This window comes from Numenius arquata, chromosome 22 (genome assembly GCF_964106895.1).
Source record: "Numenius arquata chromosome 22, bNumArq3.hap1.1, whole genome shotgun sequence".
NCBI classification, from domain to species: Eukaryota; Metazoa; Chordata; class Aves; order Charadriiformes; family Scolopacidae; genus Numenius; species Numenius arquata.
In genome coordinates this window covers 7,764,784-7,887,044 of record NC_133597.1, presented here as the reverse complement: position 1 = coordinate 7,887,044, position 122,261 = coordinate 7,764,784, and the positions used below count along the sequence as shown (strand labels likewise).

The 122,261-nt window shown below is 53.2% G+C and overlaps 11 protein-coding genes across 16 annotated transcripts; 6 read left to right on the top strand and 5 right to left on the bottom strand.

Moving 5' to 3' along the window:
• The first annotated feature begins 6,213 nt into the window (after nucleotides 1–6,213).
• Nucleotides 6,214–30,825, top strand: MSANTD2 (Myb/SANT DNA binding domain containing 2). Of its 3 annotated transcripts, XM_074162484.1 has the most exons (5): nucleotides 6,214–6,711; nucleotides 19,703–19,747; nucleotides 20,382–20,640; nucleotides 22,788–22,848; nucleotides 28,987–30,825. In XM_074162484.1, the coding sequence occupies exons 1-5, from the start codon at nucleotides 6,214–6,216 to the stop codon at nucleotides 29,837–29,839; spliced, it is 1,716 nt and encodes a 571-aa protein (XP_074018585.1). In that variant the 3' UTR covers nucleotides 29,840–30,825. The 3 variants fall into 3 exon arrangements, with proteins under 3 accessions (XP_074018585.1, XP_074018586.1, XP_074018587.1); XM_074162485.1 differs by lacking the exon at nucleotides 19,703–19,747; XM_074162486.1 differs by lacking the exon at nucleotides 19,703–19,747 and having other exon boundaries at nucleotides 20,538–20,640; nucleotides 28,987–29,839.
• A 1,050-nt stretch (nucleotides 30,826–31,875) lies between these two features.
• Nucleotides 31,876–41,507, top strand: ESAM (endothelial cell adhesion molecule). Its single transcript, XM_074162451.1, has 7 exons — nucleotides 31,876–32,015; nucleotides 37,875–38,032; nucleotides 39,323–39,536; nucleotides 39,614–39,769; nucleotides 39,994–40,116; nucleotides 40,240–40,378; nucleotides 40,727–41,507. The coding sequence occupies exons 1-7, from the start codon at nucleotides 31,970–31,972 to the stop codon at nucleotides 41,070–41,072; spliced, it is 1,182 nt and encodes a 393-aa protein (XP_074018552.1). The 5' UTR covers nucleotides 31,876–31,969; the 3' UTR covers nucleotides 41,073–41,507.
• Nucleotides 41,508–43,612: 2,105 nt separating this feature from the next.
• Nucleotides 43,613–46,062, bottom strand: NRGN (neurogranin). The gene is made up of 2 exons (XM_074162452.1): nucleotides 45,993–46,062; nucleotides 43,613–43,819 (listed from the first exon to the last, which is right to left on the bottom strand). The coding sequence occupies exons 1-2, from the start codon at nucleotides 46,005–46,007 to the stop codon at nucleotides 43,613–43,615; spliced, it is 222 nt and encodes a 73-aa protein (XP_074018553.1). The 5' UTR covers nucleotides 46,008–46,062.
• A 4,872-nt stretch (nucleotides 46,063–50,934) lies between these two features.
• SIAE (sialic acid acetylesterase) lies at nucleotides 50,935–56,607 on the top strand. Its single transcript, XM_074162447.1, has 10 exons — nucleotides 50,935–50,984; nucleotides 52,562–52,726; nucleotides 53,760–53,923; nucleotides 54,006–54,144; nucleotides 54,239–54,422; nucleotides 54,717–54,826; nucleotides 54,917–55,050; nucleotides 55,295–55,449; nucleotides 55,527–55,722; nucleotides 55,804–56,607. Exons 1-10 carry the CDS (start codon nucleotides 50,942–50,944, stop codon nucleotides 56,095–56,097), a joined length of 1,584 nt encoding a protein of 527 aa, XP_074018548.1. The 5' UTR covers nucleotides 50,935–50,941; the 3' UTR covers nucleotides 56,098–56,607.
• A 499-nt stretch (nucleotides 56,608–57,106) lies between these two features.
• PANX3 (pannexin 3) lies at nucleotides 57,107–59,952 on the bottom strand. 2 transcript variants are annotated; one of them, XM_074162512.1, is made up of 5 exons: nucleotides 59,772–59,952; nucleotides 58,906–59,048; nucleotides 58,596–58,810; nucleotides 57,802–58,454; nucleotides 57,107–57,168 (listed from the first exon to the last, which is right to left on the bottom strand). In XM_074162512.1, exons 1-5 carry the CDS (start codon nucleotides 59,950–59,952, stop codon nucleotides 57,107–57,109), a joined length of 1,254 nt encoding a protein of 417 aa, XP_074018613.1. The 2 variants fall into 2 exon arrangements, with proteins under 2 accessions (XP_074018613.1, XP_074018615.1); XM_074162514.1 differs by having other exon boundaries at nucleotides 57,107–57,165; nucleotides 57,832–58,454.
• A 1,093-nt stretch (nucleotides 59,953–61,045) lies between these two features.
• On the bottom strand, nucleotides 61,046–64,722 carry RPUSD4 (RNA pseudouridine synthase D4). The gene is made up of 7 exons (XM_074162443.1): nucleotides 64,540–64,722; nucleotides 64,211–64,376; nucleotides 62,653–62,854; nucleotides 62,335–62,428; nucleotides 62,088–62,238; nucleotides 61,693–61,790; nucleotides 61,046–61,553 (listed from the first exon to the last, which is right to left on the bottom strand). The coding sequence occupies exons 1-7, from the start codon at nucleotides 64,699–64,701 to the stop codon at nucleotides 61,368–61,370; spliced, it is 1,059 nt and encodes a 352-aa protein (XP_074018544.1). The 5' UTR covers nucleotides 64,702–64,722; the 3' UTR covers nucleotides 61,046–61,367.
• Nucleotides 64,723–65,160: 438 nt separating this feature from the next.
• On the bottom strand, nucleotides 65,161–71,443 carry PUS3 (pseudouridine synthase 3). 2 transcript variants are annotated; one of them, XM_074162524.1, is made up of 5 exons: nucleotides 71,414–71,443; nucleotides 67,893–68,316; nucleotides 66,215–66,774; nucleotides 65,676–65,866; nucleotides 65,161–65,600 (listed from the first exon to the last, which is right to left on the bottom strand). In XM_074162524.1, exons 2-5 carry the CDS (start codon nucleotides 68,277–68,279, stop codon nucleotides 65,275–65,277), a joined length of 1,464 nt encoding a protein of 487 aa, XP_074018625.1. In that variant the 5' UTR covers nucleotides 68,280–68,316; nucleotides 71,414–71,443; the 3' UTR covers nucleotides 65,161–65,274. The 2 variants fall into 2 exon arrangements, with proteins under 2 accessions (XP_074018625.1, XP_074018624.1); XM_074162523.1 differs by lacking the exon at nucleotides 71,414–71,443 and having other exon boundaries at nucleotides 66,215–66,849; nucleotides 67,851–68,279.
• On the top strand, nucleotides 69,416–70,258 carry HYLS1 (HYLS1 centriolar and ciliogenesis associated). The gene has a single exon (XM_074162285.1). It carries the CDS (start codon nucleotides 69,416–69,418, stop codon nucleotides 70,256–70,258), a length of 843 nt encoding a protein of 280 aa, XP_074018386.1.
• Nucleotides 71,444–71,527: 84 nt separating the features above from the next.
• Nucleotides 71,528–79,150, top strand: DDX25 (DEAD-box helicase 25). Of its 2 annotated transcripts, XM_074162525.1 has the most exons (12): nucleotides 71,528–71,579; nucleotides 71,671–71,725; nucleotides 71,876–71,923; nucleotides 72,967–73,102; nucleotides 73,182–73,274; nucleotides 73,345–73,447; nucleotides 74,124–74,238; nucleotides 74,610–74,787; nucleotides 75,146–75,383; nucleotides 75,750–75,912; nucleotides 77,269–77,457; nucleotides 78,401–79,150. In XM_074162525.1, the coding sequence occupies exons 1-12, from the start codon at nucleotides 71,538–71,540 to the stop codon at nucleotides 78,460–78,462; spliced, it is 1,422 nt and encodes a 473-aa protein (XP_074018626.1). In that variant the 5' UTR covers nucleotides 71,528–71,537; the 3' UTR covers nucleotides 78,463–79,150. The 2 variants fall into 2 exon arrangements, with proteins under 2 accessions (XP_074018626.1, XP_074018627.1); XM_074162526.1 differs by lacking the exons at nucleotides 71,528–71,579; nucleotides 71,671–71,725; nucleotides 73,182–73,274 and having other exon boundaries at nucleotides 71,902–71,923.
• Nucleotides 79,151–80,058: 908 nt separating this feature from the next.
• VSIG10L2 (V-set and immunoglobulin domain containing 10 like 2) lies at nucleotides 80,059–85,088 on the top strand. Its single transcript, XM_074162510.1, has 12 exons — nucleotides 80,059–80,131; nucleotides 80,230–80,580; nucleotides 81,383–81,667; nucleotides 82,170–82,445; nucleotides 82,614–82,883; nucleotides 83,163–83,423; nucleotides 83,506–83,805; nucleotides 83,888–84,190; nucleotides 84,483–84,605; nucleotides 84,703–84,727; nucleotides 84,804–84,937; nucleotides 84,982–85,088. The coding sequence occupies exons 1-12, from the start codon at nucleotides 80,059–80,061 to the stop codon at nucleotides 85,086–85,088; spliced, it is 2,508 nt and encodes an 835-aa protein (XP_074018611.1).
• Nucleotides 85,089–87,349: 2,261 nt separating this feature from the next.
• CDON (cell adhesion associated, oncogene regulated) lies at nucleotides 87,350–121,949 on the bottom strand. The gene is made up of 19 exons (XM_074162347.1): nucleotides 121,874–121,949; nucleotides 119,050–119,322; nucleotides 117,434–117,580; nucleotides 116,964–117,107; nucleotides 116,279–116,566; nucleotides 115,154–115,423; nucleotides 113,882–114,238; nucleotides 109,627–109,910; nucleotides 107,675–107,849; nucleotides 106,065–106,193; nucleotides 104,257–104,463; nucleotides 103,376–103,557; nucleotides 101,998–102,103; nucleotides 98,693–98,815; nucleotides 96,996–97,223; nucleotides 95,665–95,939; nucleotides 93,246–93,325; nucleotides 88,448–88,707; nucleotides 87,350–87,797 (listed from the first exon to the last, which is right to left on the bottom strand). The coding sequence occupies exons 1-19, from the start codon at nucleotides 121,947–121,949 to the stop codon at nucleotides 87,631–87,633; spliced, it is 3,771 nt and encodes a 1,256-aa protein (XP_074018448.1). The 3' UTR covers nucleotides 87,350–87,630.
• Nucleotides 121,950–122,261: the final 312 nt, after the last annotated feature.

Here is a 122,261-nt window from a genome sequence, read left to right as displayed (position 1 = left end):
TGGGGGGGGCTGGGACCTGCAGTGGCCTTGGTCTTGGGCGGGGGGGGACAAGCGGGCATGTCTGCTCCATTGCAAAATGCCTCCTGAATTCATAATTAGCAATTAGCCGCTTAATTAATGCACTGGGGCTGAGGTGTGAAGTAATGCGCCTCCTCCAGCGAGCCCCCTGTTATGGGGGGGTTCATTATGGGGGGGGGGGTCATTATGGGGTGGTTTGTTACAGTGGTGCTAATGACCCCCTTGGAATAGGGCAAAAGTGGGGGTGATGATGGGCGGAGGAAAAGGGGGGTCGGGGATGTGGGAGCTCCTGGGGGGTTGGATGGAGAAGGGTGTGGGGAGGAGAAGGGCCAATGGGGGAGGACCTGGGGGGGTGACATTTGTGTGCACGTCTGGGCTGTGACAGGCATGGTGAGCGGGAGAAAAGCCTCACATCTGGATGGTGAGACAGGCCCCGTGCACCTTTGCACATCTGGAGGAGGGGGCGGGTGAAGGTGTCCCCCAGGGTTCACATCTGGAGGGCTCTCGAGGGCACAGCTGAGGAGGGGTCAGAGCTTTTTTTGCACATCTGGGGCACATCTGGCAGGGTTGGGTGGTCTGGGGGAGGCAGGCACACTCGGGCAAACATCTGGAGGGCTATCACAGCTGGGGATGCTTAAGTGCACATCTGGAGAACTGGGTGGTTTGCTGTTATGCACATCTGGGGGTGCACATAGGAGAGGGGCACGTGTACATCTGGAGGGCTCACCCGAGCATGGTCCCCCCACCCGGGGCTGGGCTGGGGTCACAGATGGGTGCACATCTGGCCCCGTGCGCACATCTGGGACCGCCAGATCCCACTGGATGGGCTGGATCCAGGTTTCTGTCCCGGCGCCTTGGGGGCAATGCATTATTCATCCCCCCCCTCCCTCCCGCAGCCAGGCCCAGAAAAACTAAATAAATATTAATTTAATGGGATCACAAAAGCTTTTCTGTTTCTCCCGCCGCGGATGCGGCAGCCCAGGGAGTTCCCGGTAGGATCAAAAATGGGAAAAAAAAATTATGTGTAAAATAACGCTTTTATCCAACCATTATCAAAATAATTCTTCAGGCTGGGAATTGAAGGTGATGCTGGAATATTAAATGCTGGTATTTCCTTCCCTCCCCCTGTCTCCTTTTGGATGTCAACGGGAATGGGGCATCTCCCACCTGGGAAGAGGGGATGGAAGGGGATGTTCGTGCCAGAGAGCTTTTCTGTTCTTTTTATCAAGTGCTTTTGGAGAAAGGACAGGTTTTAATGGGAATTCAGGAGTTTTGGGGAGCCCCAGGGATGAAAGTACTGCTGTGTTAATGAGGCCTGAGGCGGTGGTGATGGGCTCCCGGGGCTGCCACACGCACGTCTGTCCCTGAGACACCTTGGGATGGGAACAGGAGACAAAGGAGCCTTCTCATCCTGATGGATAATCCCCCCCCTCCCCAGCTTCATCCCCCTTAATCAGGTGGACAAACAGTGGGCACGGGGGCATCGCCTCCTTGTTAGCAGATTTATTACTGCTGCCGATGCCTTTAATTACCCTTTTATTCAGCGATTAACGGCTGTTTGAGCAGGATTTGCCCAAACCTCTCCCTACCACGGCCCCAAAATCACCCCCCTGGAATTTTTTTGGCCGGGGGGAGGCTTACCCCGTTCTTCCATTATCTTCATTATTCTTCCTCATTTTCACTGCCTCCTTGTTTTTCCAAAGCCTGGCAGTGCTGGGGAGTGGAAACTGAGGCAGGAAGGACGTGGAGGTAACGCTGAGTGACAAAATTATTTGTGTGGGCAAATGAGTGGCTGGGCACCCCCTGCGGGGGGGGATCCCGCTATTACCATCTCCCCCGGGAGCCCCCCAGCCCCAGCCGGGTGCTGGGCCAGAAAATGCAGCTTTTTGAATATTTATAGAGGTTGTAGGGATGCACGTGGAGAGGGGGGAAGGCATTGCCGGGGGGGGGGGGGGGGTGAGGGGGGTGTAAGCTGGAGAGGAGCAACGCTGTGGGGCTGGGGGGGGATGGTTTAGGGGGTGACATTGAGATGCTGTAGGGGATGATACTGGGAGGCCTTAAGGAATGATGCTGGGATGCTTTAGAGGATGACACTGGGGTGCTTTAGAGAATGATGGTGGAATGCTGGAGGGGATGATGGTGGGATGCTTCAGGGAATGACACTGGGATGCTCTAGGGAATGATGGTGGGATGCTCTAGGGGATGACACTGGGATGCTGGAGGGGATGATGGTGGGATATTTCAGGGAATGACACTGGGATGCTCTAGGGAATGATGGTGGGATGCTCGAGGGGATGACACTGGGATGCTGGAGGGGATGACACTGGGATGCTGGAGGGGATGATGGTGGGATATTTCAGGGAATGACACTGGGGTGCTTTATGGAATGATGCTGGGTTGTTTCACGGGAGCGCACTGGGATGCTTTAGGGGATGATGGTGGGATGCTTTAAGGATGCCGGGATGTTTTAGGGGATTCTATGGGGATTCTCTAGGGGATGATGCTGGGATGTTTAGGGGGAGCATACTGGGATGCTTTAGGGGATGATGGTGGGATGCATGGAGGGATGCCAGGATGTATTAGAGATGACAGTGAGATGCTCTAGGGGAGGACATTGGGGTGTTTTAGGGGAGCATACTGGAATGCTTCAGAGGATGCCAGTGGGATGCTTTAGGGAATGATGCCTGGAGGTATTAGAGGATGATCCTGGGAAGATTTTGTGGAGCATACTGGGATGCTTTAGGGGATGACAGTGAGATGCTTTAGGGGATGATGCCAGGGTGCACCAAGGGATGATGCTGGGATGCTTTAGGGGATGGTGCTGGGATGCTTTAGGGGATAATGGTAGGATGACTTGGGGAATGACACTGGGATGCTGGAGGGGTTGATGCTTTAGAGGCTGATGCCAGGATGCGCTAAGGGATAACACCAGGATGTTTAGGAGAGCTCACTGGCATGCTTTAGGGGATGGTGCTGAGATGCTTTAGGGGATGGTGCCAGCTGCATTAGGTGAGCAGATTGGGACGCTGCGGGGGGTGACCCAGGGGTGCCGCGGAGGACGGGTGTCAGTCTGTCTTTCCTCCATGTCTGGCAGATGCAGGAGGCCGGTGGGTTGAGGTCCCCTCTCGGGGCGTCCCAGCCTACCTCATTACTGTTGTCCTCGGGAAACCGGAGCCCATGTGTTCTTGAGCAGAGCGACTCGGGGTATATTAACATCCCATTTCCACCTCTTTAATCTAGAGTTTGTTGAGATCATTTATCAGCCCAGCCTCCCTCCAGGGCCAGGGGAAGCCAGGCAGAGCTTGGCAGCTGGGGCACGGCAAGAGGCGAGGGATGCTCATCCCCGAAGGAAGCCGGCTCCGGGTTTAACAGGTAGTGGCTCATGTGCGAATGGCCAGTTTGGGACCAGCGCATCATTGGGAAAGGCTCTATCAAAGCTGGGCTTAATTGGGTGGAAGGCTTGTTTGCATGGCCGCTAATGGGGGATCAGAGGGCCAGGGACCCAGTGCTGACGGCCCTACAAAGGCAGGCAATTACTTGCTTGTCTGCATTATGTATTAACCCATCTGGGGCCGGGATATTGGCTTTGAAAGGGAGACAAAGGCGGAGGCGTGACGCTCGTCCCCCTGCTGCATCACCCGCCTGCGTCCCCTTTGTGCAGCTGGACCCAGGCTGAGGCTGCTGGATGCATCCCTGAGGATGCTGGTGGGTACCAGGGCACCGCCTCACTCAGTGTCCCCGCACCCTCCACCACGCTGCACCTAGCAGCTCTGCTCGCCTTCCAGCCCTCACCACCCTTTCCATAACAAACTCGTTAAGAGCTTTGGCTTTAATTAGCCACCATCATCAATAATAAGTTTATACTTTTTGGCGGTATATTTTGGAAATGGGAGGTTAATTATGAATGGGTCAGTAAATTGCAGTAAACATTAGTCTAGATCTAATGACTTGTCTGCTTGGCTTTTTGGCTAATTGTTAATTATTTTTGTTGAAATGGAAGGTTGGCTCAAGTGAGGGAGCGTTGGGGAGCAGAGGGTTGTTTCCCCAAGCGGCTTGTCCCACTGTCTGCATGTTCCTGGGGAGCTGAGGATGGCTACAACTCATTGCATGGGTGAGGCCTGGCAGAGAACAGCCGCAGCTCGTTGCACTGGGTGAGCCCTGGCAGAGAATATCCACAATTCATTGCCCGGGTGAGCCCCAACTAAGAACAGCCATTACTCATTGCACTCTTGATCCCAGCTGAGAACAGCCACAATTCATTTCAGGGATGAGCCCCACAGAGAACAACCGCAACGCACTGCCCAAAGAGACCCACTGTAGGGCAGCTGAGAACGGGCCCAGCTCTCTACAGGAATGACTCTGGGAGGTGCTCGGTGGGTTGCGGGGGGACCTCCGAGCCCCCCACCGCCATGTCGTTAGTGAGCGGTCAAATGGCCCTGATGAGGACGCGGGGCTGCATCGCAATCAGCTGCTCTGGAGGAATAATGAATTTTTCAATCCCTCATTAACCGATAACCTCATTTGCATTCCTCCCACCCCCCACTCCCCCCAACTAACGGCCAGCCCCTCTAATTGGGGCCTGATTAGCTCCTGGGCAGGGGGGTCCATTACAGCTCTGGGGGTCTTGGGGACAGGGGGAAGGGGCTGGTGGGCTCCCGGGACATGGGAACGCAGGGACCCAGCCGTGGGGACACGCGGGTAGAGCTGTCAGTGTCCTCGTGGGCAGCTGGCTTTGGGGACACTGGCAGCGGGTATGTCCCTTTGGGGACACAACAGCAGCAGGGACAACTCTTTGGGGGCCTGCTTTGGGGACACATGGCAGGGCAGTGGGGACATCCCTTTGGGGACACAACGGCCATAGGCACATGCCTCTGGGGACATGGTGGCAGCAGGGACTTCCCTTTGGCGGCACAATGGCAATAGGCATACCGCTTTGGGGATGTGGTCGCAGCAGGGACACTCCTTTGGGGACACGCCAGCAGTGGGGACAAGCCTTTGGGGACGTACCGCAGAGCTGGAATTGGGGACACCCCTTTGGGGACACACCAGCAGCAGGTACATCCCTCTGGGGACATGTTGGCAGCAGGGACACCCCTGTGGGGACACTGACAGGGCTGGCATTGAGGACATCTATTTGGGGACACACCAGCAGTGGATACATCCCCTTGGGGACACACCGGCAGCGGGGACCTCCATTTGGGGATGCTCCCAGGGCTGGCATTGGGGACAGCAGCCGGTGACAAAGACCCTGCTCTCCCCTCGCCCCCCCATATCCCCCGCCTGCAGAGGGGGGAGTGTGTGCGTGTTAATGTCCCCGTGTGTCCCCTCCCCGCCTGCAGCCCCTAATCCCCGTAATTAGAGGGGGCTAATTACGGCCCCTGATTGCTCCAGCTGCGTGCAGCAGGCAGGGGCGGGCAGGAGAAGGCAGGAGAAGGCAGGAGCAGGGAGGAGAAGGCAGGGGCGGGCAGCTCCCCCCATCCTACCCTTTCTCCAACCCCCCCTTCCCCATTTGTTTACCTAACAGAGCCCTAATGAAAGCGGTTAATTAAGAAGACAATGTCCATCCGCGGGGACCCATGGGCCCCCCAAGTTCTTTTGAGGGCGGGGTCAGACTCGCTGCTCATTAGTCTCTGCCTAACGAAGGGGTGGCGCAGGTGGGGGGCTGAGACACCTCCCCCGAGCTGCCCTCCAGCTCATCAATCAGTGTCCCCCCCCGGGCCGCTAATTAGGACCTCGGCGGGAATTGGGGCTTGGAAAGAGGGGGGCTGGTGCCCCCCGGAATGGGGGGAGCCCCCGTGGAAGGAGGTGCTCAGCCCCACGTTTGGGGGTCTCAGTTCTCACGTTTGGGGGTGCTCAGCCCCACATGGGGGGTCCCAGCCCCAACGCCGGGGGGTGCTCACCCCACGCCTCCTTCCCCCAAGCCCCGCCCCACCCGCTCGGCCCCTCCCCACATGCCCACGCCCATCACAACTGACCACACCCCTCCCCCGTAGCCACGCCCCCTCGCAGACACGCGCACCCATCGCGCGGCCACACCCCCTGGAGCCCTGCCCAGCCCCTCACCGCACGTGACCACGCCCCTCCGCGCATAACCACGCCCTCTTCGAGCCGAGCCACGCCCCCTCCCGCCTGGGGGAACTGCCGGAAGTCCCTCCCTCCCGTCACTTCCGCCCCGCTCGCTCCGGCAGCTCCAACATGGCGGCGTCCTGCGGCTCATCGCAGCTCCCGCCCGCCGAGCCGCCCCTCAAGATCCCCAAGATGGAGGTGTTGTCGCCGGGCTCGCCGGGGGCGCTGAGCGACGGCAACCCCAGCCTCTCCGACCCCTCTACTCCCAGCGGCGCCTCCCCCCTGGGCCCGGGGCCGGCGGTTGGCGGGGCCGGGCCGGGGGTCGGCGGCGGGGCGGGGGGCCGCGGCGGGGCCTCGCCCTCCGTCTCCTTCTCGCCGGGCGGCGCCGCCGCCGCAGCCGCCGCTGCCGCTTGCCGGGGGATGTCGTGGACGCCGGCAGAGACCAACGCGCTGATCGCCGTCTGGGGGAACGAGCGGCTGGTGGAGGCCCGGTACCAGCAGCTGGAGGGCGCCGGCACTGTCTTCGGCAGCAAAGCCCCCGGCCCTGCCATGTACGAGCGCGTCTCCCGCGCCCTGGCCGAGCTGGGCTACGAGCGCACCCCTTCCCAGTGCCGAGAGCGGATCAAGGTACCCCGGCGGGGGGCGGGCGGCTCTGCCCCAGGGAGCGGGAAAGGGGGGGGCGGGACGGGTAGCCCCGGGACTCAGCTTGGCCTTTGGGCTGGCGTGTGGGGGCACCGCGTCTCCTGGGTTTTATCCCATCAGGATCTCCCTGAAGCATCCTTCGGCCCTGGGTGTGCATGTCCCCGGGGCTCAGCCCAGCCTTTGGTCCTGCGTATGGGGGCACCCGGTCCCCTGGGATCATCCCATTAGGGTCTCCCCACACAGGCAGTTTTCCAGAACATCCTTTTGTCCTGGCTGGGGCATCACCTCATCCCCTGGGATCACCCTTCAGTGTCTCCCTATGCTGGCCATTTTCCAGAGCATTCTTTGGCCCTGGGTGCAGGGTCGCTTTGTCCCCAGGGCTCAGCCCAGCTCGGGGGGGGGGGGGCACTCTGTCTGCTGAGCTTGATTCCTTCAGGGTTTCTCTGAATCATCTTTCATCCCTGGCTCTGGGTGTCCCCGGGGCTTAGCCCAGCCTGGTGATTTGGGGCACCCTGTCTCCTGGGCTCAGCCTTACAGGGTTTCTCCATACAGGTAGTTCTCCAGAGCATCCTCTGCCCCTGGCTGTGGGTGTTCCCAGAACTCATCCCAGCCTTTGGCCCTGTGTGTGGGGGCACTGCATGCCCTGGAATCACCTCATCTGGGGCTCCCTGTGCAGGCAGTTTTCCAGAGCATCCTTTGGCCCTGCCCATGGGTATCCCCTGGGCTCAGCCTGTGTCTTAGCTCTGGCTGTGGCAGCACCCCATCCCCTGGGATCGGCCTTTGGGGATGTCTGCATGCTGATAATTTTCTAGAGCATCCTTTGGCCCTGGGTGCGATGTTACTGTGTCCCCAGGGCTCAGCCTACCCTTTGGCTCTGGCTGTGGAGACACCTGTTCCCTGGGATCACCCCACCAGGCTTTCCCCATTGTGGCAGTTTTCCAGAGCATCCTGTGCCCCTGGGTGTGAGGCACCCTGTCCCCTGGGCTCAGCTGCCTGGCTCCCCGCAGCACCCAGTTGGCATCTCCTGGCCCAGAGCAGGCTGAGCGCCATATCCTGGGGGTTCAGTTCTTGCTCCAGCAGCGTCTTCCTGACCCAGGTGTTGCGTCCTTTGGGTTCAACCACTCAGTTTCCCTTGTGTGGGTGGGCTGCAGCATCGTCCTGAGTGAGGAGGGACACAATGTCCCAGCCATCCGTGTTCCCTCTCCTGGACATAGCAGCATCCTTCCCCCTGGGTTTTTGGGACGCCACATCCCCTAGGTTGCCTCCTTCAGCCCCGAGTGTGGTGGGCACCGTGGCCCTGGGTGGGTTGACTCGGACCCCTTCAATGTCCTCCAGCATCTTCTGGCTGCGAGGGTGTGGCACTAGCTGCTGCTTAAAGCCTCCCGTGAGAAAAGGGTGCTCCCAGTTACCCCAGTAAGGAGGGCTGGCTCGGGCTCTGGTTGCCCTCTTGCACTTGTGGCTGCCTCCATTGCTTGAAGTTGCTTTATGGGGTACACGGTCTTCCCCTGGCTGGCACCAGAGCATGCTGCATGCTCAGGAACCTCTTTAATAATTGAGCCACCTTAAACAGCCCCATGGGCTGCATTTCCTCTGGTGGCAGGTTTTCAAGAGTGATTTTTCCAGCTGCATCATTCCCTGGGGAAAAGAGCAAGGGTGGCTTGGGTGTCCAGCCTGGGAGCAGCCTCTCTGCGTACCCCGCTTTTCTGAAGAAGAGATACTTGGAGGAACCGTGGATGGGGTGGGAATTGCTGTGGGGTTTCAATGTATAAACCTGAGTGAAGCTTGGAAGGGTGAATTAAATGCTCTGAGCTCGCCCCAGCTTTTATTTTCCCCTTTCATGACCCATTCGGCTGTCCGGGCAGATGCTTAAACTGTTGATTGATTAAAAAAAGTGATGTTTTGTTATTGCTAGGGATCAGTGAGGGTGTTTGCTTCTCTTCTGTGAAATATAGCTGTGGCAGCCCAGCCCAGCTGGGTTTCTCCAGGTGTGTGCACCCAGGCTGCCTTTGATTTGCGAAATATGGGGAATTAGGGATTCTGCAGTGTCTGGATGCTCGGGAATAAGTGAAGAGACTTCAGTCCCTGCTGACTAGAGCAGCCTTCATCCCTGAAAGTAGGTGGCCAAAACAAAACAACCCCCCTTCCTCTAGCTGTTTTAGTTTCTTAACGTATTTTCCTTGTTTCATCTCCTTGACTCCCTGTATTTGTTCTGTAGGGATTTATTTCCCTTGAACGCATCCAAGTAGTTTTTTGAGCGGGATGTTGCTGCACCGTGAAATCTCTTTGAATTCCTTGTTTTCTCAGCACCTTTCAGGGTGCTTGTTGCTTAAATTGCTTCCTCCACAGAACTTTGGGGTTTCCCAGAGGCTGATGCTTGATGGAGTAGTTACTCAAGGTGGTTTGGCTTTGGTTTCGGGTTGTGGTGGGCTGTAGAGGACCATACCCCAATTTTGACTGCAGGTTCTGCAACCATTAATGCTTCAGGGGATGCTGAGCAGGTTGCAAGGAGAAGTCTCAGTATTAAAGCAGCCCAGAACTGGCTGCTCAACTTTAGATGATGGAGTTGGTCATGGGTTGTGGCTGCTTTAGGGCCAGAGCAAGTGTTTTGGTGACTCCTGGAGGATTCTGTCCTCCCAGCAGTTTGTGAGCTTCTTGCAGAGGAAAACTTCTGTCCCTTTCCCTTAAAAAGTGATGCTTGAACACGCCTTTGCTCCCAGAATGTTCAAGCTTGAAAGAAACCACACATCATGGACCTAATGAACAGCGTAGAGGAAATAAAAGACCACAAGGCTGATATTTATTGTCTTGCAATGGCTCCAAGAGCAGCTCTTGGCAGACCTGTTAGATGTTTCTGGACCAACACGCAATACAGAATCGCAGTCACAGATTGACTGGGGTGAGAAGGGACCTCTGGAGATCACCAAAGCAGGGTCACCTAGAGCAGGTTGGACAGGATCACGCCCAGGTGGGTTTGAATGTCTCCAGAGAAGGAGACCCCACAGCTTCTCTGGGCAGCCTGTTCCAGGGCTCTGCCACCCTCACAGGAAAGAACATTTTTCCTCACATTGAGATGGAATTTCCCATGTTCCAGACAGTGCCCGTTGCCCCTTGTCCTGCCACTGGGCACCGCTGAGAAGGGTCTGGCTCAGCATTGATGAGGTCCCCTCTCAGTCCGCTCTTCTCCGGCTCTCTCAGCCTTTCCTCAGCAGAGAGATGCTCCAGTCCCTCATCATCTTCATAGTCTCCGCTGGACTCTCTCCAGCAGTTCCCTGTACTTCTGGAACTGCGTGGCCCAGAACTGGACGCAGTGGTCCAGATGTGGCCTCACCAGGGCAGAACAAAGGGGGATGATGACCTCCCTCCTTCTGCGACCACGCTTTTTTGAATGCATCCCAGGAAACCATTGGCCTTCTTGGCCACAAGGGCATGTTGTTGGCTTGTGGGCGACTTGTCCACCAGGACTCCCATGTCGCTCTCTGTAGAGCAGCTTTTGCAAAGCCTTCGGGCTCGTAGTAGCATTTTGACCTGAATCGCTGTGAAACGAGCACTCATTGAAAGCTGGGCTTTCTTGCAAGAGCCAGGAGTTGGCCTTGTTACATTGAGATAGTTGTGGCAGCCGTCACCAACCCTAAAGTCCCAATTTTTCTAGCATTCTGGTGGGATCGGCTGCTTGACTTTTTCATGCTCAACTGAGAGCAAAAGTCACTTCTGGGTGTGGAGGGGTCAATGCCTGAAGTCATCTTTAAGACAGATCGACTTGAACACACTGTTGGAGCAAGGGGGGGTCATATGCACTTTGTAGTCCCCCACTGTTGGCTGAGCTGAAAACAGGTGGGGAGGTGGTGACGAGGGAGCGCTTAGCTTCATCTTGCATTTATTATGCGTAATGCTCCGTATTTCCATGATTTTTTATACTTTGACTTAACGCCCATCAAGGGAGAGTAGTGTGAGGATTTGTTGATGTCTTATAAATGTAAATTGTGCTTAGATCAGATTCAACTTATTTTATAAATGCGTTTTAGATAAGGATTCAATATTGGCTTTCTTCAGGACACCTGCCTTCCATGGCCTCGGACAACTCTTGGCGAGCGAGGTAGGAACGAGCTGGAAAGGACAAAGCTCCGCAGAGGAGAGCTTTGCAGCGGTCTGGCACAGGCGTGTTCTCTCCTAATTCAGACAGGATGCGAAGTGAGGGCCCGGTTCTGATTTTCGTCCGTCTCTTAACATCTGCGTGTGCTTTTCTGCGCATAAGCAGGGCTGGGAATGCGACCGCTGTTGCGTTTGAGCTGCTCTGGAAGTCTGTTTCAAATTTTGGGATTCACACGTAACCGCTCCAGCTACTTTTCCTTCAGAAAAGAGACCTTGAATCCGACTCGGTGGCTCGGAGGCCAGCGGATTGGTGAGTTCTGCAGTTGGGAGCTGCAGGAGGATTGAAAAGTCTTGATTTCTGTCTGCTGGGTTCCCCAAAAAGCTGTTTTCTGCTCTGCAGTTGCCTCATCCTGTTGTATCCTTAATCCTTGCTTTATTTAGTAATATATTCTGACCGTTCCTATGATGCGTAGCTCTTGTTAACGCATGGCTTAGTAAGGCACACGAGCTTTTTGTCCACCCCTTCTCCTCTTTCTGAAGTACGTTCATGGTGAAGGATTTAGCCTGGTTTGTGTATCCCAAAACTCATGGCCTCTCCACAGCAGTGCCTGGAGAGTCTCTAAGTTTTAAGTTTTGACTTTAGTGCTGGTGTTTTAAGGCAGGTGGTGGAATATTTGGCAAAACTGTGCCCATTTTGTGCCCTTGGCCTGGTGTTTTTTCGGCTGGAGGTCAGCTGTTCACTCGAGCTGCTTTTAACCACAGGAAAAAGAGCCGTCTCCTCGTGCTGTTTGAACTTCAAAAGCCAACGTACTCTGTGTGTATTCTTTGAGACTGCTTTCCATCGAGTAATACGCCGAGACAGCGTTGGTTCCTCTGCTTCCAGCCTTGCCCTGTGGCTGCAGCAGCCGGGAAGGTGCAGGTGAGCTCAGGTTTTACAGCTGCTGCTGAGCAGTGCAGAGCTGCATGAGTCGAGGGTCGTTTCAGGCCATAAAGACTCGTTTGATTTTTAAAGGAGTCTTCTTGAAATAACGTGCTCCAGTTGTTTTTTCATTACCAAATCTTATCCATTTTATAAATCTGGGGAAGAATTTTTGCTGCATGCGTCTTTCTTCATCAATGGTGAAATCAAAGAGTTGCTCTCCTGACGGCGCTTTGCTAGGCTGCAAGAGCTTTTTGGTGCTGGAAGTTCCCTGGCCGCAGTTTCAGCTGGTGAGTCCTCCTGGAGCAGAGAGAATTCCCTCCTTAAAATTTGCTGTTCAGCAGGAGGAAACTGTTAACTTTAATTTGGGGTCATTTTTAACAAGGCGTTTCTTCAGCTACCAGGTTATATGCAGGTTCTGCTTTTATTTTGAGAGCAAACCACTGAAATTTGTTTGTCTCTCCCTGGTGTTGGTGCCAAGCTGTTTATTTGGAGGAGCAGCTCTGACATCTATCTCCTGGCGGCAGGAATTCCCGGGTCCCGGTGCCGATGGCAAACCCGCCACCCCAGGGCTGGATTTTCTCTAGGTAGTGACCTGCTTTTTGCCCCAGCCAGGTGACTGGAGGCTTCTGCTGGGTTGGGGTTGTCTGCTAAGCGTGTAATTTATTTTTCAAAGGAAAAATAAGTACTTTGAAGACACCAGTTAAAGACTCATGGAGAATGTAGGCACAAAGGGGAGAAGCAAATGCCGCGAACCCACATGAAACAGGAAGGCATGAAAAATTACACCTGAGTATCAGCCGATGGTGTTCTCTTGCTTTAAGCTATATGGAAAGTGATGACGGCCAGGACTGCTTTGTGATGGGGCTGTGGTTTTAGTTGCTTTACAATGTAAACAAACTATTTTTAGATCTTGTGTGAAGTGGTTTTGAAGGAAGGAAAAGCTGCTCTTACTGGGCCGTCTCAGAAGCAATGCATGCCGTGATCTAGTTTGCCCTCTTGTGTGAGACGGGAGATTGGGTTTCACCCAGAATTTCATTGTTGAGTCCAATAACATTGTGCAGAGCAACTGTCTTTTAATTTGAAGATCTCAGACAATGGAGCATCAGTACATTTTGTAGCAATCAGCCAACCGTCCACCTTCAAAACGGCTTTGCCTTCTATTTCTTTTGAATGCGTTTTATCTTTGTCTTGCATTTATTATCTCAGGCCCAGATCCTCATCCTGGTGGCTCCACTGGCTGCGATGTCTGCAGGCGTGGTTCATGTTACTGCCACATCTTTCTTTGGCTTAAATAGCTTCAGATACGCCGGGTTTTCCATGCTGGGTTGTTTCTTGTCCTTCCTTGAATCTTCTCCAGCAGCCCAACTTCTCACCGGATGATCTCACAGGTCCCGGTAGGTGAGAGTAACTTTCTTTTGACTTTTATAAGCCGGAAAAAAAATAAACTCTTCAGTGACAAAGAACAGATTTATTTGTTTTTCTCCTTGGACGTATTGTGGGGCTGCAGTTGAGGAGCATCTCCAGGAGGAGAGCGTCACATGGAGCAAACCCACTTGCAGAGATGCTGCATCCACTCTTTCCGACCAGGGTTTTGCAGAGCAACATCGTGCTGGCAGGCATCTGCCTGGCTTTGCACCTGCAGGATGAGTGTCTTTCCTGTCCAGTAGCTTCTGCAGCCGCCTTCTGGGTCTGTAATACTCTGCTCTGGTTGTTCTGGTGTACCTGGGACATCCACCGCTCACTGCACGGGTGCATAGTGACTCCCAGAGGGAGCAGGGAGTGAGCCGTCAGGTCGTCTGCTTGAGTCAGAAACAGTTGGTGGCCAGAAACTTGTTGCAGGACAAACTTGCTAAACTTGAACATTGACTCTTAGTTTGGGAGTACACGGTTTTTCCCTATCATGCTCCTTGACTGTGGAGGACTTGGAAAGGTGTTAAAAATCCACCTTCTGTTTTTTATAACTTGCCCTTAGTCAGCACATGCTGGCAGGCGGAAATTTTGGGCATCCCATCGGCATTGGTTATTGCAGAGGCCGCTTTGCTGTCAGGAAACAGTGCCAGCAGCAGCGATGCAGGAGGCGTTGGATGGTTGATCATGGATTTTGTTTATTCTAGAAGCAACTGGGTGCACCTGCAATGCTCAGCGGAATGAAGCTAGTGTGAGTGAACGCTATCCTGGGCTGCATCCCCAGCAGCGTGACCAGCAGAGCGAGGGGGGGGGACTCTGCCCTTCTGCTCCGCTCTGGGGAGACACCCCCCAGTGCTGCCTCCAGCTCGGGGGCCACCAGAAGGACATGGAGCTGTTGGAGCAGGGCCCAGAGGCGGCCATGGAGATGCTGGGAGGGCTGGAACCCCTCTGCTGTGAGGACAGGCTGAGAGAGTTGGGGGGGTTCAGCCTGGAGAAGAGAAGGCTCCAGGGAGACCTTCGAGCCCCTCCAGTCCCTAGAAGGGCTCCAGGAAAACTGGGGAGGGACTCTTGATCAGGGAAGGGAGCCATAGGAGGAGGGGGAAGGGTTTGACCCTGAAAGAGGGGAGATTGAGATGAGATGTGGGGAAGAACTTCTTTGGTGTGAGGGTGGTGAGAGCCTGGCCCAGGTTGCCCAGAGAAGCTGTGGCTGCCCCATCCCTGGAGGGGTTCAAGGCCAGGTTGGAGGGGGCTAGAAGCAACCTGGTCTGGTGGGGGGTGTCCCTGCCCAGGGCAGGGGGCGTGGAATGAGATGATCTTTAAAGTCCCTTCCAACCCCAACCGTTCTATGGTTCTGTGATTCTATGAAAGCATGCAGCTTTGAGTGCTGGTGTGGGCATGGATTAATTTTCATTACTCTTTCTGGTTACACTCCATCCTGCTGAGTGTATAAATTTGGGGGCCAAGTCAGTGATGCTCTCTGGACTGCTGTGGTCTCACCAGTTACCAACCCTTGACCACTGGTCCCCGTGAAAATTGGAGTGGAAGCCAGCTTTGGTATTTCATGTCCAGCTTTTCCTGTGGATTTAGATAGTGCTCTCCCCTGGTAACATTTTCTTGACACCGCTGAAGGCAAGTGGTGTGGACCTTCCTCCGGAGCCACCTGGCCCCAGGGTGGGCAGCGTGTCGCTGCCAAGATGGTGTTGTGCATGAAGTTTTTAAACTTTCTGGACAACAGGAGAAGCTTCTCCTGTGGTGCCACCTGCGTCGATGCTTTCTGCTGCTGGGCTGAAGCTTGTTTTGGAGAGGAGTATTTTCCCTCCCACCCACAGAAGGGTTTGTGCTGCTCTTCATCCTCTGGGGGGGCTTGTGGCCTCACTCTGCTCATTGATTTGAGTTGGTGTGGTCCCTCGTGGCTGGCTGATAGCAGAGATATGACCTCTTTGAGTACATCTCCGACCTCTTTGGTCCAGACTGCTGCACTTGGGCTTTCCTTGAAAGGCAGGCTCTGCGGATGGCATAGAGATGTCTGTCCCAATTCCAGTGGATGTGTGAAACTTCAAGTTTGCTTTTAGGAATGAGCATGTTTCTGAAGGCAAGACAGTCTACTCAAGTGTGGCCTTCATTGCTCTAAAGTAAGTAGCGATGGTTTTTCATTGCTGGTTTTGAGCAGGTCATGCCAGGACCAGGTTGAACCTTACTTATATGTCTCTGCAAGCCAAGCTCTGTCTGTAGGACACATCTAAACCTTCACAGAGCCTGGCTGTGGTGGGTTTGCTGGTCTGCCTTCTCAAACTCTAACTAGTGACTCTTCTTTCCCTCTAGTGCTGTCTTAACCCAGGAGCTCAACACGTCGGGATGTGGAGGTGTCCAGCCATCTGCTTTCTGCAGGCAATACCGGAGAGTTTCTTCTCTCTAGGTGTCTTGCCACGTTAGTATCAAATCCCTGAGAAGGCTATGAGTAATTTTATTCTCAGCTCTCTAATAGCAGCAACCGATGGAGCATCTTTGCAGGTGGCTATTTGGAGACCCGAGGTGTAGCCCACCACCGCTGCAGGGAAGTTCATCATCTCTCAGCACCACGTATCACTGCATGATTCCCTCACCTGGCCAGGCCACAGCTCTTTATACCCCAGCTTCATTCTCTTGTTGTTGCTGGCAAAGTCCAGCTTCATCAAGGTTGACTTCTGCAATTGGCTGTAGCAATTCTGTTAAATAATTCCTGTCCAGGCAAGCACTTATTTTTTTTTAATATATTTATTTGTGATTTAGAAAGTGGCAGTGGTGGAAAACCTGCTGCAGTTTTTCTGTTAGGTTCTAGCTCTGACTCACTAACCCAACTTACAAACACGCGCCTTACCTGCCTTGACTGATGTCCCCTCTCTGTGTCTTCTAGGGTGACTGCTGCTTCAAGTCATTGTTCAAAGAGATCTCTGGTTCCTATGTCTGTGTTTCCCACCGGGATGTTCCCATCACTTTCCTTATTCCATACCAGAGACCTTTGCACTGGAGCCAAGTCCTTCAGGAAGTCCCTGTGCGTTGGGGCGCACCAGGAGACGATGGAGGCTTCACTCTTTGGTGCAAAGCAGGATTGATTTTGATGGCCGACGTGTCCCCAAGTGCTGTCATCTGCCATCTGATGTGCAGCCAGATGGGGCTGGAGCCATGGCAGAGGGGTTGGGAGCAGCTCCTGCAAAGTTTTAAGGCCAGGTTTGCAGGAGGCTGCTGGTGTTTTGCAGAGGAGGGTTATGACTTGGTGTTTCCTGTTGGAGATGCGTTGAAGCCGCTGGCTACCTTTCTGCAGAAATGCTCTAGAGACTTTAAGGTGCTCGCTCCTCTCCTTTTTTTCTGGATTGACCACAGAAATCAGGCTTCTTGTGGCGATATCCCATGTAAGTCTCATGTTCTCCTGCCTTGCAAGACCTAAAAGTCCAAGTTGAGCAGAGCTCTCGGACTCCTGGAGTCAGCTTTGCTCCCACCAGCCAACTTGGGAATGAGGACTGCAAGACCTTTCACTGTGCTGGCCATCCCTACGTGCCCTACAACCACTCCAGGCTTCCCAAGCTCTTTCTTTTCTCCCACGATAGTTTCATCTCGTGTTGCTTGTGAGAATCCTGGCACAGTGAGGGAGGAAGCTATTTGGTATTGCCAGTTTTAATTCAAGATGTAAAGCCAAGAGCTTTCCCGTTAAGTAAAGAAGTATCTTCAGAGCTGAATATTGTGCTAATGGTGCTCTGTGCCATCGGGACCCCTTCTAGGCCAGCTGCTATCATTTAGTAGACTTAAATATATTAATATGGACACTGCTGTAGGCCATTGAGCCGCTCTGCGGAGCCCGTAGCGTCTTTCTGGTCCAGATCAGAGATCTGGAGTTTCTTGTGTTGGACCATCTCTGCAGTTATATGTAAAAAGCTCGCTGTGGTGTGGTTCTTCCTTGTCTCATTTTTCGCTGGGAGGAGGACTGTGTCTGCAGCCTTCCTCAAAGCCACTGCCAAAGGCTTTTCTGACCATTGTCCTGCTGCAGTTCCTGCAGAGTGATCAGTTCTCCTGTGGCTTCACTTTATAGAGAAGATGAGGGCTCATAAGTTAGAAATGGTGAGAAGATCCCCGTTGAGCTTTTTGACTTGTCTCCTCCTTTGGATGTCATAATTATAAATTAAGCGGGGATAACCTGTCTTCATATTGCAGGCAGTGTTGCAGAAAAATAAGCAAAGGCCTTGGTCTCTTCCAGTCTGTGCAGTCACTGGGCAGTTATCAGGTCTGTTTTCAGTTACTTGTCCTAAATTTCCTGGTTTCTTGTCTATCTGTATCAATATATGTGTGTGCACTTTAGGAACCACGGAGCGGGACTTGAGCTGGACACCGGGAGGAATAGAGGAGGTGCGTAAGAAAATCCCAGATCTTAAATATCGATGCTCAGAATAACCTGCTGGGAGAAAGATGTCTGAACCACTGAGTGCTATAAAATGATCGGGGTGGGTTCCTGAAGTCCCAGCAATTATTTAGCTCTGAAGAAAATTGCCATGGGAGGTGTGGGCAACTGCAGAGGGAGAGCCAGCGGGCTGATCCGCCTCACTCCTGCCACACAGGAGCTTGGAGCTTCTGTGAAACAGAGTTGATCTGTGTTATTGGGAGGTGTAAGTCACTTAGAAAAGCGGTAGGGACAGCCTGGTGGAGAAACTGGGGAGTGCCTCCCAGAAGAAGGAGCTGGTGGGACTCTTGATTCTCCAGGAAACAAGACCAAGGTGCCATCAGCTGCTTGTGACCTGGTGCTTTTGAAAGCACCAAATTTGAGCTTATCTCGCTCAAATTTGAGGTTATCTGCTGCCAGCAGTGGAGGTAAAAGGGCTCACACAGCCAGGTCTAGGAGCATCTAGGAGTAACCTCAAAAGTACTCTTGACTTGCAGGAGAAATGAGAGTATTGCTCGTTTATTTTTGCCCCCTTTTTGCGTTGCTCCTTTAATTCATGTACTGGTTTCCATTGACTGTATGCTAAATTATTTTCTTGGGAAAAGAAGGCAGTTTGCAGCCTGAATGAAGCAGTTAATTGCTACTAGGCTACAACCCAATGTGAGGTACCCAATAACTCCCGTGGTGGGGAGAGGTGTTTGAAGCACACGCTTAATAGAGAGCGAGTGGCTGCGGAAGTTGAGCATTCCCAAGGGGGCTTGGCCAAGAGTGGTGATGATTTTTAGTGAACGGCGCTGGAGACGGTTTGTTTCGCTTAAAGGCCACTAATAAATATGGCCAAATCTGCAGTGAACTCCGGTGGAGAAGCCAGGGCAGATGGAAGAACTTTAAAAAAATACAACTTGGGTGGTTTTTAGGAAGAGTTTGGGAGTGAAACAAGAGTTTGCCTCAATCACTTAGTGAGATTTGAGCTGAAAGGAGAGAAATGGGAGTGAAAAAGCTGAGCGATGCACCCCTGCGATGTGCTTTTTGGGGCAAACCAGACCATTTCAAGCTACCTCGGTGTTCCCAAGGGGTTCTTGGTGCTGAATCTTAACAACCAAATTTATCTGCACCCCCAGCCCTGGGGAGCCCAGGTTGCCTGCAAGGAATTTCTTGGCCAGGTCCTTGGTTCTGGGCTGATGTAGCCACTTGGTTTTTTTACCCCATTTGCAGACGGAAACTTCAAATTTGGTGGCATTCAATCCGGTGGCAGAGTTAGGGATGGGTTCCACCTTAAACCACTGAATAATTCTTGTCTGATTGCTGCCCGGGTGTTTATATGTTTGGTGGGTATTTTTATTTATTTTGTGTTCTTTTTGTTGGGTGGGTTTTTTGTTTTGTTGTTTTGTTTTTTTTCTTTTTGAAACAGCAGGATAGAACTGACCCACTGCTTAGCAGTTCTGCTTGTGCCCCCAGGGCTCAAAGTATCAGGAGGAAACTGGTTAGGAATGTATTCCTTTCCCACTGGAGCTGTTAAACCAGTATATGAGGAGCATTAGGTAGGCTCCAGTTTTTTGGAGATGTAAGTTTCATTTTTGCAGTGCTGTGTGCTGTGTCCCAGTCCTCCTCCAGAAAGCAAGGTGACAAGGACAAACTCTTCCCAAGTTAATGCCTCTCTTGAACTCCAGAGGCAGCTAGAACCTGAGCAATCTAATAAATCCCATATGAAAAAAAAAAAAAAAAAACAAACCCAAAAAAAAAGTTTTCTAGAACTCTACCAATCTGGAAACCACCAAGACCAAACCTGGGACGCATCTTTACCTTTCAGAAGCAGAGTGGTGGCAGAATTAAAACCACATCGAGGGATGCACATAAAGATATTTCTTCTACTTTTTTTTTTCAGATTAGGGGGGAAAGTGTGGATGGAAATTGTATGTCTGTAGGTCTTTGCATCACTGGGGCACAGCAAAGGTGGTGCTCCGGCTCAACTGTCGGCGCAGGGTGCTGAAGGGATCCCCAAAACTAGACCAGGATTTTAGATCTGTCAGCCTCAGGATTGGTTTTTGAGAGGTTTATTAGAGCTGTCCCAGTATTTTTTCTTGCTTAATACTTGCTATGGAAGTCTGGGAATTGGGAGCATTATTGATTTGCCCTCTTTTAAATTTCAGCAGCTTCACAAGAGACAGAGTGAGTTAGTAAGGAATGCAAAATATGTAAGTAATATATATTTTCCTAGCTGAATAGCTTAGGCATATACATTTTGTACCTTGTGTCTTCTTACCAGAGTAAGGAAGGTTGGACTGTCTTTGCTTTGGGGGACTCTCCTGTCTCTCTTCCTCTCTCTCTCCTCCCGCTTCCCCCTTTCCAAGCTGCGGGCACAACACCAGCTCTGCTCTCTCTTCCTGGCCGTAGGTGTGCGTTTCCTTGGCTGGTTGGTATCTCTGACTGGGGGTCTCTTGGTATTTTTACTTTTTTTTTTTTTTTTTTTCCTTGCGTTTACGTAGCAGATCTGGGGATTATTATTTTTTTCCTGGGAAGAGAATAAATCGCCCGAGTTAAATCTGACAAAACTGTCGCTGCTACGCAACTCTGTCCTGTGTCGTAGATGTTAATGCTAAATAGCTGCAGTGGGAATGTCGGATACCTCAGTGCTTCCTGGCGGGTGTAGATTAGTTCGGGAGCATTGCGTTTAGCTCGTGAGCGTGGGGCAAAGACTGATCAGCAGAAGTAAATTAAAAAAATATAAAAACAACCCTAAACTCTGCCTAGCAGCTGTGTAACTGTCTGCAAGTGCACGTGTTCTCTTCTGACGTGCCACCTAATGAACCTGCGTTTTCCTGTCTTTAGACCCTTCGCAGGTGCTACAGCCGAGTGAAGGAGCATGGCGTGGGGAAGAGGAAAAGCAGCTACACCTTTGAGCAGCTGGAACAGGTCTTTGGGCAGGGAGGATGGGACTCCCAGCCCTGTCAGCCCGTCCTCATCAACAGCAGCGGCTTGTACCAGGAGCTGGAGTCAGATGGCAGCACGATGGAGGAGTATTCGCAGGAGGATTGGGGAAACCACAGTCAGGATCTGCATTGCTACCAGACTGGAGAGCAGGAACTGGGTAAGAAATCCCATCTCAGCACATTTCCAATCCAAATGTCTGCTTTTGCCTGTGCTCTGTGCTCATACCTATCTCAAATATACATATCATAGAATGGTTTGGCTTGGAAGGGACCTTAAAGAGCATCCAGTGCCACCCCCTGCCCTGGGCAGGGACACCTCCCACCAGACCAGGTTGCTCCAAGCCCCCTCCAACCTGGCCTTGAACCCCTCCAGGGATGGGGCAGCCACAGCTTCTCTGGGCAACCTGGGCCAGGCTCTCACCACCCTCACAGCAAAGAAGTTCTTCCCCACATCTCATCTCCATCTCCCCTCTTTCAGTGTCAAACCCTTCCCCCTCCTCCTGTGGCTCCCCTCCCTGATCCAGAGTCCCTCCCCAGCTTTCCTGGAGCCCTTCTAGGGACTGGAGGGGCTCGAAGGTCTCCCTGGAGCCTTCTCTTCTCCAGGCTGAACCCCCCCAACTCTCTCAGCCTGTCCTCACAGCAGAGGGGTTCCAGCCCTCCCAGCATCTCCATGGCCGCCTCTGGGTCCCGCTCCAACAGCTCCATGTCCTTCTGGTGGCCCCAGAGCTGGAGGCAGTACTGGGGGGGGGTCTCACCAGGGCGGAGAGTGCCAACTTTCATGTTTCGGACACAGTGTGTTCCAGATACCAAACACCTGATGTCCTCAGGGAGAAAAGGGAAAGAAATTCCACAGTTTATCATCAAAAGCCAGCTGTGGTTCCCGAAGTATTTTAGGATCAGGTCTTGAGTTTAACTGGCCTTGCAGGAGGGGAGAAGGGCTGCGTGGCCAGAAACGGTGGAGGAGGAAGAGGAGGTGGCAACACGTTCCCTGTCTCTTCTTCCATGCTCATTTCTGCTTCCCCTCCTGGCGTTGAGGAGATATTTTCCCTTTCAGTGGTATAAATATGCTTATATCCAAATGTGTGGCCTTTCTATATAGAAAAAGAGCAAGCAAGCTCACACTCCAGGGCTGAGACCTAAACCAAACTCCTCCACATACTTTTCTTGCCTGAATTATTGGTGTCTGCATAAAAATCAATATATTAATTTATTTGGAGATCTGCTTGTTGCCTGTTGCGTATTGAACTTTGCCAAATGGAGCAAGGTACCACATTCTGGATTGAAAATGTGTGCTGATCTGAGCAGTTTTTTTTAAGAAATGGATTTCTTTAAGTATATCTGTCTCTTGAGCCACCGACCTTACGGGTACCCGTTCCTTCCTTGCCTGAGCAAGAGGGTTTGATTTTCAGGATGGAAACTTCTAAGTTGATCAAAGTCAATGGAGACCCAAGAGAAGTGGTAATTAGAAGGTGAATTGGATAAAGGTGTGATGGCTTTTTTTCCGCTTTGTGATTTGTAGGCTGAACTGGGGAGAGGAGATGCAGTCCCATGTCTGTGCTCAGGGCACTGGGGAGTTGGGGTGCATTGAAAGAGGCTTAAATTGCAGTTTAAGGCTAAAATTTGCAAGTTGGCTGTTTACCGCATTCCAGTTTTCTCCAACTTCTTCCCTGCGCGAGTGAGAAATCAAAAATATGTGGGAGAGAAAGGATGGGGTGAAACCCACGTTACAAAACATATGTGGACGACGGCTGATTCTATCTGGTTTGGCTCATCCTGGTGAGTCAAACTGCAGTCACCTGGTTTGTCACCGCTTCCTTCACCCAAACCGGAGACGTTTGTGTGTGCTTGGGCTGAGGATATTCTTAATTTTCAGAGAAGTCAGGAGGAAACATAACATCTAAATGGAATGCAGACATGTTTGTTCTGCTGCTTGCTCTACCTACGTGCCACTGAAAGCAGGATAGCCTTTTTTCTTTCTTTTTCTCTTTTTTTATTTTAAACTTATAGTTTGCAATTAAATTGATTTGCAATTTAATAGTAGGAGTCATGGTGTTGTCCTTCAAAGGTTTTGCACTGGCAGATTCAGATCTTAGCAGACGATGTCTCTTCCAAGATCAAAATACTAATCTGATACGGACGATTTAGGAACTGGAGCCATCTCATGTGGAACTCTGGTGGACTGCCTGGCTTAGGAAACAACTATGATTTATTTTTTATTTAATTTCAGCCTTAAAAAAAAAAAAAAAAAAAAAGCCCCAGGAACATTATTTAAAATGTAATTATGTGTTGGAATTTTACCTTTCAGATGAAATGCCTACCACAAAAAGAACATTAAAGATAAAGCAGGAATCTTCGGAAGACACGCAGTAAGTAATTTATGAATATTTTACCCTGGAATGTATTTCCCTGGGGATGTCGTGCAGGAGGGGAGGATATTTGAAACTTCTGATTATAATTATAAATACATTGTGCAAGACGGTTCATACAGTTGAATCTGCTTTATGCGTTACTCCAGTTACCTCAGACCGTCTGAAAAGCTTCACAGCTCTGTCTCCTCTTGGCTTCGGCATTCGGCAAACGGAATGGGACTTTACTACGTGAAAGCAGGGGCTTAAAATGCGGATAAAATCCACATCAGCTTCGTAGGAGATGTGTGTGGGCAGGCTGTGGGTCTCTGGACACAAGGCCAGACGCTTGGATCTAGTTGCAATCTGATTTTTTTTTTTTTCTGTTTGCCCCTTTGGACGTAAGGAAAAAAAATAAGGAATATAGGAGGAGCAAAGGAAAGAAAGAGTGAGAAGAGGGAGGCAGCGTAGTTGCTTGGTGTGAGTAAAGCCTGCAAGAAGAGTTCCTGCGTTTCCTCTCCTTGGTGGGAAGGAACGTCAAAGCCTGTGACTTGTTTTTCTTTTCTTCTTCTAACTTTTGGATTGGTTTGATCTGACAAATGCCGGAGCGTTTCAACTGCTTTGAGCATGCGGATCTCCCTTGCCTCGCCAACAATAACACAGCGTTTTGAAAAAGGAAAGGAACTGTGCCATATTTCCTTGGAGCAGAGCTACTTTCTCCTGACCTTTAGGGTTTGAAAACCCGCGGGGCAGTTGTCCATCTGTCTGCGATGGGACTGAGCCATCACAAATTGGCTCTCAGACCCCTCTGGGTGGGTTCCACACATGAGTTTCCCCTCCCGACAGTCATTCGTAGTGTCATCCAAAGTCAATCTGGTGTTTCCTATGCTGAAAAACGAGCTTCTGTGGGGTAGGAGGTCATCGGCACTGTACGCGTTTACGTTGTGTCCCTGGTTAGTAAAGCAACAGAGGCTTTTTGCTGGGGCTGATTGAAAGAAAGAAATCCTCTAAAACCTAAAAAAATAAAAATAAGCCTCCGTTGTAATGGTCTGACTTCATCAAACTCCTCACTTCAGGTGGATTTTCACAGTACCTGAAGGTGACTCTTTTCGTAACATGGGGCAAATTCAGTTTAGCCACTCGGGGATGACCTGGAGAAAAATAACGTTTTTCAGTATAAATGTTATTATTGCCTCTTTGAACAGTTTTTCAGGGATAATTTTACCTTTCAAGGTGTGCTTTAGGGAATTGCATAGAAAATAAACGTGAATTTTCTGAGGTGGAGACTCGGACTGCCTGAATCTTTTCCAGGTTCTGCTGTGCAGATGGATGTCTGGATCGGATTTGGTAGGTTAGACCTTTTGCAGTTTTATGGTGGTGTGTTTTCCCCAAAAAAATTCCCTCTACAATGCACAGAAGGCATTTCGGGAAGCGTGTGGGTGACAAGCCCATTTCACGTGCCCAGTGGAAGCACAAAGCATCTTCCAACACAGAGATTTGCTGAAAATTTCTTCCCCCCCATTATGAGAGCAAGGAACTTTTAAACTCTGATTTAGTAGATTAAAAGCAGTCAGGAGAGTCATGGCTGATATAAAGATAAGATGAGTATTTATTATATTAAAAAAATAGCATTGTGTTTATTCTTAAAAGCCGCAGACAATAAATAAATGCAAAACCTTTTCACCTCTTTGGCCAGCATTTTAAAATATGCATAACTGATTTCAAAGACAGTAGGGCACCAGCTCATCTGCGTTCTTGGTCAAGTGCAGGTTGTCAGCAGAAATAATCTTGGTAAAGCCGGAGGGAGCGGCGCTGCATTCAAATCCTTCACTGAACCTTGCGCTGCCGTTTTTGATGTAGAGAACTTGGGATGCGGCGATGCCGGCCCGTCAGCAGGGGTATTGCTAAATATTGTCTTGAGATAGAATTTCCCATGTTCCAGTCAGTGCCCGTTGCCCCTTGTCCTGTCACCGGGCACCACTGAGAAGAGCCTGGCCCCATCCTCTTGCCACCCACCCTTTAGCTATTGCTCAGCGTTGATGAGGTCCCCTCTCAGTCTGCTCTTCTGCAGCTGAACAGCCCCAGGTCCCTCAGCCTTTCCTCAGCAGAGAGATGCTCCAGTCCCTCATCATCTTCAGTCTCTGCTAGACTCTCTCCAGCAGTTCCCTGTCCTGGAACTAGGGGGCCCAGAACTGGACCCAGTGCTCCAGTGCCCCTCGCTGGGGCAGATGGGTGAGGATGACCTCCCTCCACCTGCTGGCCACGGATACCATTGACCTTCTTGGCCACAAGGGCAACTTGTTGGCTACCAGGACTCCCAGGTCCCTCTCTGCGGAGCTGCTTTCCAGCAGGTCAAACCCTAACCTGTCCTGGTGCATGGGCTTATTCCTCCGCAGTGCAGGACCCTACAGTTGCCCTTGTGGAACTTCATTAGGTTCTTCTGCGTCCAACTCTCCAGCCTGTCCACGCTGAACGGCAGCACAGCCTTCTGGTGTGTCAGCCACTCCTCCCAGCGTTGTGTCACCAGCAAATGTGCGGAGGGTACACTCTGCCCCCTCATCCAGCTCGTTGATGAACTTGAACAAGACTGGACTCATTATTGACCCCTGGGGAACACCAGGGGACCCTGCACCACTGACCACAACCCTCTGAGCTCTGCCTCCCAGCCAGTTCTCCATCTGCTCACCGTTCACTGCATCTCCATCATACCTCGGCACAGCATGTTAGTGGGGACAGCGCGGCCTCTCTTCACCTCAGGTAGCAAATAACTGGCCTCCAAAAACATCGAAGGACATCCCCTATTTCCCGGGTTGCCTTATTTTCAGTGGAGAGTGATAGGTAAGCTGTGTCCGGATGCTGTGCTCCATCAGCTGGGCTCTCCTTCCCCGCCTCGCCTCTGCTGTCTCATCCCCTTGGCCTCCAAATAAACTGGTTTTTGTAAACTGAAACGCTGCTTAAGCCTCTGTTCTGCTATTTAAAATGTATTTTGAGGAGTGGTTTTATTCGCTGCGGGCTTTGTGAAGATGAACTGAAAAACGCTCAGGGAGCCGGGTCCTTCACTGGAACCAGCTGTTCCAGCCACTTTGAAGTCTGCTTGTGTTTGGAAATGGCGCCATAGAACAAATTTGCACCATGGCTCATGTCTTTCCTCGGCTGAATTGCAAAAGCTTCTGAGGAGAAAGAAATGCAGATGGAGAAAGAAATGCAGATGCCGGTCTCCAGCGGGGAGGTTGTGGTTCGATGAGAGGGTAAAACCCAGCTCTAGGGCACCTTCTGAAGCTGAAAAATGAGGTTGCCCTCTGCCGCCCAGCCCTGACATGGGGAAAATCCTCTGTGAGCGCCATTTTTTCTGTTGAAAAATAAATAATAGTAACAATTTGACTCTTGCTGCTTAACCCTCTGTGTGGCCGAGCCATGGAGATGCTGGATGGAACCTGGGAGAAAGATGCTGAGCGGGGCAGCTGCCAAGCCCTCACGTCCTGCTGTAAGAGGAGATGCTAAAACCCAGAAGCGGAGCTTTTTAAAGTTTCTTTTTTCCCCTGTTACTTGAAGCAGTGGATTCCCTCTGCGGAACTCCCTTCCCTCCCCTACGTCAGGTGCTGCGGGCACTATCTCTGATGAAATCATTCCTCTTCCCAGCAGGAGCAGTTTGATCAGTGACTAATTTGACTGGTTTTTTTCACCGGAGCTTCAGCTCTATTTTGTGCTGAGCTAAACTTAGCGCCAGTATTTCTAGTGTAATTAATAAAGGTGGGGGCTCTTTTTTTTTTCCAGTACTTAACTCTATTTTTCCACTGTTGAATGAAAATCTGCCCACGCTGCTTTCTTCTGTCTCCGGGTTTGGATGGGGCTGCTGTCTTCAAACTGCGCTCAGCTGCCTGCTGAGTTGAGGGAGGGTGTCACAGCGGTGACATGCAGGCTCGGTGCCACCAAACAGCCCCTCGCCCACTGTGTCCCCTTCTCCCTCCTCTCCCCTTCTCTGTCTTGGCCCCAGAAGGTGAATTTTCTCTTCCAGAAGTCAAAAAAAGGCATTTTCCAAGCATAGCACCTGAGGAAATGTCACAGAAGCTGTAGAGAAGCTTCGAAACAGTTGGGTATTGCTGCGGTGTTTGTATGTAAATATAAATGGATTTGGGGTAAATATGCATTTTTCTCGTACAGCGTTTCTCTCCTGGCCATCTCCTTTGCCACGGGACAGGGCGAGGGGAAATGACTCCTCGGAAGTAGCTTAAAATCATCAACAGGAGTTTGTTGATGACACAACATGCGTTTTTAAACACCCCCCCAGCTCAAACCCAGCCCTGCTGGCCAAGCAGGTCCCCTCTGTGGAGCTCCAGAAACTTGGTCACCTTCTGATGGCGGCAGGGACTCACCTGCCAAAGTGCCTCTTGAGGTTTCTCCAGGAATCTTCTGGCATGGTGGCTGCTGCCAGCTGGTTGGGAGAGGTCCCTCCCGATGCCACGAGGAGCGAGCCATCTCAGCGAGGACACGCTCTGGGGGGGCTGGACATCCCACCCCATGTTTGGAGATCTGGGGGCCACCAACCAACATGTGTCCAGTGGCTTGACAAAGCTCTGTGGTCCAAGCTCAGTCTGCCCTGGGGGCACCAGCACTTAGAGAACCTTCCCAAAATCACACGTTATACTTACACCTATAAAACGTTTTTGAGATGAGAGGCCGTGAGTTTGGACATCTTCTACAGACCCTTCCCGCGGTGCTGCTCCCAAACCTTTTCTCTTTGAATGCTTCTGTCAATCTGATGGAAGAAGAGACCTTCTGCTCCATGTAGGGATTTATTGGGCAGAAACGCAGCTGGCCAGAGTCTCAACCCCAAGTGGGGCGTCATATCTGCTCGTGCTTGAAGACCATTGTGTCCCTCACTTGTCTCATGCCCAAACTCCATCGGGGGGGCTGATATTAGGGAGTTCAAATGATCTTCCTGAGAAGATCATCTCTTCCCACAAGAGGAGGGAGGTTTGTGCATGCCCCACAGACGACAACCGGTGTGGCTTGGTGCAGGGAGGAAAGATGTGTGTTCTTCTGGTGAGACGCGGGAGGAGGAAGGAGCCTCCCGGGGATGTGACGATTCCATGCAATCGCAGTTCAGCTTTACAGATGCTGCGTAATAGATAAAAGGGAGGAGAGTTGGATGGAGTGAGCTTTTAAATCCCATTTGTTGGCCCAGGAGAGATTTCTCGTTACTGAACGAGGCTCATTATCTTCCTACAGCTTTGATTATAGGACAATAACTCTTAAAATGAGCCGTTCTCCTTATGAGCTAATTACGCCCTGAGTGTCTCATTCATCCAGGAGGAAGCTGTTCCAGGGTGTAAATCCCACCGTGGTAAGGAAACGATGCCGTGTTGTTACCGAGGGGAAAGAAACCTTTGGAAAGGCAGGGATTTCTTTTCCAAAGGGATTTCTGCTCTCCCTCCAGGCACAGGTCATCTTCACCAGCATCTTCTTGGCTTCCTTCAGCCCCGGTTCTGATCCAGCACTAGGACTGAGCCCATCCCAGCAGCCGGGAGCTCCCTTTTTGGATTGTTTTTTCACAATTACACTAATTTTAGGGTAATGACAAGGTGGAAACATTTTGAATGGCGGTGGCAAATCAGGGATGTGGCTGTGGTCGCCTGTGCCGAAAGGCGTGTGGGTGGGAAGGCAGGGCCCTGAGGAATAACCTAATAACTGAATTTTGCATTTATTTGGCGGCGCCAGCCATATGTTTGCTCACCATTGCTTTGAGGCAGCACGTGTAGGAGCGGAACATTCCGCCCTGTGGGGTTGGTAAGAGCCAAAATCTTCCTTGGAAGCTGAATTTGGGGATTTCTCACCTCTCATTTCCATCCCCGGGTTGTCTCCTGCAGAACTTCAGGCGTGAACTCTCCTTTCCAGCCGAGATGGCGGTTTGCTGAGGATATCGGAAGGAGCTGGGGCTGGGTTTTAATTTGGTTTTACTGAGATTAATTGTTATAATCCGTTAGCTCGCCTCACCGTATAGGAGCTCTATAGTAATGAATACCCACCACTTCAAAAGCAGCCGAGAAAGCCAAAAGGGATTAATATTTTCCGGAGGTGGGCGCGTGCGCCGGGATGGTTTTGCGACTGATGCCTTCACCCTTCTCTCTGTGTTCTGGTTTTTTTTTTTTTATTTTCCAGGAAGCGTGACGTCATGCAGAACATTATGCAAATCTTGGAGTCGGTCCAGCTGAAGTGGGAGCTGTTTCAGAGCTGGACGGACTTCTCCCGGCTCCATCTTTCCAACAAACTGGCCATTTTCGGCATTGGTTACAACACCCGCTGGAAGGAGGACATCCGTTACCACTACGCCGAGATCAGCTCCCAGGTACCCCTCGGCAAACGGCTCCGGGAATATTTCAACTCGGAAAAACCAGAGGGACGGGTGATCATGACCCGGGTGCAGAAAATGAACTGGAAAAATGTTTATTACAAATTCCTGGAGATCACCATCAGCGAAGCTCGCTGCCTGGAGCTCCACATGGAGATCGACTGGATCCCCATCGCTCACTCCAAACCCACCGGAGGCAATGTCGTGCAGTATTTATTGCCGGGAGGGATCCCCAAAAGCCCCGGTTTATACGCCATCGGCTATGAGGAGTGCCACGAGAAGCCCCCCTCCCCGCTGGCCGAGCACCGGGGGCCCGATCCCGGCAGCGAGACTCCCGGGGAGCTGGAGGTCCCTTCCCCGCAAGCCGCCCTCCGGCTGGATGTGGAATCCGCCCGGATAATCTACTGTTACCTCGGCATTGCCGAGGTCCGGACTCTCCAGCAGTGCCTGTTTTTACATTTTCAGGCAAACACCAAAACCTTCAGCAAGGATTGGGTGGGGATCAACGCCTTTTTATCTCAGAACTGTGTCGTCGAGCCTGGCGTCTCCCCCAAATCCATCTACATCAAATTTGTGGAAGTGGAGAGGGATTTTCTTTCTGCCGGCTCTTTGGTAGAGTGCCTGGAAAAAGCCATCGGATACCCCTTAAAATTTAACAACTGAGGCTCGTCCTTCATAAGGATTCAGGCTTTCTGCCCCTTTTTTCCATCTCGCTACCAGACGCTTTGGGATCCTTTCCCTTCACAGCCGGGCGAGTCGAACTTTTCCGCCTGGAAAGGAGTTTTTTGGGGTGACGGGCAGTTTGTGGGGAGCTTCCTCAGCGAGCGAGCGCAGCCCCGCTCTCGCCGGTCGGACCAGCCAGTTTTCCTACCCAACCGGCCGGTTTTCCCACCGGAGCAGCGCGGCAAGGAGAAGCTCCCGGCCCGAGAACTGCCTGTAGGTACATTCCACATGGGACAAGCGCGTACACGTGGCGTTTTCATATGAAAAGCTGGTTTTGGGGTTTTTTTTTCTTTATTCCACGGTGTCTCATTTTGACGCATCCGTCTCTCTCTTAAGTGTTATTACGGATCTGAATAAATAAGCAATAGATAACGGCAAGTTAAACCTTGAATCACGTTAAAGGAGACTGTTTTTCAAGATACTATTGTATATAATTTAGGACTTCACTTTTTTCACCCATCAAGTGTTCTCCTCTCTCCAAACAGTGTTGCCTGCAGAAAGACTTTGGTTTCCGTGACGTATTCCACTTTACTTGTAGCGTTGCCATATCCCACTTTTATTTTATTTTATTTTTTAACATTAAAAGAATTCCTGGCCTTTTTATTTTTATTTTTATTTTGGGGGGGTTTGGGGGTTGGTTTTTTTTTTGAGTTCCACTTAGCCTCTTTGTGAGAACAACCTGGCAGCTGGGAAATATTTTATTTTTTATTTTGTTTTTTTTTCATCGAACCATGCTTATGGATACAATCAAAGCTGTGAGAATGGGGGAAAAGGGGAGGGGTTGGGGGGGGGGACGGGGGGGAAGGACACATTTAATGCCTTTTTCAGCCGTGTTACTCTCTAAGCCCCATTATCCGTTGGGTTTTTTTATTTTCAAAAGCTCATCGATCGGTGAAGTTGTGACATACGATGAATGTGTCGGTCCTAATAAAATCAAACAAACACGCCCCGGCTCTGGCGAATCTTCCTCCTCTTCCAGGGGGTGAGTTTGAGGGGATGTGAGGGGGCTTCTCCGGGGATTTTTCCACCTGGGGCTTTGTTCCGAGGTTCGTTAGGGCGTGAGATGGTTAATTGATTTATTTTATGGGAGCGGGTTTCCTTCCCCGGCAGAGATTCCCGAAATCTTTGAAGACAGAGGGATGTTGAGAGAGGAAGAAGAGGTCGTCCCCTCCCTGCTCCCAGCCCTCGAAATGGGGTGAATTGCCCCAAAATGGAGTGAATCACCCCAGAATAGGGCGAATCGCCCCAATATGGGGTGAATTTCCCCAAAGAGCCTCTGCCAACAGCCGAGGGGGAGCCGTGAGATCCCACCGGGATCTGGCCAGGTCGATCCCCCCCAAAGCCTCCTCGCTCCCTGTGGCTGGATCCTGCAATTCCGAGTGGGATTTACAGGAGGAGACGAGGGCGAGAGGGGATTAGTTCCTCCCCCTCTTCATCCTCCTCTTCCTCCTCCTCCTCCGCCGCCGGTGTCTAATCTCTCCCTGCTGTGAGGTCGGATCGAGGACCGGGATAACCTCAGTGGGAAGGATTCAGCCCATGGCTCCCGAAAATTGGGGACCTTGATCCGCAGGGTCAAAAATGGCCTTTTGGGGGTAATTCTATTTTAATTTGTTTTTAAGGATGAGGGTGATTATCCCAGTGGCGGGAGGAGGGCAATGGATGCTGGGGGGATGCTGGATCCAGCCGTGCGGCCACGGAGGGGTTAGGTGTCCCCGTGCCCCCTCTGGAAGGGAGGATATTGGGGTGCCACATCGCACCCCCCCCTTATAACCCGAATGAAATCAATAATAACCCCAATAACTAATTAATAATCACAAATTAACTGTGGGAGGGCCGGTATTCAAAGCCGGGGAGCGATGTCCCCGCTTTGGAGCCCCCCCGGGGAACACCCCCCCATGGGGTGGGGTGGGAAGAGGCTCCGCCCCTCGCCCCGCCCCCTCGGAGGCCCCGCCCCCACCTGCGGTGCCGGGGGGGGGGGCCCGCCCCGGTTCCTTCCTGCTCCCGCGCCCCCCCCCGGTTCCCCCTCCCCCGGCCGTGGCCCCGGCACCTGCTGCGGCGGCGGCTCCGGCCATGGGCGCGCTGCGACGGGCGGCGCTGGCGCTGGCGGCGCTGCTGGGTGAGAGACGGGGCACCGGGGGGGCACCGGGAGGGAGGGGGGGGGATACCCGGGGGGGACACTCGGTGGGACCCGGCGGTACCTGGGGGGGCACCGGGAGGGACGGGGGGGTACCCGGGGGGAGACACTCGGTAGGACGCGGCGGTACCGGGGGAGGGTGGGACACAGGGGTACCGGGGAGGCACCGGGAGGGACAGGGGTTACCGGAGCGCGTCGAGCAGGATACGGGAAAGCTGCGGGGGGAGCACCCGGCGGGACGCGGGGGTACCGGAGCGCATCGGGCGGGACCCGGGGATGCTGGCGCGGGAGGGCACCGGGCAGGATGCGTAGGACCCGGGGAAGCTTTTAGGGGGGCACCGGGCAGGACACAGCGGTACCGCGGGTGGCACCGGGCAGGACCCGGGGAACCGGGGGTGGCACCGGGCAGGACACGGGGAATCTGGGGGAGCACCGGGCGGGACCCGGCGGTACCCAGGGGGACACCCGGCAAGGCGCAGGAGAACCGGAGCACACCGGGCAGGGCGGGGAGGAGCTGGGGGGGCACCGGGCAGGACTCCGAGCAGACGTGGGGGGAATCCAGCAAGCTGCACGGGAGCCGGGGACCGGGGGAGCTTTAGAGGGGGCGCCGGGGGATGGACACAGCATCCACCAGCCCCTCTGTGTGCCATCAACCCCCCCAGCCCAGCAGGCAGGAGGGTGCTGGGGGGGGTCCCAATCCGCCCCCGCTTTGGGGTGTTCCGATAGGGGAAAATCTGGGTCCCCTGGGAAAAGCCACTTCACTCCTTGGATCTGCCGAATGGCACCTTCCAGCACCCCCAAACCAAAAGCCACCCGGGGTGGGGGGACCCCGATATGTCGGAGCTGACAATTCCCCTCCCTGCATGGCGCAGATTTTTTTCCTTTTCCTTTTCCCACGATAAAAACCTGCCACCTCCCTCGTTTACTGGTGCTTTACAGTCACCCCAGATGGTTTTGGGGTGCCGGGTCTCCACCCCTCTTTTTCTATGGGGTTTTCCCCTTCTTCCCCCCCGCCTAATTCCCAACCCTAGTTGGTTTTTTCTGGAAACGCCACAGTTGCTCCGAAGGAAAACGTTCCTTGATGTTCCCGGGGAAGGAGAGGCCTTTGGGGAGAGGAAACGGCCCCGAAAGACAAAGGCAGCAGCATTTCCTCCCGGCGGGACGCTGGGTGGGGGTCTCTGCTCCCGAGGCCACAGGGGTTTTGCTCCTTGAAGGTGTTTTTTATATTTTTTTCCATGATAGAAGTTTATTAAAGAGTGTTGGGATGAGGCACAGGGGTCGCTTCGGCCTTAAATCCCACCAGGATGCTCCTTCATCACATCCTGATGGCGTTACTTTGTCATGAGGGATCCCCCCCAAAAAAAGTCCTGCCTGAGTCCTGGGATGTGATGCCATAGGGATCAAGAGCAGAAAACTACAGTGAAAAGACACTTTTGAGCCCCAAAATGGGTGGTTTTCCTTGAAGTTTGCTTTCAAACATCCTGGCCCCACCCTGTGGGATCCATACGGGATTGCGATGGGAAAAGCAAAATGACGGGTGATGCTCAGCATTCCCAATCCCATCCCCGTCCCCAGTTCCCTTCCCAATCTCCATGCCCAACCCCATTCCATTCCCCTTCCCGTTCCCCTTCCCCGTTCCTCTTACCTCTTCCCTATCCCCAATCCCATCCCCATTCCCATTCCTCTTCCCATCCCATCCCCTCACCGCCTCCTTCTACCACACCAGGGGTTAAAGCCTGTTTCTATCTATAGCGGTCACATCATATTATTATTTTTTTTTTTTTTAATTATTTTTTTTTCCCCAAATTTGGCCTCTCTGGAGGATATGGCACTTTCTGCCCCCACCCCCGCCCCAGGGTCGTGAGAAAAGCCGCTGGGGATTTTCCCAAGGGACGCTGCTCCGCAGCCCGGCATCTCCTATCTGCCCGGTTATAAATAGTTGGAATCAAGGGAAGGGGGGGGGAAAAAAAAAAAAAAAAACAGAAAAAATAATTAAAAAAAAAAAAGCCGGGTGACTCTGTCACATTGCGGAGATGCTCCTTGACCTTTTTCTGAGGTTTTTAGGGGTGTTTATTCCCGGGCAGATTCCTGCTGGGGATTTTACATCCCAAGCTCGGGCTCTCGGGATTTCATTTGGGTCTGGGTTTCACATGACTCCAGCGCCTTAATCCCATCGAGCGGGGTCACCAAACCCCGGCCGCCTCCAGCCCATAATACTCCAGGGGGTTAATAGCTTATAGGGTTCGGCAGGGCTGGGGGGGATGATTTCTGGGGAGGGGGGGTGTCAGGCTGAGCCTTGAGCCAGGAAAATGCTTTTTTGGGGTAAAAAAATGCAATTTTTAGAATAAGAACAGGGGTTTAATCTGGGGTTGGGGATTAATATTGAGGTTGCCGTAGGTGCGCCAGGACTGAAAGGAATTTTTTTCTCCAAAGAAAAAATATTAAGGGTATTTTTAAAGGTATTTTTTTCCATAAGGAAAACATTTGAAAGAAATTTAAAGGTTTGTTTTTGTTTTTTTTTTTTCCCTAGGGAAAAAAATTGAAAGGTATTTTTGAAAGGTTTTTGTTTTTTTTTTTTAAAGAATTTATTCCATAGGGAAAAATTGAAAGGCACTTGTAAAGATAAATTTGAAGTTATTTTTTTCCCCTAAGGGAAAAAAATTAAGGATATTTTCAAAGATGAATTTAAAGGTATTTTTTTCCAGAGGAAAAAAATTTAAGGTAAATTTAAAGGTATTTATTCCCTAGGGAAAAAATTGAAAGGTATTTTTAAAAGTAAATTTAAAGGGATTTATTCCAGAGGGAAAGTGTTTAAAGTTTTTTTAAAGATAAATTTGAAGGAATTTATTCCATAGGGAAAAAAATTAAGGTTTTTTTAAAAGTAAATTTAAAAGTCAATTGAAATGTATTTTTTTCCATTGGGCAAATATCCCGGCAGATGGGCTGGAGCGGAGGGAAACCACCCAGGCAGGTGCTGAGCTCGGGGCGCTGGATAAACATCAAGGTTTTTCAGCCTAAATAGCAGCCAGGGAGGTCCCGAGGTGTCCCGGCCCCCTGTCACCCCCCCACACCGATATGCGTATTCACGCTGGGAGCGGCTTAATTTTTTCGATCTGGTTAAAGCATTAGAGGATTTGAAGCGCTGAGGTGGCTAAAGCCGGGGCTGATGCCAAAGGGTTCGGTCCCGTGCCCGCAGCTCAAGCACCGGGAATTTTCAGGCTCCGAAAATTCCCAGCTGAGGAATTTCAGCGTGAATTCTGCGAGAAAAAGGAGGTTTTTTTTTTAAGGAAGCGAGCATCCTCCAGATGCGGATCCATCCAGCTGGAGGGGGGAGGATGGAGGCACAGTCTCCTCTTGCCAGGGTTTGGGGGTGACGGAGCGAAGCTGCAGCCACAGTGTTAACAGAGGCATCATTAGGTTTCAGAGTTAATGAGGCCCAGTAAGAGCACAGGGAGTTCAGGCTGCGGTGGGTGCTGGTGGGTTGAGCCACACAGGGCTGTTTTCATGTCCAGGGGTGTGATGGGAAACCCCCCCGGCCGATGCTGGAGCATCCTTTCCCCCTCCAGAGCCTGGATTTCCCCAGGGACCCCCCGCACCTTTTGACCCATCACCCTATTTTTTCCCCCCGAAAATGATGCTGATGGAGGAGCCGGGCTGAAAAAACCTGGATTTTCCCTGCTGTCGGGGCAGCACAGAGGTCTAGGAGCTGTGGTGTCATCTAATGATGCTGTCTGCATCCTTAATGAACTTTTGAAATTATTATAATTAATAACAATTTATTTATTATTATTATCCTCATCATTATTTTCATTCTTATAACTATTCTCATTATTCTTACAAAAATACAATTATATTAACGATTATAGAAAGTATATTACGTATCACCTATTTTATTATAGAAATCACAATATAATTATTAGGTATCATATCTTTTCTTCTAGATTATCTAAATTTAATACAATTCCATTTATAACAACAGAGGAGCCGAGTTGAACAGAACCTGGATTTTTCCCTGCCGTTGGGGTTGCACCAAGGTTCAGGAGCTGGGACGTCACCCAGCGATGCCATTTGTATCGTTAATGAACTATATTATTAGTAGTAATACCGTTATTAGCCATCATTATCATCATCATTATGATCACCGTTATCACTATCCCATCCCTGCTATTTATCACTATTCTTATAAAAATAGAGGTATATTTATAATTATTATAAAAATTATTATCGCTTTCATTATAGATATTACAAGATAATTATTAGATATATTGCATTTTCTTATATACTATCTAGATTTAACACAATTATATTTACAAAGACATATAATTCTGATATAATTCCCATTCTTTTTCGACACTGTATTTTAGTCTATAGCATAGCTCAATATAATTAATAATACTAATAATATTCATTATTTGGCAGGCTCCCTGCTGCCACCCCCATCACCCCCCCCGTGTTTCTCCCCCCTCGCCAGGACTTAAGGGTTTATGTTCTTAGCCTGGGTGAGCTATTTTTAAGCATCTTCCTCAGAATGGGGGTGATTTCTCCCGCTTTTTCACCAGAGAAGGGAATTTTTTCTTTTGTTTTGTTTTGTTTTAATATTTTTTTTTTTTATTATTATTATTATTCTTGAATTCCTGGGAAGACTTATCAGCTGGAGCAGAGTTTCCTGCCTCAGGAGCTGGAAGGCTCCGTCCGGAAACCGCGCCAATGCCTTGCCGGGAGGGGGGATGAACGGATACAGGAGGAAGCTAAAAATACCCCCCAGCACTTTGTTTGCCTCTTCCCATCCTGGAAAAATCACATGGAAACCTCTGAATCCATAGGGAAGAGGGCAAGGCCATCAGAGGCTCCCTTCAAAAGCAGGGATTTTCCCCCAAATCCCAGGTGGTGTAGCGAGGTAGCATCTGGGGTAGCATCATCCTTCCATCCCAATCCAGAGCATCCCTGGGGCGCTGGCGGGAGCGGGGCCAGCCGGGGACATGGATCGATGGGCGGGATGTGGGGATGGAGCTGCAGGGATGCGGGTCCTCACTGGCATCCCCCTGGGAAAAAAAACAACCCGCCACACACCCAGCCTCGCCTGAGCCGATTAATTTTCCGGCTGAGCCTTACGGGCAAAGCTGGGGAATAATCTTCCTCCAGAGCTGAGCATCCTTCTGTGGTACCCACTCCTATCCCGGTGACTCCTCCCAGAGGGGTTTGGGGGATGCTGGGGACATGGGGATGGGGTATTTGGGATAGAGTGGGATGGGGTATCGGGATGGGATGGACATATTTGGGATAAGATGAGATCAGGTGTTTGGGATGGGATGGGATGGGATGGGATGAGATGGGGTGTCAGGAGAGGCCACCCATGAATAATCCCAGTTTAGCACCAGCAGCAAAAAGGGGGGATGCTGGGACAATGGGGAGAGCTTGTGGGGTGCATATGGGTGCTCCCCCACATAAACCCCGTGGGGTGGAAGATGGGGTGCAGTATCATGGCGGAGTCAGGGGTTCTCCAATACTGCTTGAACGAGGGCTGCCGGGCAGCTGGAGCCCCTTGGGGAGAAGCAGCAGCTCTTTGGCCAGGGAGGATTTTCAGCCGGAGGTTTTCCCATCTCGGGAGGAGGAAAGGGGAGGGAAGGGCATTGTTCTGCATCCTCCGGAGCAGCTGGGAAGCCCTTCCCACAGCAGGGAAGCAGAACTGTCCTCCTGACCCAGCCTCCCAGCGATAAACCAGGAGTGTTGGGTTTCCCCTTGGGAATGGGGAGGTTTTCCAACAATCAGCGGGGCTTTGTGGAAAAATGGCATCTGGGATTGAGTCATGTCCCATTTTTTTCCCTCTCTGGCCACGGGCAGGTGTCTCCTCAGCCATGCTCGAGGTGAATGTGGGGACAAGCTCGGTCTTCTCTGTGGAGGGGCAGCAAGCGGTGCTGCCTGCCTGGTACACCAGCCGATCCCAGAAGCAGCCCTACATCACCTGGCTGCTGGATAAGGAAGATGCTAAGCCCTTCCAGGTCAGCGGTGGGGTGGAGATGTGGGAGGAGGACAAGCTGGGAGGTGGGGAGGTGCTCGTGGTGTCCACGATGGGGCCCATTGTGGGGGCAAATTTTCTGGTGCCCATGATGGGAAGATGCTCACAGTGTAGAGATGCTCGTGGTGTACGCGATGGGGAGCTGGCCGTGATGGGAAGGTGCCCATGGTGGAGAGATGCCCGGCATGGGGAACATGCCCATGATGCCTGCAATGAGGACGTGCTTGTGGTGCCCGTGATCGAGTAGATGCCCATGATGAGGTCATGCTTGTGGTGCCCGCAATGGGGGCCCATGATGGGGACATGCCTACAATGGGGAGATGCCTATAAAGGGGAAGATGCCCAAGATGGGGACATGTCCACGTTGCCTGCAATAGGGAGCCGCTTGTGGTGCCCACAAGGGGGAGATACCCAAGATGGCAAGATGCCTGTGATAGGGAGGTGCTTATGGTGTCTATGATGGGGAGATGCCCACAGTGGGAGGATGATTGTGGTGCCCACGATGGGGAGGTGGTCATTGTGCCCGCAATGGGGAGGTGCCCACAATGGGGGCATGCCCACAGTTCCTGCAATAGGGAGGTGCTTGTGGTGCACATGATGGGGAGATGCCCACAATGAGAGGAAGCTCATGTAATGGGTAGATGCCCACAATAGGGGCATGCTCATGGTGCCCGCAATAGGAAGGTGCCTACGATGGGGAGATGCCCATGAGGGGGAGATGCCCATGGTAGGAGGATCCTCATGGTGCCTATGCTGGGGAGATGCCCATGATGGAACGATGCTCATGGTACCCATGATGTGGAGATGCTCATGATGGGGCAGTTGCTTATGCTGCCCCTGACAGGGAGGTACTTGTGGTGCCCACAGTGGGGAGATGTCCACAATGCAGACATGCCAATGGTTCTTGCAATAGGGAGGTGCTTGTGGTGCCCATGATGGGGAGATGCCCAGAAGCTCATGGTGATGGGTAAATGCCTACAATGGGAGCATGGCCATGGTGCCCGCAATGGGGAGGTGCCCGTGATGGGGAGATGCCTATAATGGGGATGTGCCTATGGTGCCTGTGATGGGGAGATGCCCATGATAGGGGAATGCCCATGATGCCCACGATGCCCACAGTAGGGAGATGCCCACAGTTCCCATGCTGTGGATGCTCAGGGCAGGTGAGGATGGAGGTGTCCTCATGCTACTCCACAAAATTTGGGATTTGGGGCGATATCCTCTCCTGCAACACCATCTGGAGCTGACTGAGCAGGCATTTTTCCCTGGGCAGATCCTGACCTATCTGGATGGGAAGGTGAAGGTGGAGGAGTCGGAGCTGAAGCCCCGCGTGGGGTTCCTGTACCCCATCCTCACCCACAACATCTCGGTGTTCATCAACGCCACCCGGGAGCGTGACTCAGGCCAGTACATGTGCACTGTCAACGTGGTGGATGATGTCACCAGCACAGGCAAGAACATTGGCGTCATCAACCTCACCGTCCTGGGTAAGGCTCTGCCAGTCACCCCGGCTCCCTTTGATGTCCTCCATGATGTCCCTCGGGACTAATGTTGGTGCCTGCAGTGCCACCGGCCACACCTGCCTGCCAGCTGCACGGCAACCCCACCGTGGGGGCCAACGTCACCTTGAGCTGCTCCTCCGAGAAGGGGAAACCCTCGCCCGCCTACCAGTGGCAGCGCACGGCCCCCACCCTGCAGGTCTTCTTCCCCCCTGCCCAGGGTAAGGTGGCACCGGGGAGGGGGGACGCCAGGGAGGGGGGTGAGAGGGGTGGAAAATCCCAAGAAGCTTCAGCTGGGGGATGCTTTGGGCTTGGTCCCCTTAACCCTGCCCGTTCCTGGAATATCTCCTTAACCCTGCCCACTCCTGCCCAAGGAGGCAGAGGGTGGGCAGGGGGCGTGGGCAGGGGGTGGCTGCAGGGCAGCACCCGAATTTCTCACCCACAGACCAGGCCAGGGGCACCCTCAAGCTGACCAACCTCTCCCTGGAGATGTCGGGTCTCTACATCTGCGTGGTCGAAAACCGCGCAGGTTCGGCTGAGTGCAGCATCGTCCTGGAGGTGCACTCAAGTGAGTACGTGTCGGGGAGGCGGGGGGGGGACACAGTCCCCACAAGGTCCCCGTGGGGTCTCCGTGGGAATAAAGGGGGAGGCGAACTCCCTCCCTCACCGCCTCTCTGTCTCCCCCCGGCAGCTAGCACCAAAGCCATCATCGCTGGTGCCGTGCTGGGCTCCCTGGGCGCCCTCGCCACTGTTGTCTTCTTCACCCGGCGGGTCATCGGCTACCGGAGGAAGAAACGGGACAGCCAGGAGGAGGCAGCCAATGAGATCAAGTGAGGCACCCCTCCCTTGGGGGAGGTTCAAATTGTCATCACTAGGTTTCAGAGTTAACAGGAGCAGGGGGAAGGAGATTTCCATCTCTGACCAGTCATCATTAGGTTTCAGGGTTAACAGGAGGGGGAAGGAGGTTTCTGTCTCTGGCCAGGCATCGCTGGGTTTCCGAGTTCACAAGGGCTTTTTCCAACTCAGTTTCTCCCCCTTTCCCTCGTGCCCCCCTGTTTTGGGGTCCAGCCTTGGGCGCAAGCCCCTTGGGCCTCCTGTTGCTTTGCGGGGGGGTGGCAGGAGGGGGAATGGAGGGGTTTCCCAGTGCCGATCTCTCCGACGCTGTCCCCTCTTGGCAGGGAAGATGCCGTGGCCCCCAAAACCCCCACGTGGGCGAGGAGCCCAGCTTCGGACACCATCTCCAAAACCAGCACCTTGTCCTCCATCGCTGGCACCCGGGAGAGACCCTATGGGGCCAAACCCCCCTCCGACACCGCCTCCATCCTCACCGGCAGCTACCGGGGACCTCCCCCCCGGGCAGGGGGGCGCACCCCCAAGCTCTCTCCCCCCACTGTTAATGGCACCCCCCAGCGCCGCCAGGACCTGGCTGCCCCCCCGGCACCGTTGCCCCCCTCCAGCTTGGCACGGGCGGGCGCTGTCCCTGTCATGGTGCCAGCGCAGAGCCGAGCCGGCTCCTTGGTGTGAGACACACACCCACATCCCCCCCCCCCAAAAAAAAGGGGTGTCTGCATCCAGCACCCCCCATTTTCTGGGGTGCTTTTTTCCCTTTTGGGGCTATTTTTTTTCTTTTTAAAAAACGCCTCGAGCAGCTGGACTCGTCCTGGGGGTGTTTAATGGGTTTGGGGGGGTGTGTGTGCCTGAGTTTGGGGAGCTCCCTGGGGCTAGGGGGGGTGGCGAGTCTCCCTGTAAAGATAACACCCCAAAATAGCCCTGGCCCCACCAGGAGGAGGGGGTGCTCTTCTTGTTTGGTTTTTTTTTTTTTATATATATATATATATATCAGTTGAAATGGGGGATTTTTTCATAAAAGAACATTAAAATCCAGGGGGGAGGGGACGGACACGCATTGGGTTTTTTTAGGGGTTTTCTGATTAAAATCTGGCTGTGCTGTCCAGCACCATGATTTTGGGTGAATTTGTGGGGGTTGTGGGTCCCTCTGAGTGATGTCATAGCGGCTGTGTGATGTCACAGTTGCTGTGTGATGTCACAGCGCGCACACACCCCCAGGTCCTCAGGATGGCACCGTGGTGCGCGTGCATTATCACACCCCAACACCCAGCACCTGTCTGTCACCGCGATGTCATGCCCGCCACGTCCTGGGGCGGCCGGTGTGATGTCATGAGGAGCCATCACACTGGCTGCCGCACGTCCGTCAGTGACGTCATGTGCGCCTGCGTGATGTCACACCCACCATCAAGCAGCCAGCAGTGACGTTACTCGCGCCTGTATGACGCCAGACCCGTGAGCACATCTAGCAGTGATGTCACGCACACCTGTGTGATGTCACACCAGCCGTCAGATGACGTCACAGCGCCCAGCCCATGGCCACAGGGTGTCACACAAGCCCTCTCCCACCCCGGAGCGGCGTCACACCGTACCACACACAGTTGCGTGACATCATAGCACGCCCTGCAGTGCCGTCACGCGCGCCTGTACGCTGTCACACCCGCCAGTGACATCACACACCAGCACAGTATGACATCACTGCTGGGCATCACCCGCCCCCTCCCTGTGGCCACCCACCTCCGCGCCACTGTGACCTCACCGCTCCGCTGGGTGACGTCGAAAGGTGCCAAGGACAGGCCGGGGCTCTGGCAGGGACGTTTATTGGGGCGGGGGGACCCCAGGGCAGGGAGAGGAAGCCAGGGGCAGGGGGAACCCCGGGGGGCGCATGCAGGGGCTGGCAGGGGGCAGCGGGGGGGTCCTGGGCCTCGGCGGGGGGGCTCAGCGGCGAGGGGGGTCCGGGGAGCGGCTGGAGGCCCCTGCAAGCAAGGAGAGAGTGGTCAGCGCTGGGCACACACCCTGCCTGCCCCCTGCCTGCCCCCTGCCTACACCCTGCCTGCCCCCTGCCTGCGCCCTGCTCCTGCATCCCACTGGTGCAAACTGCATCCCGCCTGCGCCCTGCTCCTGCATCCTGCACCCTCTCTGTGCCCCATCCCCTCCCTGCCTGCACCCTGCCCTCTTTGCACCCTTCCCACACCCTGCTCCTGCAGCTTGCACCCTCTCCGTGCCCTGCCCGCACCCTGCCTGCACCCTGCCTGCACCCTGCCTGCACCCTGCCCATGCCCCACTTGCAGCCGCCCACACCCTGCCTGCGCCCTGCCTATGCCCTGCTCCTGCACCCTTGCTCCTGCCTGCAGCCTGCTCTCACCCAGCCCCATCCCAGCACCAGGGCACCCCAAAGGAAGGACACCCAGCCTGGCCCCCCCCCCCCGGGGCAGAGGACACTGGTGGGAGGGGGTGAACCCAGCTCACGCGCTCAGCCCATATAGCAAGGCAGCCCTAACAAGCCTCACGGCCCTAATGAGCTTCACAGCCCCCGCACTTGGCAGCTGCTTCCCCATTGCATCCCCACTGCACCCTCAGTTCATCCCCACTGCACCCTCACTGCATCCCAGTTACGTCCCGGTGACATTCCCACCAGACCAGCCGCACACACGTGGCTGCTCTGGCAGCGAGACCTCCCTGCTGCTCACCCCAAACCAGCCTTCCCAGTAGCCGGGGCCGTTGCCCACTCGCCATGCCGGCATGGCACAGCCACCCCCCCGGGCTCCGCTGCCACACGGCCTCGGCACCCGTGGGCGCTTTTTAAATTTACCTTTTCCTGCCAGGAGACTGTGACACAGGCTTTTAAAAATAGCATGTGCTGAGGCGAGGCGTTCGGGGTGGTGTTGCTAAGGGAGAAATTCAATTCAAATCTAGGGCTTTGCCTTCCCATGCTAACTACTACGGCGCGCTCCCAAAATTAGGGCAGGCAGGGGCTGCCTGCGTGCCGCCTGCCCGTGGGCTTTCACCTCCTGGGAATAAGAACCCCCTTCTCCATCCTGAATCGGTACGGAGAAGGATGCTCCATCCCCAGTTGGCTTGGGAAAGGATGCTCCATCCCCAGCTGGTCCAGGGAAAGATGCTCCATCCCCAATCCACATGGGGAAGGATGCTCGGAGCAGCATCTTTTATAAAAATGACCCAATTTGGGAATGGGATAAGGGAGATTTGGGGAGTACCTAGTCACCGTTGCGGAGGTCACCGCCGCGGGTGCTGTTGGCGCACTCGGTGTCCTTGGTTTTCCGATCGATCTCCCCCCCTTTGATCTTCTTGCGGGTCATATGGCCACGGAAACTAGCCTGGATCTTGGCGGCCGCCGCGTTGGCGTCAGGATCGTCCAAGGGGATGTCCAGGATGTCCTCATCCAGCTTCGTGCAGGCTCCCTCCTGCCAGCGGCAATGGGAGGGTTATGGCTGGTGGCACCCCAAAAAGGGCATGCCCCCCCAATTTAATCCATTTAAAAAGGTCCTAAATTAGCCCCCCGTGCTAAAAATTAGGGTCTTTTACTAAAAATGAGGGGGTTTTGCTAAAAATTAGGACCATTTCCTAAAAGTTAAGGTCCCTTGCAGGTGTCTCAGGGGATTTCCAAGCGAAGGTGCAGTGGGGGAAGATGCTTCACCCCCTGTTCATCTCTAAATTCCCCCCAACCAGACCACCTGGCTGCAAGCAGCCAGCCCCCAGACAGCCCTGCTGGGGCCAGATCCTGCTTCCTCGAGGGAGAGGAACATCCATGGGAGCAGAGGTTGGGAATTTTTGGCACCGGGGGGGATGTGGGGTCACGCTGCCCAAACGGAGTTGTCTGTGCCTCAGTTTCCCCTTTCCCTCAAAGCCTGTTGCATCTTCCTGCATGTCTGCTTAGGGCTTTGGTTGAAAACACCAGGAAATTTGGGAAGGGAGGATGCCAGAAGGAAGGAAAAACCCCTACCCCATAAATAAATCACTGCAGCCCACTCCTCTCCTGCCGGAGCGGTTGGACCTGGTGCCAAGGTCAAGGGCGGGGGGGGGGGGGAACAAATGAGACGGGAGCAAGCTGGCGTTGGATGCTCTGGTGTCAGCAGCGCTGTGGGGTCAGGGAGAGCTTTGCATCACCTCAGGGAGAGCTTTAAAGGAGATTTTGGGGGGCGGGGGGGAGGATGGTATTTGGAAGATGCAGATTCAGAGAGGGAATGCTCTTCGAATTCGGAGGGGATGCTCTTCCCCTCGGAGCGTGCCACGGCTCAGCAAAGTTGCTTGGGTTGTTTTACCATCGCGAAAGGTGAGGGGAGCAAAAGAGCAGTAGTGGCTTAAGTGACGGGTCCGAGGTGGAAATGATATGTCCAGGGTGGAAATGTTATAGCCATGGCTGGAAATCCTATAGCCAAGGGAGAAATCCTATAGCCAGGGAGAAGAAATCCTATATATGGGGGGAAAACCTATATCCTGTGGAGAAATCCTATCTCCAAGGGGAGGAGATCCTATATCTAAGAAAGAAATCCTATATTCGGGGGAGAAATCCTATATGCAGGCAAGGAAAACCTATATCCAGGAGAGAAATCCTATATTCAGGGGAGAAAAACTATATAAGGGGGGGCATATCCTGTATCCAGGAGAGAAATCCTACATCCAGGAGGAGAAATCCTATATCCAGGGCAGAAATCCTATATCCAGAGGGAGAAATCCTATATGCAGGGGGTGAAAACCTGTATCCAGGGGAGAAATCCTACATCCAAGGGGAATAATTTATTTCCAGAGGGAGAAAACCTATATATAGGGGGAGAAAACCTATATGCAGGGGAGAAATCCTATATCCAGGGAGGAGAAATCCTATATCCAGGGTGGGCTTTGCCTCTCTGGAGGTGCCCGGGAGGGGAGATGGGGGTTTCTCTCAGTGCCGCTGGCTGAGCAGGAGGGGGAAAAAGGGTGAAAAAGGCAAAAAAATGGGGGGAAAGGGGGGAGAGGGGGTGTGGAGCGGGGAGAGGGAGAAAAGAGGGGAAAAGGATGTGGGTTTCTGACGGATCAGCTCCCTGAGCTGGCTGGTGCCCAGGCGGCAAGGGGTGCTCACCCCTGGGTGAGGATGGAAGGGTGCAGCCCCCTGCTTGCCCCAATTTATCCCTGTATCCATAAGGAACCTCCAATCCCACCTAGAGAGTAATCTGAAGGGGGGTTGGGGGGGGAGGGAGCAAAGCAGAGCCCCCTGTCTAGCATAATTTGGGGATGGGGGGGACTTTCCTGACTGGGATGCTGGTCGGGGTGCGGGGTGGCTGTCAGCCCCGGTGGGACGGGTCCTGAACTGTTGGGAGTCCGGGATATGGGAGCCCGGGATACGGGGAAGCAGGAATATGGCCCTGGGGGTTTGCAGCAGCACTGCCCGGGGTGGGGTGGGGGGAGACGCAGAGCTGGTTGAGCTTTCGGGTGCAGCAACCATCACAGCATCACACACACCCCCCCCAAAATCCCCTCTGCCGTCCCCCTACCCCACTCCAGCCAGGGACTAATAATAATAATAATAATAATAATAATAAATTAAATGCAGAAAAACAAGATGCTGGGGGAAAAGCGAAGCGGGGGGGGGGGACCTACATTGCAGCAGTCCATGGCGGAGGACGGGTGGGTGGCCAGCGATGGGCGAGGGGCTCCAGCAGGGTCTCGCTTCCCCGGCGACTCTCTCGGCGCAGGTGGCAAGTTGAGCGGAGCCGCTTGCCTACGTAATGCGCTTTCCTCCGGGCGAGCCTATCAGCCCTACACCCCTGCCAGGCTCTGGGCGGGGGGGGTGTGTGTGTGGGGGGTGTGTTTCTTATATTTATTTTTTTTTCCCTTTCTCCTCTTTTTTTTTTTTTTTTTTTTGCCTCCTCCAATTTTCTTTCGCAGCCTCCAACTCCCTCCTCAAGGCTTAAAGGAGCCGGCAGCTCTCCTCGGAGTTTCGTGTCATAGAAAATTATGCGCAGAGGAGGCGACCAAATATTTAATGGTATTTTCGGGTCTTGCCCTCGGCGTTAAACCCCCCTCGCCCGGGCAGGTTTAACGGTGCCGAGCTGAAATTTGCAGAGACTTTTTTATGGGGATGGGGAGGGGGGGGAGATACTTGGCTTGGTTTGTGCTCTCCCCCCCCGCCCCGGGTTTGTTTGCACAGGGGGCAAAAGATTCACAACCTACTTAGTGCTTGGTCCCAAAGGAGGGTGAGGATGAGGATGGTGAGGATGAGGACAGTGAGGATGAGGACAGCAAAAAAGGGTCCCACTGAGCATCTGGGGCTCCACGGAGAGGAGGGGGCTCTGCTTTCAGGGTCTGGGGGGTCCCTTCCCTGCTTGCAGCAGCATCTCACCCCCTAAATTTGGGGTGTTTTCCAGCCAAACCTGCAAGCCTAGCCATTTTTGCAGTCCTTGGTGCTATTTGCGCACCCCGCTTTCACCCTTGGACCACGCCGAGGTGCCAGGGCCAGATGGGGAGGACCCCAGGAAAGAGGGGAGACCCCCAGAGCAATGCAGAGGGGTGCAGCCTGCAGCCCCCCGCGTCGCCCGCCTCACTCGCCTCCAATCCGGGTTTGGGAGTTGCTAAGCAACAGTATAAGTCACCCATGGGCTCTGCACGCCGGTGCCAGCTCTGGCCGGCCCCCAAAACGCAGCCTGGCCCCCCCAGCTGGGCACCAGCACCCCCCGGTCTGCCCATGCAGTCGGGTTGAGCTGCTCTCCCTGGCCTGAGCATTCTGCTCAGGGGTCTGGTGGCACCGACCTTCCTCTTTAACAGCACCAGCATCAGCATCAGCATCACCGTCACCGTTAGCATCCCTGTCCCATTGTCATCACTGTCCCCATTTCTGGCACTATCGCTTTTCCCACTGCTGCCACCAGCCCTGTCCCCAGCCCTGTCCCCATCCCGATCACCTCCACCATCCTCACCATCATCCCTGTCCCCATCCCAGTCATCATCCCCATCCCTGTCTCAATCCTTGGCCCTATCTCCTTCATCATCCCCATGCCTGTCCCCATCCTCAGCCTCAACCCCATCATCATCTTTGTCCCCATCCCTATCCCTGTCACCATCCCTTTTATCATCCTCATCCCTGTCCCTATCAACAGCCCTATCCCTGTTCCCATCCACATCTCCATCTCTGTCACAGAGGCCGCATCTCCTGCCCCCTGACACCCCCAGCTCCCCACGGCAACCAGACCACCCTGCTCCCCTTCCCACCCCATCCCAATCCCATCCCATCCCTCTTCCCACCAGCAGCAGGGGGGGCAAAAATCGCTCTGCTCCAGAAACCCCTGCTCCAGCTTCCAGGTGAAGTCTCAACCAGGATTTTTAAAGGGGAAAACGATCCCTTTCCCTTTTTTTTTTTAGACCCTCCAGATCCATCACTGCCCGCTGTGGTGAGGGGAGATGGGGCATTTTGGGGGGAGGGATTTTGAGGTGACTCGTGCATCAGGGATCTGGGAATATTAGCCCCCAAAAAAGGATGCAAAATGCTGAGAGGATCATCCTGTTACTGGTAAAACCCCAAATTGCATAAAAACGGCGGGTATGGGAGCAATTCCCACAGAAGAGTGGTCAGCACCCTGTTTTTCCCATGGCACAAGGTTCCCCCAATTCCCAAAATCTGCTTGGGCCATGGTCCCCCGGTCCTGGCAGAGCCACCGAGTGCCAGCGTCTCCCGCAGGCTGCGGCTGCGGAGGAGGGACGCCAAATGCCAGAACATTTCTAATCATTAACGGCGGGTTTTGAGCCCGTTCCAGGCTCTGTGTTTTCCTTCCCCAGGGCCCTTCATCCCAGAAAACACCCCATCCCAGTGGGGGGCGATGTGGAATATTGGGGTGATGCTTTTCCAGGTGCTCCAGCACCTCCTAAATCCGAATCCCCATAAAATAAGACATATTTTGGAAGAGGGGGAATGGGTGCTGTGGGTGGGAAACATCCCGCCGTCGCCGTTTGAGATGGTGGCGCCGAGGTGTTAAAAAAATCCTTAAAAACCCAAGAAAATACGGAAAATTTGACGTTGGAAAGGTGCCCTGGGCGGGCAGCATTCCAGTTGCCGAAGCGGGAGCCGGCAGCCGGTGCCGGGGGGGGTCACAGTGTAGCCGGTTGGCATCAGCCCCACTGCAGGGTCCCCGCCAGATTATTTCCCCCTCTCAATCCCTCTTTCCTGTTTTTCCCAGGGAAGCCGCCCCCATGGGTGAGAGATGTGGGGAAAAACAGGAATGGGGGGGGGGGGAAACGGGGTGAACATGTGTCCCCCCCCCTCCAAAAAAAAAAAAAAGAACAGCCAGTTTTGCTGCAAATCCCATCACTCTTTTTTTTAAATTATTTTTTCAATGGCAGTCAGGATTTTGAAACCATTCCGGGTGGGAAAAAACCCCAAATGTCACCATTTGGAATGGGATGATTGGGGGGGGGGGGGCTCCCCAAAATTCTGGGCATCTCAGCGCTTGGATGGGGGGAGGTGGAAGAGGAGCAATGTCACATCCCTCCTTCAGGCGGGGACGCTATTCAATTTTTGACAACCCCCAGGGAAGCAGGGGCCTAAATATAGAGCCTTAAAATATCATCTCACGCTCGGCCCGGCTCCTAAACCCCATTTTTTTAGGGAAAAATAAGTCTCAGGTGAGAGTTGCTAATAACGGCGGGGACCTTGTTAAGAAAAATTCTCATTAACAGAGCACTGCGGGGGGTGGTGGGGGGAGATCATCACCCGTTCCCCAGAGGAGGACAGGAGCCTGGTGGGGAACTGAGGGGGGGTTGGGGTTTTTTTTGAGTCATCCCATCTCATTTTGGGATTTTTTTGGTGGCAAATGGGGCATTTGGGGCAGATCCCACGGGGGGTGACCCTTTTCAAGAGGGTTACGAGGGCGCACACTCCCCTTCCCCCAGGGGTCTGCTCCTCTCTGCAGCATTTCTAGGGAGGAATCACGGTGTTTTGGTGCTGGCAGCTCCTCTCGATGCTTTTTTGGGCTCAAACATCCCCATTTTGGGTGCGGGTGCCGTGTCTCTTACCATGCCCGTCCTCCCCGCCTTCTCCTCCTTCTTCTCCTTGTCCTCTTTCTCCTTGTCCTGCAGGAAAATGTAAAATTTAGGTGGTGTGGAACAAAGGGGGGGGGGGGCACCAGGGTGGGGGGTTCCCGGCCCTTCACCCCAGGCACCCCAAATTCTCCGGGGGGATGGTCGAAGGATGGGGGGAGCCCACCTGGAAGTGGGGCTGGGGGAGAATGTGGTCCTGCTGCCGGGCTCCCTGTGCCACCGGGTCAGCCGAGCTGCCTGGGGGAAGAGGAGGCTGGGTGCCAGCTGGGACGGGTGGGCCTGACGCCATGGGGATGGGCACGCGGGGCAGGGCGGACACCCCAGGGATGGGCACGCGGGGCAGGACGGACACCCCAGGGATGGGCACGCGGGGCAGGACGGACGGCACGAGCGATGAGCAAGGTGCAGCGTCCCCTAGGAGGGGCGCGAGGGGCAGGAGTGATGCCCGGGGTGACGGGCAGATGGGCAGACACAACGCTGTGGGCAATGGGCAGACGGGGCAGGCCTGATGCTCTGGGTGATGGGCACGCAGGACAGGCACGATGCCATGGGTGATGGGGACACAGGGCAGGCCTGACACCCTGGATGATGGGCACATGGGGCAGGCCTGATGCTCTGGGCAACGGGCACATGGGGGAGGCACGATGCCCTGGGTGATGGACGCACGGGGCAGGAGTAACACCATGGGTGATGGGCACATCGTCAGGCCTGCCGCCCTGAGCAGTGGGCGCACAGCAACAGGCATGATGCCATGCAGGATGGGCAAGCGTTGCAGCGTGGGGCAGGGGATGGAGGTGCAGGGCTGGGCGCTGCCAGGCCGGGGCCACTCACCCTCTCTCTGCTCCAGCAGCTTTTGGAAGTGCTGAGCAGCAAAGGCCACCACATCAGCAGGCTGTGCCCGCAGCACCGCTAGCGCCAGCCCCTCCAGCAGGGTTTGGAAGCCGTCGGGCAGCCGTAGGGTGACGTTGGAGGAGGGGGTGGACATGGCTGCCTCTCCCGGGGCCCCTGCCGCCGTAAAACCGGGGTTAGCTAGGTGCCGACCGGGAGGCGGCAGACCGGGCGGCGCCGAGACTCGAACCCGGGTCTCGAGGTGTCGGGCAGCGCCAGCGCCAGGGGGCGCTCCCCTCTCCGACCACCGCGCCTGCGCACAGCCCCCCTCTCAACGGCGCGTGCGCGGCGGCCTCGCGGGCGGGGCGCGGGGTGAGCGGGCGCGGGGGGGGGCACCGTTCCCTCCGGTTCCCCCCGGTTCCCCCCCCGGTTTCTCGGGTCCCCCACGGTCTCCCACGGTCCTCCCGGTGTCTCCTGGTGCCCTCCGGTCCCCCGCACCTCCTTCCCCTTGTCCCCGCTCCTCCCACCCGGCCAGGCCACGCCGCCGCCTCTGGCCGTGGTGAGGACGCTGTCGCTTAGCAACCGCCCCCCCACCCCGTGCCCAGGCCACGCCCCCGTGAGCTGGTCACGCCCCCTCTGGGCGTGGCCGGGGGGGCGGGGTCCGTGCCCTCACCCCCGTGTACGCCCGCGGGATGGCGGCGTGGGTGCTGCTGGCGCTGGCTCCGGCGGCCGCAGGTAAAGGGCTGGGGGGGCTGGACCCCCCCGGGACCCGCTTCGGGGACCTCGGCACCCAACCCCCCCACCGGCCCTGCCGTGGTGCCCTTGGTAGCCCCCTCCCCCGGGCCACACTTCGGGGATCTTGGCACCCCCCCCAGACCCACTTGGATGCCTTTGGTACCCGCCCAGCCCAGCTTTGATGTCTTGCCCCCCGCCCCAGCCCGACCACAGCGACCTCGGCACCCCTCAGCCCCGCTCCGGGGCCCTTGGTGCCCCTTTAGCCCAGCTTTCATGCCCTTTGCACTGCCCCCAGCCCTGTGTTGATGCCCTTCGCCGCCTCCTCCAGTCCCACTTTGACACCCCTGGCGCTCCCCCGCAAGCCCCACTTTGATGCCCTTTGCACGCCCTGAGCCCCGCTGGGGCGCCCTTGGCATCCCCTAAACCCCACATGGATGCCCTTGGTACCCCTCAGCCCTGCTTCAGTGCCTTTGGCACCCCCAGAGCCCTACTTCAGGGCCCTTGGCACCACCCCAGCCCCTGCATGATGCCCTTGGTACGCCCCCCCGGCTCCTCTTTGATGCCCTTTGCACCCCCAGCGCTCTGCTCTGATGCCCTTTGCACCCTCTTTGCCCCACTTCAATGCTGTTGGCACACTCCAGCCCCTCTTTGATGCCCTTGGCACCCCCCCAGCCCCTCTTCGACGCCCTTGGCACGTTGCTGCTGCCGTGGGACGATCTTTACGTAAGGCGGGAGTCGCATGCGGCTCCTTGGTGGCGTCTCGTGGGCTCTCCTCCCTTCCCTCCTCCCAGCTGCTTTTTATAGTTCCACTCTCTTCCCCGGCGTCTCGGGGGTTATTTTTTATTTTTTTCCTCTCCTCCGACTCGTTTTTTTTTTTATGTAACTCGTCCTTCCCGGAGCCTTGTTGCAGGAGACGGTGGGAGCAGTGCTGCGGCTGATTCCAGAGGGGCCGAGGACATCGTTTCTTTGCTTCGTTAAACCCAAAGCTGTGGAGGAGCCGGGGCTCCGTGAGCCCGGGGTTGACAGCTACAATGGGGCTCACTGCGCAGATCGCCCCCCCGTGCCCTGCAAACCTTGCCCCGACCCCCTTTTTAGCGGGGTTTTATTTTCACAGCCCCAAAAATGTGGCTTTTGGGGAGTGCCAGGGCTGAGCCCTCTGCTTCCCTCCCTGCTGAAGGTGCCTTTGCCCGGTGTTTCCCACCCCACCACTCGCCAAACTTTTTTTGCAAGGGCAAAAAATAAGTCAGAATGTATTTATTAGTGAGGCTGGGCTGGCAGAGATGCTCCCATACGGTTTTTAGAAGAAATACCCACCAAAATCTGTATCCCAACTGTGTAACACAAGCTCTGGTGCTTTGGGAGGTGACTTCCCTCTCCTGGGGACTTTAAATCCTGCCACTTCCTCAGCTCCTCAGTGCTTTTAACTACCTTAAGGTTGACCAGGAGTGAAGGAAACTATAAATTAAGCAGGATCTGAAATAATCTCTATTTAAGAGGGAGTCGGAGGCCATGGCAGGGGGTTTTCTCATTGCTTTTTGCCTCTTGTTGATGACGTTTGCGCTCTCTGTTGATCCTAGGGGTGATGCTTGGCTTCGCCTCCTACTATGGCCACCACATGGTGTTGCAGAAGGAGCCGATGGGGGCTGTGGTGTGGGGCTATGGGGAGCCGGGGGCCACTGTGACCGTCGTTCTCTCTGGCAACGGTGGCCTCATCGTCATGAAGAAAACGGCACAAGTTAAAGGTCAGTCCTGGACCTTCACTGGGCAACTGGGGCTGGTGGTTTTGGTGGCTGAGGAGCCAAATGGGGCCTGCTGGTGGGGTGAGGTTGCAGAGGTGACAGCGACAGTGACATCTCCAGTTTGGGCACCCCTGGGGCTGCATTTTCCCCTTCTCCAGGACATCTGGGGGTGTGGGGTTCAGCCATCCCCCTCCCGGCCAGCGCTGGCCTTTCCTCACTTGAGTGTCCCACCAGTGGCACGTGGAAGCCAAGCTGCCACTGGAGAGGGTGGCACGGCGTGGGCTGGAGCCAACTGCTGAGGCTGTGGAGGGGAGCAGGGGGGGATTTAGCTCTTCTCCCTGTCAAAACCATCTCCAGGGAAATCTCTTGGCTGCTTTTTTTTGATGTATCCCCCCCCGCCTCGGAGGATCTTAAAGGCCTGAAGGACGTCGCCTATGCAGGCAGAGCCTTCCTCAAGGCTGCAGGGGCTTGGAGGCACCTCGCATCTCAGCTGGTGGCCTCATTCCCTGCCTAGTGATTTGAGGTGCTGCTCGTCACCTTTTTGGGGGTGAAACTGCTGCCTAAAGGGCTCCTCCACAAGCTGGAGAACCCGGAGGCGTCTTGTGAGAGAGCAATGATCCACCACTACCAGGAGATCTGCAGGATCCGGCCCCAGCCAGGCCAGAAAATCCACGCTAAGCTCCAGCAGAATATCTTTACGCCTCGATTTGGCGCCTCTAAAATTAGCTGGAGACATCTCAGTGTCACACACACCAAGCTGCTCCTGTAATCCCAGTTCCTCCCGGCAGCTTCTGCTCTGACACACATTTGTCTTCAAGATTTTCTTTTTAACCCCTAAGTTCCTGCAGGAGGAAGGTCCCTCAGATGGCTGGGAGCTCCCAAAATCCATTTCCCCAGCCCAGCTCCGCAGTGGAGAACCTTTCCCTCATTTTCTGTCCATCCCCACCCGTTGCTGGCCACTCATCCAACCTCTGTGATGAAGGTCTTGAAGTCTTCACAGGCATCATGAAAGATAAGGACCATTTTCTTCTCCCAGGACCTTCTGGGACGTGGACAACTGTCCTGGACCCTATGGATCAGGGTGGTCCCTACACGCTGACAGCCAGGCAGGGCTCAGAGAACGTGACGCTGCAGGACATCTACTTTGGGGACGTCTGGCTTTGCAGCGGGCAGAGCAACATGGTGATGACGGTCTTGCAGGTAGGCCCCGCGGCTGGGGCGGCGATCAGGCAGGGATTGGGCAGGGAAGGAAGCGCCTCGCGCGCTCCCAACCTTTCCCTAGATCGCCAACGCCAGCCGGGAGCTCGCTGATGCCGCTCGCTACTCCTACATCCGCATCTTCGCCGCGGCACCCGCCCGCTCCGACGTGGAGCTGGAGGACCTGGAGCGCATTGAGTTGCCATGGTCCATCCCGACAGCCGGTGAGTGCAACGTGCCTCCAAAAAAAAAAAAAAGGCCTGGAAATGGCTTTTTTCTCCCCTTTTTTCCCTTTGCAGCTTACCGTTTCTTGACCAGAAAACCTGGGCCATGGGAATTTCACCTACTTCTCGGCCGTCTGCTGGCTGTTGGGGCGTTACCTCTACGAGGCTCTGGGGTACCCCATTGGGCTGGTGGAGGCAGCTTGGGGGGGCACCCCAATTGAAGCCTGGTCCTCCCAAAGGGCTCTGCGGGCCTGCGGGCTCCCGGAGGACTCAGGGAGGTAAGAGAAGATGCAGTGGAAACACCTTCCGCCCCACACCATGCTGCTTTTGGGAGGCATCATCACCCCCTTCCCATCCCAGAGCCCCACTGTCCCCTCCATGCATCGTTTTACCTACTCTGGGTAAAATCCTCTCCTGTGCCAAGAGCGTTAGGCACATCACAGGGGTGGCAGGGGAAGATGGGGACCCCAGTGCTCCCTGTTTGGGGCAGCATTTGCTTTGCCCATACGAGGTTTGCTCCTGGAGCCCCAGCTTGCGTTTTGCACCCCCTTAAACCCAGTTTTGTCTTCCAGCATCTCCCCCCACCCACATCTCTCTGGCCCACAAACGCCCTCCGTGCTCTGGAATGCCATGATCCACCCGCTGCTCAACATGACTCTGCGGGGTGTGGCTTGGTACCAGGGTAAGCCCCCCCCCTGGAATTTCCCCCCCCACCTTCCATGGCACGGAGCAGCCCCACGCTGTCCCACTGACCCCTTTCTCTCGGGTCCAGGCGAGGCCAATACCTTCCTGCACACAGACCTCTACAACTGCACCTTCCCCGCACTCGTCGCCGACTGGCGCTGGGCTTTCCATGCTGCATCGGCCGGGCAGACGCAGCCTCTCCTCCCTTTCGGCTTCGTGCAGGTGATGGGGGGGACGAGGGGCAGGATCCTCACCCTCCCACAGGGATGGTGGTGCGGCGCTTGGTGTGGGGAGGGAGGGGTTATCCATCCTTTCGCACGTCCAAGGCAGTGGGATGGAGAGGATGCTGTAAATGCGTGAACAAATCCTTCCGGGGTGCGGAATCCTGGGCAGGGACCACAGCAGCCAGTTTTGGGAGTGATGTCTGCGCCGCTTCCCCAATTCCATCCCTTCCTCTGCCTTGCAGTTGTCCACCTATCGCCGTCAGAGCCCGGACGACAGCTTTGCCCGTCTCCGCTGGCACCAAACAGCCGATCTGGGGGTTGTGCCCAATGCCAGGCTGCCCGGCACCTTCATGGCCGTGGCGATGGACCTGTGCGATGAGCGCTCGCCCTACGGCAGGTGAGTCCCAGGTGGCAGGGACACAGGGATAAAGCCACGGGCTACCAACCCAACACCTCCCTCCTCTTCCTCGGCAGTGTCCACCCCCGGGACAAGCAGAACGTGGCCCACCGGCTGCAGCTGGGTGCCAGGGCTGTGGCATACGGGGAGAAAGACGTGGTTTTCCAGGGCCCGTATCCCACCCAGGCCATCCTGGAGGTGACCAAGGGTCTGCTGAACCTCACTTACAGCCAGGAGCTTGTTTGCCGTCGGAGGGACACGCAGGCGTTTGAGGTGAGCAGGGCTGGGGAAAGCTTCCCCCTGGGGCTGGAAGAGGGAAGCCCCCGCCTTGACAGAGGTTTCTCCCCCCGCCAGGTCTGCTGCTCCACGCCGTGCAGGTGGCTGCCAGCATCCGTGGTGGCAGTGGGGTCCCACACGGTGACACTGGCCCTGGCTGGCTGCGGGACGCTGGTGCTAGCCCTGCGCTACGCCTGGGCCGAGTGGCCCTGCGAGTACCAGTCCTGTGCCCTCTACAACACCCAGGGGCTGCCTGCACCCCCCTTCATCCTGGATGCCCTGCCTGTGGGGGAAACCCCAGGGCACTCCAAGCCCCCTGCAGAGAGGGAGCTGCTTCTGCTCCCTGGCTCCAGCTTCTCCCACGGGATTTAGGCAAGGGCACAGCGGAGGGAGCTCAGACCTTTTGCGAAGCGGCTCGGGGCTGCTGGCATCCTGCCTTTCCGATTCGGGGAGGCGGCTGGCTTGATTACTGTCTTACTAATTAAACACTTTCCTGCTCCTCTTTGGCCTGAAGTCAAGGCTGCAGGGGAAAAAAAAAATTATAAAGCAAGCCAATTTAAAATGAAATGTATGAAAAATTATGTTAAGACAAGCAGGAGGACACAGGGATGGGAGTTTAACCCCTCACTGCTGCTCCTCCATGCACACAGAGCTGGTCCTGGACCCCCCCCGGACCTGTCGGGGCACCCTGACCCTCACGGCAGGGTGCTGGCAGGATCCAGGGACCAGCCTCCCTCTGTGGGGTGGGGATGGGGAGAGAGAACCTCTGTCAAACGATCCCCCACAACCAAATGCTAAGGCTGGGGCTGGGACATGGAGTTGCAGCAGGCACGTTGCTTTGTGGCCTTCCACCTCCCTGTGTTAATAAATAGGTAATAAACCAGCTCATTTTATTCTTGGATAATTTTTTCCCTTCAGAGGCGCATCCCTTAGTCCTCCGTCCCCGCCCCGCTGTAACAGCAGGGAATTTTGTGTGGAAGAGGTGCAACATGGCACCCAGAGCTCAGATTAAGACACGTGAGAGAGTCTCTGCACAATCACAGAACGGTTAGAGTTGGAAGGGACCTTAAAGATGATCGAGTTCCAACCCCCCTGCCCTGGGCAGGGACACCTCCCACCAGACCAGGTTGCTCAAAGCCCCATCCAGCCTGGCCTTGAATGAAAAAAATGATTGTTTAACCTTTTTTTGCTGGAAAATCATACATAAGAAGGGGAAACCCAAATGCAGGAAGAGCTTAGCCCGGCTACCGCTGTCACATTACAGACATCACCCCACCAAGCTGTTATCAAAACCAGAGTTTAATGCGCTTGAGAGATCGCTGGCAACAAGGAATTGGATCAAACTGGATCCCAGTAGACCAACTGGACAGGTCCGAAGGGGTCAGGCAGAGCCGAGTGAGTCCCGGGAAGCTTTTCCCATTGCCTCCATTGCAGGCTTTACTTCTGGACAAGGGGGAGAGGAAGAGAAGGAAGTTAATTAACCGGACAATCACAAACTGGGATCTTGGGCTTTCTGTGCCAGCGTATGACTAGCCTGAGCGCCAGTTGTGCTAGCCCTGCGGTTGCCATGCCAACGAGGATGCTAAATACAGCTCAATCTGGGTGTTTTTGTTAAAAACCACAGCCCTCAAACTGGATCCAGGGCCATGAAAGGAGCCCAGGCAGCCTGGGCCAGGTCTGGGATCCCTGTTAGACCACATCCTTGGCAGCAGCCCACTAGGATTTGAATCTCCCCGCTCCCAGCAGGCTGGGCTGCTCCCTCTGCCTGGGGACCCCTCCCGGCCCCCTGGTTTGCCCAGAGCTTGAATTTAAGCCATGAGCTCTCTGCTTTCTGTTCCTATAGCAACTCCTGCCCACGGCTGGGCTTGCAGTAGCATCACATCCCGCCTGCCAGAACCCATCCCCAGCTGCAAATGGAGCCCCCAGCAGCCCCACAACTCTCCCCCCAAAAACCTCAAGGTCTTGACAAAGGGTTGAGGGCCCCAGTGGACGGATCCAGCCTCAGCCCCTGGGTGGACCTGGCTGTGGAGGAGCCAAGAGGAGAGCAAAGAAGTCTTCTCTACTGAAAAAGCCTACCTAGAGCTCCACCGTTGGGGAGGGACATGCTGCCGTCAGCCTCAGGGGGTTTGGGCTTGGTGATCTCCAGCCCGGCCAGCAGCGTCATGAAGTCAACGACAGTGTCGATGTCCTCCTTGTTGGCGGTGGCTTCCCTCAAGGCGCTGACAGCATTGAGGCGGCCGAAGGAGGTCAGCTCGGAGATGTTGGCTCGGAGGAAGAGGAGGATGACGTTGAGGTCATTGACGGGGCAGGTGAGCATCTTGCGGCTGAGGAGGTCAAAGGCGGGCAGCATCTCGTAAATGGAGAGCAGCCCCTTGTCCCACTGGCAGAGCTGCAGGGCGTTGTAGATGACAACGGGCATGAGGAGGACATAGATGCCCCCGACCGAGAGGCTGATGAGCTGGAAGACGGAGAAGAAGACCAGCTTGCAGGGGATGAGCGGGGGGATGTGGGGCTCCTCCTGGAGCAGCCCCATTTTGATGGAGCAGCTGAACTCGTCCTGGAAGAAGATGTTGAGGTGGAGGAAGACCAGGTAGAGGCAGGTGGCAGCCAAGAACAAGAGCAGCAGCAGGTTCCTCAGGATGTAGATGAACACCAGGGAGTGGGCGTACTGTTTGCAGGTGAGGTAGCGCTCCAGCAATGGGAACTCAAAATACCTCTCCTGGCGAGCCCTGGGGGTGAAGGGGACACAGTGAGGACTTAGGGACACCCCCCAAACCAAGTCGCTTCACCGAAGTCCACCCTGAACGTGGCCACAGCCACACCACATGGAGGGACTTGGGAGGAACGCGGTGACCAGTGAGTGGCCTCACCTCTCATATTCCTCCCAGAATCGCTCTGGCTCGGTGCTGGCCTGCTGGACCTTCCTCATGTGCTGCACCAGGCGCACGGAGCGGTTGTAGGATTTGTCCAGCTCGTCAATGATGAAGAGGAGGTCAGAGTGGAGGGCAGGGGCGGCTGCATAACGCCACAGCAGGTAGGGCAGGTACATGAGAACTGCCACCACCAGCAGTGAGTAGGGGAAGACCTGGGAAAAGGAGACAAGCGGGCATTGAGTAGTTTCACCTCTGCTGCTCACCCAGGTGGGACCTGAGGGCACCCAGATGTGAGCTTGACCTGTACCTTGAGAGCCCAGAGGGACTTGGTGATGGCGTGTCCCTCAGCATCGAAGCCGTGGTGGAGGAGGGAGTCCCAGCAAGCTGTGTCGACGTAGGCAGACTGCTTCCCCGTGAAGTTGGTGGGAGAGAAGCAGCTGATCTGTGAGCCTAGAGTGAGGAGAGGGGGGAACCTCAGCCACACAGCTCTGGCGAGCACAGGCGAGCACTCCGCAGCCAGGTGCCCACAAGTTACAGTAGGGTGAGTACACCCAAGGCATCGCTTTGAATTAAAAAGGCCTTTTTCACACTCATTTTGTATGTCCTTCCCCACCGCTGCCTTCTCCAGCAAGGGCTTTTCCATCACTTCCCAAACACAAACCCTTTGAGCATGGCTGTGGGTACACAGTGGGGGGAATTAGAGACTAGCCAGAAACCGGAGTCAAACCAAATCCCCAGGGGCAGCAGCAGGATGTCGGCTGAGGCCAGATTTAGCCTGAGGTCACGACACAGCATCAATGCAACCCTCTGTGCTGCCCGGCAAACCCCAGCGGGACATATTCCCTCAGCCACCCTGCCAGCACCCTCCTCCTCCACCCTGGAAACAGCCCTGCAGCACCCAAAGGTGCCGGGGGCAAGCAGCTGAGGTGGGGCATCGATTCACTGCCAGTCCTGGGGCTTAGCACAGCTGCTCCCGGGCTTTCCCAGCAACCAATAATCCATTAAAATCAATCAATAAAGATCCCCAAAACAGAACAGTTCCTAAAATGGGATTTCCAGGCTTCCCTGCCTCGGACCACAATCACACTGGTGTGAATATGGCAAAACCGTGCTGAAACACCGCCGGCGAGCGCCTGCCACCCGAATATCCCTGCTGCAAAAGCCGTGACTCACCAGCAGAGAACTCCCGGGCGAAAGCCAGCGAGACAAGGAAGAGGGGCAGCCCCACAGTGACGAACTTCAGCAGGCGATCGCTCGGCAGCTCCAGCCGCAGGCCCTTGGCTCGGGAACCGCCGGGATCTGGGAGGAGAGCGTCGGAGAGCATGTACTCGGCGGCCGTGTGCGAGAGGGACATTTTTCTCCTGAGGAAGAGGCGACGACGGCGGCGACTGCTGCTGCTGCTGCCCGGGTGCTCTGGTGTCGTCTGAGGTGTGACCGGCTTGAGAAGCAACTTTGTAGGGCTGAAGGCATGGCTTGCCAAGCGCTCTGTACCAAGCAGCTGCAAATGACAGCTTAGTGCGTTAAATCGACTGGTAATTGCAGGGGGAAGCCTTTTCACAAATAGCTTGCCCCAAAATAGAAAAAAACAAAAAACCAGCAGCCACGGCACCGGGCTGGGAAGGCAGCGTTCCTGCCCAGCTGCAGCCACTCCCTGGCTCCTCGTGGTTTTATGTCCCTCTCTCATAAGCAGATGTATTTCTGGTGGCACTTCCAAGGGGTGTGGGGCTCCCTGGTTATTTTCGCCCTGTTTGAGGAGCAGGGAGGCAGGAGACAGGGCATTACCCTACTGAAAAGCCCCAGCCAGGTACACAGTGGCCTCATGGGGTACAAAGAGCCCTTTCCTGCTCCCAAAGCTGCTGCCAGCCCCAAGCTTTTGGGGACAGGCCAAGAGACACCAAACGCTGGTGGCTGCAATTTTGAGGCAGAACATCAGCTGCGGTTCCCTAGTTTTTCGAACTCTTCCCTCGCCCCACTCTGGGACACGGGGGAAGGAACCTGGCTTCAAGGCAAGCTCCTGAGGGAGAGGGATCCAAATAAAAAGATCCAGAATAAGCAATAGGGAAATTGGAAGGGGCAGTGGGATAAAGTTTTTCCCGGCAGCATAGTCACTCCCCAAAACCCCCCGCCGACACTGCTGGCAGTGCAGAGCGGAGGGAGTCCCGGAGCTGCTCAGCCAAGCTGAGTGGGGGAACTCCCCGTGCAGTCTCTCGGCACAGCACAAAAACCCCACAGCTGCTGCCAAATTGCACTTTCGATGGATTTTTGAATGAAGGGAGTCACCAGATTTGAGCACGGAATGCCAGGGTATGAGGGAGAGACTGCTGAACAGCTCTGGAGGGGCAAGCGACGGCCCTCAAGCCAGGAGGGACTGCACCCAGGCACGCTCAAACCTGCCCAGGGACCGAGACCCACCTGGCCCAAGCACAGAGACACCAACCCTCCACCTTAGCAGGAACTGGATCTTTTATTGCTCAGAGACAACTTCAAAACATGGATCGGGCAAAGCCCAGCTCCCACCCAGCCCTGTTTGTCTGAACAAGAGTCTCTTCAGCACACCCAGCCACTTCTCTGCACCGAATTGGGGCAGGAAGCTCACGCAGGTACCTGGTTTGAAGCCAGCAACACCAGTACTGACACAGGAGGTCTCTGGCAAGCGACAGAGACCCCAGACTTCATCACACCGCTGGCTCCAAGGCAGACACTGCTGCAGAGTGGTTGGATCCACCGCTGCCAAATGCTGGAGATGTGGAGGTAGTCGGTCCTGCTTCGTTACTCGTTAGCAATGTCCAGCTCCAGCTTCTTCAGAGTTTTTTGGAAGAAGAGGGGCGGCTTGCAGATGAGGTCTATCCGCTGGCCCAGGGGCAGGGAGAGCCGGTGGGCGTGGAGGTGGAGGGGGAGGTGACGAGCCTTGCTCTGCTCCAGCTTCAGCCTCTTCAAGGTGATTTCAGGAAGCTTCTGCGATGAGGGCAGAAAATGTCCCTTCCACAACCCCATCTCCTCAGCTGGGCCTTGAAAACCCCAGCCCAGGGAGAACTGGGGGACACAAAGGGACCACCCAGCCCTGGATTCCCCTCTGACACAGGACCTGCCTTACCTGGGGTGCCAGCTTGCTCCAGTGCGAATATTTGTGATCCCCCAGGATAGGGCACCCCAACCCATAGGCCAGGTGAACCCGGATCTGGTGCTTCACCCCTGAGGAAGGAAGGGGAAGAGGAGAAACGTGACAACCAGCCATGCCAGGCCTTGGCTCCCACTCCCCACCTTCGACGCTGGAGATAATCCCATGCCAAAATCACCAGCAGCTGGAGAGCAGCATGGCAGCAAACCATCACCCCAGAGCAGCTTATTCCCAGAGCCTTGGCCCAAAAAAGGATTTCAGTTGTGTGTAACGACACATTCCCGCTTCTAGCCCTGCTCTTGGCCGCCGAGACGCACAGAAAGCAGATCCAGTAGCTGACACAACCCCGGGGACACCCAGCCAGGCCTCACCTGTGATGGGCTGGAGCTCCAGCAGCGAGCAGGCAGAGGAGGTAGCCAGACGGCGGTACCGTGTCACAGCGATTTCGGCGTTGCGGTTCTTGCGGATTTTCACCACCTTCCCATCCTCCGGAGACAGGCGATAGTTGGGGGCCAGTGTCATCTGAACGGCAGTGAGAGGGTGAGCCCACGGGAAGGCAGGAGGGGGGTGCCAGGGAGCACAAGGCCAGAACGGTGGCCCAGAGGACACACGGCTCACCTTGTAGTGTGACTGGTGGCTCCGCACCTCCTTCTCCACAATGGGGATCTCCACAATGCCCTCAGCGGGGTCTGGGTCCCCCAGGCTAATGGCCCTGGGGATGGAAACCAGAGGTCTGTGGAGCATCGCTCCAGCAGGAAGGGAACCCTCCCCTCATCCCCTCTCCCAACAACCCAGCTCCGTAAAAAGACGCTTGAGGGAAGATAAGCAAACACCCACCACTTCCACAAAGCTCCACACCCTGGTGACTGTCCCTTTGCCCCTTCTTCAAACCCTATGGGCCCTTCAAAACTGCTTCTCCACCCAAACCTTTCCTACCAGTAGATCTTCTCCACCTGACGAGTTTTGAAGAGAAGACGGATCCTCTCCGCTGCCTCCTTGTTCCGTGCCAGCACCATCACACCCGTGGTCTCTTTGTCCAGCCGGTGGCAGAGGTGGAGGGGTTCGGCTTTCATGTTCTCCAACATCTTGGCCAAAATTGGCAGCACATCAGCGATGCAATTCTTGATCCCGGGGCCACCTGCATAACGCACAGACTGTGACACCAGGGGAGACGTTCATCTTCCCCAGATTATGCCCAAAATGCAAGACGAAGGCTGTGATCTAATGGTGACAGACTCTCTGTGTCTCTCCCTGGGAAGGAAAACCTCAGCACAGGGATGATGGATACAGAGACATCATCTACCTGGACTTGGGTAAAGCACAAAACACTGTCCCACACGACATCCCGGTGTCTAAACTGGGGAGACATGGATTTGACAGAAGGAGCGCTTGGTGGATCAGGAACTGGCTGGACGGTTGCACTCAAAGGGTTGCGGCCAACGGCTCGATGTCCAAGTAGCGACCAGTGATGAGTGGCATTCTTCAGGGATCAGTACTGGGACTGGTGCCATTTAACATCTTTGTTGGTGACATGGACAGTGGGACTGAGGGCACCCTCAGCGAGTTTGACAATGACACCAAGCTGTGGTGCAGTCGACACACTGGAGGGAAGGGATGCCATCCAGAGGGACCTGGACAGGCTGGAGAGGTGGGTCCATATGACCCTTATGGGGTTCAACCAGGCCAAGTGCAAAGTCCTGCACCTGTAATGGAGCAACCCCAAGCACAAATCCAGGCTGGGCAGAGAATGGCTGGAGAGCAGCCCTGAGAAGGACTTGGGGGTGTTGGTGGATGAGAAGCTCAACACGCCACGGCAACGTGCGCTCGCAGCACAGAAACACCCCACCCTCGGCTCCATCCCCAGCAGTGTGGCCAGCAGGGTGAGAGGGGGGATTCTGCCCCTCTGCTCTGCTCTGGGGAGACACCCCCCAGTGCTGCCTCCAGCTCTGGGGCCACCAACAGCAGAAGGACACGGACCTGTTGGAGTGGGGCCAGAGGAAGCTACGGAGATGCTGGGAGGGCTGGAGCCCCTCTGCTGTGAGGACAGGCTGAGAGAGTTGGGGGGGTTCAGCCTGGAGAAGAGAAGGCTCCAGGGAGACCTTCGAGCCCCTTCCAGTCCCTAAAGAGTCTCCAGGAAAGCTGGGGAGGGACTCTGGATCAGGGAGGGGAGCCATAGGAGGAGGGGGAAGGGTTTGACACTGAAAGAGGGGAGATTGAGATGAGATGTGGGGAAGAACTTCTTTGCTGTGAGGGTGGTGAGAGCCTGGCCCAGGTTGCCCAGAGAAGCTGTGGCTGCCCCATCCCTGGAGGGGTTCAAGGCCAGGTTGGAGGGGGCTTGGAGGAACCTGGTCTGGTGGGAGGTGTCCCTGCCCAGGGCAGGGGGTTGAAGCTGAATGGTCTTTGAAGTCTCTGCCAACCCCAACCATTCTGCGATTCTGTCATCCCCCATCAGCGCCATGGAGCCATTTCCATTTCCCCCTCGGCTTTCCCTCACCGTGCACGGGAAGGCCGTAGGGTTTGTTGATGACCACGATCTCCTCGTTCTGGTACAGGGTCCCCTGCTTGAGCACTTTGGCCAGGACGTTGGGGTGAACCTGCTGCAGCCGCTTGCTCAGCGCGGCCAGCTCCCGCACCCGCCTCTGCGCTGGGTCCCTGGGGGTCTGCGGAGAGAACCAAACCGGTGGCGGAGGAAGGGCTCGGGGGGCAGAGCCCAGACCGACATTCGCCACGTGTGCCCGCCCGGCGGGAGGGAGAAGGGGGCGCAGTGCACGCCGGGATTTGTAGTCCCGTCCCTCAGGGCCCTCCATGGCTTCCTGCTCTCACCTCTCGTTTCTCCTCCTCCCTCTTCTGCGCCCGCAGCCGCTTCGCCAGCCCCTCAGCCCGCAGGCCCTCCTCCTCCGCCGCTCGCCCGCCGCCGACGGTACCCAGCGCCCTGGCCAGACCCGCCGCGGCCTGCCGCCACCGCCCTCCACCGCTCGCCGCCATCTTTCTCCCTCCGTCCCCTCCTTCCCCTCCGGGCCAATGGCGACGGCGCGGCGGCAGCACTCCGGCCCGCATGTCCAATCGGAAAGGGGCGGCCAGGCGAGCGACAGCCGCACCGCCCAATGGGAGCGGGGCGAGGGGCGGGCTCACTCGGTGGTTTAAACAGCGGCGACGGTTGGCGGCCGGCAACGGTCGCGGCGGGAGGACGAGAGCGGCCAGGCCCTGTCAGGTACCGGGTGGGAACGTATGGACCCTGTCAGGGATCGGAGGGCCCTGGGGGTGGGGCGCGTGGGCCTCACGGGGAGGCCTCGCAGGTGGGTGGGCCCTGGCTGCCTCAGCCCAGTACATCCCAGTACAGCCTGAGCACTCTCCCCCCACAGCGAGGTGAGTGGCTCTGAGGGGTCCGAAGCACCCCCCGTCATCCCCTCCCAGATCGCCATGCAGCAGCACTCCAGAAAAGTTAAAGTTTTCTTGACGTTTATAAAAATAGCACTGGAAAACTCCGTATTTTTTTCTCAATTAATAAAAAAAAATAAGCAAAGTGGCCACCTGCCCTTCTCCCGCTGAGATGACCTATCACTCGATGTCGACGCAGACCCGCTTGGGAGGCTGCTGAGTGGCACTGCTGTTCCCAGGGGCATGGCGGCGGTGGCCACCCTTGGTCTCGAGGGGCTGCTTGTCCTTGTCTTCATCCGCGTCCCCCGCCTGCTCTGGGCCCCGGGGGGGTTCGATGCGGCCTCTCTGCACGAAGTGGCGGATTCGGGCCTCCAGCCCCTGGCACTTGGGGCGGGCCAGTAAAGGCTTGTAAGTGCGGGCTTGAACGCCTTCCACAAAGCTGCTGACCTGGCTGCAGAGTGGAGGCTTCGTCTCTCCCCAGAGGACGGTCGTGCTGTTCCCTGGGCCTGTGACATAATTGAAAAAATATCAGTAGTTTTGTTTAATTACCCCCATCCCAAGGTATTGCCACAATCCCTTACTTTCTGCGGTAGCCACAGGAGCAGTGTCTAACCCTCCTAACATGTTCCGCAGCACTTGAGTTTTGACTGCGTGGTTGGCCCAGAGCTGCTGCAGGTGGGTGACGTTGAACTCCTGCACTTCTCGGTCATAGAGCCACTGGAGGTTTTCGAACGCACAGTCATACAGGACGAGGGGAAACTCGACGGCCATGCTAGGAAAAAGGGGAACAGGCGTTACCTGTCGCTGTCTGGAGGGATGCTGTGACAAAAAAGGCTCGCGCAACAGCGCATCAGCCTGTCCTTTCTGCCCAAAGCTGCCCTGTCTTTTACAAAACTTTTTCCGATAAAAACTGAATTAGTTTAACCAAACACCAAGGACAAAGGCATCAAAAGCTTATCCAAGAGCAAGAAAAGCAGAATCCTTATGGATACCTCCCAGAGAGGCTGCTGGCAGCTTCCTTCTGTATTGTGAGAGACTTCGCAGGCTGGCAGAGACGTGGTTTGCCAGCAGCACTTTGCTTTGCAAAGCAGCCTGGGAGGTTTTCCCAAGCTCTCCGTACCTGTACTGTGGTTTTTGGGGATTCTTCTCCACATCCAGCAGCTCGTCGATGATCTCCGGCCTCTCCATCCTCTGCCCAATGAGGAAGAGGATGGCCATCATGCAGCGGACTTGGTGATACAGGAAGGCCTGTCCCGTCACTTCAAACTGGCACAGACGGAAGGGATCCTGTGGCCCGGTTTCACCTCCTCTCTCCACCCATGTCACTCTGGCACTGAGGATAGTTCTCTGGAAGTTGACCACCCCGTTGGCGACGTCCATTTTACACAGGTTACGGAAATCGTGGGTCCCCATGAACCTCTGGGCTGCAGCATCCATGAGGGTGACATCCAGGTTGGCACAGGGGAAGAAGTACCGATAGGTCCTCTTGAGGCAGCTGAACCGGGCACTGAAATCAGGCTCCACAGGGGCCCAGGCCAGTGCCCGGATGTCGGGTGGGAGCACCCTGTTCAGAATATGGGTGTAGCGGAGCTCCTCCTCCCCCTCGCTCTTGCCTTCCGAGTCATGGCCGTTTAGCTTTTTCCCCTCTGCCAGGTTGGAGCGGAGATCGAGGGAAATCACCTGCACAAGGAGGGAAGCCAGGATTAGATGGCAGATGGGCGGATTCGGCGTATCAAGCCAAGTCTTCCTACACCACTGTGAAATAAATTCAGGATCTCCTACAGATGAAGGTGTTTTAAATCAGGCGATCCTACCCTTCCTTCCTGCGGGTAGAGCTGCAAGTGCCTCTGCTAAGAATCCGAGCAGATGCTACGGATTCCTTTAATAAAACAGAGAAAGTTGCAGACTGCCTACGTAGCATGATCTCGGAACAGCTTCAACTTTAGTCACTGTTTTTTAGGATATAATGTGCTTTTTTTTTTTTTTTTTTCCTTTTTGCTGGAGTTGAAGGCAGCAACATCCTGGCTGTCTCGGACACCTGGTTAATTAACACTGCAGGTGCCTGTGCACTTGACACAGCGCAAGAAAAGGCGGCCCCTGCCCTTACTCCCTGCGGCTCATCTTGTGAAGGAGAGCAGACGGCCCATTTGAGCCTAAAGCTAAGCCAGCTCCACTTCCCGAGGCAGGAGGAAAGCAGAGACTGGCCCAAGAGCCAAGCCGTTGCAGCGTGGGAAGGGCTGTGCTCTCCCCGATGGCTCTGTGCCCACTCAGCCGGCCGACTCGCTCCTCTCCCTCCAGCTCCCACTCCCACGCTCCCTTCCGCTCGCTGCGGCTCCCCTCAGCCCCTTCTGCGCAGGAATTCAGCTGCCTGACTCTGCAGGAAGCTATCCAGTTCTTGGGTTTATTTTTTGGTTTTTTGGTGGGGTTAGTAAGTTAAATCAGCTGAGAGGGCTCTGCCAAGAAAGGGGCATCTCCCCTTTTTTTTTGGCAGTGCTGAACTATTGGGGAAGCTGCAGCCTAAAACACATTTCATCCTTTCAGAACAGGTCCCTGGAAAAAATATGGAAAAAGCCAAGCACTGACACAGAAAAAAGCAAACACTAATCAACACTTCAAGGGTCTAAAACCATCATTCCGCATGCAGGAAGCCATCGCCAGGCTCGCTTTCAGATTTAAAAGCTGATGGCTTTTAAAAAAAATGAATCCAACCTGTGCTGTCACTGAGGGACAGTGATCCCACCGGATCACCATCCCACAGAGGAGCCCAGAGATCTGGGAAAGCCTGAGGGGATCCTGACCTGTCCAAAGGCGCTGACTCCTTTGTCTGTGCGCCCGCAGCGGTGGTAGTTGGAGGTCTGTCTGTCATCTACCAGCCGTGTCTTCTTCAAGGCCTCAAAGAGCTTCTCCTCAATGGTGTTGCTGGTGTTCTCCTGGCTGGCAAACCCCTGGTAGCCCCAGCCCAGGTAGGCAATCTTCAGCGCAACATGCCTGCGGCCGTAAGCGCCAAAATCGAACGGCCTTTGTTGGCGTTTCTTGGTTTTCCTGGGGGCCGGAGGAGCCTCTCTTCTCCCACTGCCTTCCTTGTCCTCTTGGAGCTTATTCTGCAGCCGCTTCACCTCCTCTTCCAGCTCCTGCACCCTCCTCAGGAGTTGCTCTTGGTTGGTAGCCGCGCTTCCCTCAGCCATAGCCACTGTCTCGGAGCCTTAATTAGTTGCTCGGGGTCTGCAGAGAAAGAAGGAAATTGGGGTTTTGCATCTTTATATGGCTTTTATTACACCAAGAGGCTTTCTCTAAAATAATTTTTACCAGCAGAATAACTCTTTATATTTTTAACTCCTCAACGTTCCTAGCAGAGCATGGGAAGGGCCAAGGCGGCTCAGCTCGGACAGCTTCACCTTACTCAAGTCTCTCTTTTGGCACTTTTGAATCACTCCTTCCCCTTGCCACGGGATGGGACCTGCTCTGTTAGCCCGGGCACAGCAGCAGCACGTTCCTGGCTGGCCTTTTGCTACCCGCGCCGGAGCCGTCATGGAGCCCTTTCCATTTTCACACCACATTCAGCCAGCATCAACACTTCAGACAGCCCGCTAACGGCTGCCACTCATCCCGCCGCACCATCTGCTCCAATATTTCCTAACCGCGCCGTGAAAACTTGCATTTTTTTCAACCCTTAAAGATATCCCAAACCTGTGGAGGAGGTGGAAACCGGGTCCGGATCCCTTTGCGCCGCAGGTTTGAGCAGACTCAAAGAGTCTTTGGGCTTCGATAGACAACATCTAAAGAAGCGCCTAAAGGCTGTGCTGGGCCTTGTCCTCTCTGGACGTAGATTAAATCTCTCCCTAGATTAAATCACAACTAGATGTGGTGATTTTAAAAGAAGAGGTAGAAGGGGAAAAATCATACACCTCTAATTAAATCTCTTCTTAAACTAAATCACAGCTAGATACTGTGTTTTTAAGAGGTACAAGCGTAAAATCATTACACACCTCTACCTGTCACTCAGTGTTTGTCCATCATCCCGTTAGTACTTTCTGTATCATGTAATCAATTTTAGCATTATTTTCAAGCAGGAATTTTGGGGTTGCCTTGGAGGGGGCTTTCCAGCTGCATTTCCATTTGCTGTAGGGAAGGAGCCTTCTGCCGGTGGCGGGAGGTTTAGCGCTCCCAGACCCCCTTCTGATCCACCCCAACCTAAATCAACACCCTTCAACCCCAGAAGTTGAGAGTCAAACCCCATTTATATCTTTAGCTCAAATGTGCCGCAAGAAATTAACTGTGGGGGTTTATGTTTTTGCAGAATTTGCCCATTTTGGTGGAAATCATGGAGGAGGCACTGGGAGTGGAGGAGGAAGAGGAGCTGGCGGCCACGCTGGCCCTGAGCCAGCTGTATACCCAGCGAGGGGGCAGCCAGCATCCCTATGCTGAGGCCTCCCCGGCTTTGGGGGTGCAGCTGCCCCCCCCTATGTTTCCCGGGGACCGGAGGGGATCCAGGAGGTTGGTAATGAAAAGGAAGGTGCTGAGGCACAGGCCTGACGGAGGAGTCGAGGTCTGGGATGAGTCAGTGACCAGCGAGACGGAGAGTGACGCTGAGCACGGCAGCCAGAGGCAGAAACTGCTGCAGCTGAGGAGCAGCCCCGAGGAGAGCATCTCCGAGGGGGAATTCGAGAGCAGCAGCAGCAGCTCCCTCGATGACTCCCCTCACCGGTGGCCCCGTGGGGACAGTCCCCCCTTTCTCCTTGAGGATTTCGACAGCCAGAGCTCTCCTGCTTCTCAGCACAGTGCCATGGCGGGACAGCCCAAATCCTTCATTCCTCCTCGGTTTGAACCGCTGGGCCGAAACCGGGGAAAAACTGACCCGGTGGCCAAATATTTTGAATATAAACGAGAATGGGGGAAATTCCGAATCCCAGGGGAGGATGAGCGGCGAGAACTGCGCTGGGGCATCCGGGAGCAGATGCTCTGCAGGCCCCAGCTGCCCAGCAAACCGCAGCACCCCTACGTCCCCAACACCTACACCGTCCCCACCGAGAAGAAGAGGGCGGCCCTGCGCTGGGAGGTGCGCTGGGACCTGGCCAGGGGCCTCCTCCCCAGAAAGAACACCTCCTCCTCTGCTCCTCCACACCCGGCACCCAACCGCCCTCCTCAGGACCGTTTTCCTCCTTAAAATCCTTGATAGTTTGGACAAAAAAAAAAAAAATAATCCCCTTTTTGTGCTTCTATGTGGGATTAAAACTCTTCCTGCTGCTTTCAGGGGAGCCAGGATGGGGAGCGGGCACTGAAAACCCACCCGGACTCCTCCAGTCTTGGGAGAAATAAGAATAGAACGAGCCGGGTGATTTATTTTTCCTGAATTGCCCCTGGGTTGTTGTGTGAGCCACAATGGCGGTTTTATTTCTGCCGTCTCGGCAATATCTTTCTTTAATAAATCGTGTGGAGAGCTTTGTGATCGTTCTGTGGGTTCACGAGAAACGCCTCCCAACACCCTCAGATTCCAGACGTGTCCCTGCACCATCCAACTCTCAGCTCCCCTGCCCTTATTTTACCTCATTTTTAACAGAAATGAGCTTTAGGATGAAGTGAAGATGTTGATATGGGGAGGGACCGACACTTCGGCAGCTCTTGTGCAGCAGAAGACCTTGAAGCCACAGTGGGGCTGATCCCAGCACCCCGGGAACTCCCACCACCCCATGGAGGGGAGCTGTGTTCCTGTTCCCAGCACCCCCAAGGACCCCCACCACCCCATGGGGGGGGTGTCTATGTCCCTGTCCCCACCATCCCATGGGGGGTCTCTGCCCCCCCAGCACTCCAGGGACCCCCGAAACCCTATGGGGGACAATGCCAGTGCCCTAAGGCGTCTCTGTCCTCAACAGAGGACCCCCCACCCCCTGTGGGGTCTCTGTCCTCAGTGCCCTGCGGACTCCCACCACCCCATGAGGGGTCTCTGCCCCCCACCACTTTAGAGACCCTCCCCAAAACCCCACAAGGGACAGTGACAGCACCTTATAGTGCCCCTGCTCCTCCAGCATGCTGGGACGCACACACACACACCCCCCCTACGGGGTCCCTGTCCCTAGCACTCCAGGGACCCCCACCACCCTGTAGGGAGGGGTGTCTCTGCCCCCCTACCACCCCAGGGGCCCCCCAACCCCTATGGCTCCCTGCTCCTCCATCACCGTGGGGCCAACCCTCCCCACAAAGTCCCTGTCCCCTGCAGGGGACACCTCCCTGCTCCACAGGGTCGCTGTCCCCAGCATCCCAGGGACCCCCCCGCACCCCACGGAGGGGGTCTCCGCCCCTCCCCGGCTGCCCCCGCTCCTACCTGCGGCCCCGCCGTGCCCCGGAAGCGCCCGCCCCTTCCGGTTCCCACCCGTCGCTGTAGCCGCGGCCGGTCCGCCCGCCCGCCAGGGGGCGCCCTTCCCCGCTCTCTGCCCGTGGCGGGCGCCATGGCGGCGGCTGCGGGGGACAGCGGCGGGCGGCGGCTGCGGGTGGGCGCCGGGCCGGGCCCCCCTCCCCCGGGGCCTCCCTGTGTGTGTGTGACCCCCCCACACCCGGTAACGGCTGCCTCTCCCTCCGCAGCTCCCCGCCTCCGGACCCCCGCCGCGCCGCCCGGACCCCTTCGTGCGCCGGCGGGGTAAGGGCAGGCCCGGCCTCGGGGAGGGGGGGGACGGACGGGGCCAGGCCTCGCTCCCTCCCGTTCCCCCTTCGCCCCCCCTGGCCCTTCCTCACACACACACCTGTCCCCGCCCCCCCCGGCCCCTCCTCACCCCTCCTGTCCCCACAGGCGGCCTCGGCGACGGGCCTGAGGAGGAGGAGGAGGAGGAGGAGAGAGGTGGGTCCCGGGGCCTCCTCGGGAGGAAAGTGAGGGGGGCGGGGGGGATTCTGCGGCTGGGCCACGCACATTAACCGCTAATTAAGCTCTTGGGGGTGTCCAGGACCCCTAAGAGAGGGGGCAGCCAGGCGGGGGACAGGCTGCTGGTGAAAGATGACAAGGGAAGAGTGAGAGGTGTCATTGCTCTGAGGGCTTTGATGCCATCCCCCAGAACATCCTGCTCCCTAAACTGGGGAGATGCAGATTTGGTGGGTGGACTGTTCAGTGGATGAGGAATTGGCTGGATGGTCACATCCAGAGAGTGGTGGTCAATGGCTCGGTGTCCTGATGGAGACCAGTGACAAGCGGTGTCCCTCAGGGGTCTGAATTGGAACCAGCACTGTTCAGTACCTTCATCAATGACACGGACAGCGGGATTGAGTGCACCCTCAGCAAGTTTGCTGATGACACCAAGCTGAGTGGTGGGGTGTCACGCTTGAGGGACGGGATGCCATCCAGAGGGACCTGAACAGGCTGGAGAGGTGGGACCATGCCAACCTCATGAAGTTCAACCAGACCAAGTGCCAGGTCCCGCACCTGGATCGGAGCAATCCCAAGCACAAATCCAGGCTGAGCTGAGAAGATGAGAACTGATGAGAACAGCTGAGCTGATGGAGAACAGCCCTGAGGAGAAGGGCTTGGTGAGAAGCTCAACATGCCCTGGCACTGTGTGCTGGCAGCCCAGAAGCAACCTGCACCCTGGGCTGCATCCCCAGCAGCGCGGCCAGCAGGGCAAGTGGGCAATGCTGCCCCTCTGCTCTGGGAAGACCCCCCCCAGTGCTGCCTCCAGCTCTGGGGCCACCAACAGCAGAAGGACATGGACCTGTTGGAGCGGGGCCAGAGGAGGCCATGGAGATGCTGAGAGGGCTGGAGCCCCTCTGCTGTGAGGACAGGCTGAGAGAGTTGGGGTTGGACTAGGTGGTCTTCAAGGTCCCTTCCAACCCCAACCATTCTATGATTCTGTGGTAAGTCCTGTTTTTTTAACGAGTTTCTGCCTTTTCCAGTGGACTTGGCAGAAACCTCCCTGCTGAACAAGCTGATCCGCACCTCCCTGGTGGAGTCGAGCCACCACGTGGAGATCCTGCAGCAGGACCCCAGCTCCCCGCTCTTCTCCATCAAAACCTTTGAAGAGCTGCCCCTGTGAGTTGCACGGCAAAGCACGAGAGCTGCCACCGCTCCTCAAACAGGCCTTTTTTGAGGTTTTTTTGTTGTTTTACAGGAAGAAGGAGCTTTTGCAGGGGATTTACATCATGGGCTTCAACAGACCATCCAAAATCCAGGAGACGGCTCTGCCCATCATGCTGGCGTATCCGTGAGTAGGAACGCCGGGCGGGTGAGCCCCAGCTCCCTCCAGGCTCTGCTAAGCAGCTTTTGCCTTGCAGGCCCCAAAATCTGATTGCCCAGAGCCAGTCAGGGACAGGCAAAACGGCAGCTTTTGTCTTGGCGATGCTGAGCAGAGTTAATGCTGCTGAGAAACACCCACAGGTAACGGAGGAAAGGGAAAGCTGATGCAGGAGGGGTCTGTCCCAGCCCTCGAGTTGCTGCCTGGGGGCAGAGCTCTGGTTTTTGTCCCTGATTTTAATCTGCTGGAGGGGGACAGTAAACCCCCGGGTACTGTCGCTGCAGCAGGTAGGACAGAAAGCGTGGTGCTCATTAAAGGGACGTACTTTTCCTTGCTAGCATCAGATTGGGCCAGGCTTTCGATATCCTGGAATTTAAATTTTGAAAAGCAACTGCAGAGACTGCTGGTTTTCTCGTGGCTTAAATGCCCCCGCGAGCCCCCAGTCGTCCCTTTGCGTGTGGAATCAGCTTTGCGAGCTGGTTCCTGCGATTTGAAGTCTCTCCTCTTAAGCCTAGAGGGGGATTTAAGCCGTCACTGAAAAGCTGGGCACAGAAACACTCTGCCCCGTGCCTCAGGAGGTGAATTCCCCCCCTCAAAAATAGCTACAGCGACTTCTTCCTGCCTGCGTCCCTTGAGCTGTGCTGCGTTCCCAGCTCCCTTCCCTCTGCCTGCTCCATTCCCCAGTGCTTTTGAGGGAGTTTAGTGCTTTTCCTGTGCTCTTCTTTCCTCGTCGCCTGCCCAGTGTATCCCACCCCAGCAGCGCCTTTGGCTTTTAATGGAGACAGCTCTCGTCTGATAGCTCTCTTGTCTCCCCCCAAGTGCCTCTGCTTGGCTCCCACCTACGAGCTGGCCCTGCAGATCGGGCATGTCATCGAGAGCATCGGGCAGTTTTGTGCTGACATCAAGGTCACGTACGCTGTCCGGGGAAACCCAGGTGAGTCCGCTTCTGCCCACAGAGCTACCGGTGCCATGATGGGAGCGTGAGGTGAGTACAGGGGTCCTCTGTTAGAGCCTTGAGCTACCAGGAGCCACACAGATCCCCGCAAAGGCCAATAAAGTAGCATTTATATTCCCCTTTCCTGCTAAGGAGGCTTTTTCATGACCCTTGGCTGCTCCCAGCCTCCCTCCTTCCCACATGAGGCTGGTTTCCACCCCAGGAGGCTGCAGGGAAGTGTCAGCCAATTGTAAATCTCGATGCGATGACCCCCTCCAAGGCTGGAATGTGAGATAACAGGGACGCACGCTCTCGAGCAGCAGAAGTGCGTCACGTTGGGAGGCGCTGGGACGCCCTTTCCCCTCTCGCAGTTCCACAGGGCATCATCCTGGAGGAGCAGATTGTCATCGGGACGCCGGGGACCATGCTGGACTGGTGTTTCAAACGGCGAGCCATCGACTTGAAGAAGATCACCATGTTCGTGCTGGATGAAGCCGACATCATGATCAACACGCAGGGCCTCTCCTGCCAAAGCATTCGCATCCAGAGGTGAGTATTCCTGATGGCTGGCATCCTGCTTCCCTGGATTTTTTCCCCTTCGACTTTGAGGGAATTGCTCACCAAATGAGCTGAATTGGCAGGAAAGCGAGTGTCCCTGTGATGTCAAATTGGCATCCAGGGAAATGTGAGTCCCAGGATCCAGCTTTCTGTAAAACCGTGTCCATGAGACACACAGGAAGGCTTTTGTCTCACTCGCTTTCCCGTTGAGCAGCCATAGTCCTTGGATTGGGTTCCTTTTCCGTTGAAGGCAACACAAAATCAGCTTCAATTAGCTGCTTTTTTTTTTTTTTTCCTTCTAAACATCTGGGCACCTCCTGGGCTGATGAGTCCTTTTCCTCTTCTCCAGGGCTTTACCCAAGGGCTGCCAGATGCTGCTGTTCTCCGCCACCTTCAAGGAAACTGTGCGGGCCTTTGCTGTGCAAATAGTCTCCAACCCCATCGTGATAAAGCTGCGGGAGGAAGAGCTCACCCTCAGCAACATCAGGCAGTACTTCTTTGTCTGCCGCAGCCGGGAGGAGAAGTACCGGGCCCTCTGCAACATCTATGGCAGCATCACCATTGGCCAGGCCATGATCTTCTGCCAGGTAAAGCGGCTTATTGGGGATGTCCATGCATCCAGTCGGTGAGAACAGAAATGGTTCATTTCACAGCGTGGACGTGGGGGGCTCCTCCCAAGACCCTCAAAATCAAGGAGTTGGACCCCCAGGAGGGTGGGGACCATGTCACCAGAAGCCTTTAAAAGCGGTGTTTTCACAGCATCTCTCCTACCACTTGGGACCGCCTTTGTCCGCGTGTCCTGACAGGGGCTTCTTGCTCATCCACATTGTTTTTGCCTTGAGGTGTTAAAAAGTGCTGGGAGCTCCCTTGAAAGGAGCCGGGGGCTCAGGAGAGGGGGGAAATACCTGTGGGAGCGGAGTGAAACCTCAGCCTGCCTCTCCCCGGGCCTCCAGACTCGGAAGAGCGCAGAGTGGCTGTCGGTGGAGATGAGCCAGGACGGGCACCAGGTAGCCATCCTGACGGCGGAGCTGACAGTAACCCAGCGGGCCAACGTCATCCAGCGCTTCCGCGATGGGAAGGAGAAGGTCCTCATTGCCACCAACGTCTGCGCCAGAGGTACCTCTGGAAAACCCAATGCTCTTCCTGTCCTGGGGTGCTTCTGGTGGCTTTGTGGCCTTGAGCAACTGAATCTCACTGAATTTCACTGAATTTTTAGAGTTGGAAGGGACCATAAAGATCACCTAGTCCAACTCCCCTGCTGAGCAGGATTGCCCAGAGCATGTCAGAGCATGTTACTCAGGGCTGCATCCAGGCGGGTCTTGAAGATCTCCAGAGACGGGGACTCCACACCCTCCCTGGGCAGCCTGTTCCAGGGCTCTGGCACCCTCACCGTGAAGAAGTTTCTTCTCATATTCGAGTGGAACCTCCTATGTTCCAGCTTGTGCCCGTTGCCCCTCGTCCTCTCACTGGGAACCACTGAAAAGAGTCTGGCTCCCTCCTCCTTCAACCCACCCTTTAGATACTTATAAGCATTGATAAGGTCTCCCCTCAGCCTTCTCTTCTCCAGGCTAAAGAGCCCCAGCTCTCTCAGCCTTTCTTCATAAGGGAGATGCTCCAATCCTTGAATCATCCTTGTTGCCCTTCGCTGGACTCTTTCCAGTAGTTCCCTATCCCTCTTGAATTGGGGAGCCCAGAACTGGATGCAGTATTCCAGTTGTGGCCTCACCAGTGCAGAGTAGAGGGGGAGAATGACTTCCCTCGACCTACTAGCCACACTCTTCCCTATGCAGCCCAGGATTCCGTTGGCCTTCCTGGCCACAAGAGCACACTGCTTGCTCATTGTCATTTTTCTGTCTGCCAGGACCCCCAGATCTTTCTCTTCAGAACTTGACTCCAGCAGGTCCACCCCTAACCTGTATTGGTGCCTGACATTCTTCTTCCCCAGGTGCAGGACCCTACACTTTTCCCTGTTGAACCTCATGAGGTTCTTCCTTGCCCAGCTCTCCAGCCTGTCCAGGTCTTGCTGGATGGCAGCACGGCCCTCCGGGGTGTCAGCCACCCCTCCCAGTTTGGTGTCATCAGCAAACTTGCTGAGGATACACTCTGTCCCCTCGTCCAGGTCACTGATGAATACGTTGAACAGGACTGGACCAAGTATTGACCCCTGGGGGACACCACTGGTTACAGGCCTCCAGCTTGAACCTGTTCCATTAATCATTACCCTTTGGGTCCTGTCACACAGCCAGTTCTCAATCCACCTCACTGTCCCCTCATCCAGCCCACACTTCCTTAGTTTCCCAATGAGGATGCTATGGGAGACTGTGTCAAAAGCCTTGCTGAAGTCAAGGTAGATGACATCTGCTGCCCTCCCCTCATCCAACCAACCAGTTATAGCATCGTAGAAAGCTATCAGATTGGTCAAACATGATTGAGACGATCCCTTTCTGCAGCCCCTCGCCCTCTTTTTTTCAGGGATTGACGTGCAGCAGGTCACCATCGTGGTGAACTTCAACCTCCCCACCGACCAGAAGTGCCGGCCGGATTTCGAGACCTACCTGCACCGCATCGGGCGGACGGGACGCTTCGGGAAGAGGGGCATCGCCTTCAGCATGGTGGAACGCCAGAATGTGGGGCTGGTGCAGATGATTGAGAAGCATTTCCGTGAGTATGCGGCCCACCTGCTCCTCTCTGGCCGGTGGTTTGGGGGCTGGTGATCCCCCTCTGCCTCGTTTTCCACCTGCAAATGGACCATTGCTCGTCCCCGCCTGCAGGCTTCCTTTCATCTCCTCACCCTTTTAGGGTTGGTTTTTGGCCCCCCAGCAGCCAAATTTGGAGAGAATCAGCCCAGCAGGTTGTGCGTGACCTGCAAGGGATGTTACAAGTACCCAGGATACCTCGGCACCGCTTCCTTTTTTCCCTCCTTCAGGCATTTTACCTGCCTTTACCCTGCAGATCCGGGTCCCGGGGGGAGCTGGTGCCCTGGCGTAGCTCAGCCCTGGCTGCGGGAGAGGAGCCAGCAGCCCAAACTGTGTGGGTTTTTCCCATCGACTGTCACTCCTCAGTGTCACGAGGATTTTCATGGGGCTTGCGAGACGCTGCGGCTGCACTGGTGGCTGTTCAAATCCCAGTGCCTGCTTTCCCTGTGATTTTTAGGGAAAAGATGGTTATGGAAGCCTTGCGGGGTGCAGAAAACCACCTCCCTTCCTCAGCTTTGTGGCCTGAGGTGCTGCGTGGTCTTGGCAGCTTCGCCTTTGACATTTACCCACCAGCCGTGCCCGGGCGGGCTCCCAGCAGAGCAGGCACGAAGCAGAGGGTCTGGCAAAGATAATGTTTTACCTTTGAGCATCGGGAGCATCAGGGAACTGCGAGGAGCAGCTCGAGGATCCGCCAGGCGGATGAGTCTGCCCGCCAAATTAGCCGAGCAACCCAGTGTGGGATTTCCATGGGAGGAAAACACGAGCAGAGGAACTTGCTAATTATCATTCTCCGCGTTTATTTGCCTGTCGCTTGAAAGCCCCGGAGTGGGGAAAGCCCCGTGCGCTCGGGGCAGGGCTGCCTTTGGTTGTTAGTTTTCACACTGACCAGTTTCCTCCCTTTCCTGCAGAGACCAAGATCAAGCAGCTGGACCCGGACGACATGGATGAGCTCGAGAGGCTGGAAAACTGAGTGAAGGGCAGGGATTTGCTCCCCCAGATCTGCTTTTCGGTTCAAAAGGGAAAAAAGAAGTTCCAGGGGAAAAAAAAAAACCAAACAACTCTCCCAGTTCTCGTGTTGCTTCCTAAAGCTGTTTGGTTTTGTTGTGATGTTTCAGGAGAAGATGGGGGGGGACCCTCAGACCTTGTCCTTGGTTTGGTTCCTTGTTCTGTCTCTGGCGTTTTCGTAGCCGTGGCTTCGTGTGGCTCAAGGAATTCCCTGAGGGGCTTAACACAGAGTAACACTCCTCAAAAATGGGTCTAGGGCTCTTGGAGCGGTCAGAAAACAGGTAAACTGGCCCCAAAAAATCATCTTCAGGCAGCAGCAGGGGTGGCGTTCCAGAAAAATCTCGGAAAAAGCTTTAATAAGAAAAAAAAGCCAACGAAAAAACAGGAGAAAGGAGCGAGTTATAAAAAAAAAATATATAATCCAGTCTCGCTAGATGGCAGCATAAATCTGCCGCTGCCATCCCAAATCCCATCGGGGCACAAAATTGAGAATTTTGGACCCAAAATTTTAGCATTTGGGGTGACGTTGGTGGGGTCAGAGAGAGGTGGGACCTCCACAGGCTGCCTGTACCCTGCTCGGGGGGGGTTGTGTCCCCAGAGGGTTTATTATTGGCTACAGCTGAGCTAATCTCTAATAAAATGGATTTATTTATAATTCCCAGGGTGGTGGTGCTTCTCCTTTGCCCAAGTCGCGTGAAATTTATCACTTATTTTTCTCACAGAAGGAGTTTTATCAGGTCAAAGCCTTGAAACGGTGCCGCAGATCTGCCAGCGCCCCCCGCCCCGCTTCCCCCTCAGTTTGTGACTTTCTCCCCAAACCCAACTGGTTTGGGGCAGAAAAACACACCAGGCGGCGTCGGGCAGGGGCTGGAGCGGGGGGAGCTTTGCCCTGGCTCTGCACCCCCCCCCCACACCCCACCCCCCCCGGCCTTAACGCATTTGGGGCATTTCAAGCCCCAAAACCTCTCGCACTCAGCAGGTTTTGTTAATCCCAAATTGAGGGGGACCTTGATTTGCACTGGCTTTGGGGATGGGGTACGATGGGGGGAGGGGCTTGGGGGGGGGGTGTCCCACCATCCGCACCCCCAAAACCCTCCCTTGGGGGAGCCCCAGCCCCCCCCCCCCCCCCGGTTGCATTTCAGCGTTGCCGCCCCCCATGAATGTTTGATGGGCCGGGGCACAGCGCGGAGCGGGAGATGAAATATCAAACCCCGGCGCCCAGACCCCGCGGTTTCGAGCAAGGCTGGCGGGGGGGAAGGGGGTGAAGGGAGAGGCAGCGGCTCATTTTCCCCTCTTTTAGCCCCAAAATATTGGGGGAGGGAGGAGGGGAAAAGGAAAACATTTCCTCTGTGAAGGGAAGGAGGTGCTGCCAGTCCTGCAGCGAATGCGCCAGTGCTCAGCCCTGAGATTGCAGGGGTCGGGTTTCACACACACACACACACACACCCCCCGCCTTGCCCAGGGTTATAAATAATTAAGGATTAATCAGGGCCGGGCTTAATTACCCGGGGGTAATGTGAGAGGAGCAGCCCTGCTTGGGCTGGGTGCCGGACATGGCGCCATGGAGCGTGGCCGGGGACCGTCGCCACGGAGGGGACCCTGGATCCTTCTCCTGCTGCCAGCGCTGGCGGGGGGTGAGCAGAGACACCCCCCCCCGCCCCAGTTCCCCTTTTCCCTCCCCAAATTTCCCCCCAGGGCAAGACCTGACGGACTCGTGGTGCCCCCGGGCCAGGTCAGCCGCTGGTGGCCAGCGAGGTGGGCTACGAGGAGCGGGCGGTGACGGGGGTGCGGGGCCAGGCGGTGGAGCTGAGCTGTGGGACGGTGGCATCGGCGCCGCCCGCTGTGGTCTTCTGGAGCTTCGCTGGGGGTTCGGGGCCACCGCGGGCCGTGGCGGTGGGCTCGGGCCAGGAGGTGGCGGTGGCCGCAGGCGCGGGGACTCTGGGCCGGGTGACCCTGCGCAACGGGACGCTGGAGCTGCAGGAGCTGCGGGCGGCCGCCCAGGGCCGCTTCCTCTGCCAGGGGCTTTTCCCGCAGCATGGCCGGCTACGCGTGGGCTACGCTGCCATCCTCCTGCGTGTCTTGGGTAAGCCGCCGGCCGGTGACCACCCCGCTAGCCACGGGCCAGCCAGCACCGCCTTCCCCTGGCTTCCCAGGAAGCATCCCCTTGCCCACTAGTCAATAGAGGTGTCCACTGGCCAAGGTAGCGTGGTACTGGCTGATGAAGCACCCCACTAGCCAACAAAGGGCCCCACTAGCCAACAAAGGGTCCAACTAGCCAAGGTAGCAGCCCACTAGTCAGCAAAACACCCTGCTAGCCAGCAAAGGGCCCCAGCAGCCAGTGAAGCAGAGAGCTGTAGTACACCAGTGTCCCACTAGCCAACACAGAGCCAACGAAAGGCCCCGCTACCCAACAAAGCACGCCACCAGCTAATGTAGAGCCCCACTAGCCAACGTAATGGCCCACTAGTCAATATAGCACCTCACTAGCCAGCATAGCACACCAGTAGCCAATGAACTCCCCTGCCTCCAGCCAGTGTAGGCCCCACTAGCCAATGCAGCACCCTACCAGCCAACGGAGCAGCCCACTAGCCATCCCCGTCGCCTTACCCTGGCCAACCCAGCATTCTACCAGCCCATAACTGGTCTCATCAGCCCATACATGGCCGCTCCAGCTAACTCCCGTGCCCACAGCCAGGCCACCCCCTCACTAGCCTGTAAGCATTCTCACTAGCCACCCTGCCAGCTGCTATAGCACCTCACTAGCCAGTAAGTTATCTGGGCTGCAAAGATCATCCCCGGGTGGGACGGGAGGGATCGGGGGGCTACTGGCAGGACCAGGGGAAGCGGCCGCAGCTTCAGGGGCTGCTCGGGCTCGGTGCCCCCAGTGCCCGTCTCCAAGCCCTTCGTGCGGCCGACGGCGGCGGCGGCGGCGGAAGGGACGGCAGTGGCCCTGACTTGTGCAGTGCGGGAGGGGACGGAGCCGCTGAGCTTCTCCTGGCAGCACCGGGAGCCCCGGAGGGGTCCCTCGGCATCCCCCGCGGGGCTGGGGGGCTCCGGGGCAGAGCTGCGCCTGACGCCTGCCAACCGCAGCCACGCTGGCTGGTACGCCTGCACCGTGGGCAACGAGGTCAACAACCGCACCAGCGAGCCTGTCTACCTGGACATCGTCTGTGAGTGCCCCAGGGCTCCGTCCCACCTCCCCACGGGGGCTCCCCAAGGTGGTACCAGCTCTGGGGGCATCCTCAGGGCTGGAGATGCCACCGTGGCCACCATGGTATGTCCACGGCCACCAAGCAGTATGCCATCATCCATAACTACGATGGTACATCCATGGGCACCATGCACCCTGCCACCATCATACCTGGCCTCTGTGGCCACCATGCCAAACAAGCATGTTGCCACCATGGCCACCATGCATGCCACCACTGTGATGCTTCCACAGTCACCATGACATGTCCATGGCCACCAAGCACCATAGTGCCCTCCATGGCCACTTTGCACCATGGAATGTCCATGGCCACCGTGCATCACGGCTGCTCACAACCACCATGGCACACTCTTTCTAAGGAGGCTTCCCAGGCTGGTTTCCCACCAGCGGGAGGATGCCCCCGGGAGGGCTGCATCCTCTCAGCGGGGACACTCCCGTGGCTAAAGGACCCCGTGTCACTGCAGACGGCCCCGATGAGCCAGCCATCAGCGTGGAGCCCTTCTCCCCCGAGCAGGGGGGCTTCTCGGCAGGCGAGCGGGAGGACGTGGTGCTGAGCTGCCTGGCTCCCTCCAACCCCCCCAGCCGCTACATCTGGCTCCACAATGGTTCCCAGGTCCACGTGGGCCAGACCTACGTCATTGCCGCCATCGCCCGCGCCCAGGCGGGCACCTACACCTGCCTGGCCGAAAACACCCACCTCCAAACCCGCACCCAGGCCACCATCGTCCTCACCGTCTACTGTAAGTAGCCCTGGAGGGGGGTGGCCCAGTGCGTCCCCCCCGGGGCGACATGGACCAACACGCTCCCTGGTGAGGATGTGGGTGCGAGGGGCAAGTTGGGTGTGGGGGGGTAAAAGCGAGGTGGGGACAAGTCCCCCCACCCACCCCAGCGCTGATGGTGTCCTGCAGATCCACCCGCCGGGAGCCCCAGCTGCTCTGCCCAGGCCACCAGTGACCTGCAGGAGGTGGCCCTGCGGTGCCGCTGGATGGGGGGCTTCCCCCCGGCACGGCTGCGCTGGGTGGGCCCCCAGGAGAAGGAGGAAGAGGGGGTGATGGGGACGAGTCTTTCCATGGCCACCAGCATCCAGCCAGGGGCAGCCACCAGGAACGGCAGCTCCTTCTCCTGCCTGGCCTCCCACCCTGCGCTGCCACAGGGGGCTGCCTGCGGGACCACCCTGTGTGAGTGCAGACAGGTCCCCCCCCCAAATCCCTTCCTGACCCCCCCACAGAGCCACGGTGACCCCCATGTCACAGCCATGCCACAGGGTGGGCACCCCAAGGTGACACTGCCGTGGCTGGGACCTCCAGCAACGCCAGCTTGCTCCAAAATGGGGGTCCCCACGGTGCAGCCAGGGTGTAAAGACCCCCCCGCCCCGTGCCTGGGGGTGGTCCCCTTTTGGGGGGGCTGCTCTGGCGCAGCAACACCGTACCCCGGCCCGAAACCTCTCCATCCCGCAGGGGTCCCAGCCGGCGGCCCCTCCTGCGCGGCGGCGGCCACCAAGGGTGACGAGTACGTGATGCTGCGGTGCTGGTGGGAGGGGGGGACGCCGCCGGTCACCCTGCGCTGGCGGGATGGTGGGGACCAGCCCTTGGGGGACCCCTCGTCCTCCACCACCGTCCTGGTGCTGAGCGCCGACGGCAGCCTGGGGGGCCGGGACTTCGTCTGTGCGGCCACCCACCCGCTGCTGGCCACCGGCCCCGAGTGCCGCCTGCGGCTGGGTAAGTGGGACCTGTCCCCAGGGTGCCACGGGGGGGGGCGATGTGGGGTGCCACCACTGCATCCCCCCTTGTCCCCACGCAGAGGTCCCCAAGCTGGAGGCAGAGAGGAGCGAGGTGGCAGTGCTGGAGGGCGGCGAGGCGCGGCTGGCGTGCCGGCACAGCGGTGGCAACGGTGACAACCTGGGTGCCACCCTGGTTTGGTACGACCCCAAGGAGCGGGAGGTGACGCCGGGGTTGGCCAAGTACCGGCTGGAGCAGGGAGAGACGTGGGTCAACCTCACCGTGGGTGACACCGAGTGGCCGGGGGACGGTGGCACCTACCGCTGCACCGCGGCCAACGCCGTGGGCACCGCCAGCCTCCCCGTCCGCCTCCGCGTGGACCGTGAGTCCTGGAGGGTCCCCAGGGTGGGTTTGGGGGGGGGGAGGGGGTCAGCCCCCTCCTGCCACACTCCGTCTGGCCACAGGGTACCCAGCGCCCCCCAACGTCACCATCAGCAAGCTGCGGTACACGCGGGCGCGCACCGAGGTGCGGCTGGAGTGGCGGACGCAGGGCGCCGGCAACCTCACCGGCTTCGTGGTGCAACGGCGCCAGGCCAAGAAACCCCCCCGGCAGGTGCCCGGCCCCTGGGAAACGGCCGCCGGTGACATCGAGCCCCACTCCCGCGACCGGCGCCTGGGGGGGCTGGACCCAGCTGTGGTCTACGCTTTCCGCGTCCTGGCCGTCAACCACCGGACGGCCGGGCACCCCTCCGAGGTGCAGACGCCAGGTGAAGTGGGGGGGACGCGCTGCTCCCTGGGGGCAGAGCAGGGTCTGAGTGGAAGACCTGGAGCAGGGTCTTAGCTCCACGGAGCTAAGGAGCCGAGCGGGAGCCACCGTCAGTAGGTTTCAGAGTGAACAGGCACCTTCTGCCTTTCTGGGCTCTGCCGGGCCTTGGTGGGGAGTGCCTGCTGCCTCCTCTCCCTCTGTGCAGCTCACACACAGGTGCCTCATTATCCTAATTACCCCTGGGGGAGGGTGGGGGGTGGGACACAGGCTGACAAGCCACCCTTCTCTTCCAGCTGAGCCTCCCTTCGAGGCCTATCCGGCAGTGATGGGGGCGGCAGTGGTAGGGATGCTGGTGGCCACCGCAGCATCACTCCTGGCCATGCGCTGGGTCGCCCACCACCGGGACACCCTCCCACGTGAGTGCCAGGGGTCGGGGGGGAGGGTGTGCATCACAGCAGGACCCCAGCCACCCACATTGCACACCCATCTGTCTGTCTGTCTGTCTGTCCCCAGGGCTGCACGACCTGCTCTTCCGCACGTGAGTGACCAAACGCCCTTGCCCCACGGCTGCCGCACCCCACCACCGCTGAGACCCCCACCTGTCCCCCCGCAAGGGCCAGCCCCAGTGCCCAGGAGCCCATGGCCACCCCTGAGGATGCCGAAACGGCCGCAAGCAGGGAGGAAGGAGCAGCCCCAGCCCCGGGAGACCGGGCTGCCCCTGGCACAGGTACCGGCACCCACAGGGCGAGCCGAGGGCTGAGCCACCCCCCCGGTGACCTGGCACCCGCACAGTGTCACTGGGGGCTCTCCCACACCTTGCAGAGCCGCTCTCAGCACCGCGGGACGTCACAGAAGACCCGCCAGTTAACGTCACCATCACTGTGACGGCAATGCCATGACCTCTCGGGCTTGTTCTCTTTATTTCCCTTTCCCCCCTCGTTTCACGCCCTGGGACGGCACCGCCTGCCGGTGCTGCATCCCGCTGGGCCCTTGGCATTAATAAAGCCAGGAAAGGTGGACACGTCTCCCAGGCTGCTGGAAAAACATCCATAATTCAGACCCAGCACAAAAAAATTGGGGCTTGTGGCTTTTCTAACCCCAAAACCATGGAGGTTCAGAAGCCTCATGGCAGGCTTTGCCTGGTTTTAGGTGCTATAAAAAGCAACGCAGCACCCAGCAGCTCAGCCTCAAGCCTTCAGTTACTTCTGGAGCTAAAATAAATATTTTCTCACTGATGGGAGAAAAAAAAACCCAAGGGCCGAAGCTTCGCTCTCAGCCCAAGGGTGTGCGAGGACTGCAGTGGTGGAGGCTGTTTTGGGACCACGCTGGATTTTACGTGGTGCCAAGACGGCCACAAAGCTTTGGCGGGTGGGGAAGGGATCCTCGTCTTCACCGCAAACTCCCCATTTCCAGGCCAATGGTAAAAACAGCTATTAGAGATGGTTTTCCCCCAAGGTTGTGCAAGCCCAGAGGGAGACAAGGTCCAAGGAAAGGGTCGGGCTGTCCCCAGCTTTCCCTGGCCCTCATCTTCTGATGTGAAAAATGAGAGCATCTTTGGCTATTTTCTTCTGTATTTGGTTAATAAGTTGTTGGGGATTATCAAGTGGTGAGAACCAACCTCACTTCAGTGCCCATGGAGTACCAATCCCCGCTCCTGCCACAAAGCAGCATCACTCTCTTTATCAAACCACCCCTGAAGATAAAAACCCAACTCCAAAGCCCTGCAAAAACATCACTTCAAAATACATATAGTTTCCAAAGAAATATTACAGCTCCTTAGGAAAATACAGCTTCTCCGCACGACACAGACACAATAAAAGGGAGCACGTGCAGGGTCTGGTTTAAGCAAAGTCATTTAAAAATATGGTTAAATCTCAGCGTTCGGGGAAAACAAAGCAGCCAGAGGTAAAACCCAACCACTCGCCTGCCAACCTCCATCAGAAACCAGGGAAAAGCCTTGCGGAGGAGAAATCCACCGAGGGGAAAGCTGGGCTGCAAGGAGCGGCCGGAGAAGGTCAGGTTAGGAGAGAAGAGAAACGAAGAGGGAGGAGCAGGGCTTTGCTGCGGAGCAGGGGTAGGTGGCAGTCGAAGTCCATGGGTTTTGTGATGCGAGGTCCAGGGTGCCCACACGGGGCTTGCAGGGAGCTTCAGAATTCATCAGCTCTGGCTGGGAAGAGGCAAAACCCTAAAAAGAAAGGCAAAAAAAATTAATATATTTATAGCTAATACAATAAAAGGGAAAAAAACCAAACCAACCCCATTGCAGCACTTAAGACAGCCCACAGAGAGATGCTGATCACAAGAGCTTCTTCCTCAAAGAGGAATCGCTCCCCAAAACCCGCTGCACCTGCAGCCTCCGCTCCCCGAGGGCTGGCAGCAGCCCCAGCCGGGCCAGCACGGCGTGGGCCAGCATCCTTCCTCCCGCCCCAGCCCCGGCTGGAAAAACACTCGCTGGGTGAAAAGGCGGCTGCACGTGTCGCCCCGGGGCAGCGGTAACTGTAATTTATGCACCTCATTTCTGGGGTTATGTGCTCTTGATTTTTTTTTGGGGGGGGGAAGGGGGGAAAGGAGCTCTTTACAAGCATGGTTTATTTACTCTGATTTTTTTTTTTTAAACTTTCCAAATTTAAAGACCCAAACCCTGCAGTTAACATTACAACACCTACATCATGCTGTTTCCCAGGGACAGGCCGGTTTCTTCCAGCCGAGGCAGGGCCAGTGGGAGCTGCTGCAACACAACTTGTTTCATTTCAGAGCCGTTCAAGCCGTTGACATTCCCTCAAACTAAGGAGTTAAAAGCGCAGTTGAACTGGATTTTTGTGGGAAGGTGAGATTTCCACCCGCGCTTCTGCAAACACCTGGGTTATCGAACACCGAGAGACACAAACAGTCGCCAAAGCGAGCTCTGCCTCTCCAGCCGCGCTGCACCCGCTCACCCCAGGGTCATTTTGCTTATTTATTGTCTTATTTACCCACTGGGTCCTTCCTGGAGAAACCAGAAGGGGGGGGGGGGGGGGGGGGGGCACTGATGGAAAGGAAGGCTGGAGCACATCAACCCCGAGCTGCCAGCAGAAGCGTAAAACCGCGTGGCTGAAGCCCTGTGTCAGGCTCCTGGGAAGCGCTCCCTGCGCTGGGGACACACCAAACACACTCCGCATTTCCCAGCGTTGTTCTTTATATTATTACAATTCTTTTTTTTATACACAGAACCAGGCTAGTTTCATGGTGCGCGGGGGAAAAAAAAACAAACCACACAACGGAATTTCAAGGCATAAATAATATAAAAAGGCAACCATTTTTAAAAACAAGATACATTCATATGACACTACTACAAAAAAATAAATAGTGACTCTCTCTGTTATAATTAACATCCCTCCATCACTCCCTTTCAGCGACTCGGCTGTGCAGTTACTGGCGTTAAGTGGGGACCATGCCACTGCCTCAGGTTTCCTGCAGCTGGAGCTGCCGAAGGTCCCCAGAACCATTTAGGGCGACTCCGGATGAATTCCATCCTGGTTTTTCATTACAGTCCTTGGAAACGGGCTGCAGGAGGAGGGGACTCCAGCTCAAAACATGGTTTGATGTTTCCGAGTGCACGCAGTTGTCACCTGCAAAGCAAGAGCAGGGTGGGCTGGTTGGTTGTTGCATGGTTGGTTTTTTTAAGTAGATCATCTCCTCTCTCAGCTCAACGGACCCACAAGCCCAAAAAGTTGAGATTTATAAAAGCAGGTGATGCTCTTTGAGTTCAGGCTTGTTCCCCCTGCAGCAGGCAACAGCTCCGATCATCGGCTCCATCACAGCATGCCCAGGGCACCGATACCGCACAGGTCACACCGATGAGGTCAACCCGACTCCCACCCACGTTCCCCTGCCTGTTCCTGCCCACGGGACAGCTCCAGGCCATCACGGATGCCCGCCCGTTAGGGAAAACCTCTATCGGGCAGCATTTCAGAAGACCACAGGAATGCTATAGGTGCAAGGCAACTGGGAGGCAGCGTCAATCAGACCCAGCCTCGTTATCTGGAGGGCACCTGCTCCATGAGCTTCGTTTAGAGGCATCAATCACGAAGGACACGACAGCGACCAGCACCTGCGCATTGCTGCTCCCGCCTCCTGCCATGGGAAAGGCGGAACGCTTCATCTTCCTCAAAAAGCCAGGTCTTTGGGGCTTAATTACTAGCTTCTCTGCCATAAATTAAGCTCCCTACAGAATATTGCCGTCCCCAAAGCCGGCGCTCTCCTCTCAGGAATGCCTTACCCTCGGTGGGATCCCCGGAGAGATGGTCCACAGCCTCTCGGCAGCAGGGGTGCCGGGCGCAGGGTGGCCCGGCGTTCTCCTTGCCCTCCTCCTGCGGGCACAGGGCACCGCACTCCGGGCCGGCGGAGGCCAAGCACATGGCCACCATGACGTGGGGATTCAGGGGTTTCATCTCCAAACCCTCCTGCGGGTAAGGTGCGGCCACGGGCAGGATGGGGAGCGCGCTGCTGCTGAAAGCGCCTTTGATTTTGGTGAAACACCTGCAGGCGGGAGACAAGCCGAAGCGGGGTTACTCAGAGCTGCTTCTCTCCACCATTTATCCTGAAAAAGTGCAATTTTTTAAGTACTTCACGGTTGTAAATTCACTGTAACAACGGGCAGACAGCTCGCCAATTAAGTTTTACGTATATTTTTGGATCAATCCTGACATTAAGAAAAGAACTGAGCATTTTTAAACCCCGACAGGCAGCCAAAATTTTCCAAAAACGTGCTCGGTTACTCCCCGCACCGACTGTGACCTGATGACCTGACTTGCGAGTCCATTTCTCCATCAAGGCAGCCCCAGAAAACAGGTTTTCACTGCCAAGAAAAAGAGCTCAAGTTTGGAACCCAAACAGCAAACAGACGTAGCTCGGAAAATAAATAGTATGTGTTATCAACTGCACACAAATTAGAAAAATAGATGCAATATTATAAATATAACTCCCCCTCTGCTGTGTAACTTGGACTGTGGCACTACAATATGTGCATAAGGCTGTGAAATTGAAGATAAACTGCTAAAACAATTGTTACAGCCAAGCTATTTAACCTTTAAAGAAAAAGGAGCTGGACCTTAGGAGAGATACCCCCCAGGGCCACCAGCAGGGAAAATGCCCGCAGAGTTTGGAGCCCTGGGAACAACGTGACCCCAGCAAACATTTATATAAGCAATTCCTACGTACGAAAGCCCAAAATCACACTTCAGTGTGGTTTTATACAAAACCATCATTACCGCAGAAGGCAAAGTTTCGCTTGTACAGCTGCCACAGGCTTCGGGAAACCACCCCCCAAAGCGCCCCGTGTCCCGCAGCGTGGAACAGAGACGGACCCGCAGATAAAAGCGACGCATCCAAAGCAGGACGGAGCGGCCCGACCCCTCCGGGAGCCCGCGAGACTCCACAAAGCTCCCCCAAAGGCTAAACAGGGCCCCCCATTTTTCTTATATGTTGCTACGGATACGACTCAGAGAATTAATTTATATTTTTTTTTGCTGCCACATTTAAATACAACCGCCATCGGTCCTGCTTGCGGTGCCGGGCCTAACGCATCCCGCTGGAGGGAGCTGGTTATCACTGGGATGCTACCGAAGTGCTGGCATTTTGAAACATTAAAATTGAGAGCTGGGATCTGGCAGTTCAGGTTCTCGTCTGTGTTTCTTTAGAGCAATTCTGGCCCAAATCTGAGCCGAACTGACGGTTGTATTGCTGGAAGAGGGATGAAGATGGGCTTTGACATCGCCGGGGACAGGGTGGCAGCCAGCAGAGGCGCAGAGGGATCAGCTGCTAAACCCAAACTGATTTCAAACTGAGAGACATTAGGCTTGGCAATCACGGTAAGGTACTGCCCAAAGTCCCCAAAAGCACTTTTATGGCATTAAAAAGGTCACGGTGATAAAACATAAAACCATCACTCTTGAAGGACTCGTCCTACAAACTCGCTTGGAGCCTCAGTTTCTATTTCCACCTGAAAACCGCCATCGATATTGTCAGAATTGAAAGAGCAACAGAACACCCACAAATGACGCAAATCAACCTTCTAGAGGAGGAACCAGAGGAAGGTCCCTCCACCTCCCACCCCCAGCAGAGGTTTCACTGCCAAAGCCAGATCAGGGGACGAGGGGGACCCCTCCGGGGGCTGCTGTTTGGCCGCGGCGAGGAGGGAGCAGCACCAACCTTCATCCTCAGCCTTCGCTCTCCTGTTTGGTCCTTCCGCTCCCACAACCGCCTCCAAAAATCATTATTCCAAGTACCAAAATACCACAGAAGCCACTGAAGAATCCACATGAAACACATCTGGTCTTCAAACAAATCCATTTATTAGTTTGCATTTCTTTCCACAGAGGTTTTGACTGCACTCACTTTTTTTTAAAAAAAATTATATTCTTAGAGGAACCATTTAAAATGTTTGGGTTTGCATGTTTATGGGGCTTTCTTTTTAAAGATACAGAGGTCGGTGTAGTTCTTTGTCTTACTGTACGGGCTTGAATGATGTTTCAAAACAGCAGTTCAGCTTTCTAAGCTTAAATAACCCCATTTTGATGGCAACTAGCCATTGGTATATCCAGAGCAGCGTGTGAAAATAGATAGATAGACAGAAAAAACACATTTTCTGTCAGTTTCTCAAAAACCCTACCAAACTACAATCTGACTGAAAAGCCCACACCAACATAATTTAGATTTAAAGAGCTGGAAAAAGGGATCGATACAGGTTTATTTGAAGTGTGTATTTCAGATTTCCCACCGGAATACAGCGAATTTGCAAAGAAGAGAGATCTGCAAAAACGTGAATTCCTCGGCAACCATCAAGCATCCAGAAAGTTTTAGTGTAAAAGCACCACAGAAGGAAAAAAATCAGCTCTCAATCCCAACGTAGGGAGCACAAACCGCACTCGTCTTACCGGCTCTGTCCACACCAGCAAAGCGGGTATCCCCGTTTCAGCAACTCCTGCCTCTGGCAAACCTCCACCAGCCCTTACGAGAGCATAAAGTGCTAATTTAAACAGAAAACTGAGGGATTTCACCACTGTAATAATAAACCCTGCTCTGAGATGGCTATTGCTGAAAGCAGCCACAATTGCCAGCTAATGCACAGGCGAAACCTTTAGGATCCATTTGCACATGGGTCACAATTCAAACGACTGCTAAATTCAACCCAAATCAGCAACAACTCCAGGCATTCCGTGGAAATGGGCTAATTTGGGAATTAGCAGTGCCAAGGTGGAAGGTATGAGCCCGGCCAGGTGCACCCGGAATGCTCAGGGATTGGAGACCATCATCCTGCTGGAGGTGTTTCCACCCGAACCCACCTCCTCCCCTTCTGGGGCACGTGTTCTGCAGAGGGAGGTCCGTGTTTTTAATACACAAGATGTGATAATTTGAGGGGGGGGACAAGGCACAAACGCTAACAGGATGGAGGGGACAGCCCTCACCTACCCAAAGCAGCCCCGAGGTTGAACAAAGACAGGGAAAAGACCCCAGCCCCAAATTTCCCCTTGCCAAAAACCTCCTGGCTTGACCACGCTAACCCACCAGCTCCTCCTCCTCCTCCTCCTCCTCACCCCGGCCGCACGTCCCGCTCCCTGGTGTAATACCCCGGCACGTCTCCAGTCCCCCCGTTCCTCCTCTCCCATGTCCTCCTTCCGTTCCCCCAGCGCCGGGAAGGGGACGGAGCGGCCCCAGCTCCTGCCAAGCGGAGGTTAATGGTCCCCTCTGGGGTAAGGCAGCTGTAAGGGACAGCTTGTTTCTCTGTCCCGCGCTCAAATATAGAACAGGGATGTGAAAATTCAAAGTTCAGACCCTGCTGATGACCCATCTGGGAGGATGCAGAGGATGGAACCCATCCTCCCTGCTTTCTTAAAAAAAAAAAACAAAACTAAGCGCAATTAAAAATTAAAATATGCTTAAAACTGGGAAGCAAGCTCTTAATTATGGTGTAACACACACAGCACGTTCCCAGCCGCGGCCAGTCGTGCTCCCCTTGATGACTGCTGTTACTGGCCTCCTCAAGAACAGGCAACTGGCTTCCAATGGAATGGGAGCTCCTCTCCCCGGAGACCAGCGTGACACTGGTCTGGCCACAGCGCACCCAGCTCCACCTGCCAGCATCTCCACCACACCATCATGCGTGTATTTAGGGAAGGAGGAAGAATTTAAAGGCAATTATATTTTGAAAAGTAAAACCCATGAAATAAAGCGAACAGGTTTTCTGCCTTCAACAGCAGCTTAATTTCAACTCAGCTTCTCCAGATGTACACCTAAAGGCAGCTGACAATTTTAATAAGAGAGAATTCAAAGCATGATTGAAAAAATCCAGAATTTACCAGTCAGAGCAGTCCAGCACGCCTGACTTTCACTCCTATTTTTAGTCATTAAAATAACTAGAGATTTAGTCAGAAGCCCGGAAGGGTATTCTTTAAAACTTTCAAAAGTGAAAAACCTAATAAAAATCCAGACTCCCAGCTACAACAGAGACAGATTTCTCCCTTATTCTATATGAGAATCCCTCTTCTCACACAAAAAACCAAAACGTATCCCACACTGACAACGGCTGGCCAGGCTGCTCCTGAAAAGCCTGAAGAACCTCAAATCCCACGTTTTACAGAAAATAGCGCCGTGACAGCAAAGCTGCGACTCCGGTTTGTTGGTGTGCTTAACAGAACGGCAGGAAATGTAAAATACAGAAGACCAATTAAATCCTATTTGACAAACTCCATATGGAATCATTTTGTTATCTCCAAACTGAAGAAAACACAGGAAATCAGGTCTTAAAAAAAAATTAATAATAAAAATCCAGCACCCAACCTGCCTCACTTCTTCGAGAGCGCCAGAGGAACGTGTTGAGCCAAAGGAGCTCTGGGGGTTTAATAACTGGTTTTATTCCGTCCCAGGGACAATCAGTGACTGCTCTCACACTGACAGGGAGCTGCTTCGTCCCCCGGGCTGGGGACTCGGGCTCCGCTTTCTCTCTCCCTGGCTGAGAGGCAGCACTGGAGCGAGGGCTCCCACTGGGAAGGTCCTGCCTTCGCGGGGTTTTACCTCACCTGTTATTGTTCCGGCAATTCCGGCAACTGATGCACTCCGAGGGGTCTGCCTGCGGCACTGCCGTGTACATCCCACCGCCCTGCAGCAGGGAGGAGTAAAAAAAAATTATTAAGAGTAAAAAAATCAATCGCTATTTGAACACAGGAGAGACGCTCAGCATCCTGAGCCCTTTCACTTCGTTCCCAAACTCGCACCACCCTCCGGACCTCGGGCTGGGTGCCCGCAGCGTGGCACGGCAACACTGGGCGATTGTGCGCAGCCAAGGGGGGGGCTCTGCCAGCGCCACGGAGGAAAGTAAATAACTGCAGCTTGGACAAGCATGTGGTAATTTCCCTGGTCTGTTTTCGGCTTCATACGCTCAGGTTTAATTTAATAAACACACTGTAAATATGTTTATTTTTAACGCTGATGACAGACATGAAAGCAAATTGCTGTTCATTAGCAAACTGTGCCCGTTCGGGGAGACAGAGCATTAAACTCGCAGAGCTGATGTCACAACATAAACCCATCCCACTTTCCTGTAATTACTCCGATTAGATCAGTTTACTCCACTACACTGATTTTTGAAACATTTAATATTTTTACAGATGGGGTAATTCCTTCGCCAGCAATGACTCTGGGTGAGAGGGATTTCGTGTTGTTGGTTTTGGCTGCGGGGGCCGTTAGGAGCGAGCAGAAATGCCCAGATTAACACATACCTCATTGTTAGGGCCCAGGCGGACACCGAGGCGGGAGCCGCTCCGAAGCGGGACGGCGGAGCCGGGCTACCAGGCCGCCTTTCGGGGGAGCCGCTTTGGGAGAGCTCACCTGCTTTTTGAGATTTCAAGTGGTGGGTAACTCCTAACAACCCCTATTTCTGCAAAATCAAGACTTCTCCTTCAGTTTTTTGAGGCTGCTCAGTCCAATAGGGAGCACGGAGGAAATACCTAATTAGTCTTGATTGCCATCCTGGCCAGTTTCTCTCTTCCTCATTTAGCCCAATCAATGAAACAATAAAGAGAGCCCTAATGAGGATGAGAACATCCTGTTCTCGCCCCGTGCCAGTCCCCATCCTTCTACGTGGGAAGAGGTTGCGTGACTCAAACTTTCTCTGACACGGAGGGGGAAAAGCACAACTCAACTATTTGCAAGGTGACAGCGTGGCGTGTCCCACCACACGGCACGGAGGAACTCCAGGGACCGAGAGCTGTGCCACCACATGCTCTGCGCAAGCTCCCTGTTTCCCTGTTTCCAAAAAACAGTAATTAGGAGGGACAAAACAAGCCCCCAAGCCTTCTGCCAGGTCACCTTCCCTTCCCAAGGGCTTGTACAGGTGGATGCTTTTGAAGAGTTTCACCCACCGGGAGGCTGGACAGGTCCAAAAAAACCACAGTTTGGGCCTCGGTTGCTCTTGAAATCAAGCAAAAAGCGGCATTTCTCGCTAGACGGGCAGATCGAAGACAGAACCGGGTGAAGAACCAACCGGTCTGGGCTCAAAGCTGGAGCTCAGTGAAGTGGTAACTACTGTGCAAGTGCTAATTTGTTGTTCAATAAAATGAAGTGCTTGTGTTCAATTACTAACACAAACAATAGCCCCATTTTTTTTTTCTCCAGAAACAGCATGGGTTATTCAGACTTTTGAACTTTTTCTTTCAGTTTTCCTGGGCAACGTTCACAGTTTTGAGTAAGTTTAGTAAGTTTGAATGCAAGCCATCTGTTTCCATAGACAATAATGAAATCATTATTCTCTCTTGGAAACGAGACACATTTCAGCAAATGAAGTATTTTTCCACAGCATACAAAGGCTGGGTCGCAGACTTAAATTAGGTTTTAATTTTATTTTAAATTTCAAAACACAAAATGAGCCTGTCTCAGTCACAAACAAGAGACTGAAAAAAAACCCAACAAACCAACACTCCAAAAAACCCAGGGTTATTACGTTGCTGCATTTCAAGATGTATGAGGCATTTTATTTTATGGAACCTCCTGCTACATTCGTGCTTTGCCATAATTAATAGCATTGCTTAGAGTTACAGATCTGAAACAGGTGGGGGAAAAACGGGTGATCCATAAAGCTGCAGAATAAGCGGCTATAATTAAATCTATTTAACTTGAAGATTGAGAAATACCATATGTACAAGTAAAGTATCTCAGCACAGCACTGGAGCATTCTCAGAGCTTACATGCTGTTAGAGGGAGGGTAGAGGCAGATTTCCCAGAGTAAGTGGAATTCTTGCTGTCATCCGATATTCTCAAATGAAAACCATGATGTTTGCATCAGAAATATCAGCCCAGTTGCTTCCTCTGGGATAAGTAATTTAGTGGAACTGGCTGTTATCAATGGATGAGTATTTCCCCCATCCGAACTAAATCTGCATCCACAACCTCTGCATAAACCCCAAGGTTCAGGCAGAGCGTCCCCCCACCATAAGCGCTTACGTTCAGGAGGTGGTGGGGATGGTCGTAGTCCACGTGGGTCCTGGGCAGGGAGTTGGTGTGTCCCGGGTACAGCCCGGCTCCTCCGCTCATCATCCCGTTGACTCCATTGGTGACTTTGTGATGGAGGTGGGGACAGCCATTGCTCAGGCCGCCGTTGCTGATGAAGCTGCCGTGGACGCTGCTGTTGACGCGGCTTGTGCCAGGCAAGGTCGTGTACTCGATCATTTGCCCAGTGACATCCGCCCCTTGGTAGAGATAGCCGGGAGGGTCGTATTCTGTGAGAGACATTATTGCCAAAAGCGTGTTTATTGCCAAATGTGAAAAGTTACATGAGAGTCTCTAAGAAACAAAAGAAACTTATTTTCTCTTTCTACAGCTTTTGTAAATTAGCTGTAATATCGAAGCGCTCAGTATACAAATACAGAAATGGAAAACAGCTACATCCTGGAGAGCAGACTAGGAAGGTTGGTCTGACAGGACTCAGCTGACGTCACTCACTACCAAGAATGGTCTAAAAACGGGCCATTTGTATAATCAATAGCCCCTCTGCTGTCTGCTACAAACTCCTTCCAGAACATCTCTCCAGACCGCAGCTGAAGACGCTATCTTATCTTGCAAGAAGTTTTGTTTCATTTATCTTTGTTAGAGAGTAAGGACATGCAAAAATTACGCCGGGCTGGGGAAAGAGCAAGGCTGATGTCTGCATTACGATCCGACAAGTGAAGAGATTCTGCCAGGACGGGACCGTTTGGTGGGTACAGAGCACCCTGCAAAGCCCCAGCACCTCTGCTCAAGGCTCCTGCTGGCAGAGAGGTTTTCCTTATTAACACCTCTCTAGAAGACTCGGACATCAAACTCCATTTCCCTGTGAAGGGACTGAGGGGTAACAAGGGACTCGTCCTCCAAGTGCTGCAAGTTCTTTTTCTTTCCGGATATACACGAGAGAGGGAGAAGGAGAGACACGGGGCTTCAGTCTCCATACTTTACTCATGATTACACACAAGTTCTGCCACCACCATCAGCAGAAAACTATGCAGGTGCTTAAAGTGAAGCGCAAGCTGAAGAGACTTTGCCCAGGCATCTCCCACGCCATTCTCTGCAGCACGGCTGCGCAGCAACGCAGCTGGGCAGCGAGCATTGACCTAGAGAAATGGAGACATTGCTGCTCTTAAAAAACCCAAACTTTAGGGCACACCTAGAAAGTACAACACTAAATAAATGCCAGTTGGCATATAAGAGGAAACCGCTTCCCATTCCTAAAATGTAATACGAATGTTACTAATTTTACTCCAATATATTTTTGTTGTGAAGGGAAAGCAGAAAGAACTCACTCTGCATGGCGTTCTGCTGACGGTTCTTCCACAGGCACATGGCGATGAAAACGATGAGAATAAGGACCATCACGCCCAGGACGCAGCCCACGATCAGGTAGAGCATGTCGCTGCTGCGAACGGGGCCGTTAGAAGGGCCGGCTCCGCTCCCCCCAGCCCGGTCGGGCGGGTTCGGTGGGGTACTCAGGTCCTTCATTGGATATTCGGATGCTCCCGGTGTGCGTTTCACTGGATGAAAGAAGAGAGAAGTACGGGGTACATTTGCTACATGTGTTTTCTAAATGTGCTTTTTTTATTATGAAATGAAAATAATTACTGCGGAATTAGAATCCTAATGCCTCGAAGATAAAGCTTCCAAGTCAATATTAAAACCTATAATGAGAAGGCCAACTACTACTGGGTAGTAACTATTTGCCTTGGAACCCAGGGATTATCCAGCTGTAACCCTCTCCCTCAGGTCACTCAGAACTTTAACGAGCAACTTGAGGTACACATGGCTAGAACTGCACTAACTCCCAACTTTGAAAGAGCGCAAATCTTTCCACTTCTGAGGTCAGGAAAAACCACAACACGCATTTCTATCACCTAACCGCTGCCAGATGACCTGCTTTATCTGATGTGAACCCTGCTAACCCTGTTTTCAAAACCAGACTATTTCAGATACCAGGAGCTGAAGAGAAAGTCACTGAAAATGAGATGCTAATTTAACCCAGGAATTAAATTTACATTCGTTCCCAGCACACTCCAGCTCAGATTTGTTTCCTTTGACACTAAGAACCTAAAAGAGGGGCCTGGCTTAGGAGTGAAGCTGGTCAGAGACACAAGTGCCTCGGTGCAGATACGTTAGATAAGCTGGTTTCCCCCCGTAAACCCGGAGGAGATGCATTTTCAGGAAGAGAACGACAGATTGCATCTTGCCAAGTTTAAAATTAGGGAAGAAAGTTACATTCCTTGCAGAAGGAAGACCAACAGTGCACGTAGCCTGAAACCCTGCAGCTCCCAGCCCTTCTTTCAAAGGCTTTGCTACAGACTTTGCTAAATGTTGATGCTTCCGCTCCTAGAGGGCTTTTTTTTCTTTTTTTTTTTAAAAAACATTTTTTCATAGCACTGCATTTGAAGTTTACTGTCTGTATTTTCCCTTTACAGCCTTACTTGGTTTTAGAGATTAAAGGAGACAGGAATTCTTCGGAAAATAAATGTGACTGCCATATCTGACACTTCCAGAGAACAGTACAAACTTTGTGCCAGAGGCATGTGGGATTAGCGACGGAGGCAGCCAACATAACCATCAATTGCTGTGGTCTGCACTTATACAACGTGTCACAGAGCCCCCAAGACATAAAACAGACGTACAAATCAATTCTGTCATCTTCAAGAGTGCAGTTGTCTCCTAAGGAGAGGCTATCAGCGCAGCAGGAAAAAAAAACCCAGCCCAGAACAACACCACTATCTCTCCGGGCAAGCAAATCCGCAGAGCTTCACCCTTCTCGGGAGTGCAACGTCTCACTTTCCATATGTTCCAAACAATCCCAGCTCGGGAAGACAAAACAATCCTCCAAAACATTCCAGAAAATTACCGGCTTTGTGGCAGCTGACTTTAACACTGAGAACCCCCCCCGGCCCCGTTCAGCACAAGCAGATATTTCACGCCCCAAAACAGCGGCCCCGCAGGGTCCCGCAGGCGAGTGGCCGCTCACCTTTGGTTTCACAGATCATCACGTTGCTGTACTCGCTCTCACCGCCCTCGTTATAGCACTGCATCTTAATGTCATAAGATGTTTCTGGCTGCAGGTGATTTATCAAGTGCCATTGCTTCGTACCTACGGGGGAGAAAAAAAAAAACCAACAACAACAATAAATCAACTGCATTTCACATATTCACCCGAGCCAGAATGAGGTCTGGGGACATCGCAGCGTCGTTTGCTGTAAAATGCAGGGGTACTGCAGCACAAAAGTTTTTATTAACAATTTATGGACTTATCTGAAATCGTAAGACTCGCATTGTCTTGCCAAACAGATTTTTAGAAGAACCTTCTGATGAATAGAAGTGGGGTTTTTTTTTTCAGTCTTTTCAACTGATTTTATTTTAAAAGAAAAATACCTTTCTCAAAAAAAACCAACCCAGAAGTCACTAAACTCACAAAATAGTCATCCAAGTTTCCAGCACCTTTACGTTTAAAATCAACAGCATTTCTGTGTATCTTAAATAGGAAACTGTGAAGGGGCTGGGTTTGGGATGGGTTACAGTAGCTACTGACAATACACAAGGCAAATAACAAGGAAAAACGGGCCGAAAAAACAGGTTAAACTTGGGACAAGGGAAAAACTTTGCTGCGATCAGACCCTCTCCCAACCCGCGATCCTGAAAATTGATGCGAGGCACCCGCCGAAGCCGCCCGTTTTTTCGCAGGAAGGATACACCTGGGTTGCTCAAGGTAGCCTGAAACCGCGAATAACTGAAGGTGCGTTGTATTAGAGACAGTGGGAAGCAGGACTGTCTCCGGCACTGCCTGCCCCTGCGGAGCCGCAGCCCGGGCCAAGCCACCCTCTCTCCTGGGACGGGTTTGTCAGCTCTGGCTCCCGGCCAGCCTTTCATTTAGACACCCTCCTGAAGTACTGCGCACTTCAATATAAATCACTCCCAGTTTTTACTTTCACGGGCTTGTGACAAATTTTAATAAACAGCGACCCTCCCCTTCCCCCCCTTTCTCTCTTTTTTTTTTTTTTTTTTTTTAAGGAGTTTAATTAACTGTTTGAGTGCTCTTAATCCCTCTTGGAAAATACCACCTTGAACTGTTTCCACTGTTTCTAAGAAACTGTCATACCACCTACTGATTTAAGCATTAATAAAAAAAAAAATAAAAAAAAAAATCAAGCCTGCTGGGCTGGCGGGGGCTGCGTTTGGGTTTCTCTGGGCCCCAAGCTGGGGGGTGCAGATCCCCCTGCCCACCCCCAGAAAAAAGGGCACCCCCACCTCGGTTGGGGTGTGTGGCAGGGGACACGCCGCGGGGTCCCAGCCCCATCCCGTCCCACGCGAGGGCGGAGGAGCCCCGGCTGAAGCTGGAACCGGCCTTGCCCTAAATCGCACGTTTTCCCAAGATTCATAACTCGGTTTTCCCGTCGCCCCCACCCCCAAGCATTCCTTTCGGTAATTACTACACCAGGTTTTAGGTTTCCGCTTCAAACCATTAGTGGAACTGGAATCAGTACAGGCACTTTAACTGTCCTCTTCGTGCACCATTAGCAAGGAAAAACATTTAAACAACTGACATCAGACTGCATTTACATTTAAAATTCAATCTCCAGGACCCTCGAAAGAGAGAAATTGAGACCTTCCACGCAGGACGGGGCTGATCTGGGTTTGCTTTTGCTTAATGATACCGAGAAGCCATCCGAGTCAAGCTTTGTGCTTGGTTTTTTTCTTTAAATAAAATCTGATTTTGCCTGTAGCAGCATTTGTAAGAGAGGGAAAAAAAAAGTTTTCTGCAGAGTTTTGAATGTCTCGAAAGACAAGACTTAACAGGAAACGGTAAGGAAAGCCTACGGCAAGTACTTAGCTAATACAGGCATCACAACACTTTTTCCACAACTCATGCAGTCATTTCAAGATAAAATTCCCTGTCAAAAAACAGACAGATTAATTCAAAGGTAACAGAGGGGGAAAAAGTGAAGAACAAGTGATTTATGGCAAAAATACCTTAAGTCAGATGTTTCTCTACATATTTCACATCAAATGCTTCCAATCACACTTTAACTGAAAATAGCTGTCTCTTCTCCCAACATCCCCCAGAAAGCTAATTTAGGGGAACACAGTAAAAAAAAATTGAAGTTTAAATATTTCCACCAAGTGAGTTTCTGTTGCAGGCTCTGTCTGAGCAGAGCAGCTGCTAATGGTTTCAGACTCTGCCACAAAGAGCTCAACACACACACTCTCTCGGAAAAAAAAAATAAAAAAAATCAGAAACAAGCTAATTTCACAGCACAGCGGAGCCCACTTAAACAACTAGCTGCTCAGTGGATAAGATTTATAAACACACGAGTTCCATCCAGCAAAGGCTAAAATACATTTACAGATGAAGGTGCAGCCTGCACGGGCTGCGTTAAAGCAATCCTCCCAGCCCAAACTCCGCATCTGCAATAGCTTTATAGCGTGGCAAAAGCTTATGTCACGCATCAAAGTACTATGTGGAGTATTGTCTAACAGGGGAAAATTTTCAAAATAAAGGCCCATTCCTCTTGTAACTGAAATAAATGAGGGGAAAAAATAATTAACGTCATCGGGACAGAATGAGATCACTACGTTTACTCAGCCCAAGCAATAAGGACATTAAGTAAAGTATTTTTAAAAGGGTTTTCCACTTCTGGACTAATATAGACATTATCTAATAACTTCTTCCAGGAAAATGATGATCTAATATGCACGGGGAAAAAAAATATAACCTGATTAAAAGGCAAAATGAAGCACAAACATACCTGCATCTGCAGCATACTACGGCACTTGAGGCTAAAAGTAACTTCCTTATAGCAGGCTAAGCAATTAGACAAGGGCAAAGGAGAGAAAGGCAGTTAGACACAAGGTACTGTCTAGCTTACAAAAATCCATGCTGGGGTAAATCATCTTAAAAGGCAGCTAGTTATTGGTACAGCCTGTAACGCAGACGCGCTTACCCTGGTTTAAATCTCATTTATGCTGCTTTCTCTTAACTACTTTAAACTAAACCAGTTTAAATAGATCTACATCAAGGATTTGCAGCAAGACAAACTTAAACCCCGTATTTAGTTCTCAAGTTTCCATGTAGAAGAGGCTTCAGAAGGAAGAAACAAGTTCATGTGTGGGCAGAACTTGACATTGTGTAGTTGAGATCGCTACTTCTGTGAAATATATTGTAAAGACTTAGTTTGGGAAAAGCAGTTTAGATTTCATATAAACACAGCCAACATGGCTACACGATGTTCTTCCCCATCCAGCGGTGTTATTACGCACGCAGACACTGCACTCTACCTTCCACGATATCCCTCTTGTAGTCACTGTCATTGTCACTGTCCGTAGGCCGATAATAGATATAAAATCCTTGGATGGGCGTGTTGTTGTTGCTCGACGTGATATACTAAAAGAGAATTTTAAAAGACTGCGTTAGAGAAGAAAGACTTTAATTGAGTCCTGTTGAGCCATCATCACTGAATCTCTTATCACCTTGAAATATGTATTTTTTTAACAAGCTTGTGCAAGCAAGGTGTAGGGGGAGGTTTGCACAGAAATAATAGAAAAGAGGGTTCTCAGTTTCTGTGGGTGCGCAGACACGGCACAGATGAGCACGACGCCAGGGCGTCTCAGAGGGCTGCAGGGGAGCCCTCTGCTCCTCAGAGCAGTGGAAAAAAGAGGGGTAGGAGGGGGACAAGAGACTGAGCTGGGGGTGACACTGTCCTCCCACACCACTTCCCAAACCGTCAATTAGGGTTTGGCCACAAACAGCCTGAAAATGTGTGTAATTAATGGAAAAGGGAAAGTTAAGACCATTTTGACTTCAGAAAGAGTTAAGGTCACTCGAAAATTCAGCTCAAGAATATTTTACTTTAAGTTATGCGGCCTCTGAGGAACTAGAGGTTATTTTAAGTTTATTATCCTTAACATCTCTTAAGGCTGAGCAGAGCAAACGAACACTGGGAACTCTACACGTTAAATCCTCCAAAGTACGCCAGGGGGTTAGATTTCAAAACAAGAGCAAAGAATTTCTGTGGGTTTCAATAAGGACTTTAAAGTACTTGTTTACAAAAGAGGAGGTAACAGGGGAAAGGAAAAGGTTTCTCTAATGCGAAACCTCTCCTGGACTCGAGGGAAGCCGGCGAGTTTTCAATGCAGCGCCTGCTCCCAGCCATTGCAGCCTGGATTGACAAAAGCAGCAGGAACGGCAGGAAACGGAGCCAAATCACTGGCAACCCGTGGCCCGAGCAGGGTTTGGACAGAGCGAAGCCCAGCGGCGCCTCTCCACGTCTCTGCGCCAAAGCAGGTGGCACCCAGGCGGCCACAGCCCTTCCCTGCAGCGGCCACCGGGCTCACATCTGGGGTAGCCCCGGTGGCGCTGGGCATCCCCTGGGAGCTGGGAGACCGTGGAAAAAGCAAAACAGCCGACAGGAGGAGGAAAAAGGGTTTGGAAATTGGGGACAGGGGGTTGGAGAGGCACACAGCCCAATCAATTACCCAATTCCATACAAACATGAAGTATCTCAGCCCTCGTCGAGGAACAAGATCATCTCTGAGCCTTTGGGGGGGAACCACCACTCACTGCTCTGCAATCAGCTCTTCATCCTTGACTTTTAATAGCCAAAGCAGTAAAAATCGGCCCACAAGTGCGAGAGGAACAGGGGACAGCTACACCTACCGTCCATTTTAACATGATCTGAGTGTCGCTGATGGCTTCAGTGTAAGCGATGTGGGGTCCCGCGACGGGACGGTTGGAAAAGCGGCTGGTAAACCCAGCTACTTGGTAAGGGCGAGATGCTGCACTGCGTGGGCTCTCCCCGTAAGTGTTCACGGCAATCACACGGAACCTATACATTTCGCCTTTTAAGGGAAAAAGTGAAAGAAAGAAGACGTAACAGAACAAGCACTAGAAATGGGGTTCAAGGAGAGACTAAACAGATTAGGAAGCACTTTTTGCACAACATCCAATTACAAAGACCAGAGGGCTCATTGCCACAGACTCATGTGGACATCAGGAATATAAACAGCTTCTGAAAGCGACTGGGGAAATTCACCCTGGAAAAAATTCAAAGGCTCTTACACAGGGAGACGGAGATGCCTCCATCACCTCAGGAAGATCCTAAACTGCAAACTGTTGGGCACCAAGATGCCCCATCATCTATTCCCCTACTCTTGCACTCGTTCCCCAAGCTTTGAGGGCTGGACACTGGGAGAAATCAGGATACGTGTTTTGCCATTAGTACATTTTTCTCTTTTTGCATTCTGAGTGCTTACTAAAAGAACAATTAGGTTAAAAATAGCAATAATACACAACCCTCCACGCCACATGAACAAGTATTAAATTATGGTGGGGTTTTTTTTTCCACTTGGAAAGCCAGAAATCAACTTGAATTCATGTAACGAGCTCCTATTCCACACAACCCTCCCCCCTCAACCACCTAATTGACCAGAAACAGAATAATCCAAGCAGAAGTTAAAATGAAACAAAGAGCTGCAGGATTCTCTCAGCAGGAGCACAGTCAACAACAGTTAAGGTAAAGGAAAGATCATTTTTAATACCTGGCTCCAAGTTACGAACTTCCACAGAAAGCTTGGAAGGAGAAATGTTCTCGGCTGCAACGAGCCAGTCACTGTTTCGACCCAGGCGTTTATACTCCACTTTAAAGGCCGTAATGGGGGAGCCGCCGTTCGCTCGTGGGATCCACGTGACGTAGACGGAGGATTCTGATGCCGTGGAGATCGTGGGTCGGTCAGGAGCTTCTGGCACTGAAATGAGAAGTTCAGTTACAAGAGGATTAGAGTCATCTGAAACTGCATTTTCTGTAGCAACTGATTAAACAAGTGGCTGATGATTCAATTAGACTTCACTTATTAACAAGGAGAATCTTAAATTCTCCTGTAAATTACTCCCCATACTCTTCTGGAAAAGATGCTTGAAGAGTAGAAAACAGAGGAATCGGTGGCTTTATCAATAAAATAATCAAAAAAAGATATGGTGTTGCACCATCCCAACCCACCACTACATGGAAACATATACAAAGCGAACAGGAAAAATTTGGTTATCATTTTTAAAACCCCGAAATTCCTCCAGACCCAACGAGACTTAACCCTCCCACACTACCGAGCGCTGTACTGCCGGAGAAGCGAGGCCCAAGAGCAAACCCAGCATGCAAGGAAGAATGTACTTACTGAACTCACTTGAAGTTACAGACAGCAGTGGAACAGAGAGAACGGAAAGAGATGGTGTTAGTACATCTGGTGATAACCGTCCTGACGAGCGATGAGAGCTGTAAGGCTCTATTAAACTAGCTTATACTCATTAACACGGAGCCGGTCACTGGTGAGAAGAGGAACTGAGCGAGGAACCAGCAAGCAGCGGCTCTGGGGACACAAAGCTGAGCGTTTGCAGCTGGGCAAGGTGTCCCCTCGTGTGGTTCCTCTGATATTTAGTACTGTCACAAGCATGCAATGCTCCTCACCTACACTATTAATAAACCTCTCCATTCCCCTTCGGTTTTACCCAAACTTTAGACACCAAATCACCCTGAGTAAATTTGCCTGAATTAGGTCAATGAGTTGCAAGGCTGGGGTGGTGAGAAAAAGGACCATAAACATGCTGCTTTCACTGGAAACCAGGCTAGGAGTCACACCTACTGGTGAGTGGTTGTATCCTTCATGCCATCAGAAATAAGCCTATCCCCGGGAAACCAAGGGAAAACATTCAGAACAGATCTAAGCCCCTTTGGGAACTTAAACCCCTGACATGGGAATCTCCCATCTCCCCTTTTCCTCCGGATCTTTCACAGTAGAAAAGAAGAGAAAACCACAGAGTATTTAGCAAAAAGCAATGGCAGGTTAAACTACGAGCAGCAAGAACACGGGTTACACGTGGAAGATTTATTCTTTTGAGAGCCACACACGCAGGTAACAGCATCCTGGGAAACAGCATATTTTCATGAGATTAGGGCGTGCATTTGTTAAATTCACAGCTTCAAATACCCCACCGTCAGTGTTGAAGTCTGTAAGAAATGCACTGCTACTTGGTGACAACGCTGCTGGGGAAACTTGAGGTAAAAGGCTAACTCACTGACTGGAATAAGGTAACTTCAGTCAGTCCCAAAGCATGAACTGTGATCTTTTACTCTGGAAACACAGAAGGAGGAGAAAACCTAGCAGATACCTGACCTCACTCACAGCAGTCCCACAAGAGAGGAAAAACCACCTGTAACAAAAAAGCCTAGGGAATAAATAGGAAATAGAAGAGGTGACACAAGCACCTAGAGCAGTAATAAACACAAGAGAACTGAGACGCGTCCGTTTGCGACCTGGCTTTTAGCAGATGGATTACAAACCACCCATACACCTACCTCCGCTGTGCCGAGACAGGTCTGGAAGGACGACGCCGAAATTATTTGTCCCTTCGTGCACAACGGGGTGTTTAGGAAGGCCCACCGGTGGAGACGGGGCCTGAGTGTTTTTCGAGGATGATGTTCTTTCTAAGAAAGATTTGATACACGGTACATCAGCTCAGAAAATGCTGTTGGCTGCCTCTCACCATGCGCTCACTGCACAGATCACTGGCTGCGGCGCAGGGAACTAAAGCCCCGGCTCTCAGTCACAAGCTCATCAGTCAGGAGAGCAATTAGGGAGCTCCTTCAGGGGAGCAAGAGAGGAGTCTCCCCCCGTCATCCCTAGGGACGAGCAACTGCCCATCTGTGGTGCCAACACCCCCAGCGCTGCACTTTGCGGTGACACCGCCAGCTCCTGCCTGGGTTTCAGAGCCCCCTCTCATCGGGAAATCACAGCAAGGGGGGAAAATTGCACCCTGAAACTCATGTCTAGAGAAAGAGGCTCAATAATGAGCCCTCTTTCCCTTACGAAGAAAGGCTGAGAGAGCTGGGGCTCTTTAGCCTGGAGAAGAGAAGGCTGAGCTTATCAATGCTTACAAGTATCTAAAGGGTGGGTTGAAGGAGGAGGGAGCCAGACTCTTTTCAGTGGTTCCCAGTGAGAGGACGAGGGGCAACAGGCACAAGCTGGAACATAGGAGGTTCCACTCAAATATGAGAAGAAACTTCTTCACGGTGAGGGTGCCAGAGCCCTGGAACAGGCTGCCCAGGGAGGGTGTGGAGTCCCCTTCTCTGGAGACTTTCAAGCCCCTCCTGGATGCAGCCCTGAGTAACATGCTCTGACATGCTCTGGGCAATCCTGCTCAGCAGGGGAGTGGGACTAGATGATCTTTATGGTCCCTTCCAACTCTAAAAATTCAGTGAAATTCAGTGAAATAAAAACACTATGGAAGCTGGGGCCAGGATACCGGGCTGAGTTCTGGCCTGTGGTGGTATGTATATATGTATCGTGAATTCACAGATTTCACAAATACATGACATTCTTAATAACATCTTAAGCTCTCTGGTTCTTGTACATCAGTACAAAAAATATCTGATTGTTTGGATGCTTTAGAGTGCAGCCACCAGCCCCCAAGCTGGGAAGAAAATACTGGCTTTGGTTAGAAATGCTCTTTTGCTTCTCGCTGTCTGCAGGCAACCACCAACACGGCTGCCTTCTGCTCAGCCCAGAGACTCGCTCCAAAGCTTCTGCAAAGCAAACCAGAAACGCTTTTGTTGATACGTGGAAATTTGATGGCGCGGAGTTTCTTTGGTGATACTCTGAAAAACCTCAACAAGGACAGGCCACTCCCTGACTGAGTGCCTTTAAGCAAGAGGAACCTTACAGTATAAATCTTAATAATCATCCCAAAAATAGTATTATCAAGCTTTTAATAGCTTTTACTTACCAAGTGCCCTGGTAATGCTCAGGAAAGTTTACCCCCCAGTATTTCAGTTTTTAGAGGCTGTTCTTTAGCAATCAAATGGCAGAGCATTACACACATGGCTTAGCAGACAACATAGAACTGACGTACTTTAAATCAACTTCCCATGGAAAGCCGGGGACACGGGGACCGTCATGCTGCCCCTACCTTTGCTGGTGCGGAAGGTGAGCATGGCAGGCTGGCCCTCGCCGGCCGCGCTCCGGGCCACCATCAGGACCTCGTAGAGGCTGGAGGGCTCCAGCTCGGCCAGGCGCAGCTGGCTCTCGCTGCCGGGGACACGCACCGTCTGCCAGCTGCCCGCTGCGCCGGACCCGTCCTCCAGCTGGGACAGGGAGAGAGTGGCATCAGCGGGGAACAGCACAGAGCCCCCCCAGCACCCAAATACCCCAGCGCTTCCCCGTCCAAGGGACCTCTGCCACTTGCCAAAACTCCTTGTGTTTTCCTGCATCTACCTATGGTTCGGCTCCAAGGGCTTCTGCCACAAATCAGCACTTTGGCAACTACTTCCGCAGCGCTCCTTTGATAAACTCCACTTATTTTCCCTCTCCGTACACAAGCACGCACTTGTCTTTGGAAAAAAAAATGCTCATTTTCACTTGTGGCTAAAACTAGCAAGAAACCAAATGATTTTAAAGACTTCACGCAGCCTTTAGCTGTGACATTAAAGGGCTGGACCCAACACCCTAATGAGAAAGATATGTTCCCTGAACTGTCCCAGCTTTTCCTGGACTTAAGCATTTTAAAATGCTGAAGTTTTACTGGCTAAAATTTATTTATTGGCTAAAATGGGCAACAAAAATTATGTCTTAGTTACTTCTCGAGGCTGGAAAAAAAAAAAAAGTCAGCAGGGAGACCAAAGATTTGGTTTTTATTAATGCATGTTTCCCTTTTTTTTAAAAAAAAAAACAAACCCAAAACACTTTTTAATTTAACAGTGAAATCACCAGCTCCATTTAAGAAAGGAGAGAGATTCAGGGTAGTCTCTTAATGCTTGACCTTTACAGGAAAACATTAACTCAAATCCCAGAGGAAAAGACAAAGATTCTACCAAAAATAAACTACTAAACAATATAAGACTTTAATAAAACATGGAAGGCAGATCTAAATGCTGTGGATTATCAAAGGTTATGGAAGAGGTCTTTCTTCTGAAGCAACCACTCTTCTAAGGGTTTTTTTCCTCTTTAAAAGAGGGAAATCAATAAAATAATTTAATGACACAAAGAGAACACCACCCTAAAAACCCACAGTAAACTCCTGCTGAGAGACACATGAGTGAGCAGATCTATCGTGGAAAGGATCGCTACCAGTGAAGGGTAAAGCATCAGAAAGGTCAAAGAAGCATCCAAAGCTTTGAGGGCTTACGGGAACCAACCACCTTCGGAGGAGAAATTGTATCAACAGGCTTTGGCACCGGGTTTTCAGGAACTAACAGGTCAAACTCTAAACGTTCCCTCCAGGCTAAGACAAGATCAGGATGCAGAGGATTAAAAAGCTTATGGAAAATAAACCAAACGGCTTTGCCATGCAGAAAACTGTTTGCTTGGAAGAACGGGCACGGGCATTGCTTGGTTCTGATTTTAATAAAAGAGCTCGCTGTTGACACACCATTTTTGGATACGTGGTAGGTATCTGCTTAGGAAATTGTGGTTCACCTTTGTATTTGATAACTTCAGTTTAACAGCGTCTCTTTGGGATGCAGAGCAGCAAACTCTCTGATGTACTAGGCCAATACTCAGCTTCCCTTCTGATCCCAGCTGTACCCACCAGGCTCACGCTTGTTCACACAACTGCATTTTTAACATCACTGAGGTTCCTCACAAACACACCCCGGAGCCCCGCTCCCCACGGACCATAACGGTCCTGTAAAGGAAATAAAAACCTGGGCTCTGCTGAATAAATCTCACTTAAAACTAGATGAAACAGCGTACTTGTGACCAGCTTCAGTCACCCCTGGCACAAGCCGCCTGTATGGTCAGGGTAACGCTGTGGTTCCACTACACCCTGGCCTGACACCCCCTTCTCGTGACCAAACAATCACCGGGGCCGGGGAGACCCAACCCAAGGAAACCCACCCGCCCCAGCGCTGGAAGAGTCCTTACCTTGCGGTACTTGACAAAATAGGCGTTGATGGGGGAGCCCCCATCCCTCCCTGCCCGCCAGACCAGGTTGTACACGTCGGGCTTCAGCGTCTGCGGGGGGCTGAGGATGATGGGGGCCTCGGGGGGGGCAGGTGCCCGCCAGGCTTCCTCCGTCCCCACCGCCTCCCAATGCGCTGTTGTTGGAGCCGGGCTTGAAAACGCCGCCTCGGCATCAAAATCGCCACCGCTTTCATGGCTCCAGGCAGTCTTCATTTCTCGGGCTTTGGGGCCAGTTTCTGGAGGAACTGTGAAGGGAGGAGTGTGGTTACGTCCCCACCACGATGCACCTTCGCCCCGGTGCAGCGGGAACAAGAAATCATTTAAAAAGCGTCATTTCCAAACAAGCCCTCCTGCAAAAAGCCAGCTCAAGGGATGCCCGCGCAGACCCGAGCCCGGTGCCAAGTTCTGCCCTTCTCTGCCGGCTTCTTTTCCCAGAGCAGAACATTTTTTGGGGCAGGCATTTTTTGGGTGGTGTTTTTGGGGTGTTCAGGGTTCTTTTAGGTTTCTGTTTTGTTTTGGTTTTGTTTTTTTTTTTTTTTCACACAGTAGGAAAGACAGAAAACCTGAGCTGACACACCTGTGGGCACCGTTTGACAAGCATCTCTGAAAAATTAAGTAGTGGCGGTGCATGTTAAAAGAAAGAAAATAAAATATATAGCTACACTTGTGACACAAACGGAGTAATTTTAAATTAGTCACAGTTGTACAAGGAACTCTTCATGGCCTGCACTGGCGTGCACACAAGAGGACATTCTCCTACCTCAGTTGCTGAGGTTTGAGCTGTAATTTCAATAACCTTTGGAAGTTGCACAACTCGACTACTTCATTTGAAAATTTATGCTGAGAATAAACTCAGTTTACAGGCAGATCTAACGTGCAATTTAATACCAATGCATTTCTAGAAATCCTGCTCCAGCCTCCATCCTATTTACTCTGCCTGGTATGAAAAAAAAATCTAAAAAAAAATAATTTATATATATATTTTATATATATATATAATATCAGTAGTTTGAAAGGGGCCGTGAGACAAAAAAAAGCCCTGCTGGGCCGCTGCAGGGCTTGCTGGCATTCCAGCATTCCGGGCAGGAACGGGGCAGCAGGTTGGACATCTGAGATTGTCCAGGACAAGAAGACATGGGTGCGTAAAGCAGGAGGGCCTGGGAAGCAGCGCGGCTCCTGGAAGCCGCCGGCACCACCAGATGTTCCGAGCCCCGTCCCTCCTTTCAGATTTGTGTAGGTTTATGCTCCGTGCCGGGGTCTGGAAGAGGGAAGGGAATGAAGGGAACTTGGTTTACAAAACAAACAAATTCCTCGGTAATGTAAAGCCCAGGCAGCGTTCGCCTGCCCGACTCAGATTCCTCCAAACCTCCATTAAAATACCAGCAGCAAGTGTGGCTGCTATTTTTGGCCACTTTTTTTACAAAAGCTGGGAAGGAAAGTTCTCTTTTCCAATTGAAGACACTCTCTCAGCAAGCATCCCTTCATTGTTTCTTCCCATTTATTTAGCGATGCCACAGAGCTGGGAGAGGGGAAGGCGGCAACAACGTGGGGGGGGGGACACGTCCCCAAAGCCAGATGGAGTTTACTCCAAACGCCCCCAGAACCGTCTCCGAGCGAAAGGGAATCTCCCGCTGCTGGGCGAAGCCATACCGGGCGTTAACACCAGATCCAAACGCGGAGAGGCTGGAGGAGGCAGGAGTCCCGCTTGCTGTGGAGGGCAGGGAGGGTTTGTGGAGGGGCACGGGGGGTCTGATGCCTGCTGGCCCGGGGGAAACAGCCTCTGCGCGTGGAGAATGAGCTGTGGTTGGGGCTGGTGACAGGGGACCCGCAGCCACTGCTGTGTTTATTGCTACGAGGGGGGAGTCGTCAACAACTGGCAAGTGGCGTGTTATTTTTTGCTTCGGAAAACAAGCCCCGGGTAACAATTTCCATTGAACAGTTTGGATCTAAGCTCTTCTCACTAAGTTTCTGGCATAATTGCTACCCATACAAACCAGCACATCAGACTTCTGTGCGCTGCTGTGTCATTAAGCAACTTTTTTTGGCTGCTGCTTTTAGTGCCATCCCTTTCTCCTTTGCCACCAAGACTTACTCCTCTTCCTCGGCCGCCCAGCCCCACTGCGAGACACGAGCAGCATCCACTTAGATCAGATCAAAGGCTGCATGTGCCTGAAATCCTGCCTCTGACAGCAACCAGAGGAAGACCAAATGATCCAAATTTGGGTGTTGAAATAATGTATTCACAGCTTTTACTCACGTTCCCCATAATAACCAGTATTTTACAGCTCGCTGTTGTGTCTCCCCTGCGGCTGCCTGATTCTGAAGGTCAAGAGCCCTCACCTTTTTGGCCTCTCCTCCCGTGGAAACTATTCCACACCCCACAAATCCACCTGCTGTGTTTCACAGCGTCTTTTCTAGTTCTTCTACACCCTTCTTGAAACAGGGGGGCGAACACAACAGCATATCCCAACCCGCTGGCACGGCCAGGGTTGGGGGCACAGCAGGGCAAACTCTGCATTCCCTCCGTGCAAACAGGTCACGTTCCCAGGCGCCGCTTCCTGGCCCCTTACACAGCCCGAGGATCCTCCCTCCTCTCCGAGCACCTTAGCACAGGCGGGGACGACACTCTGAAAACCTGAATGCAGCAGATGGGGTGATTTGAGAGATGCCCCAGGCATCCTGACTCCGCTCAAGACTTCTCAGAGGTGCCCGGCTTCTCTCCAAGACAGCTTCAGCCTGCTCCACCACCTGCAATAAATGCTCCTCTTTCTCGTGTTTTACACCGACCTGCCTACTCCTCAGGCTCCTGGGGTATATTTTTCTCCTTCATTTCCATTAGATGAAGTTATTTTGGACAATTAACCCTGTGTTTAGTAGCTCTGGGAAGCTACTGCCATGCACACAAACACCACAACTGTCTAAAAAAGACTTCAAATAAGCGCCGTGGGTAGAGGATCCTAAGGCCATCATTTCACATTCTGGTGGTTTCTCACTATGATGGTGGCTTAAGTTGCCCTGCCCGCTTTTAAGGCCATGCAATGAATCACGTTGTGGAATAGATCCAGCAGGAAAAGGAAAGAAAAAAAAAAAAAAAAGACATATTTTTCAGCCCAATAAGCTCTCTTTACTGCGTGCTCACACAGGGCAGATCATGGGAACGAGCTGCTTAAGTTGATCCTACAACCAAAGAAATGCAGGGGAGTCACAGCTTAAGCCATCCAGGTGCTTCAGAAGTGTGTGCTACCTGGCACAAATTCTTCATTAAAACATCTAAACCTTTGAGCATGTCTTCTGGCACGGCTGGGAACTGTTCTAAACCCCTAACAGCTCCCAGAAACTACTTAAGGACTTTTATATCAAAACCAAATGCCTCAACCACCCCCTGCACCATAATCAGCAGCTACTACAAAGTATTAGAAACCGATAAAAGTTAATAAACAAAACATTAAAATTGAACTTACTGCCATAAAATTCTGAGGCAAAGCAGTAGGCTTTTTCTCTTTGACAGACTGAATTCTGGGATAATATTTAGTTTTGTGTTTCCACTCAGCAAGGTCCAACAATAACTTATTTATAAAACTATACGATGGGATTGCTTTCTTGAGGTTTCTTCTTTCCTTCTTCCTCCAAGTGAACCTTTAACCATCTTTTCAAATTATTCGCATGAGTTTTGAACTCTAATCGATCGTAACAAAGAACCTTAAACATGGGGCCACGTCTTCAATTCCACTGACCTTAAATCTCACTGAAGTTCAGCTAAATTTACTAAGGCAAGACGCTGAAAGAGCTGAGAAACTCAAGTCACTTCACGTAACTGAAAATCTGCATCTTAGTTCTTGTGAAGGGAACTTGGAGGAGGAGGGGCTTAAAGCTGTTATTAACATCACATAATATTCTAATGTGACGAAAGGAAAATAGCTCTCTCCTATCTTGCTTTTAGTATAAGAACTGTCATTTCCTTGTAGAAAAATCAAGAAATAAAAAACCCCACCCTTGGATAGCTTTTATCACCTAGAAGATTGTCAAATCCCTGCAGCACACACTCACTTCTCCGTTGCCTGAGGTAGGAGGGAGGAACTGGCCCCTAAAGACAGTTGACTCCTCTGCTTCATTTACCTGGGACACCCACACCTCCCACCTGCTGTTAATTCTTATTTTGAGGCATTTCTCACCTAAACCAGGGAGCCGACTGTGTGATTTTGTGCTTCAAGCTTACCGACTGTGAGGGAGGCTTTGGCCACCACGGAGCCGTGCTCGTTGACAGCTTCACACGTGTAGTCCCCGCCACGCGCGGGAGTCACCTTCCTCACGTGCAAGGAGCTCCAGCCCGCCTGGGACACGGTGGAGGAGCTGGTGGCATCTGCCACAGCGCTGCCTGACGCTGCCCAAGGAGGCTTCTGCAGTTTGGAATGAAGCACCTGGGAAGGGCGGCTGGTGATGGGTCCTCTGCTGTCGTACCAACGGATGGCGGGGACGGGCAGGCCAGTGGCATTGCAGGACAGTGTAACGTCCCCACCATCTACCACAGTGACACTTGCTGGCGGAGAGACTATAACTGGGCTGGAGCCTTTGCCTAGGGGAGAAAAGAAAAACACCCGAAGAATGAATTTGGCTAAGAAATATGACACGCTTAATGCCACAATGAGTCAACACAATTAAAAAAGTCACTCGTTTCTTTTTAACCATTTTAACAGTTCTCTGGAAAGTTTAACCAGTTATTTCTTCTCTAGACAGCCTCTCCAGACCTTTTTCCAGACTGAAAAGATCAGCTGAGCCTTGCACTGATAGAAAACCACACTCAAACAACACGTTTTCTAAATAAGGCAGACGTGGCTTTCAACGAGGAGCGTGGCTTTGTCCACTCCCAGCACACGCAGGTCACAAACCATCTGCTCAGGCAGCTCACGTCCATCTCCACAGGTGCAGAGAAAGGCAAAAGCTTCAGCTGCACATGGCAGGAAGCACAGGAACAGCGTGGATGTCTTGCCAACATCCCTGTGGCAGAAATCAGGTTCTCTGGGTCTTAGAAAGTGTTTTAGGCTGAAAAGTGATCAAACCATTGGTACCTGCTAGTCTGGTCCAGGGGAAGCGAGCATTAACCCCAACTCTGATGACCACTTCGTAAACATGAGGATATGGAACAGGCATTAACTGCTCATCAGCCAATCCGATAAGAATACCAGTTGGTCCAGCACAACAGGAACCTGATTTATTTAAGACTAAATCGTGCCAAATTCAATCATAATCTGATCTAATTGCAGCTGGTAATCTAGGTTTTAGGTATCAAGTAACCACAGCACCCCAGAAATGCCTTACAATTCAATTGAAAGCACTTTCTCTGTAGGATTTGCTACAAACAGTGGTCAGAAACAAATCAATACATAATCTAGGGAGAAAAAAAAAAAAAGCCAGAAAAACGGAATAAAGCTTGAAGTACAAAATGCTTAATTGGAGTTCTTGAGGGCTTGAGGGCTGCAAGTGCTCCTACCTGGCTGGACGCGAAGTCTCCCCGTGGACTGCACAGATCCCAGCCCGTTGTTTGCCACGCACTGGTACAAGCCGGAGTCCTGGGGGGTGACGCCGCGGATGCGCAGGCGGTTCCCCGTGGGCAGATGCCGTGGGGAGAGCCAGAGGGGGGCTGCGTTGTGGAACCAGGAGAGGGTGGGAGCGGGGCTGCCGCGGACATCACACCAGAAATGCACAGTGGCGCCAGCGGCCACAGTTTCATCCTGCAGCCCCTTGGAGATCGAGGCAGGTTCTATAAAGGGAAATAAGTTTACATGAACCACCACATGTTGATCTTAGTCTAAGTCCTGAAAAAAAAGCTGTGAAATGTTACAGAAACTTATTGCGTACAAAGGCTAAGCAAGCACCAAATAATTCCAGTTCTAGGCAGCCTGCAGCTGGTTTTCCCCACACATTTGCTTATTTTAATGGTCTCTCCCTTCTATTCCAGTCACATGTTTGCATTAATACTGTAAATAAAACACCTGTATTCTCAAAATAATTCTTTAGTGACATCGCCAAAACAAAGGGTGTATTGTGTGTCAACAACCTGTTTTCTGAGCTACTCTAACATATACATTTCAAAACCCAAACAAAAACAGTCATGGAGGCAAAAACCTCAAACAGGAAAATCTGCTACAAAGGAAAGGGGAGATTAGGAAAGATTTGCAGCCACACAAAAGAGGCCAAATATATTTCTTTTGCTTTTGTTTTTGTCCTCATCCAAACACGCTGCCTCTCCTCGCCAGCTTTTTGCTGATATACAACCTTGAGAGAGAAACATCTGATCTCTGGCACGTTATTGATGCTGTATCCCATATACACTTGGCACTCCGCAGAAAAATAAACAGATCCGTTCTTTCCTCCCAGTTTGTTATCCTTTACTGCTTAATTATTTCAGACCACGAAGGATCTGAAGAGATAAATAGTTATGGATTTTAACTCGGGGGTGATGATGAGATATGGTCATTATGGATGCATCTTATTCTTTATTTTAATACGCTTAGGTTGAGAAGGATGTCAGGCTATTTGTAATCAGATGCCAAAACCAACAAATATACTAAGAAAACGGTCATTGCCTGGACATGAAAATGTTTTTATTTCTTACCAAGTATAGTAAGCGAATAGTTAACGTATTTCACTACTCCAGATTCGTTTTCCAGCAGGCAGGAGTAATTCCCAGAGTCCGAGGCCTCGAGCCTGTGGGTCACCAGGTGGGAGTGCAGCAGCTCCCACCCGCCTGTCTCCAGCGCGTCCCGGCCGTCCTTCACCCAGCGCAGGGCGGCGGGAGGGGACCCGCTGGCCACGCACTCCAGGGTCAGGGGGCTGTGCAGGGGCACTGCCAGGTGCTGGGGGGACGCGGGGTGCAGGATGTCGGAGCTGCCCGAGGAGGAGCCTGCGGGAAAGGAGACGAGGCTGTATCACTAACCCGTCTCCGAGACCCCACTCTCCCCTCCCGCCCCCCAGGCCCAAGGCTCGCCATGTCTTTCAAGCACAACTACTTGTACTGGTGACCAAGCATGACGCTGTAACACTCTCTTCCAGGAGCCCTGCTCCAAAATCAGTTTGGCGACTGGAGTAGTAGCAATATCCCCTTTTCAAGGGCTAAGTGCTCTGCCCTCTTGGGAAGGGGAAATAAGGGGAATATGCAAATAACACTGGATAGATTTTACATAACGTGGCATTTGAGACCAGCGGGTATTTAGGCTGAAATGCCCACACTAAAAGTCTTAGGGGTGTTATTTATTTGGTTTGAGACATATTAGTTCTGGAAAGCTGAACTGAATACTCACGTGTGACTATGAGCTTACGTCCAGTGAGCTCTGTTCGGAGATCGTGGGTAACTGGGTTGTACGCTGCACATTTATAGGACCCTCTGTCTTCTAAAGATACGTTCAAAATCTGCAGGTTTCCAGATGGAAGAATTAGGTAGTTGTCTAAACAAGTGGGGAAAGAAGAGAGATCATATTTAACTTAGTTTCAAAAAAAAAAAAAAAAAGGCTTCCTTAAAAAAAACAAACAAACAAACAAACAAACATATTTTTAAATAACTTGTCAGATATACCAATCTATTCTAAACGTAGGATCACAAACAAGTCGTGCAAAGGATATTAATTTAGAAAGGTAGGTTTAGATAGTGATTTGCACATGAAGTTCTGCAAGTATCTGGAGTCTTTCTTTCCTTCAAATTCTAAGAAAAAAAAATCCAGGCAAGCTTTTGTTGGATATTTATATCGCTGACCAGTGGCATGAACCACCTCACCTGTGGATTGTTCCAGCCATTTCCCCTGCACTTGAAAGCGAACCTGTGCTTTGGGGTTACTTTCTGGCACCTCGCACCCAATGAAAGCTGAACCTCCTTCTTCTGCTGCAACAGCAGGTTTCACCGAGGCATCGAAATCAGCCAGACCTAGGAGAGAATTGGTAAAAGGTTAAGAGGAGCTACTACAGAAAGGGGCAGCTTTTACGTGGGAATAGTCAGGACAGAAGAAGCAGTTCCTGTGTTCCCTCAGCTGCTCTACGAAAAGCCAGCAGAGAAATCTGACAGATGGCAGTGCTACTCACGGGCTCGGAAGGCACCGCAGAAGACAATTTACACAAACAGCAGGAAGCCTGTCCATAAGAAACATTAAATTGTCTTTCTGTGATTATAATTAACACAGCACTGAGTACAGCAGCGCCTCCCACAAGCTATGAGGCCAGCAGAAAGCCCCAGCAGCTAACAGCACCTTCCAATTCCCTACTAAAATCTCAAAAGGAGGAGCAAAGCGTGAAAGCTGCTCTTCTGCTCCCTTCACATTCAAAGCATCTTCCAGGTTGTGAAGTTTTTCTATGTCAGCCACCCTTACAGCTCTCTTGAGAGGGTCTGGCCATGGGTCAGTACTTTACCAAAACACTTACTTCTCTCACTTTTAAGAAATTTTCCTCCCAGGGGGATTTTGGACATGCTCCATAGATGAGGTGCCCTCACAGAGAAATCACTCAAAATCCTGCTTGACAAAGGCCCGATTCAGCCAGCACCGCGATCCCAAGCAGACAAACCATGCTCACGGAGGAATTTTATATTCCCATTCTCAGCACCACATCATCCTCTGCACATGGAAAACATCGCCCTTCCTCTTCTAAAGTCCTTTAAGAGCAAATAATTTACAGATCAAGTGCTAAGGCAGAGACTGGTTAGAAGAACCAGCGCTGAGAGAAGGGAAATTGCACCTAAAAGGAGAGAAGACAGTCCCCACCTGAAGAACATCTAGACAGTTTTAGCCAAATGAAATGAAATAAGCGAAGAGGACAATTTGCAGATCCTGCCTATTTCCCAGGCACCGATTCTCACTCATTTCTCCTCTTTGCTGATCAACTCTCAAGCACACTGCTGCAATGCACAGCAGCCCAGTTGCTGTTTCAAGATCCTTTTTGAAAAGAAGCTTTTGGGAACCTTGTACTTTCAGGTCAGTTCATTGAATTGAATGTTATTTCACTGAATAATATTTGTATTTGCTTGAAAGGACTCTTGAGGTCTCTAGCCCAGCCTTCAGCTCACAGTATGGCTATCACCAACGCCAAATCGATCAGCTGTGGCTCTGTCTACTTGAGTCTTTAAAGGCCTCCAAGGATGGAGAACCACAAGCTGTCTGGGGGATCTGTTCCAGGGCTGCATCACCCGCCAGGTGTCAGGTAACACAGTAGAAAAATAAATGGTGAAAAGTGTCTAATCGATCAGGTACCAAGTACTGGCTGAGGGGGAAAAAAAATTAAGAAAAAAAAATCCTCTCTCGAAACTAGGGTTTCTCTAAAAGTCAAAGATAAACAAACCACACAAACCAGTTGAGGTCTATATAATTTGCAAGAAGTGAGGAACATAAAGAAAAATTCACTTACTGCCCATGGATACCGTTGCGGGCCTGCTCACAATGGCGCCCACGCTGCTGTTGGCCACGCACTGGTAGTGCCCAGACGTCGACAGGCCAAGGGAGAGGATTGTCAAAGCTCCCGACTGGATTTCCACCTCTCCCACCTTGCTGTCCAGAGGCTCCCCATTGAACAGCCAGGAAAGGCGAGCCGTGGAGGGCTCAGCAGAGCAGTGGAGCTGTACGGGCCCACCAGGCTTCTGGACAGTAGATAAGGGCTCAGAAATAAAATGGGGAGTTAAATCTAAAAGGGAAAAAAAAAAAAAAATTCAGTTAGTGAAGGCATTTTGCACGAACACAAGCAATACGGTTAATGACGACTCGTGCAAAAAACTGACCATAATCTGCTTTATAGTAATGCTCTCTCCCAAGGCTCCTGCCGCTGCTCAGACCTGGCAAAATTCTTCCATCAGAAGGTTAGATATTGCTAAAAGACTATTCAGACCAAACACAGACAAAGAAAGGGTTTAAACTCCAAGTTGCGACTGTTTAGTATGAGGAAGAGGAGGCTGGGGGGAGACCTCATCACTCTCTACAACTACTCGAAAGGACACTGTAGAGAGGTTGGTGCTGGTCTCTTCTCACAGGTAATTAACGACAGAACGAGAGGGAACGGCTTCAAGCTCCAACAGGGTAGGTTTAGACTGAACATTAGGAAAGAATTTTTCACAGAACGAGTGGTCGGGCATTGGAACAGGCTGCCCAGGGAGGGGGTTGAGTCACCATCCCTGGATGTGTTTAAGAGCCGTTTAGATGCGGTGTTGGGGGATATGGTGTAGGGGAGAACTTTGTAGAGCAGGGTTGATGATTGGACTTGATGATCCCAAGGGTCTCTTCCAAACTGAATGATTCTATGATTCTATGCTCAAGCAGGTGTCACCTTGTCCTCTGTATGAGACACTGGTGACAGATTCCCACCATCTCTCTAACACCAGGGAAAACATCAAGATTCCAACTCCGTCAAGAGGGTAAGGGCGATTAACCGCGGGCAGGCTCAGCGCACAGGAGGGCACCCCCAGGGCAAAGGCATCGCGCTGGCTCTGCTGGCACAAACCGCAATCCCGCCGGATTTACGGGGGGCAGAACAGCAGCCATCACCTGCAGAGAGAGAGCTCGGGAACAGGCAGCTGCAGCTGATCTATCCCAGATGAAGAGAGCCCGGACATGACTTGTAAAATTTTAGAAATGGTAGCAGCCTGCCAGGTATTTATGCAGAACCGTCTCCGAGTCTGCAGAAATAATTAAAAATAGCAGGATAAAAAAAAAAAAAAACAACCAAAAAACCTGGATGAACAGCAAAGGCTCTTGTTATTTCCAAATACATGGACTTCATCAGGACAAGAATGATGAACTGGGCATCCATTATCTTTACTGAGTAAAGACGAACAGAAACAGGAAAAGCTGCTAATAAATAAAAGGTTCAGTTCCACACAACTTGGTTATGAGAATCCATTTATTTGCCAGAAGAAAATTCCTGCTTGTTGGAGGAAATTTTTTCCTATCCTGGCCAATGAAACACTGGGAATTATTTCAATTTGTTTTCTACGGAATTCTCTGCTAAAGATTTTGTACGAAGAGAGCAAGCAAAAGGCAATTAACACCGATAACTCCTATTTGGTTAGAAACTCGGCAGAAAAAAAACGTCTTTAAAAATAGACCCAGTGGCCGGGAAAAACAATTTCTAGTTTGTAAATAAGCTAAGGAATTCCAGATAGTACAGGTCAAGAAGATATTAAATGACATCCAAATAAGAGACAGTTTTCTTGTAGGTGGGGCCCTCAGCTCGTGCTTTTCTTCTAAAGTCAGTCCATCCAAGCTCTGTTTATGAGTTTCAGATGAGAAACTGCGCATTTTGAACAGAACCATAAACTATCTGCATAAACATAAAATAAAACTGGAAATTAAAGTGTGGCTTCACTTAACAAAAAAAGATGAAATCCATAAAAAATGGTACCCAAGCATTCCAGATGTCCATTTTTAGCTTTTAATTAGAAAACTGTTTTTCCTGTTAGTTCAGTTTGAATTTCCAGGGATAAGAGAAAAGCAATGACCTTTTCAGTTTGCGAGCCACCAAGAGCTACGAAACTGCACTGTTACTTTCATCTTCACCCCTGCCCTTGCTCATGACACCAACACTTTGTGCTCAGTGTAAAAGTCAAAATTGGTAGCAGTGACCCTGCAGCTGGAATTTATCTCCTATGACTGCTTGAAAAATAAAATTTATCCCATTTGCTTATAACAATTGGCTATGAAGTGCTAAAAGTAGTAAAAGCTTCTTTTTTGTGTGGTTACGTTAAGACAAGCTGACTACACAGAGCAGATGTGTCAATTAAAACCATCCCTCTTCTTTTTTTAACGCGAGAGCTGTTCCAACTGCAGCCACGCATCAGCGTTCGTGTTTCAAAGATCTGATTCCCCTCTCCCCCGGCAAATCTGAAACCCCTCCCAAGCCCATGGGAACACAAAATGCGCTGTATGCAGCAAAATCGGCATCCAGCTCAGTCTGTGGAGATCCCAAAGAACAAACCTATGGAACTGAGAGTCCTCCACGTTCGAGCACTTGTTTTGAGCCAAGTTTTCAAAGGCAAAGACATATATTCAGCATAAGACTGCATGCAAATACTCCGTGCGCCCTTAAAAGCGGATTATCGATAGTACAAGTTGGCCGCTCATCGTTGGCCAATGTAAGTTGGCCACTTTGAAACACACTCTAAACCCTTGCTCGTTCAAAAAGCCTGGACTCAACCTCCAAAACCTGCGCCCAAGTCACCTCGGCTCGGGCGGGAAGGCATTACCTGACGTGGTGGCAGCGGCGAGGCCGGCGGCAGCAATGCAGAGCAGTGCCTGTAAGCGTCCGGGATCCGGATGCATAGCGCCAGATTCCACGAGTTGAAAGCACCAAGCTCCAGACTAAGACGAGGCACCGAAACAGCTACAAAACAAACAAACAGATGTCTACTGTAAGCTTCAGGAGTCAGTCTTTTAACTCTCTTACAACAAAGTGTTTGGGGTTTAAGAAAAAAAAAAAAAAAGCGCAACCAGGAAACAGCCAATATTCTTTGCAATATAGAAACCATCTGTAAAAATGAGTTAGAAGTTGAACTTAACTACATTTCCAAGTACTATTCTTAATATAAGATTTTTTTTCCACAGCTGGAGTATGAGGCATCTGCACTGAACCAA

Coding starts and splice junctions, on each gene's coding strand:
- PUS3 (XM_074162523.1), bottom strand. CDS start 68,279: ATGGCTGAGGGAAGCGCGGCTACCAACCAAGAGCAACTCCTGAGGAGG. Junction 66,850..67,850: donor CCAGATCTCTGGGCTCCTCT/GTGGGATGGTGA, acceptor TTTATTTCACAG/TGGTGTAGGAAGACTTGGCT. Junction 65,867..66,214: donor CCCCAAAAACCACAGTACAG/GTACGGAGAGCT, acceptor CCTTTTTCCTAG/CATGGCCGTCGAGTTTCCCC.
- PANX3 (XM_074162512.1), bottom strand. CDS start 59,952: ATGTCCCTCTCGCACACGGCCGCCGAGTACATGCTCTCCGACGCTCTC. Junction 58,811..58,905: donor AGTCCCTCTGGGCTCTCAAG/GTACAGGTCAAG, acceptor TCCTTTTCCCAG/GTCTTCCCCTACTCACTGCT. Junction 57,169..57,801: donor CCCCAACGGTGGAGCTCTAG/GTAGGCTTTTTC, acceptor CCCCTTGTCCAG/AAGTAAAGCCTGCAATGGAG.
- ESAM (XM_074162451.1), top strand. CDS start 31,970: ATGGGCGCGCTGCGACGGGCGGCGCTGGCGCTGGCGGCGCTGCTGG. Junction 32,016..37,874: donor GGCGCTGGCGGCGCTGCTGG/GTGAGAGACGGG, acceptor GGCCACGGGCAG/GTGTCTCCTCAGCCATGCTC. Junction 39,537..39,613: donor CATCAACCTCACCGTCCTGG/GTAAGGCTCTGC, acceptor TGGTGCCTGCAG/TGCCACCGGCCACACCTGCC.
- HYLS1 (XM_074162285.1), top strand. CDS start 69,416: ATGGAGGAGGCACTGGGAGTGGAGGAGGAAGAGGAGCTGGCGGCCACG.
- MSANTD2 (XM_074162484.1), top strand. CDS start 6,214: ATGGCGGCGTCCTGCGGCTCATCGCAGCTCCCGCCCGCCGAGCCGCCC. Junction 6,712..19,702: donor AGTGCCGAGAGCGGATCAAG/GTACCCCGGCGG, acceptor TTTAAATTTCAG/CAGCTTCACAAGAGACAGAG. Junction 19,748..20,381: donor TAGTAAGGAATGCAAAATAT/GTAAGTAATATA, acceptor TCCTGTCTTTAG/ACCCTTCGCAGGTGCTACAG.
- SIAE (XM_074162447.1), top strand. CDS start 50,942: ATGGCGGCGTGGGTGCTGCTGGCGCTGGCTCCGGCGGCCGCAG. Junction 50,985..52,561: donor GCTGGCTCCGGCGGCCGCAG/GTAAAGGGCTGG, acceptor TGTTGATCCTAG/GGGTGATGCTTGGCTTCGCC. Junction 54,145..54,238: donor ATGGTCCATCCCGACAGCCG/GTGAGTGCAACG, acceptor TTTCTTGACCAG/AAAACCTGGGCCATGGGAAT.
- RPUSD4 (XM_074162443.1), bottom strand. CDS start 64,701: ATGGCGGCGAGCGGTGGAGGGCGGTGGCGGCAGGCCGCGGCGGGTCTG. Junction 62,855..64,210: donor CTACGGCCTTCCCGTGCACG/GTGAGGGAAAGC, acceptor TGCGTTATGCAG/GTGGCCCCGGGATCAAGAAT. Junction 61,554..61,692: donor GGAGCAAGCTGGCACCCCAG/GTAAGGCAGGTC, acceptor CCCTCATCGCAG/AAGCTTCCTGAAATCACCTT.
- DDX25 (XM_074162525.1), top strand. CDS start 71,538: ATGGCGGCGGCTGCGGGGGACAGCGGCGGGCGGCGGCTGCGG. Junction 73,275..73,344: donor CCCATCATGCTGGCGTATCC/GTGAGTAGGAAC, acceptor TTTGCCTTGCAG/GCCCCAAAATCTGATTGCCC. Junction 74,788..75,145: donor CAAAGCATTCGCATCCAGAG/GTGAGTATTCCT, acceptor CCTCTTCTCCAG/GGCTTTACCCAAGGGCTGCC.
- CDON (XM_074162347.1), bottom strand. CDS start 121,949: ATGCATCCGGATCCCGGACGCTTACAGGCACTGCTCTGCATTGCTGCC. Junction 109,911..113,881: donor CAAAGCCTCCCTCACAGTCG/GTAAGCTTGAAG, acceptor CTCCCTTCACAG/TTCCTCCAGAAACTGGCCCC. Junction 88,708..93,245: donor AATTGCCGGAACAATAACAG/GTGAGGTAAAAC, acceptor TCCCGCCTGCAG/GTGTTTCACCAAAATCAAAG.
- VSIG10L2 (XM_074162510.1), top strand. CDS start 80,059: ATGGAGCGTGGCCGGGGACCGTCGCCACGGAGGGGACCCTGGATCCTT. Junction 82,446..82,613: donor CATCGTCCTCACCGTCTACT/GTAAGTAGCCCT, acceptor GGTGTCCTGCAG/ATCCACCCGCCGGGAGCCCC. Junction 84,606..84,702: donor CCACCGGGACACCCTCCCAC/GTGAGTGCCAGG, acceptor GTCTGTCCCCAG/GGCTGCACGACCTGCTCTTC.